Genomic DNA, 144179 nt, shown 5'->3' with positions numbered 1-144179 from the left:
ACATATTTATACTAATTCACTGTGCATCTGAAACTCAGACTTCACTGGGCGTCTTGGGCTTTCATTTGCTGAATCTACATCCCCTAGAGAGAGGTGAAAACACAAGGTCCCAGCGGATGTGGTCCTGCGGCACCGTGACCACACTCTCGGACGCCAGCCGCCTTGAGCTTTCACCTGCGTCCCTGCCCTCGGGCTCCTGGGCCTGCACTGGCTGGGGCCTAGGGGAGCCCGACGCCCTTTGGACGGGTGCAAACACTGGGCCGCTCCGGCCCTGGTGGGGACCCTGATTCCAGGGCTTCTCCCGTGGGATTGAGCAGGGTCCCCTCCAGGAGAACTGGCTTGTTTCACACCCTACTTTGTCCCCCTTCCTAGACTCCCCCAGTTAGCGCTCCCTGACAGTTTTTCTGGAAACACTTCCTCACACATCACCAGGATCTCAGGGTCTGCTTCTGGAGAACCCAACCCAAGACAAGACACAGACCAGACAGGCCCGTGGCGCATCCATGGGACGTGGGCAGCTGCAGCCTTGCTGTGAGCTGAGGCCCCTGTGCACGATTGGGCAGAGATGGTCTGGATGTCTCCGCGTGTCCTGGGAGGACAGCCCATCACCACGGGGACGTCTGGGGCATTAGACGAGTGACGGTGCTCCTCCCATCCAGGAGCTTGGACTTTGCGTTTAACCACGTTCAAGCGTGTTCTGAAACATATCGGATGGGCAGTGGAGGGGCTGAGCTGGAAGATGGAGCTGCTGAGCTGAAAGTATCTGTCGGGAGGGAGGGTGCTGGCAACACACCAGAGGGGGAGTGGCCTGGGGGTCAAGGGAAGCGAGGTTCCGGGCTGTGGAAGCTCCCCATGAGTGCGGCCCCGGGCGGGGGGAGGACAGACCCGAAGGACAGTCTTGCTGGAAGCACAATACCCTCTGCCGTGAGGCTGAGTGACCATATGCGGGAACTGTGTCAGCAGGGCGGGGCGGCCCCGGGACCAGAGGGGAACCAGACCCAGAGAGAGCGGACGCCTCAGATGGCAGAGACAGCACCCGGCAGCCAGAGCAGGGGCTCAGCCATGGCACCCGTGCCCCCGAGGCTGGAGGGTAGGGGCGCCGCCAAGCAGAGGGTGGCAGCAGCTCAGAGAAGAGCGGGACAGAGGCAGCCCCCCCAGGGGGAGAGAAGCCCTCCTCCCCTCCCTGCGGAGGCTCTCATAGACCCTGGGGGCAGGGGAGGGGAGGAGAGCAGAGGTCAGGCCCATGTGGGGAACGGGCTATTCATTCAGCAGACATAGGGATGAATGCCTGGGGCGCCCCATTTGTGGCACCCAGCTGGGATGGGGGATGGTCTAGAGTGAGGGTCTCAGCGGGAATCCAGATTGGCTGCTGGGCTGCAGCTGCAGAATCGCCAGTGAATGTTCTCAGACACAGACCCAGGACCTCCGCAGAGGCTGCTGCCTGGGGCTGGAGGGGGCCCAGGAACCCTGCCTTTACAGGCTGCTCCTGACCACTGGAGGTGAGCCCCACGGGACGGGCAGGTTCAGTTCACACATGTGGGGGTTAGTGGGGAAGGATAGGGCAGTGGTCCTGTGAGTATGCATGTGAGTATGTGTGATGTGTATATGTGTATGTGAGTGTGTATGTGATGGATGTATGTGTGTGCATGTGAGTGTGTTTATGTGAGTGTATGTGTGTGTATGTGAATATGTATGTGTGTGTATGCATGTGATGTGTGTATGTGAGTGTATGTGATGCGTGTATGTATGTGTATGGGAGAGTACGTGTGTACATGAGTTGTGTATGTGAGTGTGTGTGTATGTGTATGTGTGTGTCTGTGAGTTGTGTATGTGAGTGTGTGTATGTGAGTTGTGTATGTGAGTGTGTATGTGAGTGTGTATGTGAGTGTGTGTGTATGTGAGTGTGTGTATGTGAGTGTGTGTATATGTGAGTGTGTGTATGTGAGTTGTGTGTGTGAGTGTGTATGTGTGTGTATGTGAGTGTGTGTATGTGAGTTGTGTGTGTGAGTGTGTATGTGAGTTGTGTGTGTGAGTGTGTATGTGAGTGTGTGTGTATGTGAGTGTGTGTGTATGTGAGTGTGTGTGTGTATGCGAGGCTGTCTCCTTTGCTAGTATTTGCTGAGTGCCTGCTCTGTGCCAGGCCTGCTCTGGGCACTGGGGGACACCGCTGGGGACAAGCGGACGTCCCTGCCCTCCCGCAGCTGACCCTCTAATGGGGAGAAGCAACAAACAAGAAGAATAGATGAAACATACGTTCAAAACTAGATTTCATTTATTTCCTTCTGAGGATTCTCATCTCCGTTTTCTCCAGGTTTTCCCTTTCTTTTTTGGCAGCAGTGCAGGTGGGGTGGCGTGGGATGTGCATCTCTCTGGGCGCTGTGAGGACTGAGGACGTATCCCAGGCCCTGACGAGACAGAAAAGCCAACCACGTGGAGGTCTCGGCACTGTAAAGCTTGCTCTGCTTGGTCCTGCTCGATTTTTTATGACCCCAAGTTGTGCCATCAAAGTGAGTGAGCAGAGACAGTTTGACCCGGGTTCTGCTTCCCTTATAAGTGCAGGCAATTATTTTTAGTACGCATGGCGTATATAGTCATGAAGATGTGTCTGACAATCAGAAACGTAGGGAGAAAGTCTCCCAGCTGGCTGCAGATTCTGCCGTAATTGCAGTGAGGTCCTTCCAGGCTTCCCGTTCTGCACGGAGGCTTTGTTTGTGGCACGTCCACACCCTGTACTTCCCTCTGTGTCATTAAAGAGTCTTCCTAGGTACAATTTTCATTGAGTCCTTTTTTATTGTGAGAATTCATCCTCCTTATATAACTTTCCCTCTATGGTCGAACATTCATATTATTTCCAATATTTTCATATGATATAAAATGCCACAATTAACATCTTTGTGTCAAAAGATGTTAATTTTTCCTCTCCATTTGAGAGACCATTGTCTCAGATGGATAAATAAAAGGGAAATATTGGTCTGCACCTAAATTTATCTAAAGTTTTGGTCATATATTTCTTCATTGCTTGGAATGGAATATTGGTTTTCATTTCAGTTGGAGTTTATTTTTGACATAATATAATTGTTCACTTTTATGAATCTAAAATAATCAATTTGTCCTTTGCTATGTCTTCTATTACTTCTAACTTTAAAAGCTCCCTTCTTCTCTAGAAGTGGGTATATAGTCAATTTCCATCGTTGATTTTCTTCTAATTTTTCTGGGTGTGTAATTTTTCTGGGTGAGGCTGGTTGACACCCTTGGGGGTGTGTGGGTGTTGGGATCGGGGGTGTGTGGGTGTTGGGTTCAGGGGTGTGTGGGTGTGTCTGGATGAGCTGAGAGCTGGTTCCACCACTGAGGCAAACCCCACCCAAACCCTGCCCAAAGCCCTGCCCCGCCTGCACACCTCCTGTGTTTCTCCATCCTTTGTTCTTCCCGTCTTCAAAGGACTGGTGCCCCCCTTTTCCCTGTTCCCCAAACTCCAAACCCCTCTCCCCAGCCTTGCCCGGTGTTCCTGGAGGGTGACCTCTCTGCCAGGGACACAAGCCCGCCTTCATCACCCTCCGTCTGCATCTCTCGCCTCCCCTTGGTGCTGGCGCTGGAGGAGGGGGCTGCCCCATCTCTCTCCCGAGGTGGTCCTCCACCTGGACGTCCCTCCCTCCCCTCCTTCAGATCCTCATGGTGTCAGTTACGACTTGCTCTTCGTATGTGCAAACTTCACCCGTCCATAGGTACATCCCATGGCCTTTTAAACACTTGTTCATTCTCTGGTTCATTCATTCATCCAACAACTCCGTGTTGGATACTTGCTGAGTGTCGGAGATGCAGCTTTGAGCAGGAACCACCAAGTCCACAGCCTTATGACATGCATGTTCCACAGGAGGAAACAACCAATGGACAGGCTAAAACCATATTCCAGCTAGAAATTCCGCATGTGTTATGCGCGTGTGAGAATAGAGCCGGCTCGGGAATGAGGGGCAGTACCCAGGGACGGTGTCTCTGAGAGGTGGCGCTTGAGCTGAAAGGTGAATGAACAGAGGGGAAGAGCCTAGCCGGGTGCCCCTGAAGGGGGAGTTCCTCCCAGAGGGGGTGGTGGGGAGGTGGGGAGGAGGGGAAACAGCGAGGTGGTGGACGCGGGGGCAGGTGGGGTGGGATGATCCTGGGTGAGTTTGCAGAGCCCTCCCAGACCTGCACCATCCCCTAGCGTAGTCTTGGGCCGCCCGTGGTTCCTTCAACACAGGTTTAAATGAATTAAAGTGAAATACAGTTTAAAAATCTGGTTCTTCTGTTGCATTGATTGCATTTCAAGTGGTAAATAGCCATGTGGCTTGTGGTCACTGCCTTGGGCAGGTCAGACACAGAATGTTCCAACATCACCGGCGATTCTGTTGGACATGGCACTCTGGACGATGGTGGGGCGCTGGGAGGCCATAGGGGGTTAAGGCAGGGAGGGGTGGGGTCCGAGTTAGGCTTGATGAGGAGCTCTAGGTGCCTGTGGGGTGGAAAGAGGAAGAGAGTATAGAACTTGATCATGATTTGGATATGGGAGAGAGAGGGCTCAACGCTGGCCCCCAGGCGTCTGAGCAACAGGGGGAAGAGCAGAGCTGGTAGTGGGAATGGGAAAGCTATAGGGCAGGGTGGAGGGTAGGGACTCAGGCGCTCAGGGTCAGACGTGTCAAGTGGGAGATGTGGGAGAGGCCGCAGTGGAGATGGACTGGGCAGTTGCATTCAGGGGCCAGCCCCGGAACTGATAGGCTGAGGTCTCTCGGGGCAGGTTTAGCTCACCATGAAGACAGGCTTCCAATCAAGTCGTCTAATAATGCAACACAGTGGGTTTCCTGTCTCTGGAGGTATTCGAGCAGGAGGAAGGGCCACCTGGTAGGGAGGCTGTGCAGGGGATATGAGTAACAGATCTTTATTTTTATCAAGGTTATTATAGTGGGTTGAATGGTGTCCCTCCAGATATGTTCATACCCTAACCCCCAGAACCAGTGAATTTGACCTTATTTGGAGAAAGAGCCATTGCAGATGTAGTTGACTTATGGATCTTGTGATGAGAACACTCTGGAGAGGCCCTAAATCCAATGACAAGTGCTCTTAGAAGAAACACAAAGAGGAGAGACAGAGAAGGGAGAGGCTGTGCAGAGACTGAGCAGAGACTGGAGTGATGGGGCCACGACCCAAGGGACGCCTGGGGCCACCAGAAGCTGGAAGAGGCAGGAAGGATCCTCCCCTGGAGCCTTCAAAGGGGGCACGGCCCAGCCAGCTCCTTGATTTTGGATTTCTGGCCTCCAGAACTGGGAGAGAATAGATTTGTGTTGTTTTGAGCCCCCAGTTTGTGGTCATTTGTGACGGCCGCCCTGGGGCCATGATACACATACATGAATAACCATCAGAGGCTTGCAACTTGCAGGTTTTCGCAGGTTGGCCATGATTCCCCCTCATCGCATGCTGCCCCTCCCCGCACTACCAGCTCCACAGAGGCAAACGTCTTCATCTCCTTCCCCTGATAAGCGTGATATTTTCCTTCTGTATCTCTGAGTACACACTGCTTCTTGGTTTTCCAGTTTGGGGCTTTATCAATGGGCTTCCATCTCAGAGGGGGAGGATCCAGCGTTTTCCTGCCTGGCCCCTCCTCACGCCTGCCCCCTTCCCCCTCCCCCACCCCGCTCTCAGTACAATAATAACACCCTTTCTGCCAGATCGATATTGTAAACACCTCAAAGCTGAACCCAGAATACATTATTTCTTTCCTTCCCCTGCATCAACATTTTGTTTCCCTGAAGCTAATAATGGTCTTATTTTTCCATTTGCTTAGTTTTCCACACACTTAACACTAATTCCATCTCAAATTCTCCCCGGTTGTGTAAACACAGCAGGCATCCTAGTTATTCTGTCTGCAGGAACGGCTCTCCCCTGGCCCAGCGGGACCCCAGGGCTCTCCGGCTCTTAGCCTCTCCCGTCAGCCTGGCCCTGGGGTTCTGCATGGCTCCCCTTCTTCTTTTGACTTACGGGGAGTCATTCTGGTGGAGCAAATTCTTCTGCAAAGGCTGTGTGGGAGGTGCCTCTGACCTTCACGGGAGGGGCATGTTTATTCTCAGCCGCACTAGGTCATCACTCAGCTGGAGGGCGGTTTGGACAGGAACTAGTTTGCTGAGCGTCTCGGCATCCTGCCCTTGTCTTCCGGCCCCAGTCTTGCTGTTGGGGCCACTGACGTTTTGCCTTTTGTTCCTTTGTATGAAGTGTGTTTGTTCCCTGTTTTGTTTTCACCCTCTCCAGAAGCTGGCTGGATTTCCTCTTTGTCCCTGTGTTCTGAGAGGTCATAATTATATGTCTTGCTGTGGGTCTAATTTCATGTAAGGCGCTGAGCTCACAGTGGGCCCGGTGAACCTGGAAATTCGTGTTCAGGGCCATCATGACAAAGAACCCCAGACTGGGGCCTTAAAAACAGAAATTTACTTTTTATAGCCCTGGAGGCTGGAAGTCTGAGACCAAGGCTTCGGCAGTGCGGTTCCACCTGAGGCCTCTCTCCTGGGAGGGTGGACAGCCGTCTTCTCACTGTGTCATCACGTGGTCATCCCCCTGTGTGTGTCCGTGTTCTAATCTCCTCCTCTTATAAGGACACCAGTCCTACTGGATCAGGGCCACCCTAGAGACCTCAGTTGACCTTCATACCTCTTTAAAGACCTCATCTCCAAATACAGTCACCTTCTGAGGTCCTGGGGGTCAGGACTCCAACATCTGAATTTTGAGGTCACAACTCAGCCTCCAACAGTGCCCTCCCATTTGGGGAGTATTTATGGAGTTATTTCTTGGGCAGTTCCTCCCCTCTGCTTTCTTGGTTCTCTCTTTCTGGAATTTCTATTGTTAAAATATTAGCCCTCCTGGGCAGGTTCCTCATTTCTTTGTATGTTTTCTCTACTCTGGAGGTGTTCCCTCCACGTGCCGGCCTCTGCTTTTTCGTTTCCGCTGTCATGCTCTCTGTCTCCCTATCTCTTCTCTCTCCTGATTGGTGTCTTTTGTAGCATCCTGTTTGTGCCTGATTTGTGCCTCTGAGGACACTAATCCTCATTTCGGGATGTTTCCATTGCCCGCGTGGTCTCTGTTTCTTCCTAGTTGCTTTTGTCTGTGGGCCGTGTTGCTCTGTTTTCCACAGCAGATGCTCTCATACGTGTCTGGGCACCCCGGGCTGGGAGTTGTCTCAGGGGAGGGACACTCAGAGCCTGAATGGGGCTGGCCGGCCTGGGGCTTCACGTGGGTGATCCCTTCGGGCCACGTCCTTGGGAGGCGCTATCTCCGGGTCCCCCCTCTACAAGGACTGGACCTCAGGAGACAGTGTGCAAACTCCCGCTCAAGCCCTCATTCTCAGAAAGACACCTGCCCAGCGGGCCTGGCATCACCAGGACACACGCGGTCTCTTTTGTCCTCTCCATTCTTCCGTCAGAGTGACAGGGCCTCACCCAGCTTCTCAGAACTGGAAAGAGATCTGGAGTCTAACTGTCCCAGATGATGTCTCACTTTCCACCATCGTCACCCTTGCAGGTAGACACCTGCGCCTTCGGGAGGCGGGAGGGGCCCCAGTGCGGACACACGCCATTCCCGCTGCCGGTCCGTCCTGTTAAATACCTTCTGAGATGCTGTGCTTTGCACAGTTGCCCTGTAAAGCTAAAACTGCTCTAAAAAATAAAGTCTATTGAAAGAAGATTTTCTTAGCAAAGGTATCCAGAAATTTGATATTTACGAAGTGCTTTCCCCAGTGTTTCATTCCTCTTTTTCCCACACCCCAGTAGGGTGGCAATTCCATTCCCTTATGACCAAAGTGAGGATGGAGAGAAGGGAGCAGAGCCGGGGACAAGACTCAACACTGGCAAAGGGGCCCAGGACAGCTCCGGGGCAGCTCCGGAAGCTCTAGCTCTTCAGGGTCTGGGCATGTCCAGGTTCCGATGGCATGAGGTCCAGACGGGGCCTGGGCTTGCCTGAGGTCACACAGGAAAGTAACCTGCTTCTCCTGCCCCCGGCGCCTTTGTAAGTCCTCTTCCCTGATACTCTTCTGTCGGTTGGAAGCTGAGGCCATTATAGCCACGAGCTTCTTATGTCTAATTTCTCCAGGAGCGAGAGAGAGCTTTGCTGTCAGCCCAGGTCACAGAGGATCATGGCTCATCCCCTGAGTCTCGGAGCTTCTGAGCTGAAGGCTGGGGAGATGGCGCAGCGCAGAGCCCTAGTTGGCAGGTGAGGGCCCTGAGCAAGCCCCCCGCCTGCCCAGTGGCTGAACCTCCACTCCAGGCCCGCTCTGCCCAGGCGCCCGGGGGTCTGCAGGCCGCGCAGGCTGCACAGGCCACGCTCCCCCGCTGCCTTTCTTGCTAACTCCTCAGCAGGGGCCTCGGGCTCCCGTGGATTCTCTGCTCTGCAGCAAGACGTGAAAATCTCTTTGACTCCCCAGTGTGAGCACGCTACAGGCTGGGGGCAGGCATTCTTTCAAAAGCTCCCCCCTTGCGGCCACTGGGAGGCAGGGTCGCAGGAGTCCCGTGTCCTCCAAAGGCCACGGGCTCCCTCCCCTGCCATGTGGCTTACAGAAGTCATCACTGTCGCTTGCCTATCTGCTGAGAAATCCAGAGCAGAGACGATGCCTTATTGTTCTTCAAATTCCCAAGGAGGTCAGTGCACAGCACACGGCAGGTGGGAGCTACCTGTGCCGTGTAACCTGTTAGCCCCAACTAGTGGCTTAAAAGATCTCACGATGCCTGTGGTCAGCAGCCAGCACGGCTCAGCCACGGCCTCTGCTCAGTCTCGCAGGCTGTGGTCCAGGTGTTGGCTGGGGCGGGGGTCTCATCTGAGGCTTGTCTGGGGAGGGACCTGCTTCCGGGCTCACCTGGCTGCTGGCAGGATTCAGTTCCTCGTGGGAGCCGGGGGCCTCAGTTTCGTGCCGGCTGTTGGCCAGAGGGCACCCCCCGTCCCCGGCCATGTGGGCCCCAGCGTGGCCACTTGCTTTATCAGAGGCAGCGGGGGAGGGGCTGCTGGCAAGACCGACGTGACAGTCGAGTGCGATGCAGCCACAGAACGGCACCCTGCCTGCCGTCTTTGTCCTCTCCTCTGGGTAAAGCACGTCCCACCCAACCCACGGGCAGGGATTACGTGGAAACTGGGATGGTCGCGCCCCGTGGGGTCTGTCTGCCACTGCGCTCCAGGTGTTGATGGCGAGATTCAACCAGCAAGGGAGGCTGAGGGAGGCTGGGCTCAGGCTGCAACTGGCCTCGAGAGGGTCAGGACGAGGAGGCCTGGCCGGAGCCCTGGGGAGGAGACACTCTGGTCTCTGGGGTAAGCGATCTGTTCTCCCCTCCAGCCAGCCCCGAGGGAGGGTGAGTGGGCACAGACTTGGTCAGGGAGAGGGCCCTCTGGACTGCACTCCCAGGATGTGTTGGGCGTGGATCCTTCTGGGAGCTGGAGGGACTTCATTGCGGCTGTTGGAAGGTGGGACCCCCAGTGCCAAGGGGCAGGGCTGTGCAGGGCCTCGCAGGCCACTGAGGATTTGGCCCAGGAAGGGAAGGGACAGACTTGGAATTACAAAATTTAAAGCTGATCCTGGCTGTTTGTGAACAGATGGGAGAAGGAGCCAGAACGCACGCTGGGGGGCTGGCTGGAGGTGACTGCAGCGTCCGGGTGAGAGTCACGGCCGTCTGACCAGTGGAGAAGGAGGAAGGACGGCGGGGGTTAGCTGGTGGCGTGCCAGGGAGCCGGGAACACGGAGCACTGAGATTAGGCTGGGCTGCAGAGGGGCCCGCGGCACCCTGGGGCACGGTCTGCCTCTCAGGCACCTGCTTTAGCTCCATCCAGGTGGAAAGATCACTCGGACTTCTGCACGGCACAGCCACCAGATTACAATGTCTACATAGGGCTTCAAAGTCAGAAGCTTCTAGACGCAAAACTGTCTTTTCGCTCACAAGATTCCTTCTGTGTCATCCTTAGGGTTGGCGAGGATGGCCGTCTACGGAGGGGGCCAGAGGAGGACTGTGGGTGGGGACCCAGGCCAAGGTCTCTATGTGACCAAGAGTAGGGTCCCTGAGGGGGAAATGGAGGGATGAGGATAAGGGGGGAGCCGAGGTGGGGGCTGCGAGCCCTGAGTGCAGGTGGGTGCGCCGTCCTAGCCGCACGTCCCAGTCCCCGGGGAAGGGCAAGAGCCCTGATGCCCGTGGTGGAGGGAATCCGCACAGCGGGAGAGGGTCGGCCTGTCAAGGAGATTTGCTGCAAAGAATCCACAGGGCGTGAGCAGGGGCCGGTGGCGTGTAGTTGCGCGTGGAGGTCCGTAACTCTCTTGTCGGGCCTCCCCACTCCTGGCGAGTGTGAGCACCCACTGTTCTCGATGCTTCCCTCAGAGGCTGCCCTCCCTGCTCCCAGGATTTCTCCCATTTCACTCTGTGAATGGCTGCCTTTTAGCTCCGGTAAATGATTGTGATGTGGGCATGATAACTTGGCCTTCAATGGCATTTATTTTTCCTCCTGGCCAAACGCTGACATATAAAACTCAATTGCGTTTAGAAGAAAGTCAAGCGACTGTGTTTGTTCAGACCCCTGCCAAGGCACCGGAAAGCACCTCCCACTCTGGCTGTCCTCCAGCTCAGCTGACGAAGTTCATCAGGGCCAGGCTGCCTGGAAGTGGGCCTGGGGGAGACCACCACGAGGAGCCCGAATTCACAGGATGGAGGCGTCTGCATTCTGCAGATGCGATGCTGTCTGCCCCTCAGAGACCTGGGTTAAGACCCTGACAACCTGCTGCAGGCGACCCAGTCCCTCCCCCACTGAGCTTCAGGCTTCCCTCTGTAGAGGGCCGTCTCGCCCCGGGGGCGCATCCCCCAGCGTAAGAGCACCAGGTGCCCTTGGCCCGGTTGCAGCTCAGGCCCAGCGCCACTTTGCTCCTCTAGGTACCAGGTCTGTGACCGGCTAATGTCACCTCCTGGGGCTTCCGTTTCCCAACCTGCCAGAGAAAGGGGATGAGATGCCAGTTGTTCGGCTGGTGCCTTAGCGCAGCCCCAGCACAGCAGGGCGCTCCATCACGGGTGCGCTCCGCTCCCTTCCCCTCGGTCAGACAGACTGAGCATCTACAGCACCCAGGAGAAGATGCTGGTGCCGCAGGACACACGGGTCTGGGGGCCCAGCAGGTTCCAGGGAGGTGGTGGTGGGCGAGGATACATGCCCTCATTTTTCAGGTTGCCACCCCCCCACACACCCCCCAGCCTCACATCCCTGTCTCAGCATCTCTACAGTCTGCGAGTTTCAGGCTTTTGTAGGGCTTCCCCTGGAGCCAAGGCGATCACTGTCTCTGCGCCCTGCCTGTGCTGAGCTCTTGTGTCTGTGCCCTCTAACGAGGACTTGCGGTGCCCCACAGAGGAGGGAGTGCATGGCCCCCACCGGTGCGGGGCTTGCCTGCAGGTCGTGGCTGGAAGTGATGCTGGGCCTCCTCCGAGCGGGGTCTCTGGAAGCGCCAGGTGTCTCCTCCGCCCATTTGGTGCCTGTGCTCCACCAGAAGGGCACCAGCCCCTTCAGGTGGGGCTCGCTGACCGCGTGCTCGGAGCACACTCCTGCCACTGAGAGCCAGGGAGGCCTTTGTTTGCAGGAAAAGCTGACTAACCAACACTGCAGGCAGACATGGTCCGCCAAGTGGGACTTGTGTCGGCCTGGTTCCCGTGCAGCCCCGGGCCTGGAAGCACACAGCCACACAGAGTGTGTGTTTGATGGATGAGGGACCGAAGGAACAAAGAGGCCCAGGAAGAAGAAATTACTCTCTGAAGTTGCGCCGATAGTGAGAGATGGATTTGGATGGGATCTGGGTTCCCTCTTCCCAGGGTGCTTCTTCAGCATCATGCAGGGGTTTTTAGGGAGAGAAGGAGAGCGTAATAATTGATCCAGTTCACAGAAGGGCAGTAAAATCAGAAACATTTGCCCCTTCCCTGCCTGCCAGCTACGCTGCTTGCTCTCAGCAGGCGGCCAGGCTTTTGGGGTTCAGGAGGCCCCCCCGATTCCCTAGGTGATGTCTGAAGAGGCCAAGTCCACTCATGGACTGTCTATTTCTGTTGGAGACTTGGGCAAAATGAAACCTCTTCTAGATATTTTTTAAAAGATAATTTTATCTAATACTTTATAATCCTGCTCTATGGTTCAAATTTTACTTAACGGTGGATTTTTGGGCATTTTCACTAAAGGAAGAATGAATTTTCATTGAGAAACATGAAACCCACACCCTATAACCGACTGCTCCTTTGGCAGCCTGAGGAGATGGTGCTTGTGGTGGGGATGAGTGTAAAGAAAGAGGGAGCGGGGTAGAAACCACTCCCGGACAAAGCTGGGCTCCTGGCCTTTGCTCCGGGTCACACCTCCCTGCCTCCCTTCAGGGACGCAAACCCTCCTTCAGTCTTAGCCAAGGGGTCACCTCCACCCAGCAGTCTGCCATGACTTCCTTAGGTTACCCTCTATCGCCATCTTGTTCTTCTGCCTTTAAAGGGTAGAGGTCACACTTCGTACATCTCGGGAAGCAGTAGGTCCTCCAGGCAGAGATCCAGCCCCAGACAGAGATGATCTGGCGTGTGATTGGGCCCCTGTTATTCTCAGCTGTGTGACCTTGGCCATGTAACTTAACCTCTCTCTGCCTCAGGCTCCTTATGTGTCAAGTGGGATAATCAAAGACCGCACCACTTGGGATTATCACGAAGGTAAAGGGGATTGTGTATTTAATGCACTTGGTGCAGCCCTTGTTACAAAACAAGCCCCACTAAGTAATGATTGGTGGGCTCGGCTGTCGCCAGGGTCACTGTCAGTGCTGTTGTTGAGTCTGCATCAGCGTCTTGAGTGTGTCATTGTTGGCGTGTCACTGTCAAGTGCTGCGATGGTGCCGGTGTCAGGGCTGGTGCAGGAGGCACGTCCACAGCGTCCGGTAGACCCTCCCCTGGAGGGTCTGACCCCCACTACGCCCTGTGTCCACCTTCAGCACCAGTTACCCTTCTCTTTACAGGTGAGGAAACCAAACCAGAGCAGGTTCCAGCGGCTGGTTGCAGGTGCCGCAGCAAGGGGGGCAGTGCGGGGGGCGCAGCGATGCCCCCTCCCAGCCTGTTCCTCCGTCTGCTTGCAGCCGGAGATGGTGATTCCCTGCCCGCCCAGCTGGTATCTTAATGAAACATGTTTCATGGAAAATTGTGGATGGATGATTTGGGCATCCTTTCCAGAGGAGCTATCAGTTCACATTAGGCTCCAAGGGGTGACCGCACAGTTGGAGGATGTCACCTAAAGATGATGATAATGTGGGCAGTTCTGAAGACGTCATGATGTTGAGAGAAGCAGAGGAGGGCCGTTCACGGCCGGGGTGGTGACGGTGGTGACGGTGTCCATCACACTTCTTCTCCTCCATTGAACCAGAAAGAGATTCCGGGGCCCAGAGTTGCACAGCAGCACAGACACGGCTGAGACACGGGAGGGAAGGCTGTCCGGACCCTGTCGCTTGCCTCTCTCCTCCTCTCTGGGACAGTAGGGTTAGGATGAGCTGGAAGTGCCTCTTCCCAGGACCCCTCTCCATCGTGCAACCTGAGATGGCCAGGTGGGCGTGGGGGAGAAATTGGACTTCCCTGGGGCCAAGGCCTCAGCTCCTTTACGTTAGGGAGGCCCGGTGCACTCGGCCCCTTTTGGCATCCCAAGCCGTTCTGATGTCTGGCCTGTTCCACCTGCATGGATTGACGCCCCCTTTTATTTGTCCAAAATGAAAGTGAAGCTCCAGCTCCCTTGTTTTTGCAGTGGAGGTTACACAATTGTATACGAGAAGATGTTATACTCGTTCAGTCGTTCAACAAACATGAGTTAGCTCCTTGAAGAGTAAGTATAACGTGTTTGGAGAGCACAGAGCAGAGAGGCCTAGCCTTGTATGAAGTCAGTGGAGGCTGCCCAAAGAAGTGCCCTTGAGAGGGAATGGAGGTGAGGGAAGAGCATTCCAGGCAGAGGGAACAGCACTGCGGGGGCCCTGAGGCTGGAGGAGCATGGCTCCTGGCAGGGAATGAAAGGTCCATGCGGTCAGGATGCAGCATCCTGGGGAGAAAGATGGGGGTGAGGAGAGGTGGGGCGGAGTCTCAGCTTCCCCAGGGCCTGGTCATCACGGCTGAGCAGCTGCGGCTGAGTGGTCCTCCTTGTGGTCTGGCCTCCTGCCCTTACCTCGCCGGAGACTCCCTTTTCCGTACCTGCTGCCGACAGGGTGCATAGAGACCTCAGGCCCCAAACGGAGACGGCGGCTTCTCCTCCAATGGCAGGTGAGCAGGGCAGCACCAAGCAAACTACTGTGGGTGCAGTGGTGAGCTCTCCCCTGCCCACCTCTCACTACTGCACCCTCTCCAGGCCCTGCCCCTGCCGCCCACAGGGAGCTGGCTCACTAGGTCACCCCCTCCCTGGGGTGAGTCCCCATTGAATGGCCGGCCCAGGTGCAATGCCCTTGTCTCAATTTGTAGACAAGGGCCATCTCAGCCCTGCAGCTCCCCGCGGGATGGGCTGAGGCCTCCCTTGAAAAGGCACCAGCATTCAGCTTCTTCCTCCGCCCAGTTCTGCTCTCCTCACCCACTTGCAGAGCGCATGCCACAACTAACACACACACGTGTCTCAGAAACTCTTTCTGGGGAGCCCGGTCTAAGGCGCTCATTCACTGGCAAACCACAGAGGCCTCAGGGGCAGGGGAAATGGGGATTGGTTCAAGTAGGGAGGCTTGGAAACCAAGGCGGGCCCTTCACTGGTGGGCTGTGCGCAGGTGGCCGAGAGCGGAGGGGGAAGGAGTGAGGCTCTATGGCAGGATGGAGGGCAGGTCACCAGAGGGACAGGGGACCAGGCTCCGTAGCCGGACTGGGCTGGGCCAGGCTGGGTCACGGGTGTGTGGGTGCACAGCCCAGCAATAAAGGGCCTCCACCTGGGGCCAAGGGTGCGTGTGTCCCGGCCAGCACAGACGCCCACAGGGTTTCTCCCCATTGCAAACAATGTTCCCGAAATCTCCGTGTCTCATAGCTCACTTCAGGATACGTGGGGATTGAGGACCAACTAGCTCCCCAGGAGTAAAGAGTTTGTGCAGAACTGATGTGACCAGTGTCTGGATATGGGTGTGGTCCTGGCAGGGCAAATGAGGGATCCCAACCCAGAGTGAAACGGCTACTGGTGATTTGGAAGGTGGTGATGGAGGTGATGGTAGCTCATTTATGCAACCTTTCTGAGAACCTGGTATATGCCAGGAATTGTGTTAGGTCCTGGGGATATGGGGGTGGTGCTGAGGTTTCCGATGACGGTGGTGGTTGTGTTGAAGTTAGTGACATGATAACAGTGCTCCCGGTGATGCCAAGATGATGGTGGTGATGATGGTGCTGGGGGTAGTGATGATGATGGTGATAATGGTGATGATGGTGGTGGTGATGGTGGTGGTGGTGGTGATGATGGTGATGATGATGGTGGTGATGGTGATGATGGTGGTGATGGTGATGGTGATGATGGTGATGATGGTGATGATGGTGATTGTGGTGACGATGATGATGGTGATGATGATGGTGGTGATGGTGATGGTGATGATGGTGATGATGATGGTGGTGATGATGATGATGGTGGTGATGATGGTGGTGATGATGGTGGTGATGGTGATGGTGGTGATGGTGGTGATGGTGGTTGTGGTGATGGTGGTGATGGTGATGGTGGTGATGGTGATGATGGTGATGATGATGGTGGTGATGATGGTGATGATGGTGGTGATGGTGATGGTGATGGTGATGGAGGTGGTATGAGTGGTGGTGATGGTTGTGGTGGTGGTAATGGTCATATTATTGTTGTTGTTGGTGGTGATGGTAGGCATGGCGCTGACTGTGCTAATGGTGGTGACAGGGCTGGTAGAGGTGACAGTGTTGATGACACACATGTGTCTGATACTCAGCATCCCTGGGCTCTGTCAGCTCCCCGCTCTTTCCCTCCCTCTGTTCCCTAGAGGAGTTTTGCATTTCCTGAGCAGGCAGCAGCTCTGACTGTACCAGTGGCAGAAGGATGCTCCTAGAGTAAGAGGATGGGAATCCTTATCTATTAATTGATTTTCAGCCTCTCCCTCTCCCTGAGGTGGTGACCCTCCCCAGTCTCTGCCTTATCTCAGGGCCTCTCCGTGTTCTGCTAAGTTTAGCTTAATCGGGCCATTAGCCCAGGCACAAGGTGGGGCCCCTCGGTCGGCATCCACGCTGGAGCTTGTTGACATTTGTCAGCCAGAGGACACGGTGGAGGGAGGGAGGAACAGGGTCTCCAGGGCCCCCCGCAGAGCTGGATCTGATGGGGGCGGTTCAGCCAGACGCACAGGAGGACTGCTCCCTGCTACGACCCGAGTCAGGGCACAGGCCGCACTGGGGCCGTGTCTAGGGGAGGACCCGGGAAGCTCGGGGAGACCACAAGTCATGGCTGAAGGACTGGTTCCCAGACTCAGGATCGGGTCAAGGTCGGGGGGTTAGCGACCTGCCAAGGCCAGAGGCCGGAGGCCACAGAGATGGCAAACAGGACTCCTGGGGGACTGTTCTCACTGCTTCCTCTCTGGGTTTTAGTCTCAATTCACTTTGGATTGCTCGTCCCCTCTGCATGCAGGCAGGCGTGGCCCAGTCAGCCTGTGGCTGGGAGAGGCCCCTTTCCCTGGGGGGCCACCTGGGGAACACAGAAGTCGAGGGTATGTGTGGCTGGTCTGGCCTTGCTGGGGAGTAAGGTCGCCCGTCGCCTGGACCTGTCACGGCTCCTGTTGCCATCAGAACAGCCTCACCCGGGCCCAGGCTGGCAGGGGCCCTGCTGCTCACACACGGCTCGCTCCACTGCAGTTTGGAGCCAAGCCCCTGGTTTTAAACAGCATGAGCATTTGCCTGGGGAAACTGAGGCAGGGCCGGTAACTACTGGGTGAGGTCTTCTGGCCAGTGAACGGTTAAGACAATCCTCAGACCGCATGGGAGGTGGCGTGGGTTCTCGCACGGGGACAAAGCACAGAGCATACCCGCAGGCTTGGTCCTGCAGGCTTGGTCCCACAGGACGAGAGGCGTCCAGGCCGAGTGGGGCTCCCGGCACCACGCGCCCGCCACCTCTCCCCGCATCTGCAGACACGCAGCCCCACCCCGGCGCCAACCACACAGGACGTGCCCCAGGGTCGCCTGGAGCTGAGAATCAGACCCTTTCTGTGACCTGTGTCCATCCATTCACACGCAGCAAACACGTGTGGAGCTGTTACCGTGTGCTGGGCACGTGCTAGGCCCGGCAGAGTGTGATGGGAACCAGGCGCAGCTCCTGCCCCGGTAGAGCCGACGGTCTGGAGGGCAGGGTGAAACGCGCGAGACAGCAAACAGACACGCACAGATTGCAGATTCCGGTCCTGTCGTGAGGGGACGCACCCTCCCCTCCCAGGAGTGGAGCCCTGGCTGTGGACGGGGTGGGTGGGAAAGCTGGTGAGCTGGGCACTGGGTACTCCCGGAACTCAGTGCTGTGACTGATGCAATGGGAGGAAGAGTGACAGCCCGATGGAGCTGCTGGGAAAGTTAAACAAGAGCCTGTGTGTCACCGTCCCTCCAGCTGCCATCACAGAACAGCGCAGACCGGGGCTTACAGACGATGGAAGGTTGTTTTTGAGGCCTGGAGCCTGGACGTCTGTCAAGGCACCGGCAGATTTGGTGTCTGGAGGCGGAAGGGGTGAGGGAGCTCTCTGGGGTCTCTTTTACAAGGACACCGATCCCACCTGCCAAGGCCCCGCCTCCTTGGCTGGGATTGAACGTGGATCCCAGGGATGGCCTTGCGTCCCTGGTACCGCACACGCTGCTCGTGGCTGAGCCCACAGTAGCTGCTCGGTTGTCCCTCCCCTACGACTGACTGTGGTCTCTCGAGGGCGTCTGCCTTGATAAAGACGGACTTGGAGGTGCGGGGGCTTCACCCAGGGGGCTGGGGAGGGGTGGGTGCCACGTGCACATCACCGTCCTGTGCTCACTGCTCTCCCACGCCCACCGCCTCCCCTCCGTTACCCCCTCTTGTCTCTGAACAAGGCATCAGATTGCTGGAAGCAGGACCCAGGCAGCCTCAGCGTGCTCTGAGGAGGGCTGCCAGCGCCCAGCTGCAAGGGCCCCTCCAGAGCACAGCATGGGGGCTCCAGGAGGCCTGGGGAGGGGATGAAGTGGGTATTCGAGGCCAGCACAGCTCCAGGACTCAGGGAGGGACCCTGCCTTCGTTCAGGAGGTGCCGGGGCAGCTTTACTGCAGAAATGGGCTGTCAGGGGCAGTGGCCAACGTTGAGTCCCGCTGGGGGCCTGTGCTGGTGCCGTAAGCTAGGGCGGCAGGCCTGTGAGGAAGGCTGGGCCTGTGTCACCCGCGCCGGCACCAGGGCCAGTCCCCAAACGAGCCCTGCCCCTCACGGTCACCCACGCTGCCGTCCTTACATCCCCCTCTTGGCCGCGGCTTTCACCCACTCACCCCTCTCTTCACTCACTCATATCCACTCGTTAACTAACCCCCGGTGTCCCCTCTGAGCTCTGACTGTGGCCGGTACTGTTCTAGGTGATGGTTACTCTGTGAGCTGCTCCCCTGGGGTGGGTTCGACAGAGAAGATACAAGAAAGTGCGTGAACACGATGGCTTGAATGGCACTGAAATCTCCACCAAACTGTGCAAAACACAGAACACGAAGTGACGGGAGTGACATGGGGGCTGGTTTAGGCGTTTGTGATGGGCTGAGTTGTGTCTCTTTCCCTTAAAATTGTATGTTGAATTCCGAACCCCAGGACCTCAGCACGTGATGGGAGGTGGGGTCTTTAAAGAGGTGATGAAGGTTAAAGGAGGCTGTTGAGGTGGCCCTAACCCAGGATAAACGGTGTCCTTATAAGAAGAGATCAGGACACAGACACGCACCGAGGGGTGACAGCGCGAGGACACGCGTGTCCACACGGCGCGAGGACACGGCCGTCCACACGCCAAAGAGAGGGGCCTCGGGAGGAACCAGCCCTGCTGACTCCTTGACCTCAGACTTCCAGCCTCCAGGACAGGGACACAATAAATGTGGCTTGTGGCCCTCTGTTTCGGCAGACCGAGCTGACAAATACCACAGGCCCCTTTGAGGAGCTGGTCTTTGAGCTGAGGTCTGAATAGTGACAAGAGTTTAGGGCTGAGCCTTCCAGGGGGAGGGAACAGTGAGTGCAGGGGGCCCCAGAGGGGCAGAGCAGGATGGAGACGGGCTCGCGTGGCTGGTGCTGGGCTGTGGCCAGAGCAGGTGGGCCTATGAGCGTGAGGGGACACCTCCCAGGGGCTTCGCTTTGAATATTGACAATAATAAACCCAGATAACCAGAAAGGATTTTCTCACAAACCCTCACGTCCCTGCCACCCCAAGTGAAAAAAAAAAAACCCTTCCTGGAGGCAACCAATTGACATAAACTGGAGAGTAACTAGTCCATGTTTTATACCTTTTCTGCATGTGTGTACCATAGACAATATGTCCTATTGTTTTGTGTGCTTAAACATTTACATAAATGGGATTATGGTGTAGGTAATGTTCTGGAATTTCTCTTTTTACTCAACATTTTATTTTTAAGGTCCACCCGTGTCGACAGCATAGGTCTATTTTGTATATTTTGAAGCACTATGGTATATTCCATCACGTGAAAGTATTTTAGTGTATATCCATTCCCGAACTGATGGGCATTTGGCTTGTTTCCAGTGTTTTCTATTACAAATGGTGTCACAATGAAAATGGTGTCATTTGTCAGGCTTTTACGTGTCATGTGCTGGCCTAGTAATTTTAGTTACATCTGTCATGGAATCTGCACAGTGAAGTCCGGAGGGGATGGGCCCATTTTGCAGGTAAGAAAACTGAGGCTCAGAGAGGGTGCCCAGCTTGTCTGGGGCTAAACGGCCAGGAGATGTCCCAGGAAACCCAATCAGGGTTGGGCCCTCCACCATGATGCCACGCGGCTTCCCATCCTCCATTTCTGCAGGGCTCGTGCATGGACGGGAATGACCTTGGACTCACCTGTTCTCAATTCCACTAGATGCCACCAGTGGTTGTATTTCGAATAGATAGATGTGAAATGCTGTTTCAATGAATATGGGATTAACCATCACGTATTAGTGAATATGTTTTAAAATATATTCATGGTTTAGATTTTCCCTTTTGTGAAGTGCCTGTTTGTAGGCTTTGCCTATTTTTCCCTTGGGTGTTTGTCTTTTTATTGATTTGTAGATGTTCTTTATGTATTCTGGATATCGATCTGTTATTTGCTGTGTGTTGTGAAGTCTTCTTCTCAGAAAGTCACTTCTCTTTATGTTATGGTCCTTTTTCATAAGAAGTTTAAAATTTTGATATATCCAAATTAATCATTTTCCCCTTTATGTCTCCATTTTGTCTTCTTTTAGAAATTCTTCTTTACCCTGACGTCATAGAATATTTTTCTATCCTTTAATCTAATTGTTTTAAAGTTTCGTTTATCACATTTAGATCTTTAATTCTGGGTTTTTATTGTCTTCAATATGTCTAGTCAACTATCAAGTACTATTTATAGTTCAATGTGAAATTGAACTTTAAGATAGGCAATCATAGGCATTCTCTTCTCATTCTTCACTCTAATGGAAGTGCTTCTAAAGTCTAGTCATGAAGGATGATACTTCTTATAGGTTAAAGCAGAAATTCTCGGCACCGTCTTCGCTACCACCAACATCATCAAAAAGCTTTCATGAAGCCATGAGGTGTCCACGTGGCCTGGACTCCTAGAGAGGTCTAGGACCTTGGCAGGTCTTCCTGCGTGAAGCTCACCCAGAGCTGGGAGACACAGCAGCCAGTCTGAGGGCGTTTGTGCAGAAGGGATGGGTGAGGGGGTCTAGAAGTCAAGGCTAAGCCATGGGGACCACGGGAGTGGGTGCAGCAGAGAGTGAAGGACATCGTCCAGGTTGGGAGGGCAGGAGGGGAAGACCCACAGCAACAGTCCACAGTGAGAATGACTTGGGGGTAAATGCAATTGCTGGGGAGCATGGGTTTTGGAGATGTTTGGGCTAAGCCTGCATCCTGCCTCTGCCGCTTACAGATGCCACAGCCACGTACAAGCTATTCAACCGGCTTAGGCCTCAGTTTTCTCACCTGTAATATGGGGTCGCAGAAGCTCCTTCACAGCATCCTTGGGGCTGAATTAAGTCGTGTGGGCAGAGCGCCTAGGGCACAGGGAGCACAGAGAGGAGAGGATGTTGTCCTGGTGCTGACAGCCTTGCTGGGGACGCGGGTGTCCTGGTGGCCAGACCATCGTCCATACTGCCACTCCCAGGCCAACTCAGCCTGAGACACTCAGGCCCGGCCACAGGTCCTAGAGGGACAGAGTGCCGGGGAAAGGAGCCGGGAGACCACCACGCAGTGTCCACAGGGGCCTGAGGACGTGGCTCTGTTTCCACGTCCCAGGGGATTGTGGATGGGGTGAGAGGCATCAAGGCCCCAGGCTGCTGGGTTTAGATTCTGAGTCACCGATCCATCTTTTCCAGAACGATTCCCACTGGTGGTGGGGACAAAAAGGGCTGGTCACTGACATCGGAGGTCGAGTTGCTGCATAAAATCAGGATGCCCAGCTAAAATTGAATTGCAACTAAATAATGAATAATGATTTTCTAGTAAAAGTATGTTTCATACAGTGCATGGGATATATCTAACCAAAAAAAATTATTGTTTATCTAGAATTCAAATTTAACTGGGTGTCCTGTGTTTTTTATTTACCAGATATGCTGACCCTATTGGGGAAAGGGTGTGGACAGGGTCTGGGCAGGGCCTCAGATCTGACCACGAGTGCTGAGGTTGGAAACAGGGCTCCAGATGGGGAAACCAAGGCAGAGCCCAACTAGGGATGGGGAAGGGGGTGGCTGAAGAATCAGTAGTAACTACCAGGCAGGGGGATGTTAGGTGGGGGACTTGGGGACAGTAGCCTGAGTCTGCATCCCACCCCCCAGTTACCTCGGGCCTCGGAAGGTCACTTCTCTATCAGCCTCCACCTCCTCAGCTGTGAAAAAGGGGTGACACTGCTAGCTCCCGCCCCAGGCTTACATGCTTCTGCCATCTTGGAAGTTACAGTTTAAAGTGGACCCCTCGAAGGGGAAAATGGTCTGTAGCAGGAGGCAGAATTGTAGCTGCGATTGTCCAGACGTAGCAGGAGGGGGTGCAGAAGGAGAAGTCAGCCCTGGCAGGCAGGTGGGGAGGGCTTCCTGGAGGAGGTGATGCTGGAGCTGGGCCCTGCAGGCTGAGCCAGAGCCCGCCAGGCAGAAGAACCCTCACGAGCAGAGCTGGAAGGTGTGAGGTCACCCAGTACAGCCAGGAGCAAGGCTCTCACACCCACTCCCACAACAGCTGCTGCAGATGGCTTGTGGCGGGATGGCTTTGGCCTGAGGGTGGTGGCTCGGCCTGACACACAGTCACAGTCTCACTGTGGCCGACTCAGCCCCCGGCCCTGAAAGTGGCTTCAACAGCATCGAGTGCCTATTCCAGGGCAGCCCCTGGGAGCCTGGCTCATGGCTTAGTTCACCCAAAATGGGTTTATAACCGTCCGCAGCCCTGGCAGGAAAGCAGGCATGCTGGGCCCTCCTGAGCGTCAAGTGCAAACCCTCCTGCCAGAGACACAGCTGTTTGTCCTTAGCGCCAGCACTCCCCTGCCTTGCACAGCTGGCTGCATCTGTGGTCCAGCGGCCGTGCTTGCGTGCGGGCTGCCGGGTGCCGGTTGCTGCCTCAGGGATCAGAGGCCCCGCCCCACACGCCAGGAAACGCCGGGCAGCCAGGGCCGTGTGCTCAAAGAGACCCACCTCTGTAACCGTGCCTTCCTGCTTCTCAATCTGTCCCCTGCTCAGGAGCCAGCCTCCCCTGGGGCGCCTGACCTCCTTCAGGACCAGTCGAGAAGGGAAGCGTGCTTTTCAGGACTCTGTTGGTTTCAGGGGACAGAAACCCATTTCCCTGGACTCAGGCCCAGAGGGAAGTCCGGGCACCCCAGGGCATCTCCATTTTTCAGCTCCTTTCACCATCCCTCTGAGACAGCCCCATTCTCTGGCAGGCTGGGCAGCTCCAGGCTGAGCTCAGGCACTTTGGCCAGCCTAGGGAGAAGAGGCTGGCTCTCTCCCAGTCCTGCCAGGAGATGCCCAAGGAGGGAGTCTTGCGGTCACCCCAATCCAGAAGGATAGATGATGCCGATTGGCTGGGCTGGGGCCTGCGCTCGCTCCTGGAGCTGGGGGTGGGTGTGTGGCCATGTCCCACACCTCCACGTGGACCGAGAGGTGGGAAGAGGTGGTTCCCCCCCAGGAGGGGAATGGACGCTGGGCAGCAAGTGCCCGAGACCTCGGTGCAGGGCTGCCGCTCTGAGCTGCCCTCCTGAGGTCACTGCCGCCTTGAGTGTCCTGCTCTCCTTTGAAAATGGTACTCCTGACAGGTTCCCTCATGCCGCTGTCGTGAAGAACCCAAAGGCAAGCGTTTGCAGCACACACTTGGCAAGCTCTAGCACGCAAACGTGCAATAGAATCACGACAAGCAATTATAGGTGTCCCTGCAGTGAGTCTGAAATTCGAAATTATGTTAATTTGGCAAAAGTAACTGACACCTGGTATAAGAGCAGTAGACAGAAAACTACTCTCCCATATACATGGCACACAGTGATCAGGAGGGTAGAGGGGGCGGGACTGGCCTCCCTTGCCCTGATGTAGAAGAAGAGACAAAGGTTCAGAGAAGCCCTAAGTGGTGGGTCTGAATCTCCCGACGCACTGCTCCTACGCCAATGCCTCACGAGCGCTCCGTGCTGAGCACCTGCGGTGTGCAAGGCTCTGTCTTGAGCATTTTGTATAACATATGTCATTTAACCCTCATGTCAACCATATCAAGTAGATAGGGATATCAGCCCATTTCACAGAGGGGGAGACTAAGGTCCACCTTGTGTGCTTCTCTGCACCAGCCTCATCCAGAGAGTGACTTCTTCAGGCCCTCTAGCTACACGGCTTTCTTTAGGCACCGACTTAAGAGGCTCATAGAATAGACAGACCTGGATCTTTTACCCGTAAGCTGTGTGACCTTGCCTAAGTTACCTGGCATCTCTGAACATTAAGTATATTTCTCATCAGTACAGGGTGAGCTGCCTTCTCAGGACCCTCGTGATTACTGCTGGGAATAGTGCCAGCGAGGGTCCCCGGTGCACAAACTCATCGTGGACTGAGAGGGAGAGACGGGATCCTGATATTCCGTGGGGGGGAGCCGGGGGTGGAGAGAGCACCGAGGTAGGTGCGGGCCATAGTGGCCACGCTTCATGTGGATCGAGAAGGAGAACCTCTCCCCCCAGGCGGAGAAGGGCATTCCTGGGAGTAGGATCCACACGTGCAAAGGTCCTGAGGCCAGGAGACCTGCTGGCGGTGCGGCGGGAGCTGCCTTGGCGTGGCTGGGGCGTGAGGCCCCGGGAGGGTGTAGGAGATGGGTGGGTCTGGTCACGGTGGGGAGCCCTGAATGCCAAGACCAGTAGTGGAGATCTAGCACGTGAGCACCCGGGGGCCTGCGGGGGTCCAGCGAGTGTGTGCGGGAGGGTGTAGGTGCCGAGGCAGGGACAACAAACGGGGTGTCTCGGGCAGGGCGACAGAGGGGCTGCTGCAGCGGCCCAGGTGGGAGAGGATGGCAGCCCCGGGGCGCAGGCCCCGGGGGTGGGGAAGGGACGCACAGGGCATCCTGACGGGAAAGGGCTCTCCCCTCTCCCTGCTCTGGCCACGGCCCACTCAGGTTTTGTCAGTGCTGTGAAGGGTGCCAAGGGAGCTCTTGAGTCAGGAGTGTCTGACTGTGGGAGGATTTGGATCATGGGGTGGGCGTGGGGCATCCCGAGGGGTCAGCTGGAGGAAAGGGGGTGCTGGAGGAACCTACACTGGGAAACCTGCAGAATCCCCCCTCCCCCAGGGCAGCCCTCAGGGTCACATGGCCCCTGCTCAGCCTCGCTAGTCAGGGTCAGTGGCCCCGGGGTGGGGGTGGGGGCATCACCTGGGCAGGGACCCCCCTCCCCCGCTCAGCTATGCCCTCAGGAGCTCCCGTTCTGAAGAGCCTCCAAGGGCAGGCCAGCTGGCTTCATGGGCAGCTGTGGGACAAGCTGGTGTCTCTCACTCTGGCCCGCTCACCTAGGCCATCGGGAAAACGGTTGGGCCCTATTACCCAGGTCCCAATCCCACAGGAGTGGAGAAGGCAGGTGCCGTGGAGACCTGCGTGTCTGTAGCTGCAGCTGCTGATGGGGGAGGGCTTCCCGGCCCAGGGACCACCGGTGCTCTCCTCTCTAGCTGGGGGCCCAGGGACCACCGGTGCTCTCCTCTCTAGCTGGGGGCCCAGGGGCCACCGGTGCTCTCCTCTCTAGCTGGGGGCCCAGGGACCACCGGTGCTCTCCTCTCTAGCTGGGGGCCCAGGGACCACCGGTGCTCTCCTCTCTAGCTGGGGGCCCAGGGACCACCGGTGCTCTCCTCTCTAGCTGGGGGCCCAGGGACCACCGGTGCTCTCCTCTCTAGCTGGGGGCCCAGGGGCCACCGTGCTCTCCTCTCTAGCTGGGGGCCCAGGGGCAGGAGGGCCCCAGATATCTGTATTCCTCTTGCCGCCCCACTGCCCCCCGTCACCTCCTCCTGGGCGGCGTGGGTGCCTTGCTTGCTTCACAAGGATCCCGAGAAGGGGTCTGATGGCCCATTTCGGGGAGGAAGCTGAGACTCACTCAGCTTGTGAGGGGCCCCCGCTTGGACTCCCGGGCGCTGTCCCTCCCTGAGCCGGTGATCCTCTCTAGGGTTGTATGTCGGCAGGGCGCTGACATCACACAGCACGTGAGCTGTGTTATTACCCCGAGCTCCGCGGAGCCCCCAGGATGGTGGGCGTGCATGCTGCTGTGTTGGGGCCGCCAGACTCCTGTCCCCCCACGCCTACTTCTGCCCTGTTTGTGGTCCTGGGTCCTTGGAACCAATGGTTTTGGGCCAAAGCTCGTTCCAGTGCCTCAGGTGGGGGTCTCCTGGGGCCTCGTGTGGAGGCCCAGGAGGCCGGGGGGATGAGCACGCATGGGACACCGGTGGGTCTCAGTCACAGGGATGGAGAGCACCATCCCACGCCGGGACCGTCTGGACCTGGGGCTGCATGAGGGGCAGATTTGGGAACCCAAGACCAATGCCGCCAAGCACTAGAGGCAGGGAGGGCGGGGCATGCCGAGGCCCGTGCCCAGACACACAGGGACCCGCCCGGCTCGCCAAGGGCCGCTCTGCTTGAGTGAGGGCCGCGGGGTCTGCTCTCCCTCTGACCCCCAGATTACGTGATTTCTGCAGCTCACAGATGTTGCAAGTCTGGGTTTTTAACAAGCTCAGATGTTAGGCTCCAGAGACAGTGTCAGAGATTAGATTTACTTATTTTACCCCAAACTTAATCAGAATAAAATTTGAGGTGACTTCTAAGAGTTTAAGCTTCTGAAAGGATGCATCCATAAAATTCTAACACCCTAAGCTGATTTGGGGGGAAGATGTGATGATTCCACGCTTCTGAAAGCCTGTGCTTCTGAGAGTCCCACATTCCCTAATTCTGTGTCTCCCGCGGGCTCTGCATGGCCAAGCCCGGCTCCCGTGAATGGGGACAATGCCATGGCTGATGGGATGCGGCTGCTAATCTTCCCTTTGAGGGGCTTTGATGAGCTCGAGGCCGGCGCAGCTCCCAGCACAGCTGCTTCAATCAGAGGGGAATTTTGCTGAGCGCCGGGGATTTGGAGCCTCAGGGGAGAAGCTAAGAGCAGCTGCTTTCTGGAAGGCGATTAGAATCTGGAGGAGGAGAGAGAGGCGTTAATAAAGCGAGGTGTAAGAACCCGTGAGCGGTCCCAACCCCAGAGAAAGGGGCGAGCGAAAAAGCTCAGCTCTGCCCTCCCCTTGGGACATGTGCCTTGGCCACCCCAGTGCGAGGCCCCAGAACCGCCCCAGGACATCTCCCCTGAAGCCCCAACGAGCCGTCCTTCGGACTGGCAAAGTGGCCCCTTGGACGTGCGCTTGGTAGAGGGACAGCTGGGGGGGCAGCCTCCCCCACAGCAGTCCTCCCCATCCAGCCCGCCCCTCAGACAGGGCTTTCTGGGGACAGCCCTCTGCATTATCCCAGTACCGGGAGGCTGCTGCAGGAGTGGTGGCGGGGAGGGGAGGGCACGTCAGGCAACTGCCCCAGGCGTGGCCGAAATGCTTCTCCAGGCTCGGACTTGAACGGAACCTGTCGGAGCTGGGCCCCTGAACCTCTGTGCTCTCCGTTCATTCATTCACGCCTTCATTCAATCGTGTACTCGTTTAGCACCAACTCTGGGCCAGGGACTGTGCCAGGATAATGGGATAAAGACTCCAGTGCTAGCATTATTCACAATAACCAAGACTTGGCAACAACCGAAGTTGTCTGGATGAATGGATAAGGAAGCTGTGGTACATACATACAATGGAATATATTCAGCCATAAAAAAGGAGGAAATCCTGCCATTTGTGACAACATGGGTGGACCTAGGTGACATCATGCTGAGGGAAGTAAGTCAGACAAAGAAAGACAAATACTCTATGATCTCACTTATATGTGGAATCTAAATAAAATACAAACCCAACTCATAGAAAAAGAGATGAGATTTGTGGTTACCAGAGGTGGCAGGGTGGGTGGAGGGGGAACCGGATAAAGGTGTCAAAAGCTACAAACTTCCAGTTGTAAGATAAATAAGCGCTGGGGATGGGCAACATGATGACTACGGTTAACACTGCTGCAGGAGACAAAGGAAAGTTAAGAGTGGAGACCGTAAGAATTCTCATGACACACAAAAAGTACATTTTTCTTTTTCTTTTTTCTCCGTACCCATATTAGATGATGGATGTTAACTTGCCCTGTTCACGATACATGTAAGTCAGACCACCATGCTGTACATCTTAAACTCATAAGGTGCTGTATGTCAATTATATCTCAATAAAACCGGGAAGAAAAGACTCCAGAGCTAGACTCACTGTACTCGGAACACATCAGCGTGCACCAGGTGGGGCTGCAGGCGGAGAGGAGGGGTGTTCCGGTTCCGGCGGCAGGACGCGTGCACCAGGCAGCCCTGTCTGTGCTGGAGAGAGCTGGGAGGGGAGGGGCTGAGGGGAGGAGCCTTTTCACCCAGGATCTCACGGAGGGGGAAGCAGTCACTGGACGCCCTGAGCTCGTCCTCCTGGCCAGGCCCCCCGCCTCTTTGGTCCCTCCTCTTCCCAGGTGGGGCCTCTTGACCTGGGCCTGAGCCTGGACCTGAGGCAGGAGGGCTTTAAGGACTTCAGGAGTGTCCCGTGAACTCCCCAAGGGCAAGGATTGTGTACCGTTGGTCTTGGGCTGTAAGCGTCCAGCGCCACCCCAGGCTACAGCACACGTTGGATGGTGCATGGGGGCCCCTCCCTGCCAAGGGGCCTGAGCATCAGTGCTGGTGGCTGGGCATTGGCCTTGCTCCCCTGAGGTGCAGCCTCCTTTCTGTCAGTGCGGCCCTGGCCTTGTGAGCCTGAGGGGTTCCCATTGCCTGGTGGCACCTAGGATGTGAGAATGTCCACCTACTGCAGGCTCTGAGCCCTTGGTCCTGCTGACTAGTCTTCTGGAGCCGGGCACCTTGCCCAACCCTGCTGGTCTGGACCCAGCCCACTGTGGGCACCACGTCCCTCGGATACACTGTTCCCTCTTCCGTAACGAACATCCCCCAGCATCCCAGGCTCAGTGGGATCATTTTCCAGGGTTGGACGGATGGGCAGACTGGATGGCCCAGGGCCCTCATGTCTGAAAAGGTGGGAGGCCACTGGCCCATCACCTCCACCCTATTTGCAGCCCCCATTTCCAGCCAGAGAAAGCAAGGCGCTTCCTTCTCTCTCCTTCTCTGTAGTCCCCTCTGTCTTGAAGTTAAGGGAGGAAGACCAAGGTGCGTGGCAGGAAGCTTGCTGGACCAAGGCGGCTTCCAGATGCCCCCGGGCATGTAACCACCTTGTTCGTAACCCTGCTGTGGGGAGGCCATCTGGCCAGACCATTTATGCCCTGGAGGAATTTGGCCATCTGCCCTGTCAGAAGGCCGCCAGCCACCTCATTCTGACCTCAGCTGGGGACCAGGAGCTCAGACTGCAGGACTGTCCTTCTCACGGTGGACAGCTTTGACCAGAGGCAGTTCTGGTCACGGCCAGTCCTCCAAGCACCATGCTGTGAAAGGGCAAAGTGGAGCACGTCCTGAGGGCCGTGCCGGAGCGGGGAGGGGTCCACGTACCTGATCCTTGCAGGGAGGGACTGGGGCAGGGGAGATGGCTTGGGTTTGCTGAGGCACGAGTCTGAGGAGGACCGAGCCTTCGCCCTCAGGTCTATCTCACTTCCAGGGCAGGACAAAGGAAAACTCGGTGCCACTGCCCCTTCTTGAACAAAGGAGCCCTTCCAAGGGGCCTGAGGGGCCATCGGAGCCCCTCACGGCTGACTCTGCCCTCTGGAGCAGGGCACGCTGACGGCCGCCGCTGAGAAGTGGCTGCTTGAGATGCCCCCGCGGCGTCCAGGCTCTCGCTCCCCCTGCACCTTCTGAGATGGAAGAGCAGGTGTTTCCAATTAAATGGGGGCCTTTCAATCGCTCCCTGGGCTGTGACTTGGTGTGGCTCCACGCGGAGGTTCCCTGGCCGCCTGTGCTGAGGCTGCAGAATCCTGTTCCAAAGGCCGTCCCCGGGCCCCCTTCCAGCCCGAAGTTCACAGTGGACCCACGGTGAGCCGGGAGAGCGCCCACACCCGGTCACTGGGTCTCCCTGAAAGGGCTGAGATGCCGAGGACTGCTATGGTGATGGGGGCTCATCTGGCCACTCGGCCCACGGGGCTGGTGCGTTGTGGCTGCACCTGAGTGTCTGGCCCGGGAAGGCGGGCTCTGGCAGAGCGGAGGTACAGGGGGTGCAAGCCTCGTACAGCAACCTGGCGGCTTTACGTCCCCTGCAGCCCGGGCTGCCTTGCTCAGCTGTCAGGGCCTGTCTGCAAGGGTGAGCGCCTTCCAGAGTGGAGGCGGGAGGAGGGCGGCCGAGCAGTGGGCCTCCGGCAGGTGCACCTCCCCTGCGTTGCCACAAACCGTGGCTGCAGACACGGAGCCCATGACAAAGGTTATCAGGAGATTTCTTTCGTTTTTAGAATTTCTTTAGCAGCAGTGTCCCAGGTACTGACACAAGGCGATGCCTGTTCCAGGAAGAGCGGGCAGAGGGCTCACCTGGAGCACGGGCTCCGGGACCATGGGTGGTTACTGGTGGCCTGTGTCTTGGTGTCAATATTAGTGCTGTGATGCTGACAGCTGGTCGATGGTGCTCCCATTTCACAGGAGCGAATACCGACCTTTGGGAAATCCCGGCCTCCTCGAGGTCCCGTATCTGAGATGCTGTAAAGTCAGGCCCCAGATGAGGTCAGTCCCGAGGCAGGAACGGCTTGGGCGACGCCTGCGGGATGGGGGCTCCCACCGCGCAGCCCCCCTGCAGACAGCAGCACGGCCGCAGCATCACTCACGCCAATGCATTCATTCAGCCGGCCGACCGCTCAGTTACTTACCAAAGGTCTTCTGATTCGGACTAGGCGTCGGGCACCGTGGTTGGCTGCCGGTGGGAGCGGGGGTGGGGGGGGTGGGGTGGGTGGACTTTCCTGTCTCCACGCTCTCAAGCGGAGGAGGGAGGGAGTGCTGGCCGTGACCTCTGGTGGGGAACGTCCTCCGGTGGGCCTGGTATGCGCCTGGATGACAGAGTGAGGGCAGGCTTCTCAGAGGAGGCAGTGTTTTAATGGGCTCTTGGGGAATGTGTAGGAATCCAAGAGCATTACAAGGAAGGGAAGGGCATTGCTGACAGAGGAACAGCATCTGCAAAGGCCCGGGCCTGAGGAGTATAGGGCACCCAGCACTCAAATGTCTGAAGATTGGAGGGCGAGGCGGGCAGGGGCCCTGGGGGAGGTGAGGTCGGCAGGGGGTGGAGATGGTTCTCTGACCATCGAATGGACCCTGGACCCAGTGGCGTGGAAAGGGTCCGGGTAGGTCTGGGATGTGAGGGCCAGAGCCAGGGAGAGAAAGGGCAGCTCGAACACCCTGTCCTGCTGGTTTTCTAGGCGGTTCTTGGACAGTCTTGCCCTGGTCTGCTCACAGCAGGCATTGGCCCTGACGCTAAGGACAGACGTCATTATTTGACATATATCACAGCCATAAGCATGGCCACGCCCGATTCCCTGTCCTGTCCCATCGTCAACAGCATGGCGAAGTGGCCACTGTCACCCCATCACCTGGGTGCCCGGCACCTGTGCTCCCAGGGACCACGTCTGCCCTGAGCCATCAGGATGTGGACGTGCCTGGAAGGCCTCACCTGCCCAGGTGATCTGCAGGAGCCCCTCCACCTCCCCTCACGGCAGCTGCCCCTCAGGAGCCTGTTAGGACAGAGGAGACCCCCCGAATCTCTGTCTTGTCTCGTCCGCACTCCTGCAGGCCTCCAAGGGGGCCTGTAAAGGGGGCCAGCCGCCGCGCCCGTTAGCACTGAAGATGGGCAGAGCGTAAGTGGTGCTATTTCTCTTTTTCAATAAAATCAACATTAAAAATTTTTAACAAAGCACCAGGCACCCCTGAGAGCAATTAGTAGCGCATCGCGGACCAAGTGGGGACTTTGCAGAGGCAGCGGCCTCGTGCGGCACACATGGCGCGTCCTCCGTGGTGCAGGTACCGTGGGGCTGCCGCTGCCGAGCGCCCAGGGAGGCGCTGCCCACCGCGGGGCCAGCCACAGTCAGCTTGCCCATCTTCCCCCCAGAGCAGCATTCTGTAGCCAAGAACAAGGAGGGCTCAGAATGTGAGCAAGACTCAGGGCTCAGCCTCTGACCAGTATCAGGAATAAATCCGAGACCAGAGGTGGGGGCTCACTATGACCAGGAATCAGAGTTTGGCTGGTTATGAGGATCCAGGCTCAGTCTGTGACCCGGGGCAGGGCTCAGTGTAAGACCTGGATCAGGGCTCCACGTGACACCAACGCCAGGGCTCAGGGCGTGACCAGGGCTCAGTCAGCGATCAGCCCCGGGGCTCAGTGTGTGCCCTCTTCAGCTTTATCTCTAACTCCTACCCTCACTGTGCTCCAGCCTCGCTGCCCTCCTTTATGATCTTGAGCTCACCAAACTTTCCTGATGGAGGGGCCTTCGCAATTTTTGTTCTCTCTGCCTGAAAAAAAATTATTTTCCCAAATTACTGGATCTTTCTCTTTTTTAGTTCTCAGCTCAAACATCAGGTCCTCAGAGAGACGCACACTCTTTATTTCCCTCAGGACACTCATTACAATCTGATCACAGAAAGTCCTTCAAAACACATGGGCAAATAGCAGAGGAGTGGGGTCCAGACCCTGGGGCTTGGGGTTGGCAGGCATGGGCTGGACAAAGCGGCCCTGGTCTGCTTTACTGGCTCCCCTCTCTCCCCTTCCTCCTCTGGTAGGCCAGGAAGGAAGTCGGGTACATAACGATGGGCCAGGAGAAGCAGCACGGGCCGGGCCATCTCGCTCATAGGAAACCAGCTTCCTGGGCCGGCCCTGTTCTGGTGCGGGGGCAGGCTCTGGGCACAGAAATGGGCACTAGGATTCCTACAGAGCCCGGAGCAGCAGTGAGAAGCCTGCCTGCTCTCGTTGGGCCTCCCAGCGGGTCCATCTCCACCCCCTGTGTCCACACCCCTTCCCTGGGCTGACCTCTCCTACCCAGGGCTCACCCCAGCTGTGCTGGGGGACGCAGAGCCCATTGCAGCCAGGCTACTTCAGCAATCCTTGGCTGCTTTTAAAAACTGAAAAAAAAAAAAAAAAGTGGGAAGCATTGTTTTTAAAAATAAAACAAGTGTAAAGTATTTCCAATATGTAGAAAAGTACAAACTATAACATAATCGACACTTACATGACCTCCACCCAAAGGAGACAGGTGTTTGCAGCTCATCATGTTTGCTGTCATCTTCTCCCAAATGCGACAAGGGAAAGGCCACCTTACAGAGAGAGGAGATGCCCTCAATGGCACCCCCCGACTGCCACAGAAAATTGCTGTCCCCAAGTCAGAGTGCGCCCATCAACAAAATACGATGTTATTTTATGCATTTAAAAGTTACACACAGGTGTCATGCTGTGTGTATCCTTTTGTTACTTGTTTTCTTTTTTTTCTTCTTTTTCACTCAATATTATGTCTTGGAGATTTATCCATGCTGATGTCTGTAGATCTAATTCACTCATTTTAATTCTTGTTTAGTTGTCATCATATGAATAACCAATGTGCCCCATTTCCCCAATTGGAGACCAGTTTTTGGTTGACAGTTTGCTGTCATAGATAATCCTCCGAGGACAAGCTTTGTGAACAAGTGCAGGGACACTCCCAGGGAGCCACCTGGAAGTGGAATCATTGGGTCATTTAGGAGCAGAGCAATTTCAGCCTCTGTAGGAATTGCCAAATTGCTTTCCAGAGTGGTTCTAGCAATTTGCCCGCCCACTGGCAATTTACGAGAGTTCCTGTTTCTCCACATTCTTGGCAACGTTTGGTGTTATCAGACTCACCAGTGTTTGTGGATTGGTGGACGTGAGTGGTGTGTCATCATGTCTTTATTTGCTTTTCCCTGATGGCCTTTATCGACCGTCGGGTTCCCTCGCCTATGAATTGCCTATTCCTGTGCTTTGTCCATCTTTCTATCGGGTCATTTAGCTTCTTCTGATGTGTGCGTTGATGGTGTTGTCCCCATTAAAATGCAATCAAAATGCAATTCATTTGTGTTTTTAAAAAATGTTTCACAGTTTTGATTTTCACATTGATATCTCTAATCCATCTGGAATTTATTTTTGTGTGTGCAATGAGGTAGGCATCTAATTTTATCTTCTCAGTCATTTGTTCTTTACTGTAAGTGGCACAGACTGGGACAATGGTTTTCAACCTGGTCCCATGGGCTCTGGTCTCAGTGGGGGGAACTTAAACCCTAAAAATCATGAGACTCATAAGCAAAAGTCTATTTGTGTCTGCACACTTTTCTGCAGAGGGTCCATCAACCTCATCTGATTCTCCAAGCTGTTGGTGACCCCCACTAATCTGAACAGCCACCGTTCAGTGCCCAGAGCCACTGGACCACCAGGGGACATGGGACAAGCCTGTGGATCTTTCTTCCCTGAGGTTCCTTCTTTTGGTATCATCCTCCTTGGACTCAGTCACCTTTGTAATTCACGTGAGACCACGTGATAGACTTGATACCTCCTCTAGCCACCTCCTCCTCTGAGAGGCCAGGAAGAAAGTGGGGTACAAAGTGATGGTCCAGGAGAAGCCAGCACAGGCGAGGCTGGGCTCTCTCATAGGATATGGGCTCCCTGGACCCTGCTCTGGTGGAGGAGGGGACACCATGGGTGCAGGGATGGAAACCAGGGAGCCTGGACCAGCAGTGAGAAGCCTGAATGCTCTGTGCTCAGGTGACTGCTGGAGAGCAGGACAGGGTGGAAAGCTTCTGTCCACTGCCCCCATCTCCATCTTGTGTGCTTTGTAAGGAAGTCACTTTGCAGAACCCACGCTTACCGGACTGGAGGTTCTGCTCCCCCCTCCCTGAGGGCAAAGTATTTACATAAATTATTTGGGATTCTTCGGAATAGGAGCTTTGTCTATTCTCCTTCGTTTATTTGTTTACATCATAATTTATTTATATCTATTTGGCCCCATGGATATTAATTTTGTACTTTGGGTTATAATCCAATAGTACATTATTCATTTTGTTGCTGAAATTGTTCCAGACCCGGCCACCGGGAGCTCGTCCAGTCGGCCTTGACACACCCCATCGTGATGCTCTTGGTTGGACATTTCCTTACTTCCTGACACAGCAGGTGCTCCAGGCTCATCGTGTGTATGTCCTGCTCCCGTCCTAGAATCAGCCATTCCTCCACGGAGTCCCGTTCTCCCAACTGGAGAAGCGGTGTTAGAAGCCAAGATCTGGGGGCCGGGGGTGCCTGCGGCTCTGGGGTGTCACCGTCCCAGGCTCTCAGCTGACAGAACAAGGACACGTATGTGTGTTCACCAAGCCGCGTGCACACAGATCTATAAATATTCTATTTGTACCCGTCTGTATCTCTATTAAACTAGATGGGAGCTCATCCTGATGTCTCCGGTTCGTACCCATCACCACAGCAATGATCCCAGGCTCCTCCCGTTGCTTATGCATAACCTCCCCTCCAGCAGAGAGAAACCCGCTCCCACCACCTGCCACCCACTCACATAATTGTTCAACCGGGTCTGCATGTGTAACGGGATCAGAGTTGTAGGCTGGCACCCCGTGGGGAACAGCTTTACCCGCTAGAGCACAGAACTCGGGCCCCTTTGCCTTTAGTCTCGCAGACGCCCCTCGTCCCAAAGTTACTTAGGGCAGCTCCTTTCTCCCACCGCCCTCAGTGACGTGCTTCACTCACTTGTAATACAGCTAACATCGTTTGGGCTCATTTTTCATTCCATCTGGAGATCCTTGAACTTCTAAATATTTTTTAAAATTTGTGTCTATTATGATTCACTCTTAGCGCTATAAAGTTCTATGGATTTTAACCAAGGTGCAGTGTTCTGTAACCACTATTTCAGGATCATACAGAATCCTTTCCCCACCCTAAGAAATGCCCCATGCTTCCCGGATTCAACCCCCTCCCCAAGCTGCTGGGCACCACTGGCCCATCTACTGTCTCCATAGTTTTGCCTTTTCCAGAATGCCACATAAATGGAATCGTGCATACGTAGTCTTTCAGACTGACTTCTCTCACTCAGTGAGATGCGTTTAAGGTTCCTTCATATCTTTGCGTGGCTGGATGGCACATTCCCTTCTATCACTGGACGGTGTTTCATGTCTGGATGTGCTACAGTTTTCTTATCCCTCCACCTACGAAAGGACAACCTATTTGCTTCCAGTTGGGGGCCATTATAAATAAAGATACTATAAACATCTGCACACAGGTCTTTGTGTGGACCTGTGTTTTATTTCAGTTGGGTAAATACCTCTGGGCACGGTTAACAGATTCGATGTAAGTCTGCATTTAGCTTTATAAGACGCACAGAGCAGCACGGCCTGCTCGCTTGTCCCCGTGGCATCACTGCCTCACCTGAAGGGGAGGCTCAGGCCACAGCTCTCATGTCCCTGGTGGGAGCTCCAGGGCAGGGGGCTAGGAGGAGGCACCAAGAGAGCACCATCCCCCGCAGTCCTCCACCGCCTGCCTTCAGGGGACGCTGGCCAACGGCTGCCACGCTATTTCCGATCTGCAGACGTCGAGCCCGTGTCCTAAAGGAAGAGAATGGTCTGGGTCACTTATCCTCAACAGGCCACCCTGTGCCTGGGCCACCATGAGGACCTCGAGGGTGCAAACAGCAGAAAGCCCAGGGCAGACCCTCTCTGGCTGTGTCCCACCCAGGAGAGCCTGGTGGGAGGGGAGGAGAGTGTGGCTGGCAGAATTTCAAGACCCCCTCCCCCTCCTGTGTGCTCACCCTGTACAATCCACCCCCTTGAGCACGGGCGGGGATTTACTAGGAAGGGATAACCATGCCCCTGATTAGGTCGTGTCGTGTGGCAAGTGGTGGGAGTCACTTCCGTGATTAAGCTGCTATGTGACCCCAACGCAGCACGAGAGGGAGCCTCTCCTGCCCACCGGAGGGAAGCAGATGGCCTTGTGTGACCTACTCCTGGGGGGCGGGGCGCAGCGAGCCCCAGTCCTAAAATCACAAGGAACTGGATTCTTCCAACAACGTGAAAGAGCTTGAAGGAGGACCTGATCTCAGCATGAGACACCGCCTGGCCGACACCCTGCCTGCAGCCTGGTGAGGCCCTGAGCAGGGCACCTGCCTGCCCTCCTTGATTCCTGACCCATGGGCGCTGTGAGACGTCAATCAGTGTTGTGATCAACTGCTGTTGATGATCATTTGTTCAGCTGCAGTTGACACAAGGGGTCCCAAACCCCCTGCGTGCCCTGTCCTCAGGGACGGCCACCTGGCCCTTGTGAATCCACGAGGAGCACTTCTTTTTCAATGGAGGAAAGAGAGCACTTGAGTTTAACGTGATGCAAAGTTTAGGGGAAATCCTAGGAACCTTCCCTATGTATCAGATTACACCGTATTGTCTAAATGTGCCCAAGTCCAGAGCGTGTGAAAGCAATCTGTCACCTAATGCTGGGTGTCACTGCTGTCGCCAGGAGTCTGAGAAGGTTCTGGCCGCCTCCAGCATCGGTTCCTCTTTTGCCTCGACAAGCTGTCATTAAATCAGTGATGTATTGATATCTTATAACCTGGCAAATGTGAGTCAAAGCAATATCCTTTCTGCAGTGTAAGAATATACCATATTCTACAGAATATAATGCAGCAAACCTTCTCCCTGCAAACCAAAGTTGCCCCAAACTGACCCAGAGCCCCCTCTCCCCACCCTCCCGTTTCCTGGTCGGCACCCCCAGGGGGTCTACCCAGCATCAGATAGAACCTTGGGACATTAGCATCTGTGGTCTGGAGAGCAATCGGGAGATGCGGTGAGGCTCCAGGACCATGCGACTCGGGTCCCCATGCGGCCCCGTGTTTCCTGAGTCCCCTGCAGCCATCAGGACACAAAAGAACATGTCACGCCGGCCCCACAGCCACCACAAGCAGAGACACGGCGTGTCCCCGAGGTAGCTGTGATCCCATAGCAGCTGGAATCTAAGCCTCCTTCCCCCATCCCTCATCAAACTAGTAAACCCCCAAGGAGGGGCTGCCTGCCCGTCTGTGCCTGTGCCCCACGGAGAGCAGAGCCTGGGACCATGGTGAGCAGGCCGGAGGCTCTGTGAGATGCCGTCTGGGGCACAGGAGTGGGCGACGCTCACGCAAGCGTGCATAACTGAGCAGGTCACCCGTGTGGGCCCTGGGCTTCATCCAGCTGGGACCACACAAGAGGCCCCCCAGAGCATGCCTCTGAACTGTCCAGTGAAGGGGGGAAGGGGGAAGGTTTACGGGTTTACACCCGGCTCCCACGCCCCGTTGGGCACCCGTTGTCCTGTGGGGTGGCGGTGCCCTCGTCCTTCCCGTTCACACACACCCGCGTGCCTGGCAGGAATCTGCATGCACCCCCAGCCAGTGTGCCAGAGTCCCAGGCCCCAAAGGGCCGGCAGCTGAAACAACAGAATTTAGTGTCTCGCAGTCCTGGAAGCGGGCAGTTTGAAACAGGGCGTCACCGAGTGTGGTTCCTTCCGAGGGCTCTGAGTGACAGCTCTGCTCCTCAGCTTGACGGCCGCCTTCATGTTCACGTGGCGCCCTCCCTGTGCTGTGTCTGCCCTTAAACTTCCCCTTCCGTAAGGACAGCAGTCATTGGATTAGGGCCACGAGGAGCACAGGGCAGGGGGGCCTGGCGGTAAGCGTGGACCTTCTTCACAGCTTGAAACTGCAAAGGCAGCACTGCCCCAGCACCCATGGGTGGCCTCCTGCGGGGAAAGCCGTGGTCCCAGGTCTCCCCAGCATTGCCTCCGAGAGTGCTCATCCCCCCAAGAAGGAAATCCCGGCCCCACAGTCCCCTCTCCAGCCTCAGAAAGCAGAGAGATGCAGCCGGAGTCCAGACGCGGGGAGCGGCCCCCAGAGACTCCTTCCCTGCTCAGCCCCCAGCTGGGCCCTTGTCTAGTTCCCTTAATTCCTGTTTACAGTTAGTCAACTCTCCAACTCAGTTTCTTAATGAGACAATTAGATGCCGTTTGAGGCGGAGAGTTTAGCTTATTTGTGGCTATTAATCCCCTGATGTGCTCTCCCTCCTTCAGGAGGGCTCCAGAATGCTAACATATGGGCTTTCCAGAGGGTGAGTAGGGCCTGTAGCTGCACACAGAGCAGCCGTTGCCTGTCTCATCACCGGCACCGCCATCACCACCGTCATCCCCACCATCATCCCACCATCACCATCATCATCCCCACCATCCCCACCGTCATCCCCACCATCATCCCACCATCACCACCATCATCCCCACCATCACCACCATCATCCCCACCATCAACCCCACCACCATCACCACCACCATCCCCACCATCACCACCACCACCATCCCCACCATCTCCACCACCACCATCCCCATCGACAATCTCTCAGACACTTTGTCACAAGATAGGGGTGCAGAGAATGTGCCCCACCTTGGGAATTCTGGGAAATCATGGGGAGCTGCTAGAGATGCCATCTGCGTAAACACCCCTCAGCCTTCCAGAGAGGCTGTTGAAAGACCAGCAATGCTTTGGTGGCTGGAAAGAGGGAGGCGGGGTTCCCCCTGGTGGGGCGGCACAAGCAGGGGCCACAGCAGGAAGGCAGGGCTCGTGAGAGGGCAGTGAGGGCCACGTCCAGGTAGCCAGGGTGCTGCAGGGGCAGACAGGAGGGTGCAGAAAGACAGGGGGATGGGGCACGTTGGCCGACCTCCAGCTGGGAGGTGAAGTAGCCAGGCTGGTGAAGCCGAGGGCAGAGCTGGGACGGCGGCTCTGGACGTCTTTCCTAGACTTGTTTCCACACGTTATCTGGGCCACACGGGCTCCGGGAGACAGCAGGTGTGCAGGAGGCTCCACAGAGATTCGGGTGTAAACTGGTCCAGGGAGCCAGAACCTGACACAGAAAAGGCAGGACAGGGTTCCGACCCTGGGCTCACATCTCTCTCTTTCAAATGAAACCAGGCTCCTTGAGGGCAGGGCTTCCCGACATTTTTCATGACGTGACGTGTTGGGAAGCTGTGATGGTGTGTCTAGCACGTGGAGGTAAACAGATGAGGCTGCACTCGCTGGAGTCGATTAGCCCCAGTGGGGGGCCGAGGTCTCCCCACACCGGGTCCCCCACATGCCTGCTTCAGGACAGGACGGTGTCTCCACTCTCTGCCCAGGTCCCGGCGCAGTAGCCGACACGGAGCCAGTCCCAGGCAGTGCTGGCTGAGGGAAGGAGGGGGCCTTACACACGCAGTGGGGTCTGCAGGGGTGGGAGAGGAAGGTAGAGGTGTTTCCAGCTTTGGAGACCGGCTGCTGAAACTACTTGGCACCATTCTCAGAGATCTGAAGCAGAGTCGCTGTGGAAGAAAATACAATGAACACTGTTTTAGTTATTCTGAGCAACACCTGCGTGGCATTACATGGTTGAGAGGAAGATGGGAGACACAAAAGAAGGTCAGGACTGGACTCGCGGGCCTGACTCTCCCTGGACAGAGTGGGTGGTTGACGGCGCCCGGAGTGGATGAGATCCCCAGGGAGGCAGAGCCCTGGAGCTGAAGCTGGGAATCTGATCCGAGTAAGAGGCAGGCAGCGGAAATGAAGCTCTCCGCGGGAGGTGGGGTAGGGAGGAAGGTCCCTGGAGGTGAAGGGTGATGGATGGCGATAAAGCAGAAAAGGCAGGAGGGGTCTGAGGGAGGCGGAGAGCCAAGCTGGCCCTGGCAGCTTCAGAAAAGTGACGAGGACAAGGAGCCAGGAGGGCAGAGATGAAGCAGCCTTGGTCCCTCCTGAAATCAGGTACAAAATGAATTCCTGTAATTGATTCAACCCATAAATGTTATAAGGAGAATTGAGTCTTTAAGGGAAGCATATGGAAATGTGTTTTGTGAATAATGTTGCCCAACGTCCCCAGAACTTTGCAGATGGATTTCCTGACCCTTTATCAGGGTGTGTGTCCAGAATAGCTCTGCCAGGAGGCAAGGCAGGCATTATTATTTCCATTTGGAAAATGAGAAATGTGGCTTCTGGTGAGTTTAAGAACTGGTCATCCAGGGAAGTTGCCGCCCTTCTGGCTCCTGTTCTGTGTCCTACTTACCCCCAAGTTGTCTACATGTCAGGAGGAGGTGGTCGTCTCACTGGTCTCCTCTTCCCCTTCTGTAAGTTCTACTTTGGAGACCTCATCCCTTCTGGTCTCAAGAGTTCTACGTAAACATGCATCTTCTTGCTAATCTTTGACCCAGACTTCTCTCGAGGGTGCGTCCACCAGCCACAGAGTATCCTCAATAGGTGACCCATAGATTTCCCAACTCAGTCAATACTTGATGTATTCCATGCAAAACAGGCCCCCCATTTGCATAAGTGGGGGAGCCTTTCTCCCAGACCAGCACGCTGGGTATCCGCTCTCTCCAGCCACAGCCACTAGGCACCCTCCCTTCTGGAGTTGAGCCCTCAGCACCCCCATGTCATGCCCTTGACTGAGAGCAGAGCAGCCCCCAAGCTCCTTCCTGGGCTTCCTGCGACGGGAGTGCTGACTGAATACAGAGCAGGTGCGTTATGAGGTAGGAGCCGCGTTCAAGGAGGGCTGTAGCTAGTAGGGGATGAGAAAAGAGACGGAGAGCAAGCAGTGAGGACAAAGATGTGGACGCAGAAATGGGCCAAACACGCGAGAGAACAGTGAGCAAATCAGATGATCCTCCCCAGACGTGGAGAGTCGCTCACAGGGAAGATGAAAGAAAACGGAGGGCTGGACTCAGGAGAGAGAAGGCTTTGAAGGGTGCAGGGTGTGCTTGGATTTAATAGCAAATAACAAAGCTCCTTTGTCCGTGCTTCATCTTCACTAGACAAGCCGGTGATGAACCGAGTCTTTGTTCTCCTGCCGGTTAAACTCGGTTTTGGCCAAAGAAGTTATGAGTAAGTGTGGATGGTGGAGCCAGGCGTGGAGAGGTTGACCCCATCAGAGTGGTACAAGTGGGGCTGGCAGTGCTCTTGGCACCTCCGAGGCTGCAGGAGGGGGAAGAAGGCTGGCTTGCACACATCACTTTTGTGATATTAGCTGGTAAGTAATGCAGGCGACGGGATGGCATTTGGCAGAGAGAGCTGTATCAGTGCAAAATGTGACAGCCAGCAAAGTTAGTAAGACAAGGAAGCACATCTTAGAGGAACAGAGACCCAAGCTCTGCAGTAATTCCCACCCTGCCCAGCCCGATTGCTCCAGAAAGCTGGCATCTCCAGGGAAAATGAAAACAGAACAAAGACCTGGTCACGGCTCTGAGAAAACTGAGCAGTGGTGGCCAGGCCACTTCAGTCTCCCTGGACCTCAACGTCTTCCTCAGTGGGATGGAGACACAGGGCACCTTCTTCCCAGGGTGATAGTGAGGTCAAATGAAGGTTAAGTGTTGTCTCAGCCCATTCACAGAATACCAGCCTGGGAGGCTTATAAATGATAGAAATATTTCTCACGGTTTTGGAGGCTGGAAGTTCAGGATCAAGTGCAGGCAGATTCGGCGTCTGGTGAGGGCCCCCCTCCGGGCTCATGAATGGCCATCTCCTCCCTGTGTCCTCACCTGGTGGAAGGATGAGAGGGCTCTGGGTTCTCTTTAATAAGGTTACTAATCCCATTCACAAGGGCCTCACCCTCATGACCTAATCACCTCCTAAAGGCCCCATCTTCTAACACCATCCATTGGGGGTTAGAATTTCAACATATGAATTTTGAGGGGGACACAAACATTCAGTCTATGACAGATGTTTTCTGTAAGGAGCGGGCTGCTTTAAGATGCATGGTGTTCCTCTAACAATTTTGGCAAGAAAATGGTGCAGCCCTTGGATTTGAACTTTGGATCTGAGACAAACCCAAACATCTCCTTTCCCTGCTCACCTGGATGATGGGACACGGGCAGGTAGCCTCAGATGTCCCCTGGGGCAGGAGCATGAGAGGCTTTCCCCGGCGTGGCCACAGCACGTGGGTTCTAAGGTGAACTGAGTGGGTGTCTGGTATGAAGGGCCATGGCAGCAATGTCCTCCTGCACTGGTTAAGATGCGTGGAAAGACTTGGACCATGGTTCTGGCCGCACAGCTCCCTTTACTCCTGCCTATTTCTTGACCTTCCTGGTGATTCTTGAGCCGCCCCCAAATCTGTATAATAAACTCCTTTGGTGCCTGAGTCAGCTGAACCATGCAGACCAAACTCTCAACCAACAGAGTTTCTGTTGAGGCCACCAGACATCCCCAAGGATGGCACATGCTCTGAGGTATTCCTCTAGCAGGCAGTGTCACCAGCAGGGTGTCCAGCCACTGGGATCACTACTAAGGAGTGTGGGGTTAGTGATTCAGGGGAAACCATCCAAATGGTCTGCAAGTCATGGCCATGAGGTGCTGTGCAGATAAGGAGGAGGTTGGCACTGACGTTGGGTGTCCCAGTGCCCTGGTCTCTGCAAGCCCCCTCCAGCTGTTGCAGGTGGGTATTTATCCTGCCTGGGTTTCCTTGAGCTTCCTGCATTGGCAGTTCTGTCTCTGCCATTAATTTGGGGAAATTCCCTCTTATTATTACTTCCAATATGTCTTCGGCTCAGTTCTTCTCTTTCTGGTATTCCAGTTACATATATGTTACACCTGTTTGATATTGTCCCACAGTTCTTGGATGTTTTCTTTTTGTTTTTGTAATTTTTGCATTATTTTTCTCTTGGATTTCGGTTTGGAGACTTTCTCTCGACCTATCTTCGGCCTCACTGATTCTTTCCTCTGCTGTGTCCAGTCTACTGACGAGCCCAGTGAGGACATTCTTCATTTCTGTTCCAGTGTTTGGATTTCTAGACTTGTCTTTTGATTCTCTCTTAGAGTTTCCACCTCGCTGCTTACTTCACCCACCTGTGTTACATGTGGTCTACTTTTTCATAGAGCCCTTAACGTATTAATTGTAGTTATTTTAAATTCCCCGCCTGATAATTCTAACATCTGTGTTGCATCTGAGTCTGGTCCTGATGTCTGCTTTTTCTCTTCAGACTGTGTGTTTTCTTGCTTTCTGGCAGACCTTGTAATTTTTTTGCTGAAAGCTTGGCATGTTGTATTGGGCATGGGAACTGAAGTAAAGGGGTCTTTAGTGTCAGGATTTACGTTACTCTGGCCAGGTGCTAGGCCTATAACTGAAGGTGCTGGAGGCTTGATGGGTATTGATTTCTTTTCTTAGTCCCTTCTCCTGTCAGACCTCAATAAGAAAAACAAATATTCATTCAACAAACATTTACTGAGACCAGGAAGAACTCCAGGCTTGGGATTCAGTGACGATGAGCAAGCCACGTCTTGCTCCATCCAAAGGGCTCACAGGCAAATGGAAAAGATGACTTCTTGTGCTCCACTGAATGCCTGTGAGCTGTGTGGTGGGCTGGATGAGGAAGTGGTCCTCTTCTTGTATGGGAAGAAGGGGCGGGCACAAGTTCTTCAGTGGGCAACCCTTAAATGAGGCTTTGCAGGCTGCGTAGGAGTTGTTCAGGAAGAAAAGGGGAGGGAAGGGACTTTTAAGGATTCTATTTAAAGCGCTTAAACGTGAAAGGGAAGTGTGATGTGAATCATGAAAACCGGCCCGGATGAGGTTTAACTGGGTTAACGAGAGGCCTTCTTTTTCACCCACAGCACATCTGTCCCCACCGTTGAGTCAGGAGAACATTATCCAGTCCCAACCCCACCGCACACCCCCGGCATCCTTGGGGTCTGGCACACAGCAGAGGCTAAACAAATACCCGTGAAGTCACAGAATGGATTTGAATTCGATTGAAATGAAACTGATCACAGTTAAAGAAGCAGAAGAGAGCCTGGGCCAACCCACCTCACACCAACAGGGCATCCAGAGCATCAGAGGGTCCCAGCAGGACCACCTGCTGGATGCCACAGGTCTGCAGCTTTATTTATTCCTGCCTCCCCACTCCTTCCCTCACAGTCCTTTCACCAAGATATTCCTCTCGGGAGAAAAATGCATGCTGCTTACTATCTTTCTACTGGAGTGGACCTGATTCCAAGACTCTCACTTTACAGATATGCAAGCCTGGCCCAGAGAGGGGAAATTTCTCGCCACTCAGCTGTGGAGCTGGGCCTCAAGCAGGGCATCCTGGACGCCAGGTGGATGCCCTCTGCATTACCCCAGGGTCTCAGCCTCCCAGGGGTGTTTGTGGGGGGTCACTGATTCAGTGTCCTCGGCCCCTTGCTGTCTGTAGGCCAGGAGGCCTCTCTTCTGCTTCTGCCCCAAGACCTGGACAAAACACTTTAACTCTTTAGGCCTCTAATTCCTCCCTCATCAGCTGGAGATAAAGATCCTCATCCCGAGGGCTCACAAATCAACCACCCGATGATGCCGCCGCCCTGGTCCCTCACTCCAGGACCATCCTCCTGGGTGGAAACTTGGTGCATCAACACTCAAACTGGACTCTTCCAGACAATCACTGCCCTCCGCCATTGTATCAATACTGATCGTGTCTGCCGAAGCTCCGAACTTGCGTGAGGGATTAAATCAGTTTATCCAGGGTCTGAGTGCGGGTTGCATTTTGAGCAGCGTCAATATGTCCGCCTGTGTTGAGGCTCTCGCTCCCATTACCAATTCATGAGGTGTCTGCTGGAATTAGTAAATCCCTTTCATTTACTTACATAGGAGAAGAGGTTTAATAGCTGCCACATGAAATTTGCAAATTGTGCTCCATCTGAGGCTGATTAATAAAACACCATGGAAAATACATCAGTCATTTCGGGACTTAAATTAGCACCACGTTTGACTTGAATCATCCTCTTTTCACCAGTGATATGGCTTTGCATCTACCTCCCTGCTGTTTCTCCTTCATCCCTATTTTTTCCCTCCCAATCTCTGCAGTTCAGGTGCTCGTTAGGGAAGCCAAGTGGGAGAGCAATGAGGTTGCTTGTGGATGCGGCTTATCTCCCGTAGTCTGTGTGTGCCCAGCGGGAGACTCATTCATCGCCTCGTGCCCAGAGTGCCAGCCCGTAGTAGGTGAACGAGAGTTGAAAGGAGAGATCATGAAATCACCGCCGTCTCTTTAATAGGGAGCGGTTGTTGCAGGCGAAAATTTGTCAAACAAGCATGTCAAGCACCATGTGAAGCAATTTGCATGCGTTGTTTCATGTGATGATCATGATTGCCCAATGGGAGCCCTTTCATTCTCTCTGTGCTGCAGATGGGGGAAGCGGAAACTTAGGGATGTTAAGTAACCCGCCCAAGGTGACCCAGCAAGAACTGGGGAAGCAGGAATCTGAACTTTCTAACACTTCCTGAGGGCACATCCTATTTTATGGATGAGGCACAGAGAAGGCTGCACTCACGGCCACATGCTGGTCTGGGGCTCTGGGACCGGAATCTGGGTCTCCCACTCCTTGGAGTTCATTATCTGCAGATGCTCATGGAGGCCCTGGGTGCTCCAGGCTCTGTGCCGGGTGTGGAGACGTAAACACCCGGCAGAGTCCCCACCCCCAACAAATAGGCTAACGTCCCAGGGTCATTAAACAAGCAAGTCCATGGAGGTGCACAGTGTGTGGTTAGGAGAAGGGCAGGTCACCATTCGTGTAACATCTGGATACAGATGACAGTCACCTGGACAGTCAGCCAGGAGAAAATAAGTCTTGTCCCGACTCCCCCTTCCCGTTCTGAGCTTCTGTTGAATCATCCACGACATGGAAGTAATAACGCCTGGCCTGTATATATACCTAAGGGGGCTTTGTGAGGCTCAGATCTAGAAAATTCCCCATGAAAGACATTTGGAAGAGTTCAACCCCACACATGCACAATGGGACAATCTACCCAACCCTACAAACCCTGGTGGTTATTAGTCTTTGGGGCAGAATTGCTGGCGACGTAGCACCGGGTCACAGCCCCCCTTTCAGCTGGTAGCACACCCGGAGTCCTAAGTGTTAACAGATTTTACATTATCCCCCAGATTACACACCCATTAGCAGCAGAGTCTAGTCATGATGGGGGCATTAAGGCATGACATCCCTAAAATAATGGGAATTTGAATCGGGCCCCAGAGGCAGTAGGGGCTGGTTTAATGAGCTGGTAGAAACTTAGCCCCTTCCTCCTTTTTATGTCCCCAACCCCAGCCAAGTTCCCTCTTAGAATCTCCTCAAAATAAGAGAAGGCAACTTTGACAACCTTCTGGTTAGAGCCACAGATGATGGAGGAGACTCAAAGGAGAACCTAGTGGTCCTCGAAGAGTGGGAAGCACCAGAGCAGACAAGAATCGTGTGAGCGTGGCCTCACTCCCCACGCTGCAGCATGACCTTCCTTCCCCTTGGGGGCTTTCTTTAACCCCTTAACTGGACTCTAGCCTCCCTGGGGCAAGTGTCTACTGTGTCCTTCCTCTTTTATATGGGTCACGAGGCTCCACAGTCCTTGCCTTGCGGTGTTCTCTGTGAAGGGACAGGCTGCACCTGGCACAGCGTTCAGCTCTTAGCAAGTGTTCGGTAAAGGGTTGTTAAATTATTGGATGAACCTTAGTTATAACCTAGGACCTGAACTTACTGCAAACATTGACTGTGCTCATGGTAAGGCAAGACAGTAAGATGAGTCACTCAGGGAGCCCCAGCCCTACTGATAGGAGCACAGGAGAGGACCGGGTAACTGGATCCACCACTAGAGGCAACAACCCCAAGCCCAGGGGCCAGAACGCTGGACTGGTTAGATGGTTCTCATAGCTAATGGTTCCTACCGGCACTGGGAGCTTCTCAAATCGGCCCCACAAATTCCAGATCCCTCCAAGCATTCCAGAGGCACTCCATTGAAGATCAGGGTCCTCTATCATAATTTTGTCTTTGCAAACTAGTTTTCCTGGTCCCGGGCTCTCATTCCACAAACATTCCCTGTGAACGTTTGCATTGCAGAATTGGCAGGGTAAACAGGGCTGAATCAGCTGGAGTCCCTGCCCTGGAGGTGCTCACAGTTCTTTCTGGAAGAAAGTAATGTGCCCAGATAATTAGAGTGCAGTGTGATGAATGTGATAATTGGGTAGGAACAAAGCTGCGTGGAAGCACAGAGCAGAAAGTTAAACTATGCCTGTTGAGCTGCCATGAACTTCAAAGATGATTAACTTTGGTGGTGAGTTTTGGTTATAAGTCAGAGTTCACTCATCATCAACCCAAGGCAGGGGAGGGATAAGAGAGCATTCTAGGCAGAAAGGACAATGTAGGCAGAACCCCAGAGCCCCAGAAGAGATTTTTGTGGAACAATAATGAATTTCCTGGGACTGGAATCTAAGCTGCTTGAGATGGGGTGTCAGGCACTGTAGCTGGAGAGGCAGGCAGGTCAGACTTTGAAGGGCTTTGAACATCTTACTAAGATTATTTGACTTTATCCTGTGGGCCACGGGGAGCCCTTAGAGGGCTTTAAATAAGAGGAGTGACATGATGAAATTTATGTTTTAGAAAGATACCTCTGGCAGCAGCTTTCCATTATTAGTACAAAACTCCCCATCGTGAAAGCTTAGAAGGCAGTCCTGTCTTAAACCACCTCTGTCCTCTCATCTTTTGATGAGAGGAAGTATCATGTATAAGACTGGAATTCTGGGACTTCCCTGGTGGCACAGTGATTAAGAATCTGCCTGCTAATGCAGGGGACCCAGATTCGAGCCCTGGTCAGGGAAGATCCCACATGCTGTGCAGCAACCAAATCCGTGCGCCACAACGACTGAGCCTGCGATCTAGAGCCCATGAGCCACAAATACTGAAGCCCGTGTGCCTAGAGCCCGTGCTCCGCAACAAGAGAAGCCACCGCAATGAGAAGCCCACGCACCGCAATGAAGAGTAGCCCCTGCTCGCCGCAACTAGAGAAAGCCCTCATGCAGCAATGAAGATCCAACACAGCCAAAAATAAATAAATAAATTCTGGATAAGAATGTGGGCCTCTGTTGCCCATCTCTAAAATCAACACTGACTCTGCACATCTCACAGGGCCAGTGTTAGGGTCTGATGGTAAAAAGGATGTGAAGAGTATTTTCAATTGTAATTGGCTTTGTAGACATAAGGTGTCATCATTTTTATTTATGAAAATGGAGCTCTCTATCAAGGCAAAGGTAAAAGGATATTTGAGCAGGACATAATATTTTGGACAGAAATGGAGCTTGGCAATCATCCACTCCAACCTCCCTCAACCTACACAGCAGACAAACAAACTTCCCCCTCCCCTATACGTACCCCCAATCGCCTACCATCACACAAGTCCACTGTAGTCAAGATCCCCAAATTAACAATCTACTCTTATGGGCTCTGTCCAAGGTGTTGACCCAGGATCCTTACCCTGGGCTGACTCCCTGGTCGACCGGGGACTCTGTCCATGGTTCTGACCTCCTCGTATTCTTCCCACACATTCAAGAATTTACTCTGAGCACAAATGGCAGGTATACTCCATTTCTGAGCACCTTAACCAGAGAAAGCATTACAACCATCTGTCCCTCTGAACTCACTCTTCCCCAGTAGATTTACAACTCATAAACGCAGTCATCGGAGCCAGGTGTATAAAGCCAAGGTCCTGGCACTCCAACATTAACCATGAACCAGTAGGAGGGACTCAGGGACCTTGTATCCTAATTCCAACCCATTTATGAACTTGTCTTTCCCAGTGAGTCATTTACCAGACCCACTCCCTCTCTCCCTCATTCTCTACTTCTGTTGCAGCTCTCACAAAGGGAGGAAATGAACACTGGTTCAATGGCTGCAGCTGCTGCCCAGAGTCTCCAAGAAGAGCCAGTGCACAAGGAAGAGGGAGGAGACACTGGCTTTGACTATGTTGCAATGAGGTTTTAGATTTTCCTTGAGCAAGGACTAGATGGCCACCATCATTCCTTTCAATTACTAAGATTCTCTGGTTCTGTAATCCCCACCACTTGCAGTACCACAGTCACCCACAGAGGTGCTCCTGAACGCTGATTACAATACGCTACATTTTTGTGATTCTGGCAATCTTTCCTGTTCCATCCTTCTCTCCTTAGGACTTTGCTTCCCTTTGTTTTGCATCTTGAGGACATTCCTGAGATTTCTGAGATTTTCCTTTCTTTTCCCAAGATTTCTATCCTCAAAGCATGCCTGGGATGCATTCCAAATGTGAAGATCAGTAGTTTTGAAATTGAGCAAACTTTCTGTATCTCAATTTCCTCTTTGGTAAAATGAGGATATCGATATCCTCCTCCTTGGATATAAATGAGATATTATGTACAAACCATAGTCTCTCATGCCTGAAGTACAGTGGGTGCTCAAGAAATACTGTCTTTTATCTTCTTCTTCCAAATCAATGATTACATGACCCAATCCCTGATAATGTATTAATTTACTAACTCATATTTGCATGTTACCCTCGTTCAGTCTTTGTGTTTCTTCCTAAAGGAATTGATTTCTTTAAAGCGAATGCTGGGTCATTGGTGCCTTTTTCAAATCCCAGAAATAACACAATGTGAGGAGCTCATTTTTTTTCCTATGCACAAAATCATGGCAGGACACATAGAACCTTGAAAATAATTCATTTTCTTCTGGCTAGTGATTTTCTCCAAGCTACGAGAGTATTTCTTCTTTCTTCTCCAACTTCAGAGAGGATGTGAGACTGAGAAAAGCCACCTTCTTCAGATGGAATGGAATTAAGTTGACTAATTTATAAGCCTGGGCTGTTGTCTGGGCCGGAGTTTCTGTCCTTTGAAGATGTCAAACAGTAATGAAATAAGGCTTCCAACACCCAGCCAACACTAATTATTCCAGTGCTGCTGGGACACAGCGAAACAGCCTGGTTCTTTGCCTGGCAATAGGGAAAAGAAAAGCTCTCTCGATTCAGGCATCAACTGGCAGAGACTCCTAAATGATGTCTTGCAATAGTTCTAGGTTTGACCTTGAGCAAGTCACTTCTTTTACCTGCACCACCCTCTGTCTCCCCACTCTCAAATACCCCAATAATCCCCCACTCACACTGCACATTTTATCTTAATTAGGTCCTATTTATGCCTAGTACTCGTCTCTCCATCTGTCCTGCCAAACTTCGTCTCTCACAGCATGGATACTGCCCAGATTTAGGCCTGGATCATCGCTCACCTGGAGTGATCAGCGTCTCCCTGGTGGCTTCCATCTGTCCCAGGTCTCTCATCTCTAATTCATACAGCACACTACTTCCAGGCCAATAATTTATAAAATGCAAATCTGGCCCTATCCCTCCACTGCTTCAAATCACTCAATGACTCCTTTATTCTGACATTCAAGGACTTTCACAATTTGTCCCACCTCTTTCTATCCAACTTATTTCCATACTATCCCTGGTGTTCTGTATTCCAAGGGCCTTGCTACTTGTCTTTTTTCACACCAACTTTCCACCCCTGCCTTAATACATTCCATTCCCTCTTTGCCCAGCGTTGCTCCAAACTCATCCTCCAAAATTGAGTGGCAGTGTAACCTTCTCTTCAAAGCCTTTCTGGATATTCCAAGACCAGTCTTCACACTCTTTCCAGAGAACTCTTCCCAGCAATAAATGTTCCCATGTGGTCCCCAAAAGTCTAATCCAAGGAACAAACCCTCTAGGAAGAACAGTCAGTTGGTTGCCTGACACACCCACAGTGACCTGCCATGCCCAGTGTGCCTGGGTCTTCTTACATCTGGAACCACCATGCCTGTATTGACCAGGTATAAAGCCATTTCCTGTTACTGCCAGCACCATGAGGAGAAAGCCACTCCTTGGCACCAAGTTGCTTTCAGCATATGCTGCTCAGGATGGTCAACTACATTCTGAAGTTAGCGGATGCTGTGAACAGCTGTGATCATTGACAAGCTGCTGTGAACAAATCACCCTCTCTCCCCTGCGGGATTACACACCCAGCTCACCTGCCTTCTTGTCTTCTACCTGTGTAACTCTGACCCTCAGTAATGCTGGAAGAATACACCTTATAGAAACCAGAGCTGACCATGCCTCATACCCCCCCACCCCCCCCACTGACATACACATACATTATGGAGAGCGTAGAATCCAAGCTCCACAGCTTATCCTGCAAACACAGTCCTTCTTGACCTGGTTCCAGCTCCTCCAGCTCCACCTTGAGTCTCTCCCCTGCCTCCCAGGAACCACACAATGCAGTCATACCATCCTTCTGGGGAGCCATAGCTAGTAGAAATGCACGATCACACTCTGTACCCTGACACAGGCTCCTGAAAGACACGGGAATACCTTTTCCCTGCATCTCGGTCCGAAGAATTCCTTCTTATCCTTTGAACCAGCTGAAATTTTACTCCATTTTTCAATGCTGTTTTCCAAACCAATCTTCAGCATTTAATTTTATTCTTTTCAGAATAATACATGTGAACAGTTTTACAAGGCTTATAATGTAAATCGCTGGCTCTAGTCCTGACTGCTCCCAGCTCTTTGTAGTGGGCACACAGGCTCCCCACCTCTCTGGTTTGCAGGAGAAAGATTCTTCCCTCAAAGACTCCTGGACCTTATTCCACTCCAAGAAGATGGAATGAAGTACCTGACTGGTAGCAACACTTCTCCTCTTGGACCAGTGGGAGAGGGTGACCTGGGAAGGGTCTTGCTTTGTGGACTCAGACTCACCCTCTGACAGATTTTTCCAGAGTCTAGACCGGTGAGACAGGTCAGTGAAAAGGAAGTAAACAAACCATTTTTGCTTTCACATCAAATGGCCTGCTCCAACTTAAACTATATTAGTAATAAAGGTTTATCCTCCCTCTGCTGGCTCCATTGTCACATTCTTCAATTGATTCAGAACTTGACAGAGGAGGAAGATAACGGTTTATTGGCTTCCCTCAAAATCTTAACCATTTCCATTTTCCCAAAGAAGCCACCCTCCTCACTTATACCTGTTTCTTCTGGCACTTAACTCCATATTTCTAAATCACATGATTATACTGCTATTTCTTGATTTTTCAGTTTTACATAAACTCTATTGACTTCCAACCATAGGAGGTAAGGACCCCTACACACTTTCTTCCCATTCTCCATCCTTCCAGTAGAGTCTATCAACATTCAAGGTTTAGATTGTTATGATTGTACAGCTGAGTCATATGTCTATTCTATATGTTTTTGTTTTTTTCCTGAAGTTAATAATTACCAAATTATTTCATTTATCTATGTGCATACACTAATTTAGCTAGGTGTTCTGGCAGAAGTGAGTTCCTCTCGACATGTTTGAGCCATGCTGGGTAATCCATCAGCCTCTTTGCTTTCTTGGAGCCTCTCCTCCTTAGCCCTCCACCCCCTGCTTCCACGTGGAAGGACCACTCTCTAGACAGCGGTCCTGGCCCTCCCCTCCTCCATCTCCCTGGGGATCCTTCACCTGCTTCCTACATGGGGTCCCCTGTTTCCTGAATTCCATGACTTCCTCTTTCATCATTTAAGTTCTCATTCATGGGGAATGTGTTTTTCAGGAGCTTCCTGAGAATCGGTACAAAAAAGAAAAAAAAAAGAACTTGAGACCTTGAAGAAAGTCTTCATTCCATCATCAGAATGATTTGTAATTTGTCTGGGTCTATAATTTTCATTTAAAATTCACTTTTCTTTAGATTATTCGGAGATTCTTTGTCTTCTAGCTTCTAGCACTGCTTTTGAGAAGACTGATGCCATTATTATGCCTGATAATTTGTTTTACACCTTTTTTCTTCCCCAAAATTCTTTAGAGTCTTGTATTTATTCCAGATAGTCTGAAATATCACACTGATGGGGACCCATTCAACTGGAAGCCAATTTTCTTGACTTATTTCTCAGGCAACTTTCTCTTCTCTACGGTTTCTGTTCTCTTTTTCTGGAAGTGTCATTATTTGGGCATTGGACCTCCTGAGCTGATCATTAACTTTCTTTCTCTTTATTATTTTGTTTTGCTTTCTGGAAAATTCCTTTATCTAATTCAATTTTATTGAATTAAATAATTGTTTGTTCTCTAATTTTTAATTAATAGGAGATTTCTTGTTTGTTCTGAATGTTTCTTTTTCACAGGATCTTAGTACTGAAATGAAGGTAATCCATCTTCCATTATTTTGCTGAAGATATGGATTTAGTGTTGTTTCTGTTGTCATTCCCCCTCACCCCCATTTATTACTATCTCTGGTTCATTTCGTTTGTTTTGGTTCATTCCTTTTTGTTGGTTTTTATTTCTCTCTTTCACATTAGAAGTTCTCCTCAGGGTTAAGTAGCCATGGAAATCTGCTCATTTTTGCGAGTAGATGATGAAAAGTTAATTGGATACTCTGTGTGTTGGGGCCGGAGGGGGTCCAATGTAGGGTGACAAGGAGGCACGTGGCATTTTTTATTTGGGACCCTCAATTGTCAGTGTCTGTGGGTTTTTCCTCTTTGGCCAATTAGTTTACCTGGAGAAGATGCCTCTCACCTGCTTGGGGAGCATGAGACTGGCTCCCAGAGATCTTAGAGTTGAGTGTGGAAGGGGGGATGAGGTCACACTGATTAATTTAAACCACTTCATTAAGACACTTTGCCCTCATTTTTTTCTATTGTCCAGTCAAGAAGCCATCTAGTGCAATAGCTCCAGAAAGTGAATTTCAAGTCTTCTGCTGGATACAGGAGGTGCTGTTGCCTGATGCTCAGAAGTGAGGAGAAGAAATAGAGAAGTCTACCTCCTTTTCATAAAGACTTTAAAACAATCCTTCTTTTTTCTCAACCCACCTACACTCTCACTGCTCCCTTAGGGACACCTAGGGTCTCTGATTCTTGAGGCCGTCCGTCTGAGGTTCTAAAGAATGGATCACTTTCCCTACAGGCAGACTCTTGAGCTCACCTGACTCCAGTGGGTTAATTCCATTGCCTCCTCTCTGTCTCTTTTTCACCTTTGGCAGCTGTGCTGACATTTTGCTGTTTTGTCCCTGACATTCTCTTTGTGCTTGTGGTTTTGTGCCTGTTCACTCCCTTTCCTGTTATTTTAACAGGGCTCTCTGAGCTGGTCGAAGTAGACCTCTGGATTCAAACCACCATGTTTAATCAAAGTCCCTGTCACATGTTTTATGGCCCCATCCATACCTGACAGGTTGCCATTGTTTACTGAGAAATATGTATCCCACACTTCCCCAATTAAGTCAAGAGCTCCTTGGAGGCCAAGTTCGCATCTCTCACTCCATCTCCTTGTTTCCCTTAGCACTTAACAATGTGTCATTAACATGTGTTAAATTAAATTGAACTCTAATTACACCTCACATCTCTTCTGCATGGAGCCAGAAGCCATGGAGACAGACAAATACTCTGTCCCAGACCCATGTCATAGCACCAATATCACAATGATCATGACCTTGGAGTCTCATCCTGGCCTTTTGCAATCCCAGTGGCACAAATTCCCTCAATCTTGGTTTTCATGCCTGCAAAATGGGTATAATGCCTACCTTGTGAATTATTTTTGATAATTAAATAAGATAATGTCTGTAAGAGGTTTCAGCATATACGGGGTATACAATAAGTGTCCCATCTCTTCCTGTTACCCTCATTCTACGAGAGGCAAGGGACCTAGAAATGTCAGGTGTTTCGCCAGAAGTGACAACTGGGACAATGGGAGGAGGGGTGCTGGAGCTCAGCTTTCCCGACGCTCCCTACAGGCCCTCACACGACGACAGACTCCTAGGAGTCAGCTCACTCTAAATGAAAGCCAAGCTGAACACCTTTCCTTCATAGTAATTTCCTTGGAGACATTTAATAGCCACTGGAGAGAGGGGAAAAGTTCAATCTTGAAGACAATCCCGGTTTATAGCTTTACGGCACTGGTGATGGCTGCCCACTCAGAACAGCACGATTTCCTCTCCATCTTCCCTATTTAAGACCCATCTTCACCACGCTCCATGCAGAGTGCTGGGTCTCACCCTAGAAACGGCCCCACTGCCCATTTGCATGTTCATTAACTTACATTTTCCTCATTAAGAGGAAGGGAGGGAAATACCTGTTCAAGCTGAGTGAGCCGGAGGGAAGTTCCAGAGCTGTGCTGGGGTCAGAGGAGGGCACGGCCTTCCTGCAGGAGGAAGCCTGGAGTAACGACAACAATAATAATAACAAGAGTGGTGACCGTGAGGTGTTAGAATGTCCTCCCACTGTTACCTCCTCCAGTTCTCATCAAGGTCCCGTAAAGACGGCAGGATGGGTAGCCCCTCAAATCAGAGAAAAGGAGAGTCGGGGGAGGGGATGGAGAGAGAGCTGGGCTGGGATCCCAAAATCTGGGTTTGAGTCCTGGCTGCTCCACAGGAATATGAACTTGAGTCTCAGAAAGGTGAAATGACTTGACATAGGGCTTAGGGTGAAAGACAAGCAGAAGCAGGGCCTGAAGCCACACTTTCCAATCCCAAAGCCTCTGCAATTTCCACCCTGCCACGCTGGCGGCTACCTGGTGGGCAATACGGTGTGATCACTGCAGATCACAGATCCGGGCTGTCTGAAGAACAAACATTATCTACTTATCTCCTTTAAAATTAACCCTCGTGGCCAACCTTGTGGGAAGGCAGGGAGAGCAGCTGTGACAGGGTATGTTGTATGGGGCTTACTGTTGAAATGAACTTAGGGAGAGTCAGCAAGGGAACCACCACAGGTGAGATGAAGAAGGGTAAGGATTTGCCCAGTGACCCACGACCGTGGATGGGCAGAGTCAGTGCTGTGTGTTCATTGCCCCGTTTCCTCTGCGTGGGCCATGGGTGGACTACCTTTCCCGTCCTCCCTTGCGGTAGGTTCAGCACCATGGACAGAGGCCAGGCCTGTGGGCCTGGCTACAACTATCTGTCATGATGATTCAGCCCCCAGTGATGGGGAAGCCCAGAGCCCCAGACGGCAGTTACGTGATGGAAGGAAGGTGTATTTGTTTCTGCGGCATAGTCTAACCTTTCCTGACTAACACACAAGGACATGGATGAAGATATGAAGGAATTGCCCAGGCAGAGAGTCCCCTGTAACTACTCTGACAGATTCTCTTACCACCTCTTCAGCACATGGCCCCCTCCATCCTCAGGTCACTACGTAAATGTCACGTCCTCAGATATTTCCTCCCTGAGGGTGACGGTCCCCGCTGTACACACAGGCACTCAACATCATACATGATGCAAGCTATTTATGTAAATATTGTTTGTATACCCGGCTCCATGATGCACATGTAAATGTAGTGACGTCAGGGCTCTGACTGGTTTGCCTGTTTATTCCTGGTGCCCAGCACAGAGCCAGGCACTGACTGAACATTACAATTTCCCTAGCCTAGTGGAACTGGGTTTTAAACCAAACCCACAGAGAATATTATTTGTAATAAATATTTTAAATATGCGTGTACATGCTACTTAGGCTAATTGTTAATAAACTATATATTTATTCACGTTTGAGGAAGTTTTATTTTTTTTCAAAAGTCAATTGTATTGAGGGATAGATTACATAGAGCAAAATGTACCCATTTTAAATGTATCTTTGGATGAATTTGGGCAGATTTATACACCTGTGTGACCATCACCACAATAATGATAAAGAACATTTCCATCAGCCCAGAAAGTTCCCTGATGCTCTGTTCCAGTCAGTCCTCCCAACCCCAGCCCTGCGCAACCACTGCTCTGCTCTCTGTCACTATAGATTAGATTTGTGTTTTTAGAGACTCATGTAAATGGAATAGTAAAGTGCACACTCTTTTGTGTCTGGATTCTTAAGCTCAGCACTTTTTTGAGATTCATCCATGTATTTATATATTTCAGTCATTTATCCATTTTTATTGTTGTTATATTTTCATAGTATGAATATACTATAATTTGCTTATCTGTTCATCTTTCTTCCATTTTAATAACAGCTGTATTGGGATATAATTCACATACCATAAAATTCACTCTTTTAAAATGTACAGCTCAGTGGCTTTTAGTATGTTTACAGAATTGTACAACGAGCACCACTATTAATTTTAGAAAATTTTCATTACTCCCGAAGAAAGCCTGTACCATTTGCAGTCACCCATCCCATTCCTCCATCCTCCCAAACCACTGGCAGTCACTAATCTACTTCCTGTCTCTATGGATTGGCCTTTTCTGGAGATTTTATATAAATAAAATCATACAATATGCAGCCTTTCATGCCTGGCTTATTTCACTTAGCTTCGTGTATTCAAGGTCCATTCATGTTGTAGCCTGTGTCAGTATTTCATTTCTCTTTATGGCAAAAAATAATATTCCCTTGTATGGATTGACCATGTTTTGTTTATCCATTCACCAGTTGCTGGACATTTGGATTTTTCCATCTTTTGGATTTTATGAATAATGGTGTTACGAACATCTGTGTACAAGTTTTTGCATGAACACATTTTTCCAGTTCTCTTGAGTGTATACCCAGAATTAGAATTGTTGAGTCAAATGATAACTCTATGTTTAACTTTCTGAGGAACTGCCAAACTGCTTTCCAAAGTGGCTGCATCATTTTACATTCCCCCCAGCAATGTGTGAGGTTCTAATTTCTCCACACTCAACATTTGCTATTGTCCATTTTGTTGATCATAACCATCCTAGTGGGTGTGAAGTGATATTTCATCGTGGATTTAATTTGTGTTTCCCTGATGATTAATGACACAGAGCATCTTTTCATGTGCTTATTGGATGTTTGTATATCATTTTTTGGATAAATGTTTGTTCAAATCCTTTGTCCAATTTTTAAATTGGGTTGTTTGTCTTCTTACTGCTGAATTATAAGAGTTCTTTATATATTCTGATGCTAGACCCTATCATATACATGATTTGAAAACATTTTCTCATGTTCTGTGGGTTTTTTCATTTTCTTGACAGTGTCCCTTGAAGCACGAAAGTTTTAAATTTTGATGAGTCCCAGTTGGTTATTAATGTCATTGCTTTTCTGTGCTTATCCATTCACATCCTGATGGATAATTGGGCTGTTTCCAGTTTTTCCCTATTATGAATAAAGCTTCTATGAACATTAAGATGTGAGTTTTTATGTGGATACCTGTATTCATTTACTTTTGGTAAATACCTGGGAGTGAAATTTCTGGATGGTTTGATAAGTGTATGTTTAACTTTTAAGAAATTGCCAAACTGTTTTCCAAGTGGTTGTAGCACTGTCCACTCCCATCAGTGATGTGTGAGAGTCTGACCCGCTCCACATGCCCATCAACACTTCACATTGTCAGTCTCTTTAAATTTAACCATCCCGATGGGCACGCAGGGGTCTCCACTGTGGTTTAATATGCACTTTCCTGATGCCCAGTAATGCTGAGCATATTTTCATGGGCTCATTGGCCCTTTGTATCTCTTGCTTTGCCATGTGTCTGTTCAAATCTTTTGCCCATTTGTACTGGGTCTCTTATCTTCTTCTTCTTAAGCTAAAAACCTTTGTATAATATATCCTGATTACAAGACCTTTGTCAGATATGTGTACTGTGAATATTTCCTCCTATTCTATACCTTGCTTTTTATTTTCTTAACAATGTCTTTCAAAGAGCAGAAGTTTTTAGCTTTGATGAAGTCCAATTTAACAGTATTCTCTTTTATAGTTTATGTTTATCTAGAGCCTACTTAAGAAATCTTTGCTTATCCCAAGATGGTAAATATTTTATACAATGATTTTTGTCTAGAAGTTTTGTAGCTTTAGGTTTTACATTTAGGTTTATGATCCATTTCGAGTAACTTTTTAATGGCCTGAAGTTGGGGGGGTGAAGTTTCATCTTTTTTCCCAAATGTATATCCAATTGTTTCAACACCATTTGTTAAAAAGGCTATTCTTTCCTCCACTGAATTACCTTGGCAACTTGTAAAAACTCAATTTTTCATAACAATCAACAATAGTTTATTCATTGCCAGGAGGTAGAAGTAAAATTGATGTTTGTGTCGTGGCCTCGTATTCTGTGATTTTGCTAAAGATGTTAACTAGGATTGTTCTGGATTTTCTCTGCTTACAATCAAGTCATTTACAAATAAAGACAGTTTTGTTTCTTCCTTCCCAATCTGTGTGTTTTTATTCCTGTTTCTTGCCTTCTTACACTGGCTAGAATTTCCACCCTAATACTGGGTAGAAGCGGTGGAGGTGGGCATCCTTTCCCAACCTTAGGAGATGATGTTATCTGTAGACAGATTCTTTACCAGATTGAGGAATTTTATTTCTATATAGTCTGTTGAGATTTTTTTTATCATAAATTGCTGTTAAATTTCATCAAATGCTTTTTCTGCATCTAGTAAGAAAATTGTATTTTTCTGTTTTATTCTTATAATATAGTAAATTAATTGATTTTCATGGGTTAACCTTTTTTTGCATATTAACTAGACCTTAGATTCCTGGAATAAACCCTAATCAGTCAGGGTTTATTATCCTTTTTATGCATTGTGATTTGATTTACTAATATTTTCTTCAAGACTAGCACTGTTATTTGGTGCATACATATTTAGGATTATTATGTCTTCTTGATGAATCTAGCCCCATATTATTGTGATATGCCTTTTTCTCTATAATATATATATATATTTTTCCTGAAGTCTACTTTTCTGATATTAATATAGCCATTTAAGCTTTCTTTAGAGTTTGGATGGCATAGATATTTCCACTTTTAAGTGACATGTATCTTTATATTTTAAGTTGGTTTCTTAACAGAGAGTCAAATCTTGCTTTTTTTATCCAGTCTGACAATTTCTGTCTTTAGTTGGAGTGTTTCTACCCTCTACATTTAAAGTAATTAACCATGTAGTTGGATTTAAATCTGTTCTCTTACTATTCATTTTATATTTATTCATCTGTTCCTTGTTCCCTGTTTCCCTTCTCCTGCCTTTTTTATATTGGGTATTTTTTAGGATTCATTTTATCTCCATGACTGGCTTATTAGCTCCACCTCTTTGTTTCTCTTCCTGTGATTAGGCTGGTGTTTATAATATGTGTTTAACTTATCACAATCTACGTTTAAATACTATTCTACCAGTTCACACATAACGTAAAAATCCTACAAATGTTATTTCTCCATCCCATCCTTTGAGTTACTATGGTCATACATTTTACTTCTACATATTTGATGACACCACATTGCATTGTTATTACATTGTGTTGCATTGAATAATTGTTTTACAAAATTAAAATGTAGAAAAAAGAAATTTTTTTACATACCTGCTTAACAGTTTCCAGCACTCTTCATGTCTATGCAGAATGAAGTTTCCATCTGGTGTCATTTCCTTCTACCTGAAGAATTTCCTTTAGCAATTTTTACAGTGCTGTTCTGTGGGCAATGTGTTTTCTCAGCTTTTGTTTGTCTAAAGAGTTTTATGTTGACTTTGTGAAGGATATTTTCACTGCATATAGAATTCTAGATTGACAGGAATTTTATTTCAGCATTTGAAAGATATCATTCTTGTCTTATGTCTTGCATAAATTATAACACGAAGCTGGTGATGTTCCTATCTCTGCTCCTTGTTACATTATGTCTTTTTCTCCAGCTAATTTTTGGATTTTTTCCTTCTATCTTTCATCTTGATGATGGTGGTGGTGGTGGTTTGTGTGTTTATTCTGCTTGGGGTTTAAAGAGATTCTTGGTTTTGTAAGAATTTAAAAAAAATAAAATTTGGGAAAATAATTTCACCACTATTTCTTCAAACATGTTTTCGGTCTTCCCCTCCCCCCCACACTCCATGTTCTAGGATTGCAATTACCAGATATTAGACCACTTGATATTATCTCACAAGTTGCTGAAGCTTTGTTTATGTACTTAGTCCTTTTATTCTCTGTTTCACTCCAAGTCAAATATATTACAATGTCTTCAAGTTCACTGGTATTTTTTTTGTTTAGCATCTAATCTGTTACTAATTCTGTCAGGTGATAATACTTTTTCAGATATTGACTGTATGGTTTATATCCTTGAACATATAAGTCAAGTTTTATAACATCTGTTAACGTACTGCCTGATAATTCCATTATTTTTATTATTTCTAGGTCTATTTCACTGAACTGTTTTTCCTTCTAGATATGGATCAAAACTTCCTACTTCTTTGAATGTTTAATCATTTATTTTTTTAAATTGAATCACACACTGTGAACTTTATGTTCATGAGTGCTGGATTTTGTTGTATTCCTTTAAAGAGACTTGGGCTTTCTTAGCAGCCAGTTCTGTTACCTGGGGATTATTTTGACCCTTTCAGTCCTTGTTTTTTTGGGGGTGCTCTTTTGGGATGGGTCTAGAATAGCCTTTAATTTAGAGTTAATTTAGTCCCACAGGCTGTTTTGGGCTCTGTGCTAAATGTCTTGTGCATTCAGTGAAGTCTCTCCATCACACTGGAAGGAACTCCAGGCTCTGTGAGCTCTGGGCATTGTTTCATTCATACCCCCTTGCCCTACACATGTGCGTGTTGGTATTTAGTCAAACTCTAAGGGACCCCATGCAATTTCTAGAATTATTTCTCTACATAGCTTGTTTCTATCCATAACTCTGCCCTACAAATTCCAGCTACCTTGGCCTTCTAGGACTCTGATCTCTGTCCATTCACCTTGGTTGAGCTCTGCTTGGTGCACCACCCCCCATTCCAGTGTTGTGGTCCAGATGTCATCTCCAGGAGGAAATCCTGCCCCTTGGCAGTCTCACCTTGTCTGTCTCCCTTCCCTCTGGAATCACATTCCTGCATTGCCCAAGGCTCTATATCCATAAAGAGTTGTTTCATTTTTTTGTGTGTTATTTTCTGGCTTATTTTTTTTTAATGACAAGAGGGTAGTTCCAGGCCTTATCAACCCTTCATGACTGGAGGTGGACAAGTTTGGTTCTTTGTCACTGATCTTTTATTTTTATCCTCTGAGGACTGGAATGACCATCACACTCTGATCTTGTTAGTGAGAGGCGCCTACAGCTGGTGGACCAATTCGTGCTGGTCAGACTTGGGTTTGAGGGTTTCCAGATTCCATGCCCAAGGCAGCTACTGTTCTGATGGAGTCAACCAGATTGAACACAGATTCCTGAGAAGGACCTATTTCTTTTTTTTTTTGGCTGCACTGTGCAGCATGAGGGATCTTAGTTGCCCCAAACAGGGATCAAACTTGTGTCCCCTGCAGTGGAAGCATGGAGTCTTAACCACTGGATGGCCAGGGAAGTCCCAGGACCTATTCTTATCCAGAGGTGCTGGCTGTTACACAAAAGTGTGTCACTCAAGACAAGGTTTACTATGTCACTTGGGATCACTAGGAAATTGCCTGAGTTATAAGTAACTGGACACTGGAAATAAGACAATTCCAGAGTATGTGTGTGAACCCGACCAGAAGGTGATCTCTTCACCATCTTGGGCTCAAAGCCCCCTTTTTGGTTTCCATACCCTGTGAACTGTACCTTAGCATGGTACTCAAGGTATCCTCTCTCAGGTGCATTCGCCATCTTCTCCATCCTCTCCAGTTCAGAGAATCTCTTATTCTAGAAAACACTGTTTTTTCATGACTGCAGAGCCTGCCCCAATCATACTGCCCCCATAAGGCCTGTTTCAGAAATTTCTATCAACTCCTGATCCCTGCTCCTCCGTTAAAATCATCATATTCCTCTTTAATAGTTTCGAAAAATTTTTCATCTTCCCTCATTGAGACCATGATACACAAACATTGACCAAGTTCCTACTGTGTGCCCTTAAGCACGGTAGGCACACTCACGTTTGGTGGATCATCAAATTTTCACAAAGGCTCTGAGAAGTAGATTTTACTCTAGGCATTTAACCAATAAAGATAAAAGACTCAGAGGCCAAGTGACTTGTCTTATTTAAATAGCTTTGATACTTATCATTTTCTCCCTGATTTATGGTTACCAGAACGCAGTCTATGGGGAGACAATCCTTAGTCTGTGTGACCTTGGGAAAATTCCTTAAATTCACTGACCTTCAGTTTCTTCTGTTACAAAACACAGCTAAGTTTACACGTATCGATGTGTCACCGTGAGGATGAAAAAGTCATGGTGAGTCTGAATGCTGGTGACCTTCCCGACACACAGTAGGTGCACATGGAGTGTCAGTTCCCTTCCTTCCCGGCCCTTCCCCCCGCCTTACACCCTAAGCTCCTCCAGGACAGGGACTAGGGAGATGCCTCAATTATCTGTTCTCATTGCAAACTCTAGTGCTGGCCTGAAACATAACAAGAGCACAGAAAAACCTGGTGGCATGAATTGCCCAGATGCCTTCATCTCAGACAATGAGAAGGCAGTGGTCAGGTCACTCAGGGCCACTGGAGGTCATGCTCCCTCCCTGGGTGTGGGGTGTTAAGAGAGCTGCAGCTGCCCCTGAGAATAACCTTCCCCGGGCCAGGCCTTGCTGAGTGCCCCAGAAACACTGTCTCCATGGGAGATCCCAGTAACCACATGCAGGAGATTATAGGGTTTCCATTTTAGGGACAAGTCAATGGAAAGTCAGAGTTTAAGTGATTTTCGCAAGGTCACAGAGCTACTGGGCATAAAGCTAGGTCTGCATAACCTTAACTCAGCTCTTTATCTTGACTTAAAGTTTCCCTGGAGGAGGCCATTGTCTGCCAACCCCTTGAACAGGAACTTGCTTCCTGGAGCCCTTGGGACCATCCATCCTGCGACATGTTCACCCGAAGGGGTGCTGCGAGGCAGGGTCCCCATTTACCGAGTACCCACCAGGTGTTATTTTTATTTTCATAGCAACCAAGTGAAATAGGTATTATTAGTACAGTATCCATTTTTTGGACAAGAAAACTGAGGCTCCAAGTGGCCAGGAACACACTCAGATTTGCACAGCCGGTGTGGACCAGGTCTGGGTGACTCCTGGCCTCGGAGAGGCAGCACAGTGCAGGGCTGAGCTTCCAGGCTCTGAAGCCAGGGCTCCAAGCCGGGCACTTCTATCTCCCAGCTGTGTGACCTTGAGCAAGTTATTAAACTTTTCCATGCTTTTGTTTCCCCATCAGTAAAGTGTGGCCGCTCAGAGTTCTTACTGTGTAAGGTTATTGTGAAATTTAGATGGGTTCCTAATACAGGCAGTTTCAGAGAGGAGCACAGAGCAAGCACCTCCGTGAATGTCAGCTTTGCAGTTACTGCAGCAGGGTTTAGGCTGAGCGATCAGTGGGGAAAAGAGCCTGTGGGGCGGGGAGGGGTGGGAGATTACGCTGAACTAGCAGAGCAGTGTGGTTGTCTGCCAGCTCTCCTCTGTCAGCTCCAGTGGCCCTGGAACCCTTCCTAGCTGGTGGAGAACCGGATGCCCCTGGGAGCACAGCCCCTGGTAATTGTCTTTCTGTATGTCTGCTTGAGTGGGGCAGAACGGAGCTGCTCTGAATGGCTGAGCCAGTGGGCAGTGGGTGCTGTCCTCTGTCCCTCAGTCTCTGCCTGGGCCATTGCAACCCGGGCCCAGTGATTTCCTGTGGGAGGGCAGGGCCAGCAAGTCAGCCTGGAGTGACTTCTGAGCCCTGGTGCTGGAGCGGCCCACCCACCAGCCACCACCACCCCAATGAGGCTGCTCCCCTCTGGGCTGGGACCCCTCCATGGGGCTCTGTGGGATTCTGGGTCGGGTACCTCCCCCATGTGAGGGAGTGTCTGGTACAGTGTAAGACGCATAGTGTATTAGTTAGCTGTGGCTGTGTAACAAATAAGCACTTATTTAGCAGCTTAAAAGAATACACATGTACTATCACATAGTTTCTGGGGGAGGGAAGGAGTCTGGGCACAGCCTAGCTGGTCCCTTGCTCAGGGTCTTATCTGACCAGCTGTGTTCTTATCTGGCAGCTTGACGGGGGGAAACTCCACTTCTGAGCTCACTCAGGATGTTGAAGGAGCTCGTATCCGTGTGGTTGTGTGATCCCAGCTTCTTGCGGACTGGAGACCACCCCACTTCCTTAAGGTAGTTTCTGGAAGATATTGACAGTCCCTGGCCACATAGGCTTTCCCCACATGGCCTCTTACTTCATCAAGACCGTCTTTGTTATGTAACATAATCATGGGAGTGACATGCCATCACTTCCATTATTATAAGGGTTAGAGGCAAGTCACATTTCCACCCACACCCAGGAGAGGACAGTCCACCAAGGCACAGGCACGTAGATGCAGAGATCACTCCCTGCCCTCGGAATGCTGGCAGGCCCGCTGTCTCTGAGACAGCCAGACGATGCCCTCAGTTGAGAAGCACTCCAGATGGTGCCCTGCCCCACACACCTTGCCTGCCAGAGCCCATCCTTCCACACTTTCACCACCTCCAGGAACCTGTCTGTGAGCCTCCTACCGAAACCATCTCTTCTCCCAGGAATGTATGTGGCAGGCACGGTGCTCTTCCTTTGCCACAGCTCTCGAGGCGAGGTCATCTCTCAATCCCAGCAGTGGGATGGAAGGTGAAATCTGTGGTCCCTGCTCTCCTCGGAGGCTGTAAGGAAGGACCAAGTCGACTTGCAAAGATGCCGGTGCTAGGGGAGCTGGGGAGACTTATTATTGGTGATACTTTGTCTCTGTCTGTCTAAACTGTGGCCTCCCTGACGGAAGAGGTCATACAATCTTGGGGAAATCACTTAACCAACAGTGATAATAAGTGCTAACATTTATCCAGCCCTCCTTATGTGCCAGGTACTGTATGATGTGCTTTGCATACGTAATTGCATTTTAATCCTCACAACAATGACTAAGAGATTTTAATAAATTCCAGGAGACAGGAAGCACAGGGGTGTGAGCTGACCTATAAAACAGGAGGGAGCTGGAGCCCGGATCCTGGCAGCAGGCTGCAGCTGAGATTCCTCCCACTGGAAGAGCAGGGGGGCCTGGGTCCCAGAGGCGGCAGGTGTGGGCGGGCTGGGGCGAGGAGCCAGGCTGAAAATGGAGGTCGTGGTGAGTTGCACGTGGCGCAAGCCCTCTCAGCACAACCCCACCCACGGGAGCAGAGCACAGGCAGAGGGACCAGGCTGCAGACACAACCTGACTGCTTGTCACCGCGGCCATGTGATCAGCCCCACAGGGAAAGCCAGAGCTGGGCGGACCCCGGAATGGGGTCCTTTCCATTCTGACACGGAAGTCCAAGCTCCCTCACCTACAGAGAACCTTACAGCTGCCATATTTTTCCCTGCCCCGCTCCCCCAAAACCCAAAGCCAGAGTTATTATCCGGGAGTGGGGGGAGAGCAGAAAAGCAAGTCCTATTAACCAACAGCAGAAGGATGCACCCCAGCCCCCTCACCTGTACCTTCACTGTATGAATAGACAGCCAGCATCACCAGGCCAGGGAAGAGAGCCAGCAGCACGAGAGAGAAAGATGAAGATAAATGCACAGAAAGAACAAAGGCCAGAGGAAGCAGAGCAAATTAAGTGAAAAGTACGCTAAAAATACTCCAGTTAACATACTCAGAGATATTTGAGAGGATATTATAACCATAAAATAAAAAACCAGCATGCTTTGAAAAGGGAACGGTCAGACAACCAAAATAAGCAGTTAGAGTCTAAAATACAATTGCACCCACTAGAAAACCAATGGAGGATGAGAAGGCAGAGTTAGTAAGTCGCCAAGAACACAGAGCAAACAGAGAGATTGAAGTTATGAGCAAACAGATAAAGGACGGAGAAGACAATCTCCAGGAGGCCAACTGCCTGAAACAAAACCAGGGGAAGTGGAGGGGAGGAAAGAACAAATCAATAGTGCAAGGGAATTGCTGAGCCCTGAGGAAAACAGAACCTCAACACTCAAAGGGCCTCCTGCATCACAAAGCCGGAGGAATCAAAAAAGAGCCACAGTTGGGCTTCCCTGGTGGTGCAGTGGTTGAGAATCTGCCTGCCAATGCAGGGACACGGGTTCGAGCCCTGGTCTGGGAAGATCCCGCATGCCGCGGAGCAACCAAGCCCGTGCGCCACAACTACTGAGCCTGCGCGTCTGGAACCTGTGCTCCGCAACAAGAGAGGCCGCAATAGTGAGAGGCCCGTGCACTGCGATGAAGAGTGGCCCTGCTTGCCGCAACTAGAGAAAGTCCTCGCACAGAAACGAAGACCCAACACAGCCAAAAATAAATAAATTAAAAAAAAAAAAAAAGAGCCACAGTAAAGCAGGTTATCATCAAATCACATAACACCTTAGATAGAAAAATCCTCAACACTTTCAGAGAGGGAAACAAGTCATCTACAAAGAAATGAAAAATCCACATATCTGCCCTCTTATCAGCCGTTCCTTACAAAAATGTAGCCAAGCCCCTAACATTCTGATGAAATTCTATTCACAGTCAAACTAGTAATCAAGTGAGAAGGTGGAGTAAAGACATTTCCATACATGCAAAGGTACCTTTCATTTGACTTCTTGAAAGAAGTAACTTGAGGATGTACTCCAGGAAAATGAAAAAGTAAATTAAAAAAAAAAAAAAAGAAAGAAAAGGAAAAAGAGGACCTAGAATCTAACAAAGAGGGAGCAGAGCCAAGGACAAAGGTCAAACAATTTGAGGATGGCAATTTGGAAAGATGAGAAAACTTGGGTCCTTGGTCAAGTGTCTGAATCGCAGAATTAACTCTGGGACGGCTCTGTCTCTTAATATGTGAGATGAAACCCTTACATTTTAGCCTCTGTGAGAGGGATCATCGGTTACCTGTCATTGACACACTTATCCTGAGCCATTATTTTTTATAAATGGTGCAAACTGTCTTGCCAAGGTAGAAAGATATGAACGTGTGTTAAAGAAAGGAAAGTTGCAGAACAGAATGTTCTGTGAAATACCATTGGGTGTATTGGTCAGGGTAGGTTAACTGCTGTAACAAAAACACCGAAATCTCAGTGGCTTGGCACACTAAGGCTTATTTCTCACTGACGTGAATCGTTCACTGTATTTGCTGAGTGTGTTGGGTTCCACACGGTGGATCCAGGTTCCTTCCATATTGTGGCTCCTCTCTCCTCTGGGCCCCCTCATCCTTGCCGTTCAACCAGAGGACAGAGGATGCCTAGCCAGAGGTGACGAGCTCCTGGTGAGGGATTGACGGGCTGGGTCTGCGGGAGGCACGTGTCATCCACTCACACTCCGCTGGCCACGTGAGGGAGGCTGCGACGTGTCCTCTAGCTGTGTTCCCAGGAGGAAGAGGAGTGTCTGCCAGTGTCTGCAGCACAGACAGGCCAGCGCGTGCATTCATATGAGCTGATTTTAGTCCTTGCCTCTGGGGGTCTGCGTGAGCATCTGGGGACCCTTTCTTTACACTTTATTCCCGTCTGCACTGGTTTGCTTTTAATGAGTACATGTCTTAAAGTCAAAACGTAGAGGAAAATGAAAAGGTTCTAACTCGGGGAAGAAAATAGCATTTTCTGGGCTCCTCTGTGGCGCTAAACCAGAGGCTTCCCATAGCTCTCCTACGAATCCACGTGAAGGCCCCCGCTCCCTTGTCATCATCACTCCACTTTACAGACACGGTCACCATGACCCTGCAGGCAAAGCACCTCTCCCCAAGTGACACGGTGGATCCTGCCCTGGCTACAAGCCCACCCCCTCTGCTGCTGTGTCCTGGAGCCCGTGGTGTAGACCAAAGGGTCACAGTTCAACCAATAGCTGGTGGTTTGTCTAAAAAGAAGACAACAAATGTGTGTCTTTTCAGGTTTATATTGACACATAGTAAAAGAATTCTAGGAAAGCCTGTAATAAACCATAGGGATAATTCTTCCACCTGAAAATGTCAATTGTCCACGTGAGGACATGGAGCTGGGACAGCTGTCTAGATGCCAAGGAGTGAGGCCTTGGAGGAAACCAGCCCTGCCACACGTGGATCTCAGACCTCTGGCCTCCAAAACTTGTGAGAAAATGAATTTCCATTGTTTAGGCTGCCCAGTCTGTGAGAATTTGTTATAGTAAACAAATACACATAGCTTGGAGAATTAAGTGATCCCAGAAATCGCCAGGATTGGGGGAATTAAAAATCTCAGGAAGGTGGAAAAAGAAGTGGGAAGGAAAGTGCATTTTAATGAATGTGTGTTCTGACTTGGATTGTATCTTGAAAATGAAATTTAAAACACGTGTAGGAGGCTTCATGAATTGGAATGCCTGCTTCTTGGCTTTTCCAAAGAGGAGGGATGGGAAATAACCAAATCAAAGTTAGACAGGAAAGTGTTTTGCACAATTTAGGAGACATTGTAAAGATATATATAAAACTCAGAATTCCCAGAGGTTGGCCAAATCATGGTAGATGTATACGGCCAGTTGTTTGTTTGACAGGCCCACCTGGTCTGGTCCATCTCATCCCGAGCTGGTGTCTAGTTAGGACACTAGGGCAAAGCTCATCAAGAGACCCACAAGGTACTAGGGGATGTATGGTCATTACTCAAATGAAAACTTAAACATGATTAAAAACAAACAACAGCTCGGGGACTATTTCACGACCTATGTTTATTCAAAGGGTGAGTGAGTTAACGACCTAAAATATCATCATAAATAAACAACAAAAGAGACTTCAAGCAGAGATGGACATAGGGTATGAACCAGAATGTCACAGATGGAAGTGTACGAATGGCCAGTAGGCAAATGTAAAAAGGTTTTCATCATTAATCACAGAATGCCTGTCCATTTGAGCGAGAACACATGAATTTCTACCCAACAACTTGCAAATATGGAAACATGATTCTGCCCAGTGAGAAGCGCGGGGTTGGCCCGCCTGGCCTTCCCAGGAGCAGTAGACCGCAAACGATGTCAGCATTTCTCGAGGGAAACGGGGTGGCTTCTGCCACAACCCCTGAGAGTACTCCGACCTGTTCCAGGGATTTCATTCACACATTCGTTCATTCACTCCTTCATTCATTCATTCATCCTTCGCTCAGGAAATGCAGAGAGAGCTCCCATCAGGAGCCAAAAACTGTGCTGAGCCTGAGGTAAGGTGGTAGTCAGAGCATCCGGGCCGGGGCTCTGAGGCCAGCGGACACAGTGGACCCGTTGCCCCACGGAGACTGCAGAGCTGCCCCGTGGGAGTGCCCGGGGGTACGGTGGCGCCTGGGGAGTGGGGCAAGCCCGTTGGAGGGAGGGTGGCTGGTGGGAGTCCTGCAGGAGAGGGAGCCCGTGTGCCGGGAGGGGCGGACCGGAGACCTCGAGGGCAGGTCGTGCTCAGGCCCGGGCTTGCAGGAGGCGGCTGAAGGATGCCGGCCATCTCCTTTCTTCCGGGAGGAGGACGGGCTGCAGAGGGGCCGTTAGGAGACGTCGGGGTGGAGGGACGAGAGGGGAGGACAGCCTGGACCTGCTGAGAGATGGCGACCAAGGGGGATGGACAGACAGAACCGCTGTGCACGGCAGCAGGAAAGGAGGGGAGCGCGGCTGACGGAGCAGCCGTGCGCACGCGCACGCACAAGCGTGCACGCGCACACACAGAGGATGCTGTTTTCCACACATGTGAGAGGAGAGGGAGCTGAGGGAGGCAGCAGGAGAGAAGAAGCCGCTCCAAGGCGAACGGTGTTTATCTCCGCGCTGTGCAATTATGGGTAATTTTTTCCCTTCCATTGTTTGTTTCCCAAGTGTTCTGCATTGAACAAATATTGACTTAGTCATTTGAAAAAATGTGTTATGAAAAAGATAAAAGCAACTCACAAAGACTCCCCGCCCCCCACTTTGCCGGGTCCAAAAGCCCGGCTGTTTGGGCTCCCCGCGGGCGGTCAGGTGTCACGCCACCTGTCCTCCAGGTGTGCTGACCCCGGCGGAACTCACCTCGGGGGCCTGCTGGCAGCTGTGGGCGCTCATGGGCCGTGGGTGCCCAGTAAGGATGAGCCAGGCCCACCCGTGGGGAGGCCAGGCCGAGTGGGGCTGTGCCCTGTGGGGTCCCAGGGTGGTGGGAGGGGAAGGGGGCCAGGTATCCCAGCTCGGGGAGAGCCTGGGCAGGGCCGGGCTGGGGGACCAGGAAAAGGAGGCACGTTTGAGGCCCCGTGAGTGGTACTCTCGGTGCAGAGGGGAGCAGGGGATTGAGACTGGATGGCAGGGGCCTCTGGGTCCCTAGCACAGGGCACTGATGCTTTGAAGACAGGAACTCCAGCCTCGCAGGGATGGAGAAGGGGGTGGCCGGAATAGGGGTGCTGCTTCCTTCCATAACCCCGAAGCCCGCACGAGGTGCCAAGGGGACCAGCCCCATCCACGGTGCTGTCCTCGGGAATGCGGGCACGTCACACGGTGACACAGCGGAGAGAACCCAAAGGAAGCCTCAGCTCCATACCCCCCGACCCCAGGTCGAAGGGTCATGAGACAGGAGGTGCCGTGAGGCTCAACGGCTGGTGCGTGGGAGGGACGAGGCCCGCGGGCTGGCAGCCAGGAGGCCAGGGCAGAGGTGGGATTCTGCAGCTGAGGTTTCAGAGAAGGTGACAGTGGCTGCATGGGGGAGGGAGGGGGCAAAAACCATGCCAGGTAAATCCTAAAGTTACACTGAATGATGGCAGGAGGCTCCAGGGAGACAAACCTTTGTGCCAGGTGCGAAGCCCTCCGGTCAGTGAGGTGACAACGGCGGGGAGGCCGTGTGCAGTCGTCAGGGGAGGAGTGGATAATTCTGCTCCGGGTGACCCCCTGACTTGCAGGTTGGGAAGAGGAACAGAGCCCATCAAGGGAGGCCTGTCATCAAGAACAAGAGGTCAAGGTTTAAAGATGCAGGTGATTTCTTTACCATGTGGGAATTCCAGGGAGAGGAGCAGAGAGGTCAGGGGACGATGTAACCATGAGGGTCCTGGGGGGGAGGCGCTGACATTTCAGCTGGTGACCCACCGACAGTGGCAGGAGGCTTGAGGCTCTGGGGAAAGGGGCTGCTGTCTCGGCCCGGCCTCGGGCCCTGGAGGCCTCAAGCGTAGGGGTTCTAGCACGTGAGCCGCTGGCCTTGAAAGAAGGAGCCATCCTGATGGAAACCCCAGTTGGCCCAGCCTGTGGGAAAGGGGCTCGGAACGCCACGCCGGGAGCGCGGCCGACGCCGTGGAGACCCAGCAGCCACAGGGAAGACGCTGTGCACGGGGGAGTGACGCAGGCAGCCTTCTGTTTAAAGATGCCCGGGGTGGTGGGTGGGGACCGTGGGCTGGCGTCGTGAGACTGGCATGGGGGCCGGTGCTGCCAAGCGCTTAGCCGGGAGGACAGAGATAAAGGTGGGCTCCGAGGCTGGGGCCTGGGCTGGCCAGCTGACTGTGAACCCCAAAGGGCTTCTGCGTGCCGGAGTTCAGGAGAGGATAAATCCATGTAGGCGGTGCATTTGCCTAATGGTAGGTGCAGACAATACTTCACGGCAGACGAGACAATAAAACATGCAATTAGCAGATGTACAGCGCTGGCTGCTGGGGGTTACAATGAAAGGCACTGAAACACTACCAAGGTGAGTAGTCAGCTCGTAAGGGGGCTAGTTAGAGGACTGACATGCTCTGGAGGTGGGAAATAAAGCCCTGGGGCGAAGCTGAGCTCTGGAATTAGACAGAGGGGGCATGAATCCTGCCCCGGCTTGTGACCAAGGGCCACATGACTGTGTGTTTATTTCATTATCTATAAAATGGGGCTTTTGACAGTGCACGCCGTAGAGGGTGAGGATTGAATGAGATGGAGAATGTTAAGCATTCAGCACACTGCCTGGCCAAGTGCTCGATCACTGCTGTCATTATTAAAGCCGCCATCATTGTCATCACCATCACCACCACCATCACCACCATCACCATCACCATCATCACCACCATCATCACCATCACCACCAACATCACCATCATCACCACCACCATCACCATCACCATCATCACCACCATCATCACCATCACCACCAACATCACCACCACCATCACCATCACCACCATCATCACCACCATCATCACCATCACCACCAACATCACCACCACCATCACCATCACCACCATCACCACCACCATCACCATCATCATCACCACCATCACCATCATCACCACCACCATCACCACCATCACCACCATCATCACCACCACCACCATCATCACCACCAACATCACCACCACCATCACCATCATCATCACCACCATCACCATCACCACCATCATCACCACCATCACCATCACCTTCACCATCACCACCATCACCACCACCACCATCATCACCATCATCATCACCACCATCACCATCACCACCATAATCACCACTATCACCATCACCTTCACCATCACCAACACCACCACCATCACCACCATTCCTGTCACTATCATCGCCATCATCATCATCCTATTATTGTTATTATTATTGTTGTTTTCAAGACTGGGAATTAGGTGATCCCCACGTCTTCTAGAAACAACCGTGCACAGAGACATGCTGCATTGAGACCTCAATGTCCATTCACTTCATGGTGAGGATGAAGCGAGCTAGAGGAGCATGTGACTTACCCAGGGTCGTGGAGCGTCGGTGTGGCATCAGCTGGAAGTCAAAGGTGGCTCCCTGCCATGGCTCCCTTCCACTCCCCGCCTATTACGTGACCCTATTATGTGCCTCTGTTTCACATAAGCAAAGCCAGGAGAGAAACAGATAAGGCCTACAGATCTCCATCTATTCACGACTTAAGCATATCCAGGACAGCACATGCCCTGGATAAAGCAGTGAGGCCACATGTCCCCAAAGGAGACGCTCATGCCGTGACTTCCTGCTTGACCCCAGCCCCGCTAACCTCCCCGACCCCCTCCCGGGAGAGTCACCAGGGCTGCAGGGGGTGGGGGAGACCCACAGCAGGGCACCGTGCCCTCCTTACCCCCCTCCATGCCTTGGGACGACCCTGGGCTGGCCGCCTTCTCCTGCTCTGTCCCCATCAATCCACGATTAGATATACATCTTTGCTTCCTATCGAGGAGCTGGTGAATTGGGCCATTAGATGGAGAAAAAAGTGTTTTTCAATGATCACCAGGGAGAGGAAATGCCGCCAGCGCCAAGTGGAGAATCAATTTGAGCCGGGAAGGCCCTGCCATCCATCTCCGTTTGCTGGGTAATTTAAGCCTCAGAGCCGCCCGAGCAGATAGCAGCACTGCAGTGGCACCCCTGCCGTGGCCGGGCTGAAAGGTGCAGCCTTGCACCCTGGTCATTATCTCAGGGAGGCTGAGAGAGGGGAGGGGCAGGAAGAAAGATGGAGCCTGTGGGGAAGAGCAGTATCTCCCCTCCGGACGCATTTGGACAAGGTGGGCTGCGTGCCTTGCGGTGACCCCCACACGGCCCTCGGTTGTGTCACCGTCCCTGGGCAGCCTTGGGGACAGGATGCTACCGCCCCCAACCCAAACCACCCTTCCTACGCCTTGCCCTTGCCCGGGCTGTCCCCTCTGCCAGGAATGATCCTCTCCCGAGCGACTCAGGTCCCCAAATAGAACTGAGTTGGAAGGCGAGGGAACAAGTTGAGAGGAGGGGATGGAGATTGAGTGTCTGCTGGCACAAGCACCTGGCTAGGACTCACAACCTTGGCTTGCGTTGTTAGTGCTTTGCATCCTGACTGGCAGCACCCAGAGAAGGCAGCACAGCCTTCTTTCACAGTAGAGAAGGAGTCTGAGGGTCAGAGTGGCTCAATGACTTTCTAGGGCTGCTCAGCGCTCAGGCGGGGCTAGGTCAGCCCAAGGAGAGGCACTTCCCCCAGCAGAGCTCTCCCTTCCTCGGTAACCAGCTCTGCAGGGTCACAGACAACTTCCATGGCTACACTGCTCAGGGGGCTGTATTATGACCCCACTTTGCAGATGTGGAAACAGAGGCTTGAGGAGAACTAAGCCATTACCCAAGGTCGCCCAGCTCCTGAGGCGAGGCCCTGGGACTGCCAAGTCTGGAACCGCAGCATTGGGCCAACTGCCATGCTCACACTGTTTCTAGGCTGTGTCCCAGGGAACAAAATCTCTGGGATGCAGCACATCCAGCAGATCCTCAAGGCTGTGCTGTGTGAGGTCGGGGAGGGTTCTTGGCCCAGGGGCCGCAGGCTGCCCCGCCCCTTTGGAGGACGGGACAGGGGCTTTCTCAGGTGCCACGTCCATATCTCTTCTGCTGCATCTCGCCCCTCATGCTGGCGCCGGGCAGATTTCTCTAGCCTGGCTGGATGGGGTCCTGGACCTTGGCCTGCTTTGCTCTCCCCACGGGACCTAGGACAGGACCCTGCCCCTCTCCAGCCCCGATCCCCATCTGTAGAGGGGTGTGGACCGCCCTGTTTCTGTGGGGCACATGCAGCATGAGAGGGGAGCCTGGGAGCAGGTGGAGGGGTCGCACTTCTGCTGGTCACCATTCCCAGGGGGAGCCCTACGGGGCCAGAGCCCAGGTTCCTGCCCACCACGTGGCCACAGGCCAAGGAAGTCTCCACGGGGGAGGACAGGAGGCCCCCTCTTCTCTGCTCGCCCTGAGCCAGAGCAGAGAGGACCTGGGAAGCCACTGCTGGCTGCTCAGGCTGAAGCGGGAGGTTCTCAGTGGAAGTGGCCATGCGCTTCCCTGCCAGGAAGAGGGAAGGAGGACCCATCTCAGGCTGGGTCCAGGGGTCCCCGTTCTGGGCCTCTGTCCCTGCAGCTCCCTCCCTGCGGACCCTCTGCCTGGCTTGGGTCAGATGTCACGCCCCTTCCAGATATTTCCTAGGGAGGCTGGCCCCTCGATTCTCTGCCTGGGAACAGGCCCGGGCAAGCCTGAAAGTGTGTCCAATTAGCAGGTGTCACAATGCATCCACAGGGAAGCCGCCACCAGGGCCTGGCAGGCATCAGGTGCTAACAGCTCTTTCTGGAGCTGTGCGGAGATGGTCCCCGGCTGGAGTGAAGAGGGGTCAGCGGTGTTGGATGGGATGGTGGGGTGGGGCTGAGTGCCCAGCAGGGGTGAGGTCTGCAGGCAGAGCCAGGGGAAGGGGGAGAAGGGCTCTGACCAAGACGAGTGAAAGGGGGTGACCTTCCCAAAGGAAGTAGAAATGAGCTACAATTCCACACACAGGGAGACCTGTTACGTATCAAATACCCAGGCTCCATCCTCACTGGAGCCCCGGCACACGCCTGGAGTCAGCAGTAACTCACCACCTGATGGGTGAGCCTTGCAAGGCAGGCTCCCCTGTGAATCCTTGATCCAGGTGGAGCACCAGGGCTCCTCAAGGCCTTTCTGGTCCCGGAGGATGAGCTGGGCCTGAAGCACACACCGGGGAACAGAGGTGGACAGGTTTGGAGAGAGCCGCCCTCACCAGAGGGCAGCATCTGGCTGCCAATACCCACAGCCCAGCCAGCGCCCTCCAGGGAGAGGGCACGTGCTCCCTGCTAGGGAAGCGCCTTGTTAATTACGCACAGGCATCATCTGCAATGGAGCTGCAGTAATTGAAAAACTCACCTCCTCAGCAGCGGCATGGCCGCCTTCAGAACTGCTGTCCCCGTTGGAAGCACTGGGGTCATTCAGGAGACCACACTAGATTCAGAAGATGATAGATAGTTGGGCCAGGAAGGCCAATGGGCAGGGCCGGCAGCAGCTGAGTGAGGTCAGGACTGTCCCCAGCAGGGGCAGGGCCCGAATTCCAGCTGGTGTCCACCTGGAGTTTCTCCCAGCCTGCAGGACCCTGGCCCCAAACAGGCTCAAGCTCCCACCTCGTCAGCCGGGTCCCCTCCTGCCTGGGGCTCAGGCCCTCCTGAGAGTGTAGGGAAGCGCCCTCTACGGGGTCCGAGATCTGGGCTCCCGTCCGCGCTGGCCACTTGGTGACTTTCACGCGGCCCCTCCAAGAAGACAGCCTCAACCCTCCACCCATGGCCAAGGCCGGCCTACAGCTCCTCCCTCACACCCCCAGGTTGGATCCCCTCCAGCAGAGGGATGAGCCCCCAGCACTGTGGGTTGATCTTACCACCTGTCTGCCTCACCTTCATGGTAAGGACAGGCACCCCAGTGCCTCCTGCAAGAAATGCATACGGTAGGTGCTCAAAGGGGAGCTGACCTAAACACACGTGCAAAGAATGCATGCACCAGTGTCTGAGGCTTTGCACAGACAGCCCCAGGCTCCGGAGGTGGGGAGAACTTTTGTCTGGGTTCACGGAGGAGCCCTGAAAGGGGAGATGTGCCTGCACTGGGTCTCAATGGAGGTGGCGGATTTGGGAAGTTGCTGGGAGCAGCAAGCCAGCAGGCAGATGGTAAGGAGGAACAGGCGAGGAGAGGTAAGTGTTTGCACATTTAGCCACGGGGTCTGCGTTTCTGCTCTTACTTATTTACATAATGCGAGACCCCCAGGCACCTGCCAGTAATCAGAGCATCAGAGCAAAAGAAACCAGCTCAGGAGACCAGAAGGCGTCGGTCAGGCAAGCCAGGCGGGCTGCAGTGACCAGAGACCCCGTCTCACTGCCACCCTGAGCGTGCCCTTCACCGGCCAGCAGGAGCCCTGCTCACGCCGACCCCTGGGCCAGGCTGGTGCCTCCCCTACTACCTCAGATGCTGCTGGTGGCCACGCCAGAGGGGAATAGACAGCGGGGAAGACCACCGGTGACACTGTCACCATTGCCCACTGCATTGGCCACAGCAGGTCACGTTAACGACCACCAAAAACATAAAGGGGAAAGAATGTTGGGTAAAAAGACGCCAAACACGACTGGCTCAGAAGTGTAGAAGCTAAGTTTCTGACCCGAGCATCCCAGCAAGCCAAGCAAGGAATGGGACATGAGTCCAAGTCCTGGAAGGTTCTGATACCAGCTGTTCAATAACGAACGTCCCCCTGCTGAGCGGGACCGGGCGGTTCTTGTAAAAGGGACACCATGGGAAGGGCTGGCAATGCCTGGACCGCGCCTCGAGTGAGCCCCAGTGGGCTTCTTGTGGCTGCTTCTCACTGCTTCCCCAGGGGGCAGGGCCACCGGGTCACAGAGGCCATCAGAGGGTGTGCCCCAAGGGGGAAGCCAGCGTTGCAGAAACGGGCTCCCCCCGGGATTTCAGCTTCAGGCAGCTCTAGAGAAAGAAAGGAAGGAGAGATGGGTGGTGTATAAATGAGTTAATAACAGCCCAAGAAGGCTGTAAAGACCCACACAAAGCCCAGGGCTTCAAATATCAGTCTCCATCACAACTTGTCGGGCAGAAGCTGACCTCCGCTGGCCCCGCCGGCCCGGTGGCTCAGGCTCGTGGCTGGACCTGCTCTCGTGTCTCCGGGCAGCCCCGGCCGCTGTCCTCCTCCTGGGACCTGTGGGCTGAGCACGCATGTCCCCCCCTCCCCACCACCCCACAAGCCCACACTGAGCTTGAGAGTCTAAGGAGTAACCATGGCAATGGTCATTGTTCACTGAGGAAGCCTGGAAGGAAGGGGGTCAGGAGGGCCCCGAGCCCAAATAACAGCATCACCTGCCAGGGGCTCTCCAGGCATCTGCTTCCTGACCCTGGAGCCCAGAGGGATGGGCACAAGGTCACGCGGGCACGAGGTGCCTGAGCAGGAGCAGAGCCCCCCATCCCGCCCCCCATCCCTCCCCCATCTGTTCTCACCCTCCCACACCTCCTCCCAGCCAACGCCCAGTGCTCCCCGCAGGAGGAGGGATGGTCCCAGGAAGGGGCATCTGCTCTTCAGACACCAGTGTCTGCAGACGTGTGATCACGGAAAGGCCTGCATTGGTCACTGAGGGTCTCATGAGTGCAGAGAGCTGGCCTTGGGATGGAGGGGTTGGAGCATGTGAGCTGGAGGGGTCCAGGCGCATGGAGGGAGGGAGGGAGGGAGGGAGGGAGGGAGGGAGGAAGAGGCATTAAGTGTTCCGGCTCAGGGGAGCTGGAGGCCAGGGCACCTGCCCAGAGCCCGCCCTGCCCCCACCCCCAGGGCAAGGCAGGGGCTGCCAGGGAGGGAGCAGTCTGTCCAGGAACTTGTTTGACCAAAGGGAGCATGTCCTCGACGGGGTGGAGAGGCAGAGGGGACCGGGGGTGAGTCCAGGTGCTGTTTGGGGCACCCCCAGAATCACCCTACCTGAGGTCAGCCCTGCCGGATGTGCCTCCAATCACCCCCCAGCCACATGCACTGCCACCAAAGCCTGTGGTTCATCAGTAACAAATTTGGACACACGTTCGTGCACGTGGGGGCTTCCTGCTGACCCATGGGCGGCCACCTGTCCTGCCTTTGCTTACACTTGTTAGTGGGGAGAGAACTTTATTTATTTTTAGCATCTTTATACGAGTATAATTGCTTTACAATGGTGTGTTAGTTTCTGCTGTATCACAAAGTGAATCAGCTATACATATACATATATCCCCATATCCCCTCCCTCTTGCATCTCCCTCCCACCCTCCCTATCCCACCCCTCTAGGTGGTCACAAAGCACCAAGCTGGTCTCCCTGTGCCATGCGGCTGCTTCCCACTAGCTATCTGTTTTACATTTGGTAGTGTGTATATGTCCATGCCACTCTCTCACTTTGTCCCGGCTTACCCTTCCCCCTCTCCGTGTCCTCAAGTCCATTCTCTACGTCTGCATCTTTATTCCTGTCCTGCCCCTAGGTTCTTCAGAAGCATTTTGTTTTTTTTTCTTAGATTCCATATACATGTGTTAGCATACGGTATTTGTTTTTCTCTTTCTGACTTACTTCACTCTGTATGACAGACTCTAATTCCATCCACCTCACTACAAATAACTCAATTTCATTTCTTTTTATTGCTGAGTTATATTCCATTGTACATATGTGCCACTGGACAGGTACATGTAAAAGAGTGAAATTAGAACACTCCCTAACACCATACACAAAAATAAACTCAAAATGGATTAAAGACCTAAATGTAAGGCCAGACACTATAAAACTCTTAGAGGAAAACATAGGTAGAACACTCTATGACATAAATCACAGCAAGATCCTTTTTGACCCACCTCCTAGAGAAATGGAAATAAAAACAAAAATAAACAAATGGGACCTAATGAAGCTTAAAAGCTTTTGCACAGCAAAGGAAACCATAAACAAGACGAAAAGACAACCCTCAGAATGGGAGAAAATATTTGTAAACGAAGCAACTGACAAAGGATTAATCTCCAAAATATACAAGCAGCTCATGCAGCTCAATATCAAAAAAAACAAACAACCCAACCCAAAAATGGGCAGAAGACCTAAATAGACATTTCTCCCAAGAAGATATACAGGTTGCCAACAAACACATGAAAGAATGCTCAACATCACTAATCATCAGAGAAATGCAAATCAAAACTACAATGAGGTATCACCTCACACAAGTCAGAATGGCCATCATCAAAAAATCTACAAACAATAAATGCTGAAGAGGGTGTGGAGAAAAGGGAACCCTCTTGCACTGTTGGTGGGAATGTAAATTGATACAGCCACTATGGAGAAAAGTATGGAGGTTCCTTAAAAAACTAAAAATAGAGCTACCATATGACCCAGCAATCCCACTACTGGGCATATACGCTGAGAAAACCATTAATTCAAAAAGACACATGCACCCCAGTGTTCACTGCAGCACTATTTACAAGAGCCAGGACATGGAAGCAAGCTAAATGCCCATCGACAGATGAATGGAGAACTTTATTTTTAACAGCCATACATGTCTATTAATAAACATATTAACCAGCTAAAGAGTCTTTCCCAAAAGGAAAAAAATTTCCATGGGGAAAATTCCAGGTCTTGCCAGGAATACAAATGACTCTTGTCCAGTGTTAATTAAGACCCAGGCTCACAGCCTTCCCAGAGACAGGAGGAGCCCTGGGCCTCTGGGCTGGGGTGTCAGGCCTAATGGCCCGGCTGGGAGCCCCGAGGACCCCCTCGTCTCCCCCAACCCTGTTAGGGACGCCGCTCAGGAGGGCCGGGTGGCTCTGGGGGTCTCCTCTGTCCATCAGCAAGGCTCGCTGCTCTCACCTCCAGCTGTGGCACCACCCTGCCCAGATGGCCTGGGGGTTACAGAAAGGACACGGGGAGGGGCCCTGACCCTCGGGCTCCAACGTCAGGGGCCCGCAGAGGAGGACCCTGGCTCAGAAGGAGGCAGCATGATGGGCTCAGGAGGTGGACGCTTCTCTTGTGAGCACAGAGGTGGTCGTGGCAAGTCCTGACACGCGGCCAGTGCCAGCACTGGACATACTGGGCCCTCCCTCGTCCGCCTGCCCCGGGCAGCCCACGGAGCAAGAGCCAGCCCTGCCTCTCACGTGTCTGCTTGCAGACGTGCTCTCAGCAGCAGCCCCTCTGCCACTCTGGGGACCTGGGGCATGCCAGGCTGAGAGTAACGCCAGCCGGTGGTGAGAAGAGCCTCCAGCTGTGGGCACCGACTCCTCGCCAGACCCCGGCTAAGCGCTGTGGGCCTGGGGCCCTCGTGAACCTGCACAGCCGTCTGAGGGCCTGCGGGGACCCAGCAAGCGGGGGTTTGCTCCTGCAAGACTTCGGGGACCTCGTGGACCTCTCGGGTGCCTGGAGCTTTCCCTCCCATACAAGAGGAAGTGATGTGAGCTGGCTTTTTTTCTTATTTTCTAATAAACTTTTAATTGTAGACCAGTTTTAGGTTTAGAGCATCATTTACAGAGACTTCCCGTGAACCCACCCTGTTACCCTCGTTAGAATCTTATGTTAGTGCCACGCGTTGATCCCTATTAAGGAGTCAAGGCTGACACGTGACTAATAATTGAAGTCTGTGCTGTGTCCAGGTTCTTACCCGTGGCCCCCTGCCCTGTCTTTCCCGGCCGTGTCTCTCTGCTCCAGGGTCCCACTCAGGGTACCATGTTACATTTAGTCCATGTTTCCTACTATTATCTAGGTGAAACAAAGCAAAATCTTAAATGTGCTGCTCTAAGGATGTTTACATCAAGGCGTACCCACAGATCAAGACAGAGATCGCATCCTATCCCCCGGGGGCTCACTGGCCCCTCCAGGCAGCGCTCCCCCTCCCCCCAGAGGGTACTGCATCGCCTGTGGGCTGTGTGTCGGGGGACCACACACTTCCCATCTTCTGTGTCTGGTGTCCTTCCCTGCCAGTATGTTGATGAGCGGCACCTGTGCTGCGGCAGAGACGGGAAAGGATTTCACTGAGGAACACAGAGCACGAAACAATGAACGCTTCTGTACACAGCGCCCACACTCTCGCATTTTAATATCTCACCACTTGATCTCATTATGACCTCGCCTGACTTCCTCTCCTCCCGTCACTCCCAGAGGCCGCCACTGCCCCCTGAAGTCGCTGAGACCCCTCCATGCTCAAGGTTTTATGCTTTCCCTCTATTTATCCATAAACAGCTTATGTTATTGACTGGAGGATTTTAACCTTCACATAAATAGCATCATACGACATTCACCTATCTGCTCTCTGCTTTTCCCACCCGACGTTTTATTTTGGAGAATTGTGTGTGTGTTACACGCAGCTCTGCTTCACTCCTTTCAGCTCTCGTGTGGCATGCGGTCGAATGAATGCACCCCAGTTGATCTGCCCATTCTCTTGTTGATAAATTTTTGGTCTTTTCCATTTTTTTCCTATCACACATTCTGAGACAACGAACAACTTTGGGTCTTCTCCTTGTGCACTTGTGTGTGAGTTTCTCTGATATTTATCTAGATATGGAATGGCTGGGCTTGGGGCTAAATGCACTTTCAACATTACATTTTTTCATACTTGCATGTCTCAGCTTTGGCTGCTATCACAGAATACCATAGACCATAGGCTTAAAAAACAGATGTTATTTCTCACAGGAGGCTGGAAGTCCGTGATCAAGGTGCCGGAAGATGTGGTTCCTGGTGAGAGTCTCTGCCTGGTTTGTAGCTACCTTCTCAACGTGTCCCCACATGGCAGAGAGAGAGAGGTCTCCGCATCACTTCATATAAGGGCACTAATCTCATTTGTGAAGGCTCCACCCTCATGACCTGAGGACCCCCAAAGGCCCTGCCTTCTTAATCCATCATATTGGAGGTTAGGACTTCAATGTGTTAATTCGGGGGGACACAAACATTCAGTCCATAGCATGGCTCTTCACCGAGTTTACGTCAGTTTACACTCAGATGACAGCTCAGGAAATTCACCATTTCCCTGCATCCTCCCTAGCATTCACTCCTGTGGGATGCTGTGAATCCTGCCTGTCTGTTGGGAATGAAATGGCATCTACTTTTTGTAATTTACATTTCTCGGATGACTTGATGTAGTTTATCAGCCATTTGTGTATCTTTTTTTCTGTGAAATCCATACTGATACATTTTTTTTTTTTTTTTTTAAAGATATTATACCCATTTTTTTTTTTTTTTTTTTAGTTTTATTTATTTATTTATTTATTTATTTATTTATTTATGGCTGTGTTGGGTCTTCGTTTCTGTGCGAGGGCTTTCTCTAGTTGCGGCATGTGGGGTCCACTCTTCATCGCGGTGCGCGGGCCTCTCACTATCGCGGCCTCTCTTGTTGCTGAGCACAAGCTCCAGACGCGCAGGCTCAGTAGTTGTGGCTCACGGGCCCAGTTGCTCCGCGGCATGTGGGATCCTCCCAGGCCAGGGCTCGAACCCGTGTCCCCTGCATTGGCAGGCAGATTCTCAACCACTGCGCCACCAGGGAAGCCCCATACTGATACATTTTTACCTATTTTTTCTTTGGGATATTTTGTCTTCTCCTCAAAGCTATATGGGTTTTTTTGTATATTATGCGGACTAATATTTTACTGTTTATATGCATTAAAAGGGCTTCCTCCCAGAAGCTGGCTTATCATTTTGTATTTGTACAGAGGTCTTCTATTTTGTTTTTGTACAATGACCCACTTCATCTGAGCTTTCAAATTTATTGGCATAAGGTAACTCAAAGTATTTTCTGTTTCGTATTTCTAATACATTTATTTGTATACTCTTTTTTCTTCATCCAGCTCGCCAGAGATTGTTCTATCTTATTATTCTTTACAAAAGAAACAGCAACAACAAAAAAAACTTTCATCTGGCTACTTTGCTTTCTGTTTTTAAATATCTACTTTTATCTTTATTATTCTCCTTCTTTTTTTTTTTTTGCCATCGTTCTTCTTTTAGCTTCTTGAGTTCAAAATTTAACTCACTTTTATTATTTTCTATTGTTTGCTTAAATGCATTTAAAGTTAAGTTTTACTGATATTAAAATGCTTTTATTACCATTTATTTCTAAATATTTTTAAATTCTCCAATGTAAGTTTTTTAAAACTCACAATAGTTTCATCAAATTTTTGAAGTTTTTAGTCATTATTTCTTCAAGTATTTATTTCTGCCCCTCTATGTTAGACTGTTTGATATTATCCCACTTATCCTTGAGGCTCTGTTCATTTTTCTTCAGTTTTCCCCCACTTTGTTCTAAAGGTTGGATAATTTCTATTGATCTCTTCTCAAATTCACTGACTCTCCTGACATCCCAATCTTCTCTAAAGCCCTTTCAGTTAATTTTTCACTTCAGCAATTGTAACTTTCAGTTCACAAATTTCCCTTGGTTCTTTTTTATAGCCTCCATTTTTCTGCTGAGATTACCTATCTGTTCACTCACAAGATTATATTTCCTTTAATTCTTTGAAGATTTCTTCCTGCATTAATTTATAATAATTGCTTTAAAGCCTTTATCTGTTGCATCCAGCACCTGGCCTCAAGTTCAGTTTCCATTGACTGATTCATTTTTATTAACCAGGAATCACAGTTTTTTACTCTTTTGTTTTGTCTAGTGAGTTTTGATTGGATTTTAGCCACTGTGGGTACTTTGTGGTAGAGACTCTAGATTCCGTCTTCCTTCTCTGATGAGACTTGGCTCTCATTTGGCAGGCATTTAACTGCAGGCTGTTGACCTGGACTCTGTGGAAGCATGGTTATGTGCATTGTTAGTGCAAATCTGAGGAAGCACATGGTATATCTCAAACCCCTCTACCTTGGAAGGATACAACCCACAACTGTAAGCCTTGCGGCTCTGTCCAGGAGCTTGTTATAGGCTGTGTCTGGTGAGTCTAGAGTAGGGCTTGGTCCTTACCCCAGAGTTGCAGCATTCCTGGGGTCCCCTCTTTACACAGTTCCCCATTCTCTATATCCCTGCCCCACAGATTCTAGCAGCTTCATGTGCCTCACAGGCTGATTTCTGCCCTGTGAACTCAGAGAGACACCTGTGTCCTGCTCAGAACCAGCTCTCCAGGCCATGGTTGGAAATTGTCCCCAGGCAGATTGCTGGGCAATCATGGGCCTCGCCTTAGAAGTCTGCCGTCTGTACATTCCTGCACTACCTGCTGCCCACTGCTGAAAAGAATCATTTCCTTTATTTTGACAGGTTTTATGATTGTTGATGTGAGAGGGATAACCCTATACCACCTGCTCCAGAATCATTAAATGTATGACTCCAAACTGTGAGTTTTCTAGGACAGCATTGATTGGTTTTATTATAATCACTGAGATATAGGATATATAAAATAAAATGTAAAAACCTTAAGAGTCCAGTTTGATGAGATTTGACAATTGTATACAATAATTTCTAACAGCTCCAAGTTTCTGTCATACCACTTGGCATTTACTTCTCCTCCACCCTTAAAAGCAACCACTGATATGATTTCTACTGCCATATATTTGTTGCAACTGTTCTGGGCTTCATATAAATGGGGTCATACATTACATGCCCTTGTGTATCTGACTTTTTGTTCAACATGTTTTGAGGACTCATTATTGTTGTTGAATATATCAATAGTTTGTTTCTTTTTATTGTTGAGTAGCAACAATAGTAGACATTGCATTGTATGAAAGTCTCACAACTTTGTTATCTATACTTTAGTTAATGGACATGACAAAATAAATGTTAGATCATAACAAAATAATAAGAGACAGAGAGGGCAGGAGAGGTGAGAGCTAAGCTGCTGATGACAGGGTAGAGGTGGTTGTGGTTGTGATTTCCCCGAGGTTGCACATGTGCCATGGTGGTGGGTGCAGTGGTCGGGTGAGGATGGGCAGGAGAGGGCAGTGGTGGGTGTAGTGGGCAGGTGAGGGTGGTGGTGGACACAGAGGCCAGGTGAGGGTAGTGGTGGTGGTCTTGGCACAGACTAAGGACAATGGGGGCAGTAATGCCGGTTTGTTGAGCACAGTGACATTAGTGATGAACTGAGCATTCCCTGCCATGAGGAGATGCTCTGGTCTCATGGCCAGTGGACATGGCTGTCCCCTCTGTGGCCAGGCCCTGGGTGACATCTGAACTGGAGCCCCTGTGAGCGAGGCGGAGAGCAGACAGGAAGAGATGTCTGGCTCCCACTTATCCAATAAGTGAGATGCTGAGGGCACGATTCAATAAAAGTCCTGTCACTTCAGCTTGGGGCTGTGTAGGAGCTGAAAAATTGATTTCAGGAGCAGACGCCTTCTTCAGGGCAGGAGTGACGCCTCTTCCTTGGCAGAGAGGGAATGGAGTTTGCATTGGATTTTGCCTGAAGACATCACACATCGCTGTCCTTGCTGGTTGTCAGTGAGCCTGGGTGCTGAGGTGGAGGAGACAAGAGAGACATCTCCCGGGCTGGCCCTGCTCCCCGCTAACCACATGGCAGCACAGAACTGTGCATTCACGCTCCACACGTCTCACGGGGTTGTGGAGATACACACACTCTCCCAGGGTAGTGGGGATACTTCTGTCCTGGTCACCACTCACAGACCTGCCCACGCCCTCCCAGAGCCTGCACGGACAGGGAGTACTGCCATGCCTGAGGACATTCTCCAGACCAGCCAGGACTGGGCCCTCCATGTTCAAAGCCAGTGCTTGGACCCTGGTCCAAGACAAGGTTGATTCTACAGACAAAGGAGAAGGCGCCAGGCTGGGGCAGAGTCTCTCCCCTTTGCAAGAGCCCCTGCTCTGGGTCTCATTTCCACCCAAGTGGGCAGCTGGGTTTGGTGACCACTGAGACCCTGAGCCTTCCTCTTATATCTATTTATATAGAAAGGTGCTTTGCCCTGTTCAAGTGACCAGGTCAGGATCAGGGGCTGCCCTGACCTCCCTGGGCCTTGACTTGCTGCTAGGAAGCAGCACTGTTTAGTGGTTAAGAGCTAGTCTCAAACGTCTGACAGATGCAGGTTTGAATCTGAGTGTGTTGTTTTCTAGCTGGGACCCTTGGAAAGCCACGTACCTGCTCTGAGCCTCAGTTCCCTCATCTGTAAAATGGGGATTATCAAAGAGAACTACCTACAAATAGCCCTGCAGGCCTGGAGCGGCTGAAAGTGTCCTGCAGGAGGGCTGTGCTGGGCTGTGGCCTCTGATGATTCCCTTGTTTGGAGATATTCGAGTCTCGGTCCCAGCGCCATGATGCCTGTGATCAAGGACAAGCAGTCCATGTGATCTGAGCCCTTGTTATAAAATCAGGAGTAAAGTCGGACCAGAGCCATTCTTTCCAGTACGAATTCATCCCAGGTGTGGAGTGCCCATCATTTATGAATCCCTGCCCAGGTTCTGTAGATGGTACCAAGGTGGGGTGAACCTGGGCCTTCCAGGGGGACATGTAGGTGGTGCTGACATGGGGCAGAGCTGGGAAGGACCAAGAGATCTGAGAGGAGTTGGGATGAAAGGAAGAGTGTGGGGGAATTTCACCACAAGGAAGCTGCAGGAAACCCAGCTGGGTGGTGAGGGTGCAAAAAGTAACAATGGATGAAGCAGAAAGGATAAAAATTCTAGAAACAGGCCCTGTGTACATGGGGATGCACTATAACAGGAGGTGTAATCTTAATTAGCAAGGACAGGAGGAGCTATTTAAAAATTTGTCTTTGGATGATTGGCAATGAAGAAAAACATTAAGTTAAATGTATACTCCATGTTATACTCAAAAATGATTAATGTTATACTTGAAATGTTTAATATCCATAATATATAAAGAGCACCCATGTATCAACAATAAGAGGTAAATTACACAGAGTGTGTGCAGTTCAGGGCAGAAGAACCCAAACTCTCAATAGGAGATTAGAGATACTCAACTTCATCAGAAATCAGGGAAATGCAAATTAAAGCAATGGTGAGATTTACTTTTTTTTACCCAATAGCATGGGAAATGCAAAAGATTGATAATATTGGGTGCCAGAGAGTGAGCACACAGGAGGGGCACCTACATACCGCCAGTGAGAACATAAATTAGCGCAGCCTCTTGAAAGGCAAGTGACAAAAATCTATCAAAATGGGATTGACCAGCAATCCCACGTCTAGTGACCTGCCACAAAGAAAAGCGTGTGAATATACGTAACATGTAAAAGCACCTTTCGTGAAAATCAGAGGCCATCCAAATGCTCATCAGTAAGGGGAGGTGACCCCTCCCCATGTCCTGGGGAAATAACCAGGAAAAAGAGGCAGGCAGACCCATATCAGCTGATAGAGCACCACATCAAAATGTTTTCAATGATTTGCAAAAAATCCCCTTGCGTGTGTGTGGATTTGTGTGGACAGGCCAGCTCGGCACGGGGGCTGCAGGAAGCGGCCCCAGCAGGGAGGGCGGAAGGGCTCTCTCTAAGGTGGGCGGGAGGCAGGTGTTCAAGAGGAACTTTTCTGTTTTGCTCTCTCTCCTCCCATTTGATTTAAATACTTTGCAGCAAGAACCTAGGCGTGGACCCCTTGTCTAGCAGAGACCACAGAAGGAGCACAGACTCCATGGGAGAGTGAGGACTGGGCACCTGTGTGGGCCAGGGGACTTGTCGCTTCCCTGCAGGCCTGGTGTCCCCAAAAGGTCTAGCTGCTCCTGGCCACCCCCAACCGACCTGTGCCAGGACCCCGGTCCGTCTCTTTGTGGGGTCGCCAGGCTGGTGCTCAGAAGGTGGCTGGTCTCAGACCGAGGACGCTGCCCTCAGGCCCAGCAGTCTCTGTGCTGGATCCATGCTCAGAACAGTGGGGCTTTCTACAGACATGCAGACATTTAGTTATTGATCTCTGGCTATTTTCCTAGGGCTGCCATAACAAACTGCCACAAACTTGATGGCTTAAAAAATCAAACAAATTTATTCTCTCACAGTTCAGATGTCCAAAGTCAAGATGCCAGCAGGCCATACTCCCTCTGGATGATCTAGAGGAGGAGGCTTCCTGGCTCTTCCAGCTTCTGGGGGCTGCAGGCGTTCCTTGGCTTGTGGTTGTATATTCTGGGGGCTGATTTCCCACGATCTCCTTTCCTCCAACCTTCCAACTCTGACGGCCAGGAGCACATCCCACACATCCTTCTGTTTCCTGCTCAACCGGCACAGAGCCTGGCACAGGGGGCCTCTTGAAAAGACAAGTGACAGAATCTATCAAAATGGGATTGACCAGCAATCCCACGTCTAGTGATCTGTCGCGAAGAAACGTGGCTCACGCTGACCAGGAACAAATCAGCATCCTCTCCTCTTGAGCAGACTCTGGATTAAAACGGCAAAGTGCAAACCCCGAAGAGACTGGTGACTCACCCAGGAGGCATAACATGAGGCAGAAACAGAAACCAGGTCCAGTTTGTCCCTCTTCCCTCACTCTGGAAGGTCCTTACCGTGGAGGACGTGCCTGCCTGACCTTCAGAGGCTGGACCGTGTGTCCCGAGGTCCTTGGCGTCCCTGGGAGCGGGAGGTGCTTCCTCAGCCTTCTCTGTGCCGGTGGCAGCTGCGTCCCCTTAATAAGCAGCCCCAGGGCTGAGCGGGGAAATCAGATCGGATAAGACCCTTTCTCATTGCCACTTCGGTGACAAGAGGGATGTCGTGTAGCGGTTCCAGTAAGAGACACCCGGAGGCCCTGGGAGGCTGTTCCCTCATCCAGGGCTCTGGCACAAGACATGCTTCCTTCCAACAGAGTCCCTGTCTTCAAATGCATCACTCGAGAGCCTCGGGCGCCTGCCCGGAGAAGACGCCTTGGCTTTGACTCCACGCCCCAGGAAGGAACCCGCTAAAGGCTATAGTTAAGCTGGCTCCCCGAAGTCTCCTGTACGTGTTCGCAGTGCTCCCGCAAGCCAGGCCTGGGGTACGAGAACTGCCGCAGGGCCGCGGAGAGCAGGCCGAAGTCGGGCAGACAGGCTTGGCTGTGAGAAGGCCCGGCCACCCTCGGGCTGGGCTGTGGCTCGCGTGTCTACAGGATGCCCGTGGGGCCCGTTTATGGGACGGCCACCCCGTGCAGGCATGCGACGTGGCCTGGGGCTCAGCCCGCTGGGGGTGGTGACCATCACACGCCTACGTGCACAGGAACAGAGTGTCCTTAGGGAGGTTACTGACACACCCACTGCCAGACCACCAGCAAGGAACAGACCGGGGACTGGGGCCCAGGCCGCACCTGCTGCCCCAGTCAGATGTCCGTCACGGCAGCCCAGCCGGAGGGGCTGTAGCAGGGGCAGGAAGGGGAGATGGAAGGGAGGAGCAGAGAAGTGTCGGGCAAAGGAAGCCCCGCACAGAGGTGGGACCCTGGAGGCAGAGGCAAAAGGCTAGGCCTCACTCTGTGCCGTGCGCCTGAGGCCAGGCTGGGCCGGTCAGCGTCCCCCACAAGTCCGTGGGCAGAACCCACGGGCCCCAGGGAGAGCCCCCGTTCCCAGGAGCGCCGGAGCTGCTCCCATGGTCCCCCAGCACAGCCCTCTACACCACCCCACGCTGGCTCTCCCCGGCCCCTGGGAGGCTGCTTCTCTCCATCCCTTCTCCAAACAGCGGAGGTGGGGAGGGAAGAGGCAAAGGCGGTGGCAAGTCCTAAACGCTTCCTTCAAACAAGACCCTTCCTGGACGCCCCGGGATGTCATTTCTCCAATCTTTTGATCGTCCCCATTTAGTCACTGCAGCAGCTGAGGCCCGGGGAGCAGAAGCGACTTGCCCAGCACAGGCCACCAGCCTCTGCCGCGGGGAGCGCTTTGCCCAGCGGTCAGCCCTCTATCTCAGTTCCTCTTGTCTCCAACCTGTAAGGTGTGCTTAAATGCAGAGTCACTGCAGTCAAGGCTGGAAGGTGGGGGCCAAAAGATCCCCGCCCTTCCCTGCCTGTGGCCCCGGGAGTCTCCCCCCTTCCCTGGGTTCCCTCGTGTTCCCGCCTGGATGCCCCGCGCCTGGCCCAGCTCCGGAGCCTCCCGGGCCTCACAGGGAGGCCGGCGGTGAATGCATTTGTCGGAAGGAACAGCAGGGCGAGACATCAGGCCCACTCTGCTCCCAGCTCCCAGCTCCCAGGGCTGGTGCCAGGTCCTGGCGGACAGGAGCCCGCCGGCTGGGCCAGGAGGGAGGCTCGTGATCGCTGTTATTACAGCCGAATGGGGAGAACAAGGTAAAAAGCCCAGAAGAGAGTGTAAGAACCATGATTAGCAGAATGCCTGCTCGCCCCAGAGCAGGCACCTGGGGCCTTCCGTGCTCTCTCTCAATTGTTTTCTCTTGTGCTTCTTGTTTTTACCAGCCTGAGATACACTAATTGGCCAGAAGTGAAAATAGAAAAAAAAAAAAGTCTCAGTTCTGCAAAGGAAAGCAGCACCTGCACGGGCCCCTCCAACGCCCTCCGAGAAGAAGAGCTGTGTCCCCGCCACACAACCACGCACCCTGCAGGCTGGCACCGCACCTGGGAGGCCAGAGCCTCGGGCCCGTACCCAGAGGCAGCCTCCCCATCAGCCTCCGTGAGCTCAGCTCCAGACCCGCTGAGGAAGCTCCGGCTGCTCCCGCTGTCCTCCCTCTGTGGGTGCCTGGCCCGCCCTGTCCTCCCCACCGAGTGTCCACGACGTTCCCCAGCGTCCCCCCTCCCCCCAGGACAGCCATTCCTTCGTTCCTGGCTCGGTGCCACGGAGAGGACACGCCCGAGTCCGTGTGATCCCCACCCCAGCAGTCACTTTCATCCGCTCCCTTTCAAAACTGAGGACCCCCGGCTTAGCCAGGTAAGTGTCACACCCAAGGCCACGCGGTTAGGAGGTGGCTCAGTCGTCGCTCAGCCCAGCGCCAGCGCTGTTGGCCACCACGCAGCACTGCCCTCTGAGACGCCACATGTCACAGCGTCAGGCGGCAGAGCGGCCCCTCTTTTGTGCCCGGGGGGTCATTCTGCCAGCTGACCTGACCACACAACACAGAACAGAGCCACCCCGCTGACTCCCTCATCCATCCAGGGTCTAACATTTCTCCTACAAACCCTGAATTTCCTCCCAGGGAATTCAAATGGGGGTCAACAGAGGCCCTTAAGAAATGAGTCTCAGCTGCCTGGAGGGGTCAGGAAGGAGAGAACCTGGTTCCCGAGGAAAGGGCGTGTGGGCACAGAGAAGGTGCCTGAGGACAGAGCAGGAAGCAAATTGTCTGGCAGCCTGGGGGCCACTCCTGGGAGGGTGATGGGCGGCTCCCCAGGAATCGGGAGGACCCAGGGGTGGAGGGAGCTGCAGCCGCTGGTATCTCCTCGGATGGGTCAGCCCCAGCCCCAGTTTCCTCCTGTGGTTTGGAGCCCTGGGGCCGGCAGGGAGGCCGAGGCGGAGCTGCCAGCCCAGAGCTGCTCTCCCCGATCCGGGCGTGACGCATGCAGCTCGGGCTGTCAAGCTGGCATCCTCCATTAACGCTGCAATGCATTTTTAATACATTCCATTTTTCTTTAATTTCAGATCGTATTGGGTCTGGTAGACTCTCTCTTCATTACTGAGTTGTGCATCGTTAAGCAGTGAGAATGGTTCCCCGGAGCGAGGTGGCCTCCTTCCCTCTTCCAGGGGTCCCTCCCTGGGAATCTAGCCTTTGTGGTTCAGTTTAAAGGCACAGAGATGTGAAATTGCCTCCTCTAGACCCCAAAGCAGCTGCTGCCCCCCGCCCTCAGTCTCTTCTCTCCCAGGTTGCTCCCACCTCACTCTGTAACCAACTCCCTCCCTGGGGGGACTGGGCGGGGGATGGAGGGGAGCCCTCATCTCCTGGGTGTCACTAGCCTGCTATGGCCCAGGACCTCCCCACACATCTGACAGGGACTTCAGCGTCTGGGACAGGTCTGACCACTTCTCCTGACCTGCCTCCCAAATCAGAAGGTCATGGTCAAGTTTCCACTGGGGACCCAGCCCTGAGTTGCCCCCTGTGGGAGAAACAAAGAAAGAAAATGGTTTCTGTTGACAGAGGCTTTAGGACTTAGTGGGAAACATGTGTGACCCCTGCACATGAAGCGTAGTCACTCCTGAGAGAAGGGTATGCTGGTGGGGCTGAGCAGTCAGGGCAGGCTTCTTGGAGGAGGAGGACCTGTGGGTCTTGCTCTGCTCTGCCGGCCAGATGTTCACCCACATTGGACATGCAGCTCCCCAACAATATACTTCCTTCTCAATGTTTCCTTTGAACAAAGGAAAGAACTAACAAATGCGCAAACACAAGGAAGCAGCAGGGGGTGGGAGGAAATAGAGCACCTAGTTCCCTGCTCTGGAGGCTCCAGGGGTGAACAGGACGAGGGGGACTGACCTCCATCCCAACAGGGCTTGAGGCCAGCTCCTTGCTGTCCCTGCTGTCTTCAGGCCGTCCTCTCCCTTCAAAATGGCTGCATCCCCGCTGCCACTCACAGAGCTCTCCTCAGCAACACCTGGGTAGGGAGCTTGGTAGAAATGCAGACTCAGGCCTCGCCCACACCTGCAGAACAGGAATCTGCAGGTTACATGTGGGGGAGTTCTGCTCTCAGACACCAGCATCTGCCTGTGAGTCTGGAGATTCATGCCCTGTGTCTCCGTCTCCTCCTGAATGAAGACACAGTCCCCTTTGCTGAGGACCGTAGCCCAGCTGGCCCCTCGGCCTCACCTTCTGACTTGCCAGCTCATGCTGTGGAGTGAGCCACTCACTGCCTTTGTCGCTGAGTTGCTGCTTCTGCCCAGAGCCCTCCCCAGAGTCCCAGCCTTACCAGCCCTCAAGACCCTCCCCAGTGTTTCCACTGAACCCATCCCTCTCTGGCCACTGCTGTCGGTGCCCATGACCCATTACAGCCCCTCCGCACAAAGGCGAGGCCACGTCAGCATCAGGGCTCTGAATCCCCAGCCCTGTCCGTGCCCGGCAAAGAGCAGCTATCCACCGAAGGTCCGCGAAGTAAGCGGGTGGGTATTCTCTGCCCCAAGCAGCCCCTAATCGGATGGCGAGATGCAGCCCCCACTCTGGAAACCGTGGAAAGAAAGGGCACAGCCCAGCCTCCTGCAGCCTTAATCTAGTTAAGAATAAACAGCTTTACGCACGAAAGTGACTTGAGAACAGGGGCCGAGAACCATGCGGCCAGTGCCGATGAATGCGGTGCACCCAAGGCTGAAATTAGGGGAAAAAATGTATTAACCTGGTGGCAAATCAAATCACAGCCACATCTCTTTTCAGATTAGGTCCCTCCTTCATTCTGTTCCTCATCACACTGGAAGCGCTGCTACTACCAACGGCCCATCTTCCCTGCCCGTGAACTGGGACGTGGCTGAAAAATGACAGAGGCGCCGGCGTCCCCAGGAGGTGCTGCGGACAGCGCGGGGCTTGTGCCTCAGAACTGGCGCCTTTTCCTTCAGTTCAGGGGTTTCCATGCACTCAGTTACTTAAGTGACAAAATTCAAATATGCGCAAGGTTTGCATGGAATAGAAACGGTCCTTTCTCACCTGAAATCCTTGTTTTCAGGACGTTCAATGATCCAGACCTCTGCAAAAATGACTCCCCTGATTGTTGGCTAGGTGTGAGGGTCTCTCTGCACACCTGACACCCTCCCTTGTCTCTCCCTACATTGTCTGTTTGTCCAAGGATTCTGTCCTTGATGTGGCAAGGAAAGGCCCTTCCTGCCCACGTGCCCAGCCTTGTCCGCAGCTGCGGTCCCTCGTTCTGTCCTCCTGCAGCACCAGCTCTTTGCAGTGACTCATACCCAGTAGATGCTGCTTCCCAGTCAGCCTCCGCAGTGCTCAGCCTTCTGCGTAGATCCCACACTTTTCTCCCTTCGCCTGGATAATTCCCCTCATCTTTATGACTCAGCTCAAGGACCACAGGCTTCGGAAGCTCTCACTGCTGTTTCGACGTGCTCTAATTACGCTCCCATATCAGTTGCTTCTTAGAATGAGAACCTCTCAAAGGCAGGATCCTATCAATGACCAGAGCATGAAAAAGAGACATTCAGTTAATATATTCAGAGTCTAGAGCTAGAATCTTTCTTGCTTTCTGGTTCTTTCTGGAGACACTTCCGAGCCATCATGGTCAAGTACTTCATTCACGGGGTCTGAGGCTGTGACTTCAAATCCCAACTCGGCCACTTGCTGTCTCTGTGACCTTGGCCACTCTCCTAGCCTGTCTGTGTTCAGTTTATCATTCTCAAAAGAGGATAAATAGCTGTGCCATCCCATAGGTCACTGAGAGAATGCAATGAGACGCTGTGTAGGAAGTGCTCTGTACAGTGATGGACAGGTGCCCACTTATGGAACCAATGTCAATTGAGGACCTGCCGTGGCTGCCACGACCACTCCTGTTACTATTACTACCACTGTTAGTAGCAGCAGCACCAGTACTCCTACAACATGAGATAGCGTAGTATGAATAAATGGCTCGCCAGAGAATAGGAGATGGGATGTTAATGGTTTTACCTCTTGGGACCACCACATCAGTAGCTAAAAATAATGGAGAAAACCTGGTCGTGAGATTCAAAGCACAAAGGGAGAATCAAGATTCAATATGTCAGTCTGAACTGAGGTAGGAAAACCTCCACTCCCATTTCCAACATGTAAGACATTGAGTAAAATGCAAGCCCTCTCCCGGTTATAAATATATAGTAAAGCTTAAAACAAAGAGATCATTTTAAAGAGATGCATACTACATAAGAAAGAGGTTGAGGCTTGGAAGATGGAGCGAGGAGGTCCAACGTGGTCTAATATGAGTTTCAGAAGGAGACACAGTGAATTGGAGAAGAAATATTCTCAGAGATCAGGGCTATGAATACTCTAGAACAGAGAAAGATAAAAGTTTTCAGCTAAGAGAAGTACAATTTATTCCAAGCAGGATAAATGCAAACAAACCCACAACAAGACATATTTTAATGAAATCGCAAAATGTCAAAGAAAAAGCCTTAAAGGCTATGAGAGAGAAGAGGTGAAGGCATATTTATGATCAACCAAAAGGGATTCCTGGAACAATATAGTAATTCATCCAAACTGCTGAGGAAAAATAATGTTCAAGCTAGAATTCTATACCCAGCCAGACTGCCATCCAAGAGGGACAAAAATCAAGATTTTTCAGATATACAGGGATTGAGAGAGATTACTGATCCCAACCCTCACTGAAAGAACTAACAAATGATGTAATTCAGCAAGGAGAAAAAACCCAGGGGAAAAGAGTTAGAATTCAGGAAACAAAAAGGGTGCATTGATTGATAAAATATGCTTGTAAATATAATTTAGTACTAACTATATAAAAAAAAAATCCCACTAACTTTCTATGCCTACAAAAAGGAGCCAAAATAAATCCTTACAGAATAATTAAAGAAAAGCTGAGTTCAATGCTTCAAGCATGGGAAGATTTTGGTCATGCACAAAAGGAAGATGGATATTCTGAATGTCTCTATAATTTCTGGAATTTTTAAATTTAATTCTGTGTTTATAACTTTAAGTACTCACTAAAATGTTTGAAATATAATTAATCATTACCAGGCCTGCTGAGACATAAATGAGAAAGGTGTCAATCCAACAGACAGCAAAAAAAGGATGAAAAAAAAAAGGAAAACAAAGAATAGTAAAATCAAAATAAGATGATAGAAGTAAGTACAATATTATAGTAATCAATTATAATAAATGCAAATGTATTCAAAAACAGATTATAAGATTGGAATATAAATGGAATTTATATGAATATATATATATAGGAAAGCTATAATAAAAGCATAGGATACTAATTATAACAAAACCACTATAGCAATATTAATATCATGTGAAATTAAATTTAAGAAAGTTGATGGTTGAACTGGAGAAGCATTTCCGTTTAAGCCAAGGATAAGGCATGACTGATGGCAATCAGTGTTGCTATTCAGCATTTCCCTGGATGCTGTAATCTGTGCTGTAAAAAAAATAATAGATAGACAATGGAAGGAGATAAAATTGTGGTTATTTGCAAATTACACAGTTGTCCAGGAATCTGGACAATTGATTAAAGCTTAGAAGAGACATCCTCAGAGTTCCTGGATACAGTGATCAACATGTAAAAACAGAGTAGTTGAGTGTAGAACCAAATTTAAAAAAAATTTTTTTTGGCCACATTGGGTCTTTGTTGCTGTGCATGGGCTTTCTCTAGTTTCGGTGAGCAGGGGCTACTCTTCGTTGCAGTGTCTTCTCTTGTTGTGGAGCACGGGTTCTAGGGCATGTGGGTTTCAGTAGTTGTGGCACACGGGCTCAGTAGTTGTGGTTCGCGGGCTCTACAGCGCAGGCTCAGTAGTTGTGGTGCACGGGCTTAGTTGCTCCTCAGCATGTGGGATCTCCTCAGCATGTGGGATCTCCCCAGACCAGGGCTTGAACCCATGTCCCCTGCATTGGCAGCCGGATTCTTAAACACTGCACCACCAGGGAAGTCCTAGAACCAACATTTGAAAAACCCATAGCATTCCCATGTGCCATAAAATAGCAAAGAAATGTGATAGAGAAAAAAATCCTATTCACAATAATGACAAAAACTATGTTACCTAGGAATAAATGTAATAAAAGATGCACAAGAATTTTTATGAAGAAATTACAAAATTTATTGAAGGACATAATAAAAGACCTGAATAAATAAAGGGATTTTCATGGATGGGTAGACTTAATATCATAAAAATTACAATTCTCTCCAAATTAATTAATAAATCCAATGGTATCTCAATCAAAATCCCAATAGTATTGTTAGTGAAAATTGACAAACCAATTCCAAAATTCATGTGAGGGAGTAAAAGTCCAAGAATAATTTTGAAGCAAGTAAGTTTATGGATGGGGGGCTTGAATACCAGAAGTCAAGAAGTATTAAGAAAACATAGAAAATAAAACTGGACTATACTGGTGCAGCAAATTACAAATATCACAAATGGATCAGTAGAACAGCAACAAAAAAGCCCTACAGAATAGCCCTGAAACAGGATGATGCATATATGGGAATTTAATGAATTATAGGGGTTGTGTTACAAATCAGTGAAGAATGGGTGGATGGCTTAATATAGGAACTTTTCATCAGAAAAGAAAATAATTAGATTCCCTCCCTTACTCTATTCAATATAATGAATTCCACATGATTAAAGACAGAAATGAGAATTGTTTTAAAGTCCTTAAAACTTCTTAAAAGAATTATAGGATATTTTCATTATGACCTAAGAATAAGTAATAATTTCTTAGACAAGACCCAAAGAAAGTAACACCTAAAGCAAAGATTGATGAAAGTAACTACAACAAATGAAAAACTTTGGTACCAAATAAATAAATAAGCAAATAAACAACATAATGAAAAGAAATGTAACAGCAGGCATGGAACAATTCACAGTACATAGAAAAAGCACTAGCGTCCAGATTTGCAAATAACCTGTAGCAATCAATTAGGAATAAAGTAAAATATACAACAGAAAATTGGACGATGGATGTGAACTTCAAGTCACCAAGGAGGATTCCCAGGTAGTCAACAGCAGGGAAAGATGTATAAACTCAGTAGCACTAGGGAAATGTAAGTTAAACGACAGATACCACTGCACACATTACAAAAGCAAATCAGCAGTGCGAGGGCTGATGAGGATGTGGACCCTGGGGACGAGGCCGCTTACTGTGAAGCAGGAAGTCATTGTTTCAGCACCGTGGACAGCAGCTCGGCAAAACCAGCGAGGGTGAAAATGTGGGCGTCCCCTCTCTCCCGGAAATTCCACTTCTATTCCTCCAGACCCAGAAAGCCCTTCTTATTACAAACACTGTATAACACCCCTTTACTATCCTGACATGAAAATCATAGGCACTGTAACCTAACCAGCACATACTGTTTTTAAAAAAATCAATATAATGCCCTATCTATAATATGAAGTAGAAATAAAAGGAGAGGAATTTATAGTAGAACAGTATGTAATTCCATATATTCATGCTCAGGCACAGCGAAGTGAAAGACTCAATGAAGGTGTCAGATGCTTTTACATTCTTAGAATGAGTAAGTTTGTATTTGAAATATTTAGCTGAATATTGTCTACACCTTGCATACAACATTCTGAAATAAGACTAAGTAAAAACACTGGCATGTATGTGTGTGTATGATCGTTGTCAATAGTGGTGTAAGTACAGACTAGCAGAGCTGCATTGTGTGATTGCCTAGGAGAGAGGATGATATGCTGCACAAGCTATAGGGGGTGATATTTATAAACCCTCCAATATGGTAGCACTGTTCAAAGACCATCGGTGACATGATCACCTGAAATGGTGAAGGACTCTTGGTAAAGTTCTAAATAAAACACACTTCAATCTAAGCTCTATTTACAAGGTAGTTACATTCCTGGAAAATTCAGCATGCATGTTCAGTTTATATTCCATCCATGCAAAAATATTTTTATTCAAATATTAAATTGGGTAAACAGATTCCCCTACATGAATGCTCAGATGTGACATTTGAAAGTTGTGTGAGATTCAAAGCAATTCTTCATGTCCATGCTGACCCACAGATTGTAGGGTGTCTAACACCCCTGGCCGCTAACCCCTCAATGCCATTACTGTGATTCCAAGCACTGTGAAAGCACAAAGTGGGTGATGGCAGGGATGGCAATGCCCCACTGAGCACCAGGGGCCAAGGTGTCCCTCAGGTGTGTGCACAGGAGGCCATGAACTTGGCTGTTTAGTGTTTGTGACAGTGAAAATGACCACATGTGATGGACCACCATGGTTAAAATAAGTAAACTCAGAGATATTTGCTTCCAGTAATGATGGCTCAGTAATTATTACCAACTTTTCTGCTAAAACTGTATAAAATACTGAAAACAACCTCTTAAAAGGATTGAACAATGGAGCAGAATAGAGAGTCCAGAAATTGACCCATACAAATATAGTCGAGTTTTACTAAGTGCAAAAGCATTCGCCTTTGCAATGGAGAATTTCTACAAATGGTGTTGAAACAATGGACATCGATATGCAAAAATTGAATCTTGACCCTTACCTCACATTACACAAAAATTAACTCAAAATGACAGACATGAAAGTGAAATGTAAACGTACAAAACTTCTAGAAGAAAACATAGGAGAAAATCTTTGTGACCTTGGGTTAGTCTAGGAGTCAGCCATGGTCCATAAGCCTAACCCAGTCCAAGGACAGTTTTATATGGCCCTTGAGCTAGGAATGGCTTTGCATTTTTAATTGCTTGTAAAAAAAAAAAACAAACCCACACACCAAAAAAACCCCCCAAAACCAAGTATATGTGATTGAGATAAAGATCATGTGTCTACAAAGACTGTAACATTCATTATCTATCCCTTTTCAGAAATAGTTTGCCAACCCCTTAACTTGGCAAAGTTTTCTTTGACATGACACCAAAAGCATAAAACAGAAAAGAAAAACATTAAGTTGGATTTTATCAAAACTAAAATTTTTGCTCTGTGAAAGACTATTAAGAGAATGAAAATATATTTCCATGAGAGATGTATTTGCATCTGGGAGAAAGTATTTGCAAATCTTCACTTCTGACAAAGAACTTGTATCCAGGATATATAAAGAACTGTCACAATTTAATAGTAAGAAAACTAATAAACCAATAAAAATGGACAAGAGATCTGAACAGACATTTTAGCTAAGAAAATATACTGGTGACAAATAAGCAGATGAAAATACACTGAACATCATTCACTGATAGAGATATGCAAATTAAAATTACCATAAGTTAACAATACATACCTATTAAAATATGAGTGTGTATACATATTTATCTGACAATGCCAAGTCCTGACAAGGATACAGAGCACCTGGAACCCTCACTCATCGCTGGTGGGAATGCAAATGGTACAGCAGCAACTTTGGAAACACAGTTTGGTATTTTCCTAAGAAGTCAAGTGTGCACTTACAGTATGACCCAGCTATCCCGCTCCTGGGTCTTTTCCCAAGAAAAAACGAAAACCTATATTTCCACTAAACTTGTACGTGAATGTTTATTGCAATCATCAAAATCTGGAAGCCCCCAAATATCCTCCATCAGGTGGAGGAATAAACATGCTGGGTCCCTCCAAACTGCAGAGTCCCCCTCAGCACCACGCAGGAACGAGCTGGATGCACGTGAGAGCATGGGTGAGTCCCAGAGGCATGATGCTAACGAAGAAAGCCAAACCCCAAATGCCACCTACTCTGTGATTCCATTTATACTGCATTCTAGAAAAAGCAAACGTAAATGGATGGAGAAGATGGTGGTTGCTGAGAGGGGGGTGTGGGGCAAGGGTTTGACCACAGAGTGGCAGGAGCAGGGAATTTCGGGGGTGGTGAGGATCCTAAAAGTGGTGAGGATTTTTCAAAACCTGTTCAACTGGACACAAAGCGTGAACGTTACTGTATGTTAAAAAAAAATTTAAGCAAATGAAAATGTAGATGTTCAAACATCTGACTCATCAAATCTACTTAGAGGAATATAGAATCTTAGGGAAATCTGAAAGAGAAGTGTGCTGAGATAAACGTATGGAATTTTTACTGTGGTGTTGTTTAGAGCAGGGAAGGTCAAGCATAAATCCAAATATCAGGGGTCCATTTGAATACATTCTGATACAGCTACAAGATGTTATTGAACTATATATGTAATGAATGATGTGGCTAGATTTCAAAGGGATATTTTGAATGAAAAATAAGTTTCAGAATACATACAGCAGGATAGAATGTTAATTATTAAAGCTTCATAGTAAATCTTGATTTATAATTCACTCTTATGTGATTTTTTAAAAACCGCAAGGCAATAGCACGCATTCTTCATTGATACATACATCACAGCGTTAATATAAAGACAAGTGCTGGCAGTTCATCCTCACAGCTGAGAGAGGAATTTTTCTCTGGGCTTGAGGACAGCGAAGGAGACTTCAGCCTGATCAGAATTGTTCATTTCCTTCATATTTTAAATATCTGGAGCAAAAATGAGGAAATGTTAATTTGGGTGGGCGGTTGTGGGTGTTTGTTTTTAACTCACCGCAAAAAGAAAAAAAAAAAGGATGAGCTATCAACTATCCCCAGTTCCCTTCCTGTCGGTGCAGAACTGATTTCCCTGTGTCTCTTGGCTCCAAGCCCATCCTTCCCTACTCTGCTCTGTGGCCCTGGGGCTGGGATCGGCAAGCACAGTCCCCAGCCCCCTGGGCATCTGACTGCTCTTCATTTCTGCCAGTGGTAGACTGGAAGGCACAGCGGGAAGAAGGGATTCCAGAGCTCTTTGCTGGGCCTGTGGGCATCACACCAGCACAGTCAACCACCCACAGAGGCACTGGCAGAGCCAGGGTCTGAGCCCTGGCTGCTTGGAGGCCCTGCACCAGCTCTGCCCCAGGAGATTCCAACATCAGCCCACAGGCACTCCTCTGAGCTCTTCTGAGCTCCACCAGCCTAGGGAACACACTGCCTCTGTAGCTATCGCATCTGAGTCACCTCACCGCCCTCTGTCTGCCGCCTCAGCCTCCCAACACCCAGGTAACCACCTCCACGCCAGCTTCCCTCTGATTACCGCACCTGGATCCCGCTGATGCCCGGCCGCCAGCATCTTCATGAAGGTTCTGACTTTGTCGGTTCCCACACTTTCCATACTTTCCTTAATATGCCTCTCTGGGCTTCAGGGAGCCCACCCACCTTCTCCACCAGCCCGGGTTCAGCTCACCGTCTTTCCTCCGCTTCCCCTGAGCCTGATGCTCCACAGACCCACACACTTCAATTCCATAAGAGCCAGTTTAGCAAAAATGCATTCACCCGGCGTAGCAGCTTAGTGGGGTCTATGGGGGGACCAGAAAGGAACGTGACAGTTCTTACCTCCTGGGAACATCAGACCCACTGTGAAGACAGGCATGAAAGCAACAGCAAACAGGAATCTATCCTACAATGAGCATGAAACGACGGATGCCTTGTGTAACTGAAGCGTTGTGCTTCTCTGATAGGAAGAAACCAGACTAATCCAGAGTGGATTTGCTGGGCATCCAAAGCTGAGCCCAGCCCCAAGGCTAGACACACAGAGAGCAGAGGGAGGCCAGGTCAGGGTGTGGGACAGTGTGGGAAAAGGCACAGGGGGCTGACCCAGTGGGACTGGTCCAGGGAACCCTGAGCAGCACAACCAAACAAGATCAGGGGCTGGGGTGAGCAGTGGGGGAGGCTGGCTGTGGGGGCCCCTGAAGAGCACAAGCAGGATGACCAGAGATGATGAAGCTTCAAAGCCCTCTAGGCTGTAAAGTGCTGTGTCACGAGGGGCTTAAAGTGCTGTGAACGAGAAAGTTATTGTGTCCATAGAGGCTCTTTGTTGCAATCTCTTGGGCTAACAAGTTGCCTTCCTGGGAAACAGGGCACTGATCAAAAAGATCAGGCCTGTGGCACCTCCCCAGCTGTCGCCCTGACATCCAACCATCACAGACTGTGGGGTTTACACCCTAAAGGGTTTTACACTCACACTTCTCCCCATTGTTCCCCTCCACAGCCTGAGTCACCTTTACCTTTGACCTTGGAAACTGCAGTGGCCTGTGAACTGATCTCACTATGCCACTCTGTTCTCTCTCCCCCACTGTCCCTGGGATAAAGCTGGACCCCTTACTGTGATCTCTGATGGAGGTACTTTGGCTTCACCTGCCTGTCGAGTTCCCCTCCCTCCACACTCTCCCTTGCTGGCCACCCTCCTGTCCCCTGCATGCCCTGCACTCTCTCCCATCCCAGGGCCCTTCAAGACTCTGAGGATCCTCATCAATTGCTGCCCCACCTGCTCCCTTCTGGCCACACCCTCCCCCTCCCTCAGATCCAAGCCCAGGTGTCTTCAAGGCCTCCTTCTCTGACCCTAAGGCAGGTCCTTCATTTGCTTTCCCAACAGATGTCGTGCCCTCCTTGGAAGGAACCTGAGTTTTCATTTTAACAAAATTCCACACTCAGTTATGATAAAAATTCTTAGAAAGCTAAGAGTAGAGGGAACCTCCTCAATTTGATAAAGGACCTCTACAAAAAAAAAAAAAATCTACATCTAACATCTACATCAGCCAGCATCATAATTAATGGTGAAATAATGTGTACTATCCCCCTGATATTGGGAACAAGATGAGGATGTCCACTCTCACCAGTGCTGGTCAACATGGTAGTAGAGGTCTAGCCAGAGAGATAAGACAAGAAAAGGAAACAGAAGGCCATATGCATCAGAAAGAAACAAACAAACAAAACTGGATCTATTTGTAGACAACATGAGGGTGTAAATACAGAATCCCAAGGAATCTACTAATTTAAAAAAAAAAAAAGGAGAAGAAGATGATGAAGAAGGAAAAAAACTCCTAGAACTAATAGGTGTGTTCAGCAAGGTCATAAGCTACAAGATCAACATACAAAAATAAATGTATTTCTAAATATTAACAATGAATATGTGGAAAGTGATATTAAAAATACAAAACCATTTATAATTGCTCAAAAAAATGAAGTATGTGTAAATCTAATAAAACATGTATAAGAACTGTATGCTGAAAGCCACACAATGCTGATGAAGGAAATTTTAAAAGATCTAAGTAAATGGAGAGATATACCATGTTCATGGATTGGAAGATTCAACATACTAAAGACATGAATTTTCCCCAAATTGATATGCAAGTTTAACACAATTCCTATCAAAATCACAGGAAGATTATTTTTTGTAGATATAAATAAGATCATTCTCAAATGATGGAAAGTCAAATAAACTAGAATAACTAAAGCAATTTTGAAAAAGAAGGATGAACCAGAGGAATCAGTTTACCTGATTTCAAGACTTACTGCACAGCTATGGTAATCAAGGCTGTGTGGTATTGGCAGAAGGAAGGGAAGCATAGATTAATGGGACAGAGTAGAGAATCCAGAAATAGACCTTCACAAATATACTCAACTGATTTTTGACAGAAACACAAAAGCAATTCCATGGGGGAAGGACAGTCTCTTCAACAATGGTGCTGGAGCACTTGAATATCCTCAGGCAAAAAGCAAACAAACAAACAAAAAACCCTCAACCTACTCCTCACACCTTACATAAATATTAAATCAAAACGGATCACAGATTTAAATGTAAAGTGCAAAACTATGAAACTTTTTGAAGAACACATAGGAGAAAATCTTCCAGACCTATGGTTTGGTGAACAGTTCTTAGACATGACACAAAAAGCATGATACATAAAAGAAAAAATTAATAAATTGGACCTCATCAAAATTAAAAACTTGTGCTCTGCAAACAGCTCTGTTAAGGGGATGAAAAGATAAGCTATGGACTGGAGCAAAACCACATATCTAATAAAGGACTCATTTCTAAAGTATATAAGAAACTCTCAAAATTTAACAGTAAGAAAACCAAAAATTCAATTAGAAAATGGCAAAAAAAAGTGAAGAAACTGTTCCCTAAAGAGGGTATACAGATGGTGAATAAGCACTTAAGGAGATGTTCAACATCACTAGCTGTTGGGGAAATGCAAATTAAGGCCACAACGAGAAATCACTACATACCTATTAGGATAGCTAAAATTATATACACAATGTATGTACACACACAGTAGCAAATTCTGGTGAGGATGCAGAGAATCTGCATCTCAGGCACTTCTGGCGGGAATGTAAGACAGTACAGCCACCCTGGGGTATCGTTCGGCAGTTCCTAAAAAAACCTAATCAAACATTGACCATACAACCCAGCAATTGCACTCTTGGGCATTTATCCCAGAGAACTGAGAACTTGTGTCCATATAGAAACCTGTATATGATTGTTTATAGCAGCTTTGTTTGTAATTGCCCCAAACTGGAAACAACCAAAATGACCCTCTATATGTGAAGGTTTAAACAAACTCTGGCCTGTCCACTCCACGGAACACTGTTCAGGTATAAAAAGACACAAACTGTTGATGCACGCAGCAGCTTGGATGGATCCCAGTGACATTACGCTGAGTAAAAATAAGCCAACCTCTAAAGGTCAAATACTACATAAAGAATATAACATTCTTGAAATGACAAAATCATAGAGATGGAAAGCAGATTAGTGGTTGCCAGGGGTCGGGCAGTGGTCGGGATAGGCGTGCGTGTGCTCTAGGGGCGGCAGGGGGGAAGGCTTTGTGGTGCTGGAGCCGTCCTGTATCCAGATCGCAGTGGGGGTCACACAGGGGTACATGTGTGATTAGAGGTTGATTAGATGTTGAAGAGCTCCGTGCATCTGATTCCAATATCAAGCTCCTGCTTTTGATGGAGTACTCCGTGTCTTCATTATTCCACGTATATAATCGCGTAAGACACAACCATTGGAGTAAACTGAGTAAAGGGGACATGGGACCTCTCTGTACTATCTTTGCAACTTCCTATGACTCTATAATGATTTCAAAATCAAGCAGTTTTTAAAAAATGTTAATTGTAGAAATATATAGAGAGACATTGTTTGAACAACCTTTATTCAGCCCACTGATGTGATGACTGTCCAGTTTTCTTTCCACCCGAACAAAGGAGGTTCTGGAGCCTGAATTTGGGGGGCTTGTGGGGTGTTTGCTTTGGCAGCCAGACAGGCAGTGGGGGAAGAATCCTGTGTCTGGATCCCGAAGCTTAGGTTTCCTCATTATCTGGCACCTTCTGGATCTGGCGCTCCGTGTCCTGTCCACGCGGTGCGGATGGAGATGATGTGAAGATGAAGTGGAATCAAGGCTGTAACACATTTTGCAAATTGTAAGCTCCTGAATCAATGCAGAAGGGCTGTTCCTGCATCCCTGGCGTTTCTCCAACAGACCACAGAGCTCCCTGGAGGCAGGGCTGTGTTGTCGTGTCCTGCTGGGATCCTCAGGGAAACTGGAGGAAAGTGCCTGGAACTAAGGCAGAGCAGGGGTCAGAGAGGAGGGACGTGAGGGGTGTCATCTTGCTTCTTCTGGCTGGAGGGCTCCCTGCAGCCAGGAGGCCCAGTGCCCCCACCTCTGTTCCCTGGGCTCCGGAACGGCAGTCATAGGTGGCGTGTGACAGCCACGGCCTTTCAGAGCCGGGAAGGGCGAGCAGGACAGCTGGAGGCCTCCCGCTGTGCGGTTTCATAATTAGAAGCAAAAATCAAAGAAAACCCACTGCAGCGATGGCTTCAAACAGGGCGGTTTTTAAATCAGCCCACGTTAGGGCTTGTCAGCCAGGATGCTGATTAGAAAGAAAGGTGAGTGTGTGTGCGAGAGAGAGAGTATGTGTGTGTGTGTGTGTGTGTGTGTGTGTGTGTGCGCGCGCGCGTGCACAAACATTGGCATCGGTAGTCTTTGAATTTTCCCCTGAATTACTGGCGCTGTCTCAGAGTGTCTCTGAGGAAACCTTCTGTTGAGTGTCATTGACTTGCAGCTTGAGACCCGTTAGGCTCTTCCAAGCCGGCCCAGAGCCCGAATCTCAGTGGACGTTCCTGTCACCTCGCAGGACAGCAGGAGCAGCTGGCAGTGAAGGATTCCCTCCTTCCCAGCACGTGGCGGGGGTGGCTGTTAGCTCCATCCATCAAAGGCTGAAGAGCTGGTCAGGGCAGAGGGCACGCCTCCAGGGAAGTCCAAGTGCCAGGGTCGCTCAGGGGAAAAAGGTGCTCCTTCTGGAAGCGGGGGCGTGTCAGGAAGGCTCACTCCCAGAAGAGTAGCTTTGAGCTGTGCTGCTGGGGAGTGAGGACAAGCCCCCAACCCCACCCGCCCTGGTGCAGAGCGGGAAGCAGGAAGACCCTCATTTCCTCCTCTGACAGGGGCAAAGCAAAGCAAGCTCTGCAGGGTCCCCAGTGCAATTCAACCTCATCAATCCCCCTGCCCCCTCTCCCCTCCCGGGAGCCACCCCGGGCCACCCACGCGGCCGCTGGCTGGCTCAGGATGCAGCCCAGGCTTCCGGGTGGGCACCCCTGGGCAGGCCTGGGCAGCGCCTTCCCCAGAGCCGTGCTCTCTCTGAGCCCTGTGAGTGGGCTCAAGGCACAGGCCCGGGTGATGGCCTCGGTCCCACTGCCAGGAGCCCCTGCTGACAGCCCTCACCAGCAGCCAAGAGACTGCGGTGGGGCAGGTGTCACCATTCCAGGAAGCGGCCAAGGGGCAAAGCAAATTATCAGGGTCCTCTCGCAGCCCTGGAATTTGCTGGAAACAAGATAAGCAGAGGTGGTCCTGCCAGGCTGAGGGACCCCAGATCCCCGTGGTGCTGGGACCCATGGGTTTCCGCAGGGTTGGGGAGGTAAACTTGATCTCTCTGGGCCTTCGATGCCTCGTGGCTGAGCCCAGAGCCCCAGCCTGCCGTCTGCCAGCAATGTCAGCGCCACCCTTTAGGAATGAAGCTGCCAGCCAGCAAGGAGCGGGATGGGAGGCCTGAGAGACGTCTGATGGGCTCCCTGCCGAGATCCATCAGTTGTCCCAGTATGATTTCTTAATCATTTTGCAAGTAATTAGCTGGTGTCCTCATTAGCACGCGGGCACTCCGTTAAAAGTTTCAGGGAGCAGGCAGCTGCACTGGGGGAAACTCAAATTGGGTGATTTTTAATTACAGACGAACCCGCCAGGGACAGATGCCTTGTCAGTTTTGCCACCTGTTTATTCATTTCTCACCACTTCCTGGAAATGAAAAGAAAAACGCTTGTCACTCACCTTTGCGCTTGTCCCGAGAGACAGAAAAGGACAAAGGGAATGGGGACTCACTGAATGAGTGTCAGCACAGCTTGGCTGGTGGTGGGACCCTGGGGAGGAAGCAGGTGTGTATCACTGGGAAGAGAGGCTCCCTGGAGGGGTGGTCAGCAGAGCCCCAAAGGCGTGGGCTGTGTGCGCACACATTTGTGCATGTGTGTTCACGTGTGCGGATGTGTGTGTGTGCTGACACCAGGCCACTGGTAACAAGTGTGGTTAGGGAATATCACAAAACCACACAAAGAAACAGGGCTTTATCCTTTCATAATCAGGGAAGCTGGGAAAGACATATTCCTTTAACTGAATACTCACTACACACACTTAGGTATCAAAGATTATCAGGCGCCCTGTTAAGTTTCACTTTACAAACCATTTCTGCAGCGTCATTATTAAAACTTGACTTTTACAACAACCTAAACCTCTCACCAGGCTGGACCACTGGGGATTGCAGCCTAGGAACCCCCGTTTTATTCTAAACCTACTATGTGTCGGACACTGTGGACCCAACATTTTATCCAACATTCCCTGGAACCCTGAGAGGGGCACGTCCATCTGGTGAGATGGTCATTGGAGGTCAAAGAAGTGGCCTGTGCAGGTCACTCTGCAATGGGCAGAATTTCTTCCCAGAACTTCAGATGGACAGCTCTGCACCCCACTACCCCGCCCCTAAAGCAGTAGAGGCTGGGAGAGGAAGCCGCCCGGCTTTCCTGCCTTTTGTCTCCACCCGGCATGAGAGGAGGACAGAACTGTCCCTCGGCTGAGCAGGGAGCAGGGTCTCCAGGGCGGTGGCGAGGGCTCACACCCGCCTTTGCGGGCTCCTGCTTCCTGGCGGAGCGGCCTCGCAGCCGGCATCCACGCTGGCCGTACCACGGCCCGACGCTCCCCAAGGCCTGAGCTGTCCAGCGTGGCAGCCACTAGCCAGACGTGGGGCTTAAGCTAAAATTAATGAAGTTTAGATGTAATCAGGATTCGGTTCCTCGGTGGCACGGAACACACTGCAGGTGCTCAGTGGCCCCCATGCTGGACACTGCAGAGAACTCACCACCATCCAGGAAGCTCTCTGCACAGCACTGCCCTGTGGCAGGGCCAAGCAGCCGGTATTCAGGCCTTGCAGGCTGTACAGATGGTCACGGCCCCCAGCGCCACGGGGGCAGAGAAAAGTCGTCCTACACAGGACGCCCACAAGTGGGTGTGGAGGAGCACTGGGGAAGCCTGACTCACAAAACAGGCGCTGGACCAGGTTTGGCCCCTGGGCTGTTGGTCAGTCCCTGCTCTCGGCGGTGGTCACTCACAGTATCAGAAAGTGGAAAATAGAAATGGTTGAGACACACAGATTCGAAATTATCTTTCACTTCCTAGAATATTCAAGTGGAGAAAACCTCTGAAAATGTATCTGCACACACTCTTTCTTGTACTTTTGAGGATGTTCTCCAGTGAAACAAAGGAATCAAGCGAGACAGAGGGGTCACGGGAAACTGGGGAGGGGGTCACGCCAGAGAGCAGGTCCCTGGACATCGAACCCCCATGGGCATCCAGGGCCGCTCTCCAGACAGAGTGGGAGGTGGGAAGCCCTGTAAAGCAGGTGTCTGGGGAATAAAAAGCGGGCGGGGACTCAACAGAATCCTTTCATGGATGAAGATTTTGAAAATAAAAAGTGATGAAGATGTGTTAAAGGTAACAGAGAAAAGACAAGTAGAAATTCTAGGGAGAACAAAACACTCTCCATGTGCCCACCCCACGCGATTTCTGAAGACAGTATTTATTTATTTATTTTTATAAATTTATTTCTTTATTTTTGGCTGTGTTGGGTCTTCATTGCTGCACGCAGGCTTTCTCTAGTTGCGACGAGCAGGGGCTACTCTTCGTTGCAGAGCATGGGCTTTAGGCATGCGGGCTTTGGTACTTGTGGCATGTGGGCTCAGTATTTGCGGTGCACGGGATTAGTTGCTCCACGGCATGTGGGATCTTCCCAGACCAGGGTTCAAACCTGTGTCCCCTGCATTGACAGGCAGATTTTTAACCACTGCGCCACCAGGAAGTCCTGAAGACGGTATTTAAATGGCCATAACTGTGGGAGAACTGTTTACTGATTTTCAAGTTTGAGAACCAGCCTGGAGGCAAAGCACAGGGACTTAATTACAGTCCTACAACCACTTGTGAACTGTGCTACCTTTAGCCCTGGCAGAAGTTAGCAGTAGAAAGGGGAGGTGCTCTGAGGGGGGTGGGCGTCATCATTTTCTAGAGTGGGGAGTCCGGCAACGTCCTCTATATTTGGTGGAAAAGACACAAAGCGTCAGTCCATGATGTGAAGTTACAGGAATTAAATATAGACATCTTGATTGGAGTGAGGTGAGGTGATGAGATAAATCCTTACCTACTATTGTCAGAGGGCAATTGACAATGCATAAAACTGAAAACAAAAATTATAAATAGTGATAGAAGAATTTCATTTGCAATATGAATGCAATTATTAGAAGAGTCAGCTAAAAGGATTCAAAGAGGTTAGCTCAAGGTGGGGAGGGGTTAAAGAGGGGTGGGTCGAGGGCAGCTATTTTTATTAGAAACTCATCTCTTCCATTGTTATCTATTTTACAAATGAAGGTATCGTATCGATTAAATTCTAGCTACTTAATAAGATGAAATGAGCTTCTCTAGCTTGTAGGAGGTGGTGGGGAGACTTAAAGACAGTCTATGCAGCACGCTGGCGGCTGGTGCAGGGCTGGGTGAGGGTGACTGTGGGACCTTGTTTGTCCAGGGGTCTCCGCTCAACGCTGTTTCCCTGGCATGTTTGTCAATTGTCCCTGTTTTCTCTCAGAAATGCTCCAGTTTGGACAATAAAATAGATGGCCATCCTGTCAAATATATGGCGGTCCGACTGGGTGGGTGGCAAACGCTGAAAGTGGCCGGGGACTGGGAGAAAGTAACTTCAGCAGGGTTTGGACAGGCTGCCTTTGAGATGCCCCCGCTTTGACAGATGGAGAAATCAACTCATTACAACGAATATGTATTAAATGCCCACCGTGTGCCGGCTACTCTTCTGAGTGATTTACATACATTACCTCATTTAACTCTCACAGCCATCCTGTAGGGACCTACTCTTAACTTACAGACGAGTAAACCGAGGCACAGAGAGGTTAAGTGACCTAACCAAGGTCACATAGCTCATGAAAGGTGAAATTCCAAGTCGAGTCAGGCAAGTTAGTCCCATAGTCCATCCTGGGTGGTGCCTCTATGCTCTACGTCCTCTGCTCTGTCCCCTTCCCCCCAGATCTACCTCCACCCCTCTCCACCCTCTGTGCCCTGGGAGGCTGCCTCTGGGGATGGCATCAGCCAAACACCCTGCCCCACCTCCAGCTTTGGGGTGTGCTTGACGGATGGGATGCTGGAGAGTGGAAAGGATGGGGGCTGGGGTGTTGGCTCCTCTCTGGCCCTGCTTGTCAAGGGGGGGGTCACGTCCCCCTCCCCAGAAGACTGGCTGTCTCTTGCATGTCCTGGTCACTCTTCCCTTCCTGGCGCCTCCAGGTCCACGGCGGTAACGGCTCCCTTGGGTGTTCATTCTCTTGGTTTCCCATGTAAAGCCCATGCACTTGTGGACAGTCCTGAGCGAGTGCCCCATGAATAAGCCATCTGTCTCCTGGGGGGCACCTGGTCTGCAGCCAACCTCAGGAAAGAGAAGTGTGAGGGTCACCAGAGTAGATGTAACCATAAAGCCGCAGGTTTGGAGGAGATTTCCCAAGGAGAGATTGTGGAGAAGGGTGGGTGAGGTGTCCCACCAGGACCTCCTGAACAGGCAGGCCATTGAGCAAAGCCTGGCACAGAAGGCAGACGAGGTTCTGGAAAGGATTTACGAGATCCACGGACAGGAGCGCTCTAGGGAGGGAGGGAAGTGGCCTGGAACTGAGCCAGCCGCCAGGGTGGAGCTAAGTCTTGTCATAAATCCAGAAACAGAAAATTAAAACCAGATCAGTTAGTATTTAGGAAGAGTCTGCTGTGCACAGAACAGTTTGTGGGCCGGGGGTCTCCAGGTCCACAGCTGAGCTGGGGCCCGAGGCCAGGGTTATGGGGTAGCTTCTAGAGTGAAAAGGGGGAGGTTGTTTACCCACGATTGGTTATCACAATGGGACTTCCAGACAGCAGGAAGCTGCTTAAAAGCGACAATCTTCTACCATTTTAGGAAGAGGATTTAAGTTCCTTTTATGATTGTCAGAGGCATTTACAAGAAATAACCTAAATTTTGCTTATGTTCATGAAATAAGCTAGATTTAGTTTTGCTCACGCAGCTTAAATGGTTTTGTCCGTTTGGGGGATTGTCCAGCCTGGTCTTCATTCTATTTGATTTTGACAGTCTCCAGGGAACTCGTCCACTTTGAGGCCTGGGGGAGTCAGCCTGAGACGTTGGGGTGGCCTGAGCAGGAAGGGCAGCAAGGGGGCAGACATGCAGCAGACAGTGGGCTCACAGGGGCAATGCTGGCTATTTTCTTTGCCCCATAGGACCCCGTCCACTCTCCTCCTACCACTTTACGCCCCGGCAGTGGACGTTTCGTGGACTGCACCAAAGGATGCCCTTGCCTCTAGCTTCTGGCTGGATGTGGTCAAGAGAGCCACCAGCAGGTCACTGGCTGGTGGTTCCCTCAGCTCCTCCCTGCCTGACCAGCGCTGGTTGGCTTCCTCCCAGACCCAAGGCCATGGGGACTGTCACCCCTTCTCCGTGCAGCTCCTTCCTGAGGATTAATCCAGCGTGGTGTGGGGCAGTGCAGGGGAGGCTGAGGACAGGGAGGGAGCAAAGGGGGCAGGAGGAAAGAGGTCCTTTAAGGATGAAGAAGAGTTGGAGCAGATGGGACGTATTGGGCAGAGTGGCAGATTCTGAAGCCGTGATTCTGGAATTATGGATCTGGGGGTGGAATGGTTCTGAGGGATGATGAGGTCCAGGGCATGGGCTGGACGGCCACCTAAGAGAGAGGAAGTGTGTGAACAAGCACGCTGCGCTCTGTGTGTGGCGGACCGTGCTCCCCGGCTCTGCTGCTGGAGGCGGATGCTCCCGCAGTGAGCAATCATTTTCCAGTGAAAATTGGAAAACATTTATTTATTTGTTTGTTTATTCACTTGGCCACACCATGCAGCTTGTGGGATTTTAGCTCCCCGACCAGGGACTGAACCCGGGCCCTCAGCAGTGAGAGCTCAGAATCCTAATCACTGGACCGCCAGGGAATTCCCATGAAAATTGGAAAATGTTTAGAACTTGATGAAAATAAAAATACTACGAGGGAAAAATTGTGGGATGCAACTAAAGCAATCCTTAGAAGAAAAACTATGGCCTTAAAAGGCCATATGAAGGTAAAAGAAAAGCTGAAAATTAATGACTTGAGGGTCCATTGTTAGAAGTTAGGGAAAAAAACTAGCAAAATACACCCAACATAGAACAATAGGATGAAGAAATCAATAATAAAGATAAGAAGATAAATACATGAAATAGGAAAGAAACAAGTAAGGGAGGGTCAACAAAGTCAACAGCTGGTCTTTTGAAAAATATTAATGAAAATAACAAATCTTTGGTGAGACTGGTCTTGGAAGAGAGACGGCGTGAAGAAGCAGTAAAGGAAGGAACGGGGTAGAGCTGCAGATGGTGAGCGTAGTGAAGAGGGGATGAGAGACGTCCTCTTCCACCAGGATGGAGTCACAGGAGCGGTCTCGCCTGAAAAACAGCATAAAAGAGGACCACGTGTATGGAATGATGGTTTCCAAGATACTGGACATCAGATGGGGACAGGAATGTCTGAGACAGGGAGAAACAAAGTGAGCCCTCCGATTTCTCCAGCTTACTGCCTGGAGGCATGAAAGGGACCCAGGAGAACCCGGAAGACTAGGCGTGGAGGATTGGAGCTGAGAGGGAGACCGAGGTGGCTGGAGCTCACAGCACAGATGACCAGAGAGGAGAGAGCTGCACGGAGAGAGCCCTGGTCATGTGCAGAGCGGCCCCTTTGCACACTCAGTAGTCAGTGCATGTGCCAGGGGAAACTGCCTGAGGCTGGGAAAGAGGCCCCAGAAAGGATCAGAGGCTACAGCACCAAATGCACAGAGAACTGGGAATAGCCGTTTGCACCAGCCAGACTGGAAAACCTCATGACTCACGCACACTGGGGAGAGTACTCAGTACTTGTCTCAGGAGTGGGGAATAATTAGCACTCAATTAAAGGGTGCTCTGCTTCTGCCTTAAAAAAGTCTTAAAAGGCAGAAAAGTATGATCCATGAGATGGAGAAAATCAATCAGCTGACCCGGAACTCACACAGATGTTAGAACCAGCACATAAAGACACTAAAACAACTATTGTAAGTGTCCAATATGTTCCAAAAGCTAGAGCGAGTATTGAACACATTAAGGTAAGATCAAATACGGAGAAATGTCTACATTTTGGAGAAAATTAGGTAATTTTATTGAAGGCCATTAATGAAAATCTAAATAAATAAATAACATTCTATTTTCATGGATTGGAAGATTAAATGCGGAAAAATGTCAATTACCCAAAACTTATTTACTGATTTAACGCAATCATACAAATCCTGATAATTTTTTGGTGTGAAATATGATCAACTAATTCTGAAATACATATGAAAATGCAAAGGGCCAGAAATCACTGACATTCCTGAAAGTTAATAGCATAGGTGGACTTGTTCTTTCAGTTAACAAGACTTTTGTATGCTAGATTAGGAGGAGTGATTATTGGTCACAAACAGATAATTATGCCAGCAAAACAGAATGGATCCCAGAAACAGAACTACAAATTTATAGACATGTCTGAATATCGAAGTTGTTATTCAAGATGAGGGGGGGGGGCTTCCCTGGTGGCGCAGTGGTTGAGAATCCGCCTGCCAAGGCAAGGGACACAGGTTCGAGCCCTGGTCTGGGAGGATCCCACATGCCGTGGAGCAACTGGGCCTGTGAGCCACAACTACTGAGCCTGCGCGTCTGGAGCCTGTGCTCCGCAACAAGAGAGGCCACGATAGTGAGAGGCCCGCGCACCGCGATGAAGAGTGGCCCCCGCTTGCCACAACTGGAGAAAGCCCTCGCACAGAAACGAAGACCCAACACAGACAAAAATAAATAAATAATTAATTTTAAAAAAACTTAAAAAAAAAAAAAAAGATGAGAGGGGAAAAACTGAGCTTTTCAAGAAATCATGCTGGGGAAATTGGGTGTCCAGACAGAAAAGAAATGAAATTGAATCCCTATCTCATACCATATGCAAAAAATAATTCCACATGGGTTTAAGACTTAGGAAATGCAAAGCTGTAATGCTATTGGAAAGCATTAAGAGGAAGATTTTAAAAATAAGACATAAAAGGTACAAACCCAAAGGAAAAGATTTATTAATTTGTCTTCATAGAATTGAACTCTTATTTGTTGAATCAAATTAAATTCAAGTTGAATTAAAAAATAAAAGAATAAGCCACAAACTAAGAGAAGAGATTTGCATCATATTTAACAAACCATGTAGCAGTCCATAACACAAAGAACTCCCCTCAAACAGAATGATTGGGCAGAAGATTTTAAGAGACATCTCACAAAAAAAACCCAAAACCTTATAAATATGAAAATATGCCCAATTTGATTAGTAACCAGGAAAAATCAAATTAAAAGCGCAATAAGATGCCACCACACATCTAGTAGTTTGGCAAAAATCAGAAGTCCAACAGCATCAAGTGATGGCAGGGATGAGGAGTCAGGAAAATTTCCCACCGTTTTAAAAAGCAACCGGTTTGCAAAATAGGCTGGAGAAATCTGAACATGGCCGTACCTTATGGTTTGTCAATTCCACGCCCAAGTCTCTAAGCTTGGAACACGGGACAGGTGTCCCAGACCCACACCTGACTACACGATTATCCATCAAAATAAAGAGAATGCATACGATGTGGTAAATTCATATCAAGGACGCTCTAAGAGCTCGGGCTACAGCCGTAAAAATCCCGAAAGTTAATCTCACAGCATAGCGTTGGTGAAAAAAGCAAGTCCAAAAGAATACATGCTGTGTGCTTCCATTTATATAAACTTCAAAGCCAGCGAGATTAAGCTACATATTGTTTAGGACATATGCGTAGATGGTAAAACTAAAGACAGGGCAAAGGAGGATGCTCCCAAAACCCAGGGTGGTAGTTACCTCAGGGCCAGGGGGAAGACAGAGGAAGAAGCAGCAAGGGGCTGGTGATACTCTGTTTCTTAAAGTCCGTGGTGGATCTGTGGACGCTTGCTTCATGATGGCTATTTAAGTGTGCGTGTGTGTTTCATGCAGGTTCTGTGCGTACACATTGTAACTGTTATTTTAATTAATAAAGGGCATCCTCTTGAAGATTCCAGAAGAGAAGACTTTGGGAAAAAGATTACCAGTTAAACCAGAACAGCCTAGAAAACTGGCATCCTTGGCTGGGTGTCAAATGCCACGGCATTCTCAAAATCAGAGGGCAGACAGCCACGTGGAGAAAATGAGCTGAGATGAAAAGGCAGAGGAGACAGCAAAGGTCACAGGGAAACCCAAAAACGCAGCATTAAGGGCTACGTGGGGCCGTGGGGGAAAAGATATGAGATGGAGGAGAATCAAATCAGGGGCAACCTTGAGATGCTTCCTCACAATTCACACAAAAATTATCAATAGCTGAATCTTACGTGAGAATGGATTTTGGTAGGGAGGGCAGAGAATAGAAATCCAAACTTTCAAAATATAGGAACGTTTCTAAGGAAGAACTCTGGTAACTTGGATCAGGAACAATTATCAAACACATAATTGAAGAAAGCTTTCCTGGATAGAAGGAAAACAGAGCAGAAAGGTCGAAAGGACTCAGCCTTTCCGGAACATAATCAGAGGAACTGCCCCAGTCCTGGCTGTTACATTTCTCTTTATTTCAAGAATGAGTATGTCATCTTTCGGCATTCTGTCAGAAAAAAATTATACTACCGAGGGACAAAGGTAAGGCTGGCCTTGCACTTCTCATCCTCAGTGATAAATGCGAGCAGGCGCTGGAGCTCGCTGTGCAGATGTTTGAAGCAAATCTATTTTTTGGTTCAAGGAAGGCTTCCAAGGGACATGAATGAAGGGCGAACCCCCAGACAGGTCACGGGAGATGCTCTGGCCAGAACATGCTGGGAATCTGCCTGGAGATTGTGTGTGGGGGTTGGACGCTCCAGGAGCCGAGGAGTGGGAGAGAAGAGAGCCGGGGTCAGCGACCGGGGGGCAGCAGTGCTTCAGGGAACGGGGTGAGAGCAAGCCTGTGCTGCAGCCCGAGGGGCGGTCAGGAGGAGGGCAGGGCTCGGGATGGACCCGAGAGGTCAGACTGGGCACTTAGGATGAATGCCAGCAGCCCGGTGGTCTCAGTGGTGTGAAGTGGTGTGGCAGTGGGACTGTGTCTGTAGGAGAAACAGAGGAAGCCAGTGGTAGGTCTGGTCTGGGACCAGGGGGCAAGATATCTGGCCAGGACCCCAGCCACTTCCACTCTTATGTGGTCACAGGTGTGCAAGGGGACCCCATGGGGGAGGCACCTAAGATGTCCGTCCTGTGCCCCTGGGGAGAGCCCTAGCCCTGGCGACTGGACCTGACGCCTGAGGGTCCCCAGAGCCCCTCAGTGCCACTGGCCTAGGGCCGGGTGAACGGATGTGGGGCACCTGGCTGCCTTCGCCCTGCTGCGTCCACGTCCGGCTCTGCTAGTGGACAGTGACAGACACTTCCCACTGACCCCCAGTGCGGGTCCTTCCCTGCTTAGTGGTCAGGCCGCCGTGCCCAGCTTGACAGGGGGACAGATGACAGCAAGACCACTGGCCTTCCTGGTCCTCGGCCATAGTCTACCTTGGACCTACACCCTCCACAGGGACTTACGCTGACCAGCTCCAGAATCAGGTCCAGGCCTCCCAGTCTGGGGGGCAGGGGGTGGGGGAAGACCCTTACAGAAGTCTTGTCCACCATCCCTGTGGATTACTGGAGACCAAGGTGGCTGGGTGGATCCGAGTGCCCTGAAGAATAAGAAAGTGGGCCGTGAGGACGGGAGCCCGGCTGCTCTGGCCAGTGGCCAGCAGACGCTGGGATGTGCAGGGCGAGGGGGCAGCGCGTGCTGACACCCTGGGCCGGGTGGAGGGCTCCAGGGAGGGGCACTGGTTGGGGGGAGCACGGTGCACGGTGCTCGAGGGGTGAGGCCAGGAGAAGCCAGAGACGGCAGGGCCTGGGGGTCAGAGCAAGGGTGCCCTGGAGAGACTGGAGGCCCTGAGTAAAATGACATGAGTGAATGGCCCCCCGGAGATGGGAGAGGCAGCGAGGCGGGAAGAGGAGGAGACGAAGTGAACTGAGGATGCTGAGAGTTGGAGGAGGGGGTGGGCAGGACCCAGGGCCCCAGCGTGAGCTCCTGGTTGGGGTGGGGCACCCTCACCGGAGGCAGAGATGCAGGGCCCAGCCCGCATGTGGGCGGGGGCCTTGTGGTCGTTCTTGGACTTGAGTTGAGGGCACACTGTACGTCCAGGTGGAGGTGTTGAGTAGAGAGTCGGGTACAGGAGTGGATGCCAGCAGGGGCCCTGGCCTCCATTACTCAGAGGAGACCCGAGCGGTCATCCCACAGCCAGGATGGGACCATCTGCGGGGGCAAGAAGCCATTCTGTCCTTGACCCCAGGTCAGAGGAGGCCCCTGACCCCAAACTCCCAGAGCAAGAGGGGGCACTCTTCTCATCCCCCAAACCAAGTGCCCCACGAGAGCTGTTTAAATCACCAGATTGGCGCAGTTGTCACCCAGAAGGGATCGAGCGTATGTTTTATCCCAGCCACACAGGCGCCGGGGCTTGTGCGTGAGACCCCCGGAGCAACGGGCCGTGCGGATCCGAGGCCCTGGCACGCGTGCAAAGCCCGGACTAAGCCTGCATCCTGCTGCTGGTGTGTCTCTGCGGCTCCCCTGGCTCCCACATTCCCCCGTGGCTCCCACATTCCCCCGTGGCTCCCACATTCCCCTGTGGCTCCCACATTCCCCCCGTGGCTCCCACATTCCCCCGTGGCTCCCCAGCCCCCGTGGCTCCCACATTCCCCCGTGGCTCCCACATTCCCCCGTGGCTCCCACATTCCCCCGTGGCTCCCCAGCCCCCGTGGCTCCCACATTCCCCTGTGGCTCCCCAGCCCCCGTGGCTCCCACATTCCCCCGTGGCTCCCCAGCCCCCGTGGCTCCCACATTCCCCCGTGGCTACCCAGCCCCCGTGGCTCCCACATTCCCCCGTGGCTCCCCAGCCCCCGTGGCTCCCACATTCCCCCGTGGCTCCCCAGCCCCCGTGGCTCCCACATTCCCCCGTGGCTCCCCATTCCCCCGTGGCTCGTGCCTCAGTGGCTGCTTTCCCAGGTCCCCCTTCAGCCTGGCAGCAGCAGACAGACATCACAGGAGGCTCTGCTCATGGACCCCCAGCTGGCCCCGAGCTCACCACCAGCCACTGTGTGCGCTCACTCCTGCTCTGTGTAGCCAACACTCCCAACCTCTCCCGGGGACCAGAGGCCACAGCTGAACCGATTAATTTGAACCAGGCCGGTCCACACTCACTCCTCACGACCTCTGCACACCGGGCTCCCCTCGGGGTCAGCAGTCTGTCTTCACTGGGAGCCTGACGGATTGGCAGTGTTTCGTTTTATTTTATCTTATTTTTTGCCTGTCCTCTGCAGGGCTTGAAGCGGGGAGGGAAGTGCCAGTTTCCCCTGGGGGAATAATTAAAGCTCTTTGCTTCTGAGCCAGATTTGATGAGGCGAATGGTCTGAGCGGGCCAAGTCTGCCAGCAGGACCAGCGGACAGTGGCAGAGCCCCAGCCACGTCCACCCCCGGAGGGCTCCAGGCTCAGCGCCACTCGCAGCTGCTCACGGCCACTGTGAAGGCTGTGGACACAGGTCCCTTCCCTCTGAGAGCCGTGGTCTGCGACTGTGGCCAGGGACAATGATGGACATTTACTGTGTCTAGGGTGGAGGGTGAGACTGGACACCAGCCGCTGTGCTGCTCCTGGCGGCCCAGGGGACAGGCAGAGGTGACCCTTGGTCACTCAGAGAGTTCATCCAAGAATCATTTTTAAGAATTATTATTTATTAACCGAGGGCCGGGCCCATGCCAGCTTGCCCTCTCCCCCGCCCTACCCGTGGAAGGGAGTCAGGACTCGCACGGGGACACGTCCTGTCCTGAGTCTGCCACTGCTTCCTGGGCCACCAAGGCCCTCTGACAGGGTGACCATCTCAAGACGCTCCCACAAGCAGAGCAAGGGAAGGGTGCTTCAGAAAACTGAGCATCCAGAGATGTAAGTGTTACTCTTGATGTAATACGTGCAATAAAATAAAACAACATGCGCAGTACTGTAACATCCTAGTACATAAAAACTGCCATATTTTTAAACCAGACCTAGGGCCATTTGGTGCAGAAAGAAATCATTGTTAGAGATAAAACTTTATATATATATTTTTGCTTATTTCAGCAAACAGAGCCCAGGATTTGCCCTAGTTTCCTCCTTCTATAAAACCTTTAAGATGATTAATTAATTTATTTTAAAACTTCATTTAATCTCTTTATACCAATACACACCTCTGCATAATTTTGCATGAGCGCGAGCGCTTGCATTCTTTGGCAGACTTTACTCCTTATGCGACGCTCCCAGGCCCTGCCTCACCCTTACCCTTGCGGCCACACGTTCACTGCAGCGCTATCCACCTGCATTTACGTGGTGCCCAGGGGTGGGGTGCTTCCCGGTTACACCGGCCTCCACTCTCCAAACTCGTGAGGGACCTATGGGCACCTGCTGGGGGGCGTGATGGGGCCTGATCTGTGGTCCTTGGGAGGGGAGGGCCAGAGTGTCCCAGCAGGTTCCGGGAGCCCTGGTCCGCAGGCGTCCAGGCTTGGGGCTCCTTGCAGGTGTCACCTGAAGCAGAGGGACACGGGAGAATGGCACCAACCTCACAGGGTCCTTTGACCAGCCTCCATGTGCCCTCAAGCAAAAATTTTCATCTCGTCTCCCAGGTTGCCCATCTGTAATGGGGCCAGCGCCAGAGCCAGCTCCCGGTGTGGTTGTGTAGAGAGGGTGAGACGGTGGGTGTGGCCCGTGCCCCGTGCCCAGGCGGGGAGCCCCACAGATCTCAGCTCCGAGCTCCCGCTGCTTCTCGGCACCAGGAAGGAAGGACGTGGCCCATCGGTCCTGACTCGCTCACCACGCCGGGGTCTGCGCTGTCGAGGCTCCAAGGCACCGTTTAAATAAAAACTCAGGTAAAAAGAACGACCTGGTTAGTTAGAGAACGATTTAAGTTTTGCATCTACTATGGTCTTTTCCTTCTTTTACTGTCATAGCTATTCAATTGCGTGAATTCAGAGGCCGGCTGCGCCTTTATCAGCAGAAAGAGATGCTGAGACGGCACAGAGGCCCCTCTCCGGCCTGTTCCCAGACAACCCCTCGACCCGGCCAGGCTGGGCCCCGGGGTTGGCAGAGGCCTCTCTGCACAGCTGTGGCCCGGTGCCCCCCTCCGCCAGCCCCGCCCTCCAGCTGCTGCCCCCGCAGCACATCTCCGGCCAGAGTCTATCTTCAGAGAGCCCAACCGGCGTCATTTCAGTCCATCGTGTTCCGGCCCAAACTCATGGCCTCCCTGTTCTTCACGTGGCAAATGGCACCCCCATCTGAGCTCGGGTTGGAAACCCCAGCATCACCCCCCCATCCCACCCCCCACCCCCGTTTCCTCTCCTCCCACAGCTGCCTTGGGTGCTCGCTACCCAGGACGGTGCCTCCGGTGTCCGTCCAGCCTCCCTGCCCTTGCCTGGCTGTCCCCTCCTGGGCCACGCCCCTCCCCGTGTGCTCCGCCGGCTGGTCCCTGGCGTGCCCGGCGGCGCTATCTGCCCCCCAGGTAGCGTGCACTGCTATCTGGTGCTGTCAGTCAGCGCACATTTCATCCTGCGCTTCTGCGTAAAGAACCCCCATGCCTGGAAAGCAGGTCACCTCACGGCAGGGCCCCCGTCCACCCCTGCCCCCCACACCAGTTCCTTCCCTCGCCCCGTCCCACCCCGTCCTGCCACGCCAACCATCTCCCAGAGCAGAAATGCACCAGCCCTCCTGCCTGGATGCTTTCGCTGCCACACCCTCTGGTCACCCTTCTGTCGCTTCCTCCTGAGGCCCCTGGCCCCCCCGGACCTGGGAACAGTGCCCAGCTCTCAGCTCCTGGGGCACCTCTGAGTAAGTGCCAGGTGCTGTCAGAGGGCTCACAGATTTGACACTGTCCCTGCCTCGTCTGTTGTGTCCACCCATGAGGCCCCATGTCCATCCCAGGCCAGCCAGAGTTAATAATAATAACAAACTTTCAACCAAGTGCTGACTGTTCTACACTTCACATTCATCACTCACTACTATCCAGTGCGGAAGGGGTTCTCCCCACTTTACAAGGGGAAACTGAGGCACAGAGCATTACGTGAACGCCCCGGGCCGCACATCAGCTAGGGGGCTGAGGCAGGATTTCACTGCAGCTCTCTGTCCGGAGAAATGCCAGCCCCAACTGTAATTAAATATTTTCTAGTAGCTGCACTTAAAAAAGTGAAAAGAAACAGGTGAAATTAATTTTAATACTTTTACTTAACCCAGCATATTCAAAATATTATCATTTCGACATGTAATTAATATAAAAATTGAGACATTTTACACTCTTTGTTTTGTGTGTGTTTCACACCCACAGCACATCTCATTTGGGACCAGCCACGTGTCAGGGGTCAGTACCCACACCGGGCTCGGGGCCGCCACACTGGACGGTGCAGGTCCAGCCTGTGTGAGCACGAATGCAGGTATAGAAAGCATGAGAGTGAGCGACCGGATGGGCAGTGGAGAATGAAGGTCACTTCATGGGCAGGAAGCCATGCGGCTTCCTTCCTGGCCTGGGCTCCCTCGGATGCCCGGCTATCCCTGATTTGTCTTCCAGCCTGCAGACTCCACCCAGGCCGCACGGTAGGTGCTCAGAAAGCGGATCGCTGGTGCCTGGCTGCCTCCGCCTCAGGAAGGCCTTGGCCTTGGCTCTGCCGGGCCCGGGTCCCAGGGCTCAGCGCGTGCGACGGGCGGTCTGCATTGCCCGCGTGTCCTAGGTGCCCTCGGTTTGGCCCCAGAGCCATCCGTTGCAGCGCAACCCAGGCCACCTGAGGCAGACACGTCTGTAACATTTAGATTCTTTCTTGGGAAGCTGCGGCTTCCACAATTCAATAAACATCAGAGCAAAGGTCATTTTCAACCCCACACTTAACTCGACCTGGTGATATATTGGTCTGATGACTCCTTTTATGAAATTACCTCTGAAATGTTATGTTTCCAGCCTGCGAGACTCATTCCAGCTCCGTTCGTCCTTGAACTTTATTACCTACTCTGCAGACTGCGTGCACCTGTCCACGCTTCTGGAAGCTTCTCCAGGCCTCCGACCTGCAGCGCCCCTTTCTGACCTGAGCTGGGGAGGGGCGGTGGAGGCAGCATGGGTTCCCTGAGGACTGGCGTCCCCCCCCCACCCCGAGCGGAGCCCCGGGCCCCTCCACCCCCGCCCTGCTCCTCCGGGTGTTTGTGGAGCATCTAGGCCCGATGCTGCGGGTGTCAGGCCTCCCACGCAGCAGGTTTTCTCCCCAGAGGCAGCTGGCAGCACGTTGGCACCCGAGGATGGTGATGAAAATCTCCCCAGGCTTTCCGGCACTCACCGAAGGCGTCACTGCGGAGAAGTTATAGCTGCTCTGTGTGCGTGTCCCCTGCGGAGGGCCTCTAATTAGGGCTCTGCTGACAGCCCCAGAGGTTGGGGAGCTGAGGAGGCCGGCACGGGGGAGAGCAAAGAGCCCAACCCGGTTCCTCTGCGTGTTCGGGCCCAGCAGGAAGGAGCCGAGATGCCGCCACCCCCCACTTGTCCGCAGGGGGGCACTCACCTCCAGCCCCTCAGCCCTGTTCCATCCCCGCCTCCTGGGGGAACGGGTCCCTGGCCCCTGCATCACAGGAAGGATGGAGGGTGGACTCCGTGGGCCTGGCCGTGGGTCTGCACCCCAGGTCCTGCGACAGGTGGTGGGAGCTGGGGCCTGGCTCACCCCCCCTGGTTCACAGACGGCCCAGGGTGGGTCGAGCACGCTCCCAGACTGTGCGAGCAGCCGGTCCTCATGAATAAGATTAGGCGACATCACTCCTAGACGTCCATCAACCTCACGTCCAGCACCAGGGTGGCCGGCGCCCTGCAGAGTGCTGCTGAAGCTGGATCTTCGCAGAGAAAGGCAGACAGCGGAGCACAGAAGGCTCGGGGGTTCCAGCGGGCCGGCCCTCTCTGGGCCCCTGCCAGCCCGCGTGGCTCTCCACACCCGTCCCCCTGTGGGAGCTTCTGCTCATCTTCCTGAACCCATGCCAAGCCCCAGTGTGCCCAGTAGGGCTCAGTTTGTGTCTGGCAAGGATGGCTGAGTGGGTGAAAGGAGACAGGGGACAGAAGCCGACGGGCCTGAGTCACCGCAGCTCAGCCACTTGACCTCGGGGTGACGGCCAAGCCTTCCAGCTCCCAGAGCCCCGAGCGCCCAGCTCTCCAGTGGAGTCCAGACGCCAGCCTCCCAGGGCTTCCATGGGAGTTAGGGAGCCACGGGGCAGAGCGCCTGGCACACAACAGGGCCCAGCCGGGCATGACCGCTGAGAGGGGACAGGAAAGGGGTAGATCCAGGCCCCAAAAAGCACCTGCTGGCCCAAGGAGCCTCCCCCTGCTTTCCTCTCCTGTTATCTGTTCTCCCCTCCCCTGGGGTTCTCACTCGCGACACTACTGACATTTGGGGCCATCCTGCGCACTGCAGGATGTGGGCAGCACCCCTGGCCTCCGCCTGTGAGATGCCTGTAGCCCCCACCCCAGGTGTGACAACTGAAAATGTCTCCGGCACCCCCGGGGGCACAGTCGTGCCTCTGGGACCCCCTGGCTTGCCCTCGTGGTTACGGTGTTGGCAGGTATTCTCTGCCCAGAGTCAGGTGCATGTGCCCACCTGGCCCCCGCCCTGCACCAGACCCTGTCTTGGGCACTTACATATGTAACCCTCAGGGCCCCCCTGAAAGGTGGGGGTTATCCTCATCCCACTTAACAAAGCTGACGCACCAGAATTTTAACTGAGTTCTGCAGGCCTCACCCTCAGACATTCTGATTCGTTGGGTCTGGAAGGGCTCCAGGACACCCCACTGCAGTGACCAGAAGCCCCCTCTGAGCCACCATCGGGGGGTAGGGGAGGGCACAGAGCTCATTATACTGCGAGGATGAGGTGCCCCATCCCACCCTCCCCCTCCCCCGGGGTTCTGGCCCATCCTTTCACTCCACAGATGCTCCAAATTTACCCACTTTAATAGATATTCCTGAAAGCACGCCACTTCGTGTGCTTTCACTGCTCCTCGGGGTGTCATTAAAGGGAGGGACAATCTGTGCCCGCTAATTGTAGGTTCCGCAGACACGGAATGCTAGTGCACCACTCCTGAAACCAGCTTATTATCGATCAGAAACGTGACAGGCCCCAGTCCACGGCCAGGCTGTGCCAGAGCCATTGTCACACTGCGCTGCCATCTCGGTGTTGTTTTTCAGCTGGTAATTCCTTAAAGACCAAGACAATAGTCATTTAATATGGTTTGCTCAAATGAACAGTTCCCCGAGCAAATAATAATAGTAAAAAAAAAGTCCCCGAGAAGCTAATTAGATGCTGCAGCTTGTACCAAGCAACGGCCTTTTTAATAGACGCCCTTTTTACAAGTGCAGCTGTGTCACCCAGATGAAAAATCAGGCCCTCCTTTCACCGCTGATATGTAAATAAATGCAGGCGATTGCACGTATAACAGCCCTCTTCCATCAGCAGGGATTAGACACCGGATAGGAACACTTCAGATAAAGTGGCAATTTGTGGAAGAGATTTTTCTAAAGAGAATGAGAGATGGTGGGGGGAGGCAAAACCAAGAGACCTTCTGGGGTCAAGAAACATGATCAAGTCCCAAGGGAAAGCTCAGCTTCCCACAAGGAAGCAAGTGCTCTCCATCGACTTCTCTTTGTAAAGACTCCAGAGGTCACACCGGGGCTGCATTTCTGCGGTCACACCATCTCTTCTCTCCAGAGAGTGCATATAATGCACAGGGTTTGCACATAGATCCGGGGTCCAGGGAGCCCTAAGGCAAGATCAGGAGCATTCGGGGATGGGGTTGTCAACCAGGGGTGATTTGGCCCCCAGCAGACATGTGGCAGCCTCTGGAGGCCTTTGTGGTGTCACACCAGGGAGAAGGGATGTTCCTGGCATCTCCTGGGTGGCGGCTGGGGCACTGCTCAGCACCCTGCGGTGCCCAGGGCAGCTCTCCCTAAGGAGCGATCCCCTCCAGACGTCCATAGCTGGAGGCTGCGACGAAGAAGCTCCGCCTCGGGCTGAACCGCCCAGGGTGGACCCCACGGATCATCCTTCTAACCGCCCTGCATTCGTAGAGGGGAAACTGGGGTCCAGGGTGAGGAAGGGACTTGCCCAGACAGTTGTGGTGGCAAAGACGGCCCAGAGTCTAAGCGATGCACGGGCAGCCCCCCTGACCACGCCCCAGCAGGCCCCGCCCACTCTTCCTCTGCAGATGTTCCTGGAGCCCCAGGTGACTGGTGCCGAGGCTGTGGTTTGAGAACCTCCACCAAAGGGCTCCCCCCGCAGGCTGGCCTTCACTGGGGCTCTGCCAGTGTTTCCAGAAGCAAAGCAGGGCAGGAACTAGCTAAGGATACAGACATCCCATGTCAAAAGTTAGGGACCTGAGACTCCAAGCAGCTGGATGACAAGCCCAGAGCACACAGCTCGAAAATCACCCAACAAAGCTTTGAAGACAAATCGATCTGATCCCAAAGCTTACAAAAAATGGCCCCTGGTTTAGGGACCCCTCTTCCTGATAGGATTTGACACCAGTACAAGTGCACTGAAGGAACACATGGACGGCTGGGAGAGAATGACGGTGCTCCCTCCCCAGGGATGGGCCGAGGTCATGAGTGGAAGGCAGGGTGGAGTCCCAAGCACGGTGGTCCTGGTCCCCACGCTCTGTTGCCCATGGGGGCTAAGGCGTGGCCCATGGGGTTTGAGCTCCTGTGTCCGTCAGTTCCATGGCCCGGCTGAGAGTCTGCTACACGAGTTCTGTGCTCGACCACGGGAGCCCACGCTAGGGCTCCGACTGCATGTCCCACCTCCCCCCGCCTCCCGGCCCTCTGGGTCCCGCCCTCTGGGTCCCACTGCAGGGAGATGGCGGCTGCGATCATCAAAAGGGGAAGGGGCAGAGGAGAGTGGCCCCAGCGCCTGTGCCCTCTGGGGCTGCCAGCATCCTCGTGGGTGGGTCATGTCCCCAGGATAAGCCCCGTGCTGCAGCCAGTACCAGCAGAGCCTGCAGGCCAGGACCACACTGGCCCCTTTACCCTGGAGCCAGGAGGAAGGCTCGCCAGACCCCAGGCAGCTGGACTCCTCCCTGTCAGGCCTGGTCCTCAGGCCTGGGGCCGAGCCTGTGGCCTAGATGCTGGGAGCAGGTCCCCAGTGGCTCTCCTGCCGTCCCTCTGCTCAGCCACCTGCACGGCTGGCTCAGAGAGGCGAGGCGGGAGGCGCTCACGGTGCAGCTGTAGTGGCACGACAGTGGGCCGAGTGCAGAGCAATTAGACAAAATGCCGAGGAGGGTCAGGGGTCTCAGGGCCACAGCAGGAGCACCGGTCTCCTGCCCCTCCCCTGCGTGCTGGCGAAGGAGGTGAGCTGAGCCGGGTGGGCTAGGCCAGGCTCCGGGGGCTGGTGGGACAGGCTCAGGGGAGGGGCCAGCGTTGCTGGCACTTGGCTGCGGGGAGAGCATTCAAAGGAGGAACAGAGGTCCTTGGCTAACGACCTGTCTCCTGCCTGCCCGGCTCCCAGGACTCTCTGTGGTCGGGCCCATCTAGATCCCTCTCTCTGGGGATAGATGAGGAAAACGAGGTCCAGGTGACACAGTGCCTGAGATCACAGAGCCAGGCAGGGGCAGGGCCGGTCTAGAGGTCCAACCCTTCCCCACCACCCTGGACTCAATGGGGCATGTCCAGCCTTGGGTTTCAGGAGGCTGGAGCACGTGAGACCATGAGCCCCGGGAAGTCCATCTTGTTGTGGAGGCGCTGACCCTCCCCAAAGGACTCTGACAGCCCCAGCTAGAAGCAGCCCCAATGCCACGACCTTGAGTCCTGTCCCTTGGCCGACATAGGGGTGAGTCACGTCGCGACGTCTCCTGCTTGGATGCTGGCAGCTCTGACTCCACCACGAGAGGAATGGAGGTCAGAGATCACCTGCGTGTTGGATCACGAGGACACTGAGGGCACACATGTGCACACAAGTGTGCATACATGCACTAAGCACGCAGGCACGTGTGCCTACACGTGCACACAGGAGAGTGAAGCACACACATGTATACACACACACGCACACCCCTGCATACGTGCACACACACACTTCCTCAGATGCGCTCGCCTCACCCAGGGCCCGGTGTCTTCACCCCATCCAGGGTTCTCCTGACACTGAAACCCAGGCTCACGCTCTGGACCTCTCCCCATCCCTCCTCTCAAAACCCATTGCCAGCTGCTGAGGCTGGGACCCTCCCATGACCTCGTGCTCCCTGGGGACCTGCTCCCTGAGCTGACCCCGCAGATCCACCTTCCAAAACAGCAGCAGCACCTGTGACAGCAGAGCACGGGTGCTGTGGGCATCCGTCCAAGGCGAGTGGCAGGATCTCGAGGTTTAGAAAGTTCTGGATCGGAGTCCTGGCTCTTCTGCTTCCTCATGTCATCTCTTCTCTTGGAAACAGGGCTGCCATATGCTGTCACAGGGAGAGCAGACGCATGCACACCGCGAGGGGCTGTGCACGGATCAGGGCGCGCAATGGACGCCGCCACCCCATCACATATCCCTGCCCACCGGGGCCACAGACCCAGCCTGCAGGAGCCCTGGAGGAGCCGCCGTGGCAGATGGCAGGAGGGACCGAGCAGTCAGTGAGAGCCTGGGCCTGCCCTGGATCCATCTGTCCTCCTTCAAGCATCTTGCCTGACTGCCACTCATTCAGACATTCAGCCACATCAGCGTTTTGTAAAACGCCAGCTCGAGCCGGGGACCCTCGTGGGCTGTCGTTGCTGCCAACCGTCTGATTTTGATGTATTCCGGCCAGTGTGAGCACGCTGGAGCTTCATTTGCATGTGGAAGAATCCAGAGAACACAGGAAGGACGTGCAAAACATCCATTTTGCCCTGATGCTTCTTAGAATTGCACAGGCTGGGGGTGGGGCTTGCCCTCAGGGGCTGCCTCGTCCCCTCCTCCCAACACAGCCAGCTCTGTGTCTGCTTCCTGATGAGGGCCAACCCCACTCTGCTGGAATCCCCGCTCCCTGGGAGGCAGGACCCCACTGCCTCTCAGATCAGCGTCAGCCTTAAGAAGTCTTCTGTTCCGTCCACGTAGGCAGACCTGCCTTTCTGCCATGCCCAGCCAGACACAATAGGAGGGGCAAGGTGTAGGTGGTTCGAGAGGCAGCCCTGGACACCCAAGCATGGTCAGAAAATGCTTGACCAAGGAAGGGAGGCCTGGCTTGACTGTCATATAGGAGCCCATGTAGGTCATGGAGACAAATTTGTATTTCCCTGCTGTATAGGTTAGGACTCTGTTGCGAGTGACAGCAACAAACTTAAAACAGGTTTTACATGAAAAAAGGAAAGAACAGAAAAAAGATAAAATGAATGCTTTGGCTCAGACAATGGCTAAAAAGTCAAAGATGTCTCTGCTTCAGGCGTGGCTGGATCCAGGCCCTCAGATGACATCATCAGGACCTAGTCTCATCCCTTCTCTGACATTTTCCCCCCTCTGGTTGGCTCCCCTTTTAGGCTCCACAAGGGGCAAGGTGGACCCAGCAGCTCCAGGCCTATAACTCTTCAAGTTCAAATTCAACAGAAAAGTAAGTGGGGGTCTCTCCCCTCAAAAGTTTGAGTCCTGAGCCTAACTCACTGGTCCAGAGGACCTATGCCCATCCTTGAAGCAGCAGGAGGGACGAAGTCAGAGGCTGGTCTAGTCGGAAGCCAAGTGGACCAGCCGTGGCGGCACAGTGTTTGCTGCCAGTGGGGCTCTTGGCAGAGGGAAGGGGGATGGGGCAAGATGCCAACAGCCTGGCCAAGTCCAATGTCAGCTCTGAGCCCAGCACACACCAGGTGTTGATCCAGTGGGAGGGACAGAACGAAAGGCAAGAACCAGGCCACGAGGCCTTCAACTAGAATGTGTCCCATGTCGCCAACCAGGCTGATGTCATGTTGATTTCAGACCAGAAACACTTCACGATGTTTACTGAACTGATGGCTACACGTGTGATGCCTCACGTAAGTCCTGCTCGCAGACATGACCTTGCTTCTCTGACCCTCCCTAGAGGGTTCAATGGGAAACACTTGACAGCACCAGGCTGGAAGCAAAGGCACGAATAGGGGCGGGTGCCGAAGACCCCAGACGGTCCCATTCAATGAGGAAAGCCTTGGAAACGCTGGGGCCTGGCACGGGCAGATCCTGGTGCGAGATCCCACCACTGGCCGAGGCGCAGGGCTGGGTGGGCAGGCGATAGACAGGTCCCCAGACACGTGGGCTGGGGTTCAGAGCTGCCAAGATCCCAACAGTGAGGAAACTGAGGCAGAACCCCCATTTTGGGCCAGCATGGCAGAGGCCGGGCTCAGGGCCACACAGGGGTGGGAGAGAGATGGACTTCCCCAGCCCCTCTTTTCCTGATCCCCCTGACGCAGCCTGGGTCCAGGGACGGGGCCCTTGCTGGTCCTGGCTGTGCAACAGGAAGATGAGGGGGGAAGCATGGGACCCAGGTCTGGGTAGAGAGACAAGAAACCCACCGGAGAGGCGCCTTCCCAGGGGCCCAAACTTCCTTAGTGGTCCCGCACGGACCCCTGGCCCTGGTAATGTCTGTTATTGAGAGCAGGCCGCATCCCTGCACACACGGCTGGTTCAATCCTTTGACCATGGCACGGACTTCAGTCCCCTCAGCCATTCCTCTAGGGAAGGGTGACAAGCCTGCCTCCAGGCCTTGGTGGCCACGAATAGCGCTGCAGTGGACATTCCACAAAGGTGTCCCGTGCAGCTGGGACATAGTCTGGGGTAACGCGCAGCTGTATCATTTCACTAAGAACCTCTGTATCAGTCTGAAGGCTCCGTCCACTGGGCTCCCCCTGTACCACTTGAGGTTCTGTGGACCAATGTCCTCTGCAGCATTTGTTGTCACAAACCTTCTGACTGTGTCACTTGAGTGGCTGTAAGTGGCATCTTTCTTGGCATACTGATGTGATTTTCCTGATGATTAGTGATATTAAGCATCTGTTGGTGCCCTCATGGCCACTGGGGTCCCTCCGTTCTGTAAATTGCCTCTTCATTCCTGGTGATCAGTTTTGACTGTGTTTCTCATCTGTTGCTTCTTGCTCTCAGGGCATCCTAAAGTATCCTTGTATTGATAACATTGCAGATTTCCTCACCGAGGCTGGGTCTGTGTCTCTGGAGTCCTTCACTTGGGAGAAAAGTTCTTTCTGATGTGACCAAGTCTACCAGTGACTCCCCATCTCATGCTTCTGCTAGTGGGGTCTTGATTAGAAAGCCTTTCCCCCCACCCCAAGGTCACAAAAATATTCTCCTGCATTTTAAAAATCAGCTTTATCATTTACCATTCTCACTGATGTACTGAGTTAATCTGGAGTTCATTTAGTTAATATGGTGGGAAGTGGGAAATCGATTTTATGTTTCTCCATATACTGCCAACACTTCTCATTCTATTTAATAAGTAATCTACCCTTTCTGCAATTATTTATTATCATGTATCAGCTACACACACACTCAGGGGTTTCTTTCCCAACCCCCCTGCCCTCCACTCCCCGTCCATGTGCCCCTGACATCCCACACCCCTCACTCCTGTGCTGTATCCTGAAGACTAGGAAGTGAGCTTCCCCCAACACCCAAAACTTTGCTCATCTTTTTTCAAAATGTTCTAAGCTATTCATAGAGTTTATTTTTCTAGACATAATTTAGAATTCATTTTTCAAGTTCTAAAAATTGCTATTGAGAGTTTGATTAGATAATGTATTGAATTCATACATTAATTTAGGAGAAGTTGACATCTTTCCAATGTTTTATTACCTCATTCGAGAGCACAGTTGTATCAGTCAGCAACTGCTATCATACTTGTGCATAACAAGCAGGCTCAAAACCCAGTAACTTGCAACAACAAGCTTGCTAATGTGGGGAGCCTGTGGCTCTGAATGCTCATCCTGCCTGGGTGGCCGGGGTTGGTTGCAGCATGGGTTCAGAGCTGCTTCGTGAGTCAGCTCTTCTCTTTGGGCTACTGGCCAACTCCAGGGCAGGTTCTATTCATGGAGAAGGCAAGAGGAACAATGCCTTGCCTCCGAAACCCTCAGCTCAGCCCCCACACAATTGCTCTGCCCACCTTCTGTTGTCAAGGCAGCCAAGCAGCCAAGCCCAGTATCAGGGGGTGGGGGAGTAACTGGACAACTCTTCCCTTGGCCGAGGGCAGGACCTCTAACTCTGTTACAGGGGAGGTAAGACTTGAAAACAGCCATCCTGATTTCCCACAAAGGTAAATCTCCTTATTTATTCAGATCTGTTTTTAGATTAATTATGAGAGATGCAAACGCTTCTCGGGAAGGTCGGGCTCCTGGGTCAGGTTGACTCCTGCCTTGGGACCCTCCTTGCTGCTTGGATGGCCCCCTGCAGCAGCTCCCGCCCAGCCAGCCCTCCTCCCTGGCGGCAGGCACCCAGACGGGAACACGAGCTCCTCCGCACGAGGGGAAATGAAACCAGGGCCCCCGCATCACTCCCTCAGCTCGGGGGCCTACTTTCAGGAACATGATATGAAAGAATTGTAGTGGAGCTTGGACCCCGGGAAGGAGCTCATTCCTGGAGCCAGGCCACGTCAATTCCAAGGACAATTTTGCCGCGGATGTGCTGCAGGGCCCGGCGTGTCCCGTGGGGGCCCTTGGCCTCCAGCTCTCCCATGTGTAAAGTGAGGGGACCGGACCTAATGACTCCCAAAGGCCTGTCCCAAATCTATGGCACTTTATGAATCTATAATTTATGGATTATCTGAAAAGCATCCCAGCACGGGAAGAGGGAAAAACCTGCAGAGGGGAGGGACAGGGGATGCCTGGGTGTCGGTTATGATTTCAGGGAGAGGTGTGTGTGCGTGTGTGTGTGCTGGGGGCGTGGAGACAGGAATGCTCACCGTGTTCAAGTTTTTAAAGGGAATAATGGGGCAGAAAGAGCAGAACGGTCACGGGTGGCTGGAAGGTCAGAACTAGGAACCAGTGCCGGGAGACACGGGAAACAGACGCAACCCAATCCACGGAGGCCATCTTCTTCCACACAGCGCTTTCCAGTTAGGAGATGGGCTCCCTGAGCAAAAAGGGCTCGGGCCCAGGCAGGGACAAGGGTACGCCCACTCTGAGCTCTACGATCCTTTGATAAAACGTGTCTTCCGGGTGTTTCTCCTTTTATCTCCAGCAGAAGAAGGGAATCCTTGTCATCTTGTCTTGCCCTTTCTCTCCCTCTAAACACATCCCCTGGTCTCTGACAGAGGGGCCGTGTGGGGACCAGCCTGATGGATCCCATGCTCCAGCCAACTGACAAACACCCCAACACAGCTTGCCTTGAGGCGGCTCCTGGCCTGTGTGCTGCAGGGGGGAGCTTGGGGGGCCAGGACGGGAGGAGGAAGGACAGGTGATGGAGGTGAAACCTTTTAATAATTCAATTCAGTACTTGTATCTGGGCTTTTCCTTCTGGCAGTGGACTTAAAGCAGACAAGGATCTCCATGCCTGGCCACACCTAGAGGAAACCAGGTGTGCTTTCCAGGCGATCAGAGGATTCAACCCCAGGAGGTGGAGGTGAGGGAGAGCGGGAGGAGAGAGGCCCTTCCTGCAAGGCCCACGGGCAGAGTGTGCTAAGCCCCCCACCCCAGGATGGTTCCTGTGTCCTGGATGACATCTTGGCCCAAGTCACCCAACTGGAGTGTCTGCCACGTGGAGGTGGGTGGGGACAGGGGTACCTGGCAGGCACTGATGGAGGACTGGGAGATGTTGGCTCTTCCCAGCATCCTGTGGTTCACGATGCTTTTCTCTGCTCCTTTGCTCCCTGTGCCCACCCATGCCCTGAGTGGGTGGGTGAACTAAGCTGGAGGGAGAGTGGCCTTTTGTAAAGGGCAATCAATAGGGCGGGGTCAGGGGATGGAAGGCCCCACTTGGTTTCAGCATTCAGTGTGTATGGGATCTTCCACAGCCCAGCGATCGGTGCCCTCAGAGCTCCTTTCACGTTTCCATGGTAACCACATCCCCCAGGAGGACTCACGGGCCTGCTTCTGCCGCTTCCCTCTTTGCATCCCAACATCCCAGCACAGAGGAGGTGCCCATCGAATGCCGTTGCCACGAACAGGTACAGGAATGCAGCTCAGTCCCCTCTGCTGCTGTGTGACCACCTGCCCCACCCCAGCCCCTCTGCCCAGGATGGCTGGGCACAGCCCCTGCCTTCCAGAAATGGACAGTCACGTGAAAGCAATGTGCCAGGGAATTCCTTTGGTGGGATCTGGGAAGAGCATGGCTTAAGAGAGAGAAGGGAAGAATAACAGCATATGCTGGGCACCGTGTCTGTGCTTTACTATCTCTGTTATGTCTTCTTTATCTCATGACGAGTATTTGAGGTGGGGACTACTATTCTCCCGTACGTGATCATAAGCTGGACTTGGAGAAGTGTGGTGATTTTTTCTGAGCCCCACAGATAAGAACTGGAATTCAAACCCAGACAATTCAGTCTGAATTCCCAACCGGCACCTGATGGCTGTGGAGGATTCTAGAAGGACAGCTCCATCATGTGATGCCAAGGGCACCTGGGAATCTGTAAGCACATTCAGTCAACTCTGAAGGTGGTGCAATGAGGTGAAAACTTGCTTCTCCTCAAAACCACCTCGTGGAAGTTCCAGTACAGGTAACACTAAAGTTTGGGGAGACCAGGGTGCTTACACACAAAGGACTTACTTATCTTCCCAGGAAAAATAAATCCACATGAAATAGAACTCAAATAACATTTATTCAAGAAACTCAAATATTTTTGTGTTGTCTCCACTCCAAAACACTGCCTTGTTTTCTCTGGACTTTGTACGGGCAGCCCAGATAAATACAACCCCAGATGATTTTTACTGAAATTACCCAAGTAATGGCTTCCGTTTTTGGTTTCTACATAAAATTGTGTTTGCTGGCCCCCGAGAGTGTGCTCAGGATGAAATTAGGTTTGTGTGAAATTGAAAATATGGGGAAAACCAGACCATAGAAGCTTATAGTCTGGATATGGGGAAAAATCAATTGTATGAAACAGATGCCCTCTACTTATAGAACGTGTTGTGCCAGACCAACACTCCCACAAATAATGGTTATTGAACTTGGATAAAATGCAAGATAAACTGCTGTTTGAAGGCATCAGAGTGTAACTGAGACAGCCAAGATCATGTTCCCAGGAGGAGGGAACAGAGGAGGTAAGGGTATGCTTCCCCCTCTGGGGACGTTTGTAATTTGCTGTTTGGGTCATAGAGTCCAAGCAGAGAGCTGCATCTCATGGGTCTGAAAAGATCAAAGGGAATTCAGGATCATCAAGGCAGTCAGGACTTGAGGGGCCAAGGTCCATGAGAAAAGAGAATTTCACAGATGGTGATCCCGCCATTTTGAACAAATGGTTCCCTTGGGGAATTTGCCAAACCCCAAGCCTCACATGGTCGTAGAGCCTAGAAACCATGCACAGAGCAGCTGAGCAACCATGCAGAGGGCTCTGAAGCCAAGGAGGGCTTTGGAGTCTCACAGAACTTGGGAGAAAAAACTGGAGAAGGTGCCCTCACTCTCTGAGCAGAGGCCCCAACAGTGCAACAGACTGGGAGTAGAGACCAATGGAAATAGACCCACCTTTGGCAAAGCCTGAAGCCAGCCTCAGAATGTCCTCATCCCCACCTGGACCAGCACAGTGTCCTTCTGCTCTAGCAGCTGGACAGGGGAAAATTAAGTCCACTCGGGTGGGAGATGACCACATCTGGATTCCCCAGTGTTTCTCATACACAATGTCAAACAGTCATTAAAAGTGTGTCAGGCACCCCATAGAGAAGATGAAAATCTGAGAAGAAGATAAGGCAGTAGGAACAGATCCACATGTGATCCAGACACTGGAGTTCTCAGACACAGACTTTAAAATAACTCTAACTAGCACAGTCAAGAAAATACATAACCACCTTGAGAATTTTACCAAAGAACAGGTAAGAATAACAATGACCTAAAAATATAGTAACTGAAACCAAGAACTATGTAAGTCAGGGACCAGGCAGGAGACATAAACCACAGATTTGAACAGAGAATTTTTAACATAAAGAATTATTAATTGTTAACAGGGGACTAACTATCAAGATGTAAAGAGCAAGGTGTAAAAGCTCTGGGAGCAGCCGTCCTCTGGGCAGTGAGGGCACTGAGGAGGGGTCCCTGAGCCCAGGATCTGGACCCCACTGCAGAGGGCGTGGCTACTGAGGGGCCACAGGCTAGGACCCGTGAGCAGCCCACCACCCACTGAGCTGCCAATGAAACTCTCCAGGAAGCTTCCCACCCAGAGTTCTGAATTCAGAAGGGAATGATTTGAAATGGAAGGCTGGTCACATAGGAAGGGAAATAAAAAGCAATGAAAAGGGTAAATATGTGGGTATTAATAATGAAACTGGAAGGTTTTGTATACACTTAAAGTAAAAATACGTGAGGACTTCACAACTTCCCCACATGGCAGAGGAGCTTTTTTCAGACTAACCCTTCTACAAATAACAATGATAAATCTTGGAGAAAATAGAAAAGCATCCCTGTTTTATAAATATAAATATAAATAAAGTCAATACCTCAAAACCAGTTGCATTTCTATACACAATGAATCATCTGAAAATGAGATTACAAAAATAATTGCATTTATCAATACAATATAGCACCACAAAGAATGAAATACTTAGGAATTAACAGAACCAAGGAAATGAAAGACTGGTATAATGAAAACTTCAAGATATTGCTGAAAGAAAGTAAAGAAGACATAAACAAATGGAAATACATCCATTCATGGGTTGAAACACTTAATATTAATAAAATGTCAATATTACCAAAGTGATCTACAGATTCAGTGCAATCCCTATCAAAATCCCAATGATTTTTTTTGCAGAAATAAAAAAAACCCATCCTAAAATTCATATGGAATTTCAAGGAACCCTGAATAGCCTGAAAAAACAATCCTGAAAAAGAACAAAACTGGAGGAGTCACACTTCCTAATTGCAAAACTAACTACAAAACTACAGTAATCAAAACGGTGTGGTACTGGCATAAAGACAGACATGTGGACCAATGGAGCAGGTCAATAACAATTATAAATTCTGGAGAAAATATAAAAACAACTGTTGGAAGGCACTGGGGAGGGAGCAAAAGCAGGCAGAACCTGGAGGAAATGTGACCCCTGAAATAAGGGGGTTAATTTGGGCGAGTTCTCCAACCACCTGGCTTTTCTCCTGAGGGAATGCCCAATCCACAGGGCACAGTCAGATCAGAGCTCAAGAAGAAATCAGCAGTCTTACTGGGCTGGGGAGTCAGACATCAAAGTTTAGAACTGCCAGGGAGGCTGGAAATTGAAGGAGAAAATCCTGGATTGCAGGAAGTCTCCTAGGAAGATACCCTAAACCTGCATCCAAGCTCCCATCTGACTCCTAAACTGTATAGACACCAGGCAAGGCTCTAGGGGCCTCACCAAAAAGAGAGCTGGAAGGCTGAAAGGATGAAGCAGAGAATTCAGCAGCTGCCGGGTGCTGGAGAAAGAGTGTAGAATTCAAATTTCACCAAGTTAGAGGGCCTTGATAAAGACCTTGGGCATTGACTGAAACTCCAGAAGGAGCTTGGGATTAAGGACCACATCTTAAGACTAAGATCTACATACACCCTGAGACTAAGGGAAATTGAATAGATTTCTCCAACACGACCTATAGGACTATAGGACCAAGATGATATACCAGTAATTTAATTGCCTTCCAGGACTAATTTGAATACTCTTAGAAAGGATAACAGAATCTAAAGACTTTACAAATCATCATCCACAATGTCCATTACAAAAACAATAATAACTGTGGAGGGTGGGGAATTGTGGAGATGTTGTTCAAGGGCACACTTGAAACTAGATAATGAATGAGTCCTGGAGATCTAGTGCACAGCATAGTGATTATAGTCAACAAGACTGTATTCAATTTGCTAAGAGACTAGATCTTAATTGTTCCTGCCACAAAAAAGAAATGATAATTATGTGACATGACAGGGGTGTTAGCTAACACTACCATGGTAATCATATTGCAATATATAAATGTATCAAGCCAACATGTTGTATACCTTAAATTATACAATGTTATATGTCAATTATATTTCAAAAAAAAGAAGCAAAAATTATCATACGTGGGATGAAGCAGAAATCTATCATACAAGGTCAAAAAGAAAAAAAATAGTTATAAAAACAGATCCAGACATGAAATTAGAAGAAAAAGACTTTAAGATATCTATGATACCTATGTTAAAAGTGTCTATAGGGGGCTTCCCTGGTGGCGCAGTGGTTGAGAATCTGCCTGTCAATGCAGGGGACAGGGGTTCGAGCCCTGGTCTGGGAAGGTCCCACATGCCGTGGAACAGCTGGGCCCGTGAGCCACAATTACTGAGCCTGCGCATCTGGAGCCTGTGCTCCACAACAAGAGAGGCCGCGATAGTGAGAGGCCCGCGCACCGCAATGAAGAGTGGCCCCCGCTTGCCACAACTAGAGAAAGCCCTTGCACAGAAACGAAGACCCAACACAGCCATAAATAAATAAATTAATTAATTAATTAAAAAAAAAAACTAGCTGTTTATCCTCAAGCAACAGCTCTCTTTTAAAAAAAAAAAAGTGTCTATAGGTAAAAATGTATATAATGAGTGAAGAGGTAAGGAATGCTTAGGAGAGCTATCAAAACTCCAAAGCAAGTAGAAAAATTCATTACACTCTACAATAGAAAAGATCATTGTACTGGAAGACAGGTTATTTGAGTTTGAATAAATTAAAGCATGAAGGGAAAAAACTGAGCTTCATTCACCTGTGGAACAATATAAGTGATCTAACATGTATGTAACAGAATAGGAAGGAAAAAGTATTTAAATACATTTTATCTGAAATGTTCTAAATGTGAATAAAACATCAGTCTATCAATCCAAGAAACTCAGTAAAACCAAGCAAAAAAAAAAAAAACAAAGAAAAACACAATTAGGCACATCCTAGTCAAACTACTGAATATCACAGCTAAAGGGAGAACCTCCAAGGCATCGAGAGGGGGAAAAAGCAACATTAAACACAGAGGCAAGGATAAAAATAAGAGCTGATTTCTCACCAGAAACACTGAGGCAGGAAGACTGTGGAATGCCATCTTTCAATGTCAACCTAGAATTCTATAAGCAGCAAAATGCTTTTGAAGTTGAGGGTCAAATACTTTCATAGAAACGAAAACTGAGAGAATTCATCACCAGTGCTCCCAGGTTGGAACAAAAAGTAAATGTTCCTCCCATAAAAGGAAAAAAATGCAGCACTGGAAATGGTATGTGTATGGGCAAATATGATGACTTTTCCCTTAAATTCTTGAAAAGCTGGTTGACAAATAATAGTCAAGAGAGATGACAGAATTAGAATTTCACCCTCTGCACCTCCGAATGAGTTAAGAGGGCCAGGCATTAGAAATCTGTGGCTGTTCACGTGACAAAGAGATATAATCAGAAATTATGTGCCTCCTACTCTCTGGCCAAACACCAAATAGCATTTTCCGAAAGGGATTAAGCTTGAGTCTGACCTAGTCTCTGGACCCAGCAGCCAGTGTGCAGAAAGTATAAAGACAGAGGAACACATGGAGAATGCTATCAGCAAAATCCAGACTGCGGGCAAGTCTACAAGTCAAAGGAACCAGGCTTCCCCACAGGTAATGGTGAGGAGCTGAAAGAAATAGGAGGGACTTGCAGGATAAAAGAAGCTTAAAAGACATGTCATAGTTTTAAATTGGGCAAGAGTAAGCCGTAATGTCTAAGGATTCACCTTGGAATGATAAAGCTATTTTTTTAATAAAAAATTTAATTGCCATGAAAATAAGGATAGTGGTACTTGTAGGGGTTTGGAGAGGAATAGAGAGGCTTTGATTGAGATGAAGCTCATGAGCAGGGCTCCTAGGATGGGTGACAAAGTTCTATTTCTTGAACTGGGGGTGGTTATCAGGGTGTTTGCCTAAGAATACATTGTAAACCACACGTGTGATTTTCTGTTTCTGTGTTTTAAAATATAAAAATATTTTAAAGGTAAATTGACACTTTAAAGCAAAAATAATAATTTAATGTGGTAGTTTAAAACATATGTGGAAGTAAAATGACAGCGCATGCATGCAGTGAGGGAATTGTTGAGCTGCTTGAGGCTGGAGAAAGAAGGACCCCTGAGAATTAAAACAAGTCCTTGGGTTCACGCAGGGCAGGGGGTATTGGGCTCACCTCTTGTTCCAGCAGTCAGACAGCAAGACCTCGTGACCCATGGGGCTCGGGTATTCAGGAAGTCTTGCCCCAGGAGTAGGGAATAATTATCCTGAGACTAACTGTGACTCTGATCCAGCCTGATGAAACTTAGAAGAAGACCTGAAAGGGGAGAAGTGTTTCCAAGGAACTCAACTATATCCCACAGCAATTCTCAAGAACGTTATTAGAAACACAAAAATACCCAGCACCCAACACAATAAAATTCACAATATTTGCTATCCAGTCAACTTACCAGGTGTGCAAAGAAGCAGGAAAATATGACCCAAGATGATGAGAAAAAGCACTCAATAGAAAGTGACAGAGAACTGACATAGATTGTAGCAGTAATAGGCAAGGACATTAAATAGCTCTTGGAACTATATTCCACATGTTCAAAAAGAGAAAGATGGAACATACTAAATAACGACATAGAAAATGTGAAAGGACCCAAATTGAACCTCTGGATATACACACTGCTATGTCAAGTGTAGACGGAAAAAAATAAATACAGAAAAACAACAACAAAAAGATAGGATGAGTAGAAAACAGACATCAAAAAGTAGCATTAACCCAAATATCATCAATAATTACTTTACATTTAAATTTTCTCAACACCCCAATCAGAAGACAGAGATTTTCAGGTTGGATAAAGAAATAAAGACCCAACTCTATGTTGCCTATAAAAGCCCACTCTAAGTATAAAGATACAAATAGGATAAAAGTAAAATGATGGAAAACGGTATATTGTGCTGGCCCTCATGAAAAAAAAGGGGTGTGGGGTGGCTGGAGTAGCTACAATAGTATCAGACAAAGTAGATTTCAGAGCGAAGAATGTTACCAGGGATTTAAAAAATCCATTTTGAATAATGAAGGGGTCGATTCATCAAGAGAACATAATAATCTTAAATGTTTATTCACCTAGTAACAGAATGCCTGAAGCCAAAACTGATAGAAACACAGGAAAATAGACAAACCCACAAAAATGGTGAGACCTAAATACCTGTCTTTCAATAATTGATGGAGTTAAGCACAGCAAATCAGTAAGGACATTAGAAGCCTTGAACAACACTGTTAACCAATGTGACCGGATTGACATTTATTAAAGCACGTGGAACATTTACCAAGGCAGACTGTATTCCGGCCATTAAGACAAGATCTCAATACATTAAAAAGGATTCAGGTCGTACAAAGTATGTTCTGTGACCACAATGGACTTAAATTAGAAATCAAGAGGGAAAAGATTTCTGGATAGTCCCGAAATATTTAGAAACTAAATAACACACTTGTAAGTGATCCATGCATCAACGAAGAAACCCAAAGGGAAATTGAAAGTATTTTGAACTGAATGAAAATTAAAACAGAGCATACCAGAATTTGGAAAATGTCACTAAAACAGTAGGTTGGGGGAAATGTAGAGGGCTAAGGACCAATATTCGAAGAGAAGAAAGGTCTCAAATCAAAGCCTTGTGCTTTTACCTTCAAGAGCCAGAAAAAGAAGAGCAAACCGAACTGAAATTAAGCAGAAGTGAGGGAACACTCAAGATAAGAGCAGAGATCAGTACAGTAGAGAACAGGAGAACAACAGAGGAGATCAATGAAGCCAAAAGTTGATTGTTTTTGGAGAAGACCATTAAAATTGGTAATTCTCTAACTGGACTGAACAGGAAAAAAGAGAGAAGACATCAGTTATAAATATCAGAAATGAGAAAGATGACATCACTACAGACTGAACAGAAATTAAAAGGATAATGAGGATATATTATGAACCTTATTCCAATAAATTTGATAACTTAGATAAAATTCACAAATTCTTTAAATATTCAAATAACCAAAGTTCTCTGAGCAGCAAGTAACTAACTGGCATAACCCTTCATTTATTTAAAGAAAATGGATTTGTAGCTGAAAACTTTTCCACAAAGAAAACTCTTATGATTTTTGCCAAAGTGCCACCACAATATGGTGGGGAACACTAGTCTTTTCACTAAACGACGTCGGGTCAATTGGATATCTATATGGGAAAAAAAAAAGAGTCGACTGTCACCTCACATCATTTAAAAGTTGTCTAAAACCACATCAAAACACCAGTTCTGGGTTGGATTTTAGATCTAACTGTGAAAAGTAGAACAAAAATGGCCAGAAGATGACATAGGCCACCTTCTTGAACTTGAGGTGGTCGCCAACCATGATGGAAAAGATTAATACATTGTATTTGATTAGAATTAAGAATTTACATCCATCAAAAGACTCAGAACATATTTAAAAGAGAACTTCTATAAATCAACAGGGAAAACACAAACAACCCAATTTTTTAAAATGACAAATAGCTTGAACAGGAACTTCACGAGGATAACACTGAATTGGGCCATAAACAAGAGTGCCGAATCTCATTAGTCATCAAGAAAACGTACCTTAAAATCACAGAAAAGCAGCACTACTCAGAAGGGCTAAATTTTTAAAATGCAAATACTAAATGTCAGCAAAGACGTGAAGTAACTAAAAACACACATCCAGCAGGAGTGTAAATTGGTATAACCGCTTTGAAGCAGTGTTCACCAGTATCCAGTGAAGCTGAGCTTACCCCCCTCATTGCATGACCCGACAGAAATGTTGTAGGTATTCATCAAAAGATATGCACATGGAGATTTACACCAGT

Source organism: Balaenoptera musculus, chromosome 17 (genome assembly GCF_009873245.2).
Source record: "Balaenoptera musculus isolate JJ_BM4_2016_0621 chromosome 17, mBalMus1.pri.v3, whole genome shotgun sequence".
In the NCBI taxonomy this organism is placed as follows: domain Eukaryota; kingdom Metazoa; phylum Chordata; class Mammalia; order Artiodactyla; family Balaenopteridae; genus Balaenoptera; species Balaenoptera musculus.
Note: the sequence above shows the minus strand (reverse complement) of the source record.